General features: G+C 39.5%; 2 protein-coding genes across 4 annotated transcripts; one reads left to right on the top strand and one right to left on the bottom strand.

The window, feature by feature from the left end:
- Positions 1-34,175: 34,175 nt before the first annotated feature.
- Positions 34,176-110,859, bottom strand: kcns3.L (potassium voltage-gated channel, modifier subfamily S, member 3 L homeolog). 3 transcript variants are annotated; one of them, XM_041563568.1, is made up of 2 exons: positions 110,722-110,859; positions 34,176-36,166 (listed from the first exon to the last, which is right to left on the bottom strand). In XM_041563568.1, exon 2 carries the CDS (start codon positions 36,120-36,122, stop codon positions 34,659-34,661), a length of 1,464 nt encoding a protein of 487 aa, XP_041419502.1. In that variant the 5' UTR covers positions 36,123-36,166; positions 110,722-110,859; the 3' UTR covers positions 34,176-34,658. The 3 variants fall into 3 exon arrangements, with proteins under 3 accessions (XP_041419502.1, XP_041419504.1, XP_041419503.1); XM_041563570.1 differs by lacking the exon at positions 110,722-110,859 and adding an exon at positions 106,758-106,874; XM_041563569.1 differs by lacking the exon at positions 110,722-110,859 and adding an exon at positions 57,454-57,513.
- Positions 110,860-119,160: 8,301 nt separating this feature from the next.
- On the top strand, positions 119,161-136,936 carry zpax.L (egg envelope component ZPAX L homeolog). The gene is given in 22 exon segments (NM_001088516.1): positions 119,161-119,253; positions 120,416-120,477; positions 122,996-123,091; positions 124,163-124,290; positions 124,369-124,509; positions 125,470-125,553; positions 126,540-126,707; positions 126,804-126,900; positions 128,368-128,591; positions 129,455-129,608; positions 129,686-129,894; positions 129,964-130,081; positions 130,659-130,864; positions 131,610-131,727; positions 131,815-131,984; positions 132,057-132,130; positions 132,260-132,387; positions 132,477-132,666; positions 133,835-133,973; positions 134,408-134,504; positions 136,295-136,387; positions 136,677-136,936. Coding segments are annotated over 22 exon segments (2,718 nt in total). The 5' UTR covers positions 119,161-119,236; the 3' UTR covers positions 136,682-136,936.
- The last annotated feature ends 7,243 nt before the right edge of the window (positions 136,937-144,179 follow it).

Here is a 144,179-nt window from a genome sequence, read left to right as displayed (position 1 = left end):
AACCCTGTTATTGATTGGGTCTCCGGAAAATTAACCTTTTACTCTGAACTTTGTCGAACGTCTTGTCTACAACCCCTTGGGAGACAGTTATGTGCAGTGCCTTCAAGTATCAAACTTAATCCTCTTCCGGAACAGTACCAAGAATTCGCAGATATTTTTGACAAGAAAGGTGCGGACATATTACCTCCTCACAGAATATATGATTGTCCGATTGAACTTTTGCCTGGCAGTCAAGTACCCTTTGGACGTATTTATCCGCTATCCGAGCCAGAACTAAAGACTCTTAAGGATTATGTGGACGAGAACCTGGCCAAAGGGTTCATAAGATATTCTACGTCCCCAGCAGGAGCTGGTATTTTTTTTGTAGGGAAGAAGGATGGTTCATTAAGGCCATGTATTGATTACAGGGAATTGAACAAAATAACCATTAAAAATCGATATCCGCTTCCTCTTGTTCCAGAACTGGTACAACAGCTTCGAGGTGCAAAGATTTTTTCAAAACTTGATCTGCGAGGAGCCTATAATTTAGTGAGGATCCGCAAGGGAGATGAGTGGAAGACTGCTTTTCGTACCCGATATGGGCATTTCGAATATCTGGTTATGCCATTCGGGCTTTGCAACGCGCCCGCAACATTTCAGCATTTTGCAAATGATGTTTTACGAGACTTTCTTGATATTTTTGCAGTTGTTTATTTGGATGATATTCTTATTTTTTCACAGTCACTTCAGGAGCATCGAATCCATATGAAAAAAGTCTTCACTCGTCTCAGAACCCATCGTCTGTATGTGAAATTAGAGAAGTGTGAATTTGAAAGAGAATCTGTGGAATTTTTGGGTTTCATCATCTCGTCTAAAGGAATTCAAATGGATCACAAGAAGGTCTCTGCCATTCTGGACTGGCCAATCCCTACTAATCGCCGGTCTGTTCAGAGTTTTATAGGATTTTCTAATTTTTATAGGAAATTTATCAAAAATTTTTCTCAGATTATTCTTCCTATAACTAAACTTACATGTTCCAATAAAAAATTTGTTTGGACTGACGAAGCACAAGTAGCCTTTTCCATTCTGAAGAAGACTTTTACTTCTGCCCCTATTTTGTGTCATCCTGATCCAACTCTACCTTTTGTGGTTGAGGTAGATGCATCAGAATCTGCAGTGGGAGCCATTTTGTCTCAAAGAACTACAGTCAAGGAGGAGCTACATCCTGTTGCTTTTTTTTCTAGGAAATTGAATAAAGCAGAACAAAACTATGATGTCTCTGACAGAGAACTGTTGGCGATTAAGCTCGCATTTGAGGAATGGAACTTCTTGCTTGAGGGTGCTAAACATCCAGTCATCGTATATACAGATCATCGAAATCTTGAATATTTACGTTCCGCTAAACGTCTCAGACCAAGACAGGCTCGTTGGGCAATGTTTTTTATGAGATTCTGTTTTCACATTACTTATCGTCCAGGTAGTAAAAATGTTAAAGCTGATGCCCTTTCTCGCATGTTTTCCACAGACCCAACTCCAAACTCCTCTTCTGAAACAATTCTGAAATCAAGTAATTTTTTCTCTCTTCTTCAAGAATCTTTAATGGATCGTTTAAAGAGAGCATCATCTTCGGTACCTGATGTTATTTCTGGTCGATATTTCTTGTCTCGAAGGTCTAATTTATTATTTTTTGGAGCAAAGATTTTTGTACCAAGTGAGTTTCGGCTCGATGTTCTCAAAACTGTTCATGAATCGAAACTTGCTGGTCATCCTGGTATTAAAAAGACTATTATTTTAGCTAAAAGATTCTTTTGGTGGCCAACTTTAGCCAAAGATTGCACGGCATTTGTATCATCATGCGAGACTTGTGCTAGATTCAAGAGTCCACGTTCCAAGCCAGTGGGGTTACTTCAACCTCTTCCTATCCCAATGCGTCCTTGGGGATCCGTTTCAGTGGACTTTATTTCTGAGTTGCCACCTTCACAAGGACAAACTACGATTTTTGTTTGTGTCGACAGATTAACCAAGATGGCACACTTTTCATCATTACATAAATTACCTTCGGCCGCAGTCACGGCTGAAACTTTTATTAGAGAGGTGATTCGTCTACATGGAGTTCCTGATGAAATTGTGTCTGACCGTGGTGTTCAGTTCACTTCCCAATTTTGGAGAGCACTATGTAAGGCACTTCAGATCAAAGTTTCATTATCCTCTGCCTTTCATCCACAATCTAATGGACAGACGGAGAGGACTAACCAGACTCTTGAGCAGTATCTACGATGTTTTTCTTCCTTTGCTCAGGATGATTGGGTAACGTTATTACCTCTGGCAGAATTTGCCTATAATAATGCCCATCATTCTTCGATACAACAATCACCATTTTTTGCAAATTTTGGTCTTGACCCGGCTATGTTTCCAGCTTCTGTACCTGAAGTACCTGTTCCTGCAGTCCAGGATCGCCTTGCTTTTCTGTCTTCAAATTTCAAAACTCTACAGGAGACAATGGCCAAGGCACAACGTGATTATAAAAACTATGCGGACCGTAGACGTTCTTCGGGGCCAAACTTCAAAGTCGGAGATAAGGTATGGTTGTCTTCTGTAAATTTGAGACTAACTTGCCCTAGTAAGAAGTTGGGTCAGAAATACCTGGGACCTTTTTCCATTATTAAACAGATTAATTCTGTTACATTTCAACTTGAGCTACCGTGCTCTTGGAAGATACATCCTGTTTTTCATATGGCTCTTCTTAAACCTGTGATTCCTAACATCTTTCAAGAACGGACTATTCCTCCTCCTCCTGCGGTTTTGGTTGATGGTCAGGAGGAGTTTGAAGTGGAGAAAATTTTGGATTCAAGATTTCGAGGTAAACGAATCCAGTATCTTGTCAAATGGAAGGGTTATGGTATGGAAGAGAACTCTTGGGAACCCGCATCTAATCTCCATACTCCCAGTCTTCTTCAGAGGTTTCATCGAGCTCATCCAGAGAAGCCAGGTTCGTTTCGCGTCCTGAGGCCGCTCCTTGGGGGGAGGCACTGTAAGGCCACTCACCGTTGTGTGGAAGGGATGTCTGGTTCTGTCCGTCCTTGCAGGCAAGTAGTTTGTCGCAGTCGCCGGCGAAAGCGCGCCTGTGCGTCTGTGCGCGGGCGTGCGCTTTGATGCGCGTGCGCATTGTCGTGCGCGCGTCTTTGCGCGCGCTGCGTATGTTCGTGCGTGCGTTGCGTCGCCCGGCGTTTTTGCGCATGCGAGTTCACGCCAGGCCTATATCAACTCAGTTGACATACAAACAAACTGCTAGGTTATCTTAGTTCATTTCCAAGAGACCCCAGCGTTATAGATTTGATCTCCTGTTGTTGACCCGGCTATTCCTGACTCGCTTGAACTCTGCCTGCACCCGACCTCGGCCTGACTTTGACTACGAACCTATTCTGCCTGCATCTGACCCCGGCCTGAGCCCGTTTATGAACCTGAGCTGCCTGCCTCTGACCCGGACCTGTTTGACCTCAGCCTTCATACTCCTGTTACTTCATCTGGACTCTCCGGCCTCTTTTCACAGCGCATTCTTCCTGTTCCATCCTCAGGTTAGTCTGTCGCTGGTGAAAGCTGCTTGTGAGCCCTCTTCTACTAACTGATCCGCATAAAGCCTTATACTAAGCCATACTTACTGCAAGTGCAAGAGATTCGCCAAAATAGATGCAACTGAACGTGCTTCTTGCAAATCGTGTGCAATTGTTTTGGATAATTTTGTAGTCTGTCTGGCCTCATTGCTGATTGTTTACTGTGTGAGTGACATCTGCACCTGATTTGTTAGGTGCAAATGTGCTGTACCTATTGCAGGGCACAAAGGAACCCTGGAGATACCGTGGTAGGGTTCCCCAGTATCAATAGGTGCAATTGCACCCAATTTCAGAAAGGAAGGCAAGATGTAGAACTATATGGGATTTGTCCCGTTCTTTGCACTTTCCCAATTTCCAAGCCTCTATACCTTTGCTAGATCCTCTGCCCCTATTTGATCAAGCTATAACCTTGATTCTTGCCAATACACTGTTTTAGTATGCAAGAAAGGGTGGGAACCTTATTATCAGAGGGGGGTCATTTGGTTGATGAGAACAGGGAAAAAGCAGAAATTCTAAACTGTTATTTTTCATCTGTCTACACAGTTGAGGAACCAACTAATGAAGGTTTCCTTAATAATAGACCCAATTCTAATACTAGAAGTATTAATAGATGGGTCATTTAGAATGAAATTCAAAGGAGACTTGAACATGTAAAGGTAAACAAAGGTCCGAGACCAGATGTTATTCATCCCAGGGTACTAAACAAACTTAGCTCTGTTATTGCCAAACCTCTTTGCTTAATTTTTTGGGATTCATTGAGGTCTGACATGGGGCCAATAGACTGGTGAATTGCTAATGTTGTTCCGCTCTCAAAAAGGGATACCATACTCTGTGGTAGTAAAGCTTTTGGAAGGGGTAATAAGGGGTACAATTGAAAATGTAAATATAATGAGTTTGTGCCAGTATGTTTTTATGTGTAAGAGATCTTGCCAAACTAATTGCCTTTTATGAGGATATGAGCAGAAACCTCAACTCTGGGATTGCAATGTATGTTATTTACTTAGACTTTGCTAAAGCATTTGATACAGTGCCACACAAAAGGTTACTGGTTAAATTAAGGAATGTTGGCCTGGAACATAGTATTTGTACCTGGATAGAGAACTGGCTAAAAGATAGACTACAAAGAGTGGTGGTAAATGGAACATTTTCTAATTGGACCAGTGTTGTTAGTGGAGTACCGCAGGGCTCTGTACTAGGTCCCTTGCTTTTCAACTTGTTTATTAATGACCTGGAGGTGGGCATTGAAAGTACTGTTTCTATTTTTGCAGATGATACTAAATTGTGCAGAACTATAGGTTCCATGCAGGATGCTGCCACTTTGCAGAGTGATTCGACAAAATTGGAAAACTGGGCAGCAAACTGGAAAATTAGGTTCAATGTTGATAAATTCAAAATTATGCACTTTGGCAGAGATAATATAAATGCAAGTTATACACTAAATTGCAATGTGTTGGGAGTTTCCTTAATTGAGAAGGATCTGGCAATTTATGTAGATAACAAGTTGTCTGTTTTTAAAGCAAATAAAATACTGTTTTGTATAGAAAGGGAATGAAAATATAATTTTGCCTCCTTATAGGTCCTTGACATGGCCGCTTGAGAGAATGAGCTGGAGAGAGTGCAGAGATGTGTAACTAAACTGTTTATGGTGATGGAGGATCACCGTACCAGAGGTCACCCCTTCACACTAGAGGAACCTAACTTTAATTTTAAGCATCATAGACGGTTCTTCACAGTGAGGACAGTGAGGTTGGGTATTGCCCTGCCAGATGATGTTGGTGCACTGGGTTTTATTTGGAGGGGTTAAACATGATGGGCTTTGGTCTTTTATCAACCCAACTTAAAGGGAACAGATCCACAAAGGAGTATTCAGAACTAGTAGCATAAAGGAAGCAAATACTCACAGCACCATTCATTGGGCTGGATCCCTACAGGCAAGATCTCGTTAGTTGGCATCTAGGGGAATTCCTATCATCCCTAGTCTCAACACTTTGTCCCTACTTCTGGGCTATTAGTACCCGGGATCTTAATCCCTCTAATATCCTTGTTGGAGCTTTGAGCTGCTCTACTACCTAAGCTATCTATCACTCCTAGAGTGATCTATGACAGAGTACTAGGGCCAATGCTCCTAGGATCACACTACCCATTCCCTTCCAGCCTGCATGGTTGGGCTAAAGTAATGGACCCAGGCCTCATGGTTCCCAAGACCTTTATACTACTGCACAGTACCATCTAGTGTACACTGTGAGAACTAAGGGGGTTACATAAGCACAAGGTCCCCATCAGGCCCCTCTTAGGCGTCCATATTACTAGGGATGTGCCTGTCAATAATGTGTAAGGGTGTCTAAATTTTCACATCCTTACACCTGTTATAAAGGTATTTAAAATCTCAGCTGTCAATCATATTTTGCCTGCCCCGCCTCTATCCCTTAGGCATAGCGACGGAGCAGGCAATTACTTTCACTTTCCATTCACCACTTCCTAGATTTAATTGCACTCTGCACATTCCCCTCTCCCTTCTCACCAACTAATTGTGTAGCCAGTGCATGGGCATCAAGTCCCCCATTCTGGCGCATAAATAAGATTTCGGTATGATGCAAAGCATCCTTTAATAACAGTGTTTACAAAATGGCACCTGCCTGCTTGCTGTGATTGTGAATTCCAAGACTAAAGGAAACAAGATTTAACTAATTTATTTTGTGTTAATAAAGTTTATTTTGGAGTAATTATGTATGGTGACAGGTCCCCTTTAACTATGTAACTATTGGGTCCTACACTGTATGGCCAAAAGTATGTGGACACCTGCCTGCCCAATATCTCATTCCAAATCCAAGGGGATTAATACAAAGTTGGTTCTCCCATTACTGCTAAAACAGCCTCCACTCTTCTGGGAAGGCTTTCAGCTAGATATTGTTTGGTGGCTTTTGCTTCCATTCATGCATAAGAAGTTAGGCAATCAGGCCTGACTAACAGTCACTATTCCAGTTCAATGATGTTGAATGTGGTTGAGGTGAGGATGTTCTTCCACTCCCATCTTGGAAAACTCAATCTATATGAACCTTACTAAGATAAACTGTTGCCATAAAGTATGGACTTGTCTAGAATGTCATTGTATGATGAAGAGGCACCTGTGTCAGCAACAACGGCTTTGACGTAAATAGCCCATTCCGATAATTAGAAGGGCTGTTTGTGTTTCTTTTAGTGTATTTTAATTAAGTCAACAACAATTGAGACTGGAGGAAAGATGGTGCCACTTTCAGCACGGGAGAGTTTCTTTATTGTAAGGACAGCCAAGTTATGGATTTTGGTCTTGAGACATGATGAACACACAGACTACAGAAAGTAGACTTGCCTCTAGAGGGAGACATAACAAAATGAGCTGGGAGCAAGCAATGGCATTAGGCAAGATTCATAACTACTCAATCTCCATAGTACAGAGTATCTGTATAAATGTATCTAAATAATATATGAGAGTGTTAGATCCTGTGCCAGTGTGTAGTTAGGAATGATGACGAGTCTATGCAAGCAATTACACTAACACAGGAATGAAGGAGATGCACATTCTTTTCTAAATAGAGATATTGTTGAGTGTTTTTTGAGATTTTCTGTAGCCCCTATTTCTCTCGTTGGTTTGTACTGCTAATCCTTTATTAGGAAGCTGTACATCTGTGTAATCCTTCTGCTCCACTGGTTACCCATTTCCTATAGGATTTTCACTCATAGGTCAGCTACTCCGATATGCAGGGGCTACATCTGTCCCCATATGTGAGAGCGTGGGATTTGAATGCTCCTGGGACCTGTAGATGAAGGGAAGTGGAAATTTCTCTCTTTGTTCCCATTCTAATCTCTCCTTAAAGGGATACTGTCATGGGAAAAAAAAATGTTTTCAAAATGAATCAGTTAATAGTGCTGCTCCAGCAGAATTCTGCACTGAAATCCATTTCTCAAAAGAGCAAACAGATTTTTTTTTATATTCAATTTTGAAATTTGACATGGGGCTAGACATATTGTCAATTTGCCAGCTACCCCAAGTCATGTGACTTGTGCTCTGATAAACTTCAATCACTCTTTACTGCTGTACTGCAAGTTGGAGTGATATCACCCCCTCCCTCCCCCCCAGCAGCCAAACAAAAGAACAATGGGAAGGTAACCAGATAACAGCTCCCTAACACAAGATAACAGCTGCCTGGTAGATCTAAGAACAACACTCAATAGTAAAAACCCATGTCTCACTGAGACACATTCAGTTACATTGAGAAGGAAAAACAGCAGCCTGCCAGAAAGCATTTCTCTCCTAAAGTGCAGGCACAAGTCACATGACCAGGGGCAGCTGGGACATTGACAATATGTCTAGCCTCATGTCAGATTTCAAAATTGAATATAAAAAAAACTGTTTGCTCTTTGGAGAAATGGATTTCAGTGCAGAAGTCTGCTGGAGCAGCACTATTAACTGATGCGTTTTGAAAAAAACATGACAGTATCCCTTTAATCGCATTGTTTTATGCAACAGGATCAGCAGCAATGTACATGTATTCTTTATGGTCATGGGCAGTATCAGGCTAATGGTACACGTCAGATGCCCCCTATCACTGTCTTCCATCTACCATTTATTTTGTCATTAGTACCGATATGCACTAAGACAATTGGGTCGTGCCCAGCCGCACCCCATAATTTGATTAACCGATCAACCACAAACCGAACCCTGGCACCAGGTAGACAGCAAACTGTTCGGTTGTACCGATCCGGACGACAGATTACCCTATCCACTTTCCTAATAATTGAGTCCCCTACAACCACAATCTGCTTAGGCCTGACTCTGCTCTCCTCCCCACCACTACTAGAGAAACTGGTCTTCCGGCTGTTAGAGAGATCAGCCCCATCTAGAATTGCCAATCCGGAGTTCATACTCCCATCATCTTCACACAATCTGGCAAATTTGTTGCGATGTATAAGCTCCGGATCAGCCTCCATTTTCCTTTTGCCCACCCAGCTAGCTGCCTCAATATCCTGCTGCTGTTCTGTTCCCCCTAAACTATCTGACCCTGCTAGGTCCAGCTCAGTGAGCAAGAGACTCCTGTCAATTGACCGCAGTGTTGCAATTTGTTGCTCTAGTGCTCTAACTCGAGCCTCCAAAGTGATAATTTGCTCTATATTTCATAGAATTGTCCTTTTATCTTGACATTAAATAAGACACATTTATGAATTGCTTATTTATTCATTACATTAAACAACCTAATCTATGCTCCATACTATGTATACACATAAGAAAACAATGCCTTTTTTGAAAGAAGTGTTGCATGAAGAAATGTATTTTGAGACCAGAGATGAAATATAAAGAGGGGCTTCATTGTTAAGGGTCTTGAATGTGAGACTTGTTGGAATACCTGCAAGGAGTAGATTGCAGTAGCCTATAAACTAGATAAGTGTTTTGGTTGTATCTGAACTGAGATATGGTTGTATTCAGGCAATGTTGAGCAGCTGAATATGGCAAGATTTTGCAAATATTTGGATGTGTGGTGAAAAAGACATACAAGACCATCCAGGAGGAGACAGAAAAAAGGCAGTCTGGACATTGGGAAAGGACAGAATTAGAAAGATCAGGAGTAGACAAGTAGAGGTGGTTGTCATCAGGATAAAGGTGATACTGAAGTCCAAACTGAATACGTTTTCCTAGTGAAGCAGTAGAGAGTGACAACAGCAGAGGGCCTAAGACAGAGCCTTGAGGAACTCCAACAGAGAGAAGGAATGTAGTAGAAGTAGAGTTAGAGAAAGCAACTTTAAAGGAACAGTTAGAAAGATAAGATGTAAACCATGAAAGAGCTGTGTTGCAAATGCTAGATGAGTATAGAATGTCTAGAAGGAGTTTGTGGTCAACTGTGTCAAAGGCTGCAGAGAGATCTAGAAGGATGAGGATGGGATAGTGACCTTTAGACTTTGCCAGGAGAAGATCATTGGTTACTGTGATGAGTGCCATTTCAGTTGAGTGTGTTGGGTGGAAGCCAGATTGCTGGGGGTGGAGAAAGGAGTTGTGAGTGAGATGCTTTTGTAAACAAGACTTTCCAGCAATTTGGATGTGAATGGAAGAATGGAAACTGGAAAGTAGTTGGTGGGAGAGCTGGGATGAAGGGAAAGTTTTTTTGAGGAAAGGAGTGATTAGTGCTTGTTTCTATAAAGATTGAAAAGTACCATTAGAAAGGAAGTTTTTTTAACTTCATCTAGTGTTGCGGGGGTGAAGGAGTGCAAATTGGATGTGAGTAGACTGCAAGATAATATGAGATTGTTGTCACATGGTATGCTCAGTCTAATGAGATCAATTTTTTATTTAAAGAAATGACCATGGTCTTGGGCAGTTGCATTAATGGGTGAAGGGGGGGGGGGGCATAGTAGGGAGTTAAATGTGGCAAACAGTAGTTGTGGTTTAGAGGATAGAGAGGAGATTAAAGAAGAGAAGTACAGTTGTTTGGCTATTGATGGAGCTTGATTGTAGCAGGAGAGCATGAGCCTGAAGTGGATGAAGTCAGGATCAGTTTATGACTTTCTCCACTGTTTTTCAGCTGATCTACTACATCTTCTGAAGTACCAAGTAAAACTAGTGTGGCAGGGTTGGGGTTTAGCTGGTGGACTGTGATGGATGGTAGAAGCAGCAAGGGAGTCAAGAGCTCTTGAAAGAGCATTGTTGTAGAGAGAAGCTGCCAGGTTTCTACAGTAAAGGTTGTTAATGTGAGAGATCTGCTGTGCTTGCTACTGTTGATAATTGTTGTGGATCAAATGTGCTGAGGTTCTGTACGTGTGGGTGGAGAGAGATGGTTGTGAAAGAGGTGAAAGTGTTATCTGAAAGGAGAGTAGGTGATGGTTAGATAGGGGGTAGGGAGAGTTAGTAAGGTTGGAAGGGTGGCATGAGTGATAGAATATAAGATCAAGAGCATGACCCTCCATGTATGTAGGAGAGTCGTTCTGCTGTGAGAGGAGTAAAGATGTAGCTGGAAAAGCACAGTTGTCAATAGGAATATTGAAGTCACCTAAAATGAGAGTGGGTGTGTCACTTGTGAGAAAGTATGGAAATCAAGCAGCAAAGTGATCCAAGAAAGTAGAATAGGGACCATGGGGACAATATATCACTGTGACATGCAGAAAGATTGGATAAAAGAAGCGTATGCTGTGGACTTCAAAAGAATTAAAGGAAATAGAAATTTGTGTGGCTAGAGTTTGAAACCTACATTTGGGGGAGAGAATCTCCATGTCTAGGGGTATAACTAAATGAGAAACCTCCATAGATACTAAATTCTTTGGAAATGTATGTTGGCTAGAAACTGTTGTGCTTTGTGGTTAACACATTCATTGACAATAGAATGTGCAGGCATGCCTCTGATCTGCCCAAAACTATGACCACTTTCTCATTGTCTCTGCCCTTTGACTATTTATTAGTGATGGGCGAATTTCTCCCGTTTCGCTTTGCCGAAAAATTTTCGAATTTCCCACAAAATTCACAAAACGGCGAAAAATTTGCGAAAATTCGTGAAATCAGAAAGTTCATGAAAAAATCATGAAATTCGAACGGTTTCATGAAAAAATCATGCAATTCGAAAGTTTTTTCAAAAAAATCGAGCAATTCTACAGAAAAAATCAAGCAATTCGAACAATTTCTCAAAAATCGAGCAATTCGAACGTTTTCACCAAAATCGAGCAATTCGAACGTTTTTATGAAAAAAATCGAGCAATTCGAACGGTTTCAAGAAAAAAATGGAAATTGACGCTGGCGAATTTTCACTGGTGAATTTTCACAGGAGATCAGAATTTATTTGCTGTCGGCGAAACGCTTAAATTTGCAGCAAATTTGTGCCAGGCGAATTTATTCGCCCATCACTACTATTTTTTAATGGTTATCAAGACTAGTGCAAACCTTGGGACTTTTCTTTACATTGCCATAGTATTTCAATTACTGGGATAGTGGCTGATTTCCCAGTGAGACCTCTGTGCCTGGCCTGTATGGAGCTGATACAACCACTGAAGGCAATCTATGCCAGATAGCTGAACTCACCAGACACTTGGGGGGAAGGTCCCCATAGGCTTTCCTAAGTTTTTTTGATCGAAGGATATTCCCTCGATCATTGGATTTAAATCCTTCGAATCGTATGATTCGAACGATTTTATCGTTCGATCGAAGGAAGGATCATTTGATCGTTCGATCGCACTATTTGCGCTAAAATCCTTTGACTTTGATATTCGAAGTCGAAGGATTTTTATTCCCAGTCGAATATCGAGGGTTAATTAATTATTTCCTTCCTAACCTCTGGAGCAGCTCCTCACTAATTGAGTCATGAACACAAAGGCATTATAGGAGGAACTTACATCACAAAATGCAGAGCTTGCAAAGTGAACTTGGCCATCATAACAATGGGAATGCATTTAACAACATAAGCAGTTAAACATGAATATTAAATATAATGAAACAATTACCTGCTGCGGCAGCACACACAGCACCCAGGTAGTTGTAGACTAGATCAGTGCTGACCAACTGCCCGCCCTTATGTGGCCCCCCACATTAAAGTCTGGCTGCTGTGACTGCTGACCTTGTGTTAATAAGTACCAGTACTGAGATTAACTGCCCCCTATGCTCCCTGTGTGCCATACTCTGCCTTTGAGAGATGAGTATGTCGGGGGTTTCTTCTTGGGGGTTGTTATCGTTTGGAAATAGTTGTTAGGGGCCCCTAAGGTGTTTAAAGGACAAGGAAAGGCAACAATCATGACCTATCTCCCTCTAATGTACCTCCTAAATCGCTATAGTTTTAACTCACCTATGCCAATCCAATTGCGTAAAATCCCTATTTTCAATCACGCAGCCGCCCATGTTTGTAAAGTAGTGAACGCTTCCTTTGCCTCTTTCCCCTTCTTCCCCTTCTGAAGGTTGCTGTGCAACAGAGGAGGAGATGGCATATGGATTTTAGGGTATGTCATAATATGACTTCATTAACTTTTTCACATATGAGTAATGGATGATGTCCCTTTAGTGAACATCAACCATTTGATTTTTTGTGCTACCACCATTAATGTGGATGTGGGCTTGTGGTAACATGGATGTTGATTAAAGTGGGAATGGTTTAAAAAAAACCTGACTGGGGAATACTGAACTCATGGTGGGACCCACCACTGCCCAATGCAAGTGACAAAGAGCAGAGATCAATCTGGGTACCAAGGTTTCATGTTATATACTGGTGGAGAGCAGCTGAGAACTTGGGGTGGCAAGTAAAATGGAAGATAGTGGGCCAGATAGTAGGACTTTATCAGCCCAAACCCTATTGCATATTCCTGTATAATTGTTTCTTGTTCATGACTGAATTAATTCTTTAGGGCCAAGACCAAAATTTGCAATTGTTGTTTTATGCTGTCTAACCTTTCATGGAGCAGCCAGTATTTGGCTAAAGATATAAAATTATACACACAGTTTATCCCTATTTTGAAAAGATGCTGAGGCTCATTTATAAATATTTGTCAAATTTACCCATGGGCAGTAACCCATAGCAACTATCACTGATTGGGTTTTTTCAGCCAGCTGCTGCTTAAACAATGTATGCAAGCATTTGATTGGTTGGTTACTGCCCAAGGGCAAATTTGCCCAGTGTTTATAAATAAGCCCCAACTTCCCCAAGTTTTCAGTGGACCAGCTACACAGAATCGAAAGTTAATGGTGGCCATCTCCACACTATGGTCATCTCATAAGGTCCTCTTCTGTGGATGGACTTTTTGCAAGGCTAAAACCAGAATTCATTTCCCATTGATATAATTTATTATTTAGGAGATTACTCCACTCTATAAAAAAATAAAAACACTGAAAATTCAAACAAGACTTTAAATTGAGTTGAGGATCATGATGAAGGTGTGAACTTTCCTTGGAGCAGATAAATTGCAAAACAAATATGATTTGGAGCACTTAATTTAAATTTACAATAGAAAGCATTTTCCCATTAGCGGTCATGGTCCACTTACCTAGAGTTATGCTGACCTAGTAAATGTTTCTGAATGTATTGTTTACAGAATATTGTATTTCATGGAAGGTCATGTTCAATAAAATTCTATCCAATACATGCCTTTTACTAAATAGAAAACACACTAAAGCACATTTTAATAATTAAGGTGTTCATTTTATTTGATAACCTTTATTTCGGACTGTGTGTGTAAATGTTTGAAACATATTTTGACTCAAAAGGGCGAGTGCAGTAATAGAAGCTAAATTTGCCTTATGACTAGTAACCCAAAGGCAACCAATCAGATTTCAAACACCAAACCTGTAAATGTTACCAGTTGATTGGTTGCTATGGGTTACTAGAACTGGGGGAATTGTGTCTTTACTTTGTACTCAAGGGGAAAAAATGCTCAAAATGTTCTTATGTGTGTGTTGCAGATCTTTGATTTGACTTGTTTTAGCTGATGGTTAGTGGTCTCATTGGCCATCATGCCCTATTATTTATAGACATGTGGACAGCTGGGGTTATTTATGGCTTAGATTTATATGAATGTTTATTACAATTTCTTTTTGATACCTATTACTTGGCATCCTGGATTTTCTGAAGAACTTGTGCAATATTTATAGATTTTATAAGCCTGCTTCTTGCAACTACAGTTGTTTGATCACTGAGATCCTCAGCCAGATCCAGCCTGCTCTGCTACTTCATTGCCTGATCCCTGGCTGGTTTCCTGCTTGTTTCTGAGTTCCCCAGTCCTCGCCTAGTTCCTGAGCCCATGTCCAGTTCCCTGCCTGCTTTGTGTTTGATCTCCAGGTAATGACTTTGACCTGTTCTCTAGACTTTACATCTGAAGAACTTGTACAACATACGTAGAACCTGGGTCTCCTTGAGTCTCCCAGCTTCCTTACTAGCCACTGTACATGGGCAATTATGTATCTCTCAGTTTCCTTCCATGACTACAACACTGTTCAGTAAACTAGAACTACATCTGTTTGACCATTTTGCCGCTGGTCCTTGTCACTCTTCAGCTATCAGAAACTATAACTCCCACCAATTGGCTGCTTAGAGTAACACTGTGGTTCACACCAAGAGGATGTCTCCAAAGCTGACCTTTGTTATAGTGTTAATGTGGCCATACATGATAAGATCCTCTTGTTTGGCAAGGTTGCCAAACAAGCGGATCTTAACCCGATATGCCCACCAAAGGCAGGACAATATTGGGTTAATCCGATCGTTTCCGCCCTAGGGATTGGATTATAACGAATTAAATGGGCGCCAACTGGTCGTAGGAGCGCATCAGCTAGCCAATCCGGTCCTCAATTACAGGAAAAATCAAACCTGCCTGATCTATATACATTTTTGATCTGATATTGATCGAGGTGACCCATCGGAAGCCCCCACACACGGGCAGATAAGATGCCGAATCCAGCTAAAGGACCAATATTGTTTTAATTTGCCAGTGTATGGCCACCTTATACACCTTTTATAGTTTATTTTTAAACCAATCTCTGAGCATTTTATCAAACAGGTTCTAATATTCCATCATATTTTCTCTTATATTAAATATGTAGACACAGTGATGCAACTTCACCCCAATACAAATAATTGAATGAATAAAAGATAAAGCCAGCACATTATCCGTGAGAGTGTTAGCTCACAGCACACCAGGCCCATTATCAGCTGTTTGCATGAGAAATAAGGGTTTCCTGTGCTAACCACCTCGTGTACATTATTAGATTCCTATGGCAATTACCCTACATTAGTGGAAGCTAATTTCTTGGAATTATGACTAATGGAGCACCTTGCGGAAAATGTGTTACACTATCCCTTGGAGACGCCACGAAAACCAGTGTAACAATGGCATTAGCACTATTAGCTCGTTAAGCATTTGGGTGCTTAACATCTTCACTGCTGGAGGTTTTACCATGTTCAATGGAAATGACATATTCATATTATTGGTAAGGTAAAATTTCGGCTGAATGACATTTTGGCATACTAGCATATTCAGGGGGCTGCCAGTCACCCCATATCTATCTGGCTTTGTAAAAACAGATCCAGTCTTTTTTTTTAAGGGCCCAAGCTGATCTTCAGTGACGTCTATGTGTCACACCATTATTTTGTTAATACAGAAGAACCATGAATAACCTGTAAAATATAAACTGATACAGGTATGGGACCTGTTATCCAGAATGCTTGGGACCTGGGGCTTTCGAATAATGGGTCTTTCCGTAATTTGGATCTCCATACCTTAAGTCTACTAGAAAATCGTGTAAACATTATGAGGCACATTTACTTAGCTCTAGTGAAGGATTAGAATGAAAAATACTTCGCATTTCGAAGTTTTTTTTGGCTACTTGGACCATCGAATTGGCTACTACGACTTCGACTTTGAATCGAACGATTCGAACTAAGAATCGCTCGACTATTCAACCATTCGATAGTCAAAGTACTGTCTCTTTAAAAAAAACTTCGACTACCTACTTCGCCACCTAAAACCTACCGAGCACCAATGTTAGCCTATGGGGACCTTCACCATAGGCTTTCTAAGTAATTTCTGATTGAAGGAAAATTGTTTGATCGATGGATTAAAATCCTTCGAATCGTTTGATTTAATTTTTCCTTCGATCGTTCGATCAAACTAAATGCAGTAAATCCTTCGACTTCGATATTCGAAGGATTTTACTTCGATGGTCGAATATCGAGGGTTAATTAACCCTCGATATTCGACCCATAGTAAATGTGCCCCTAGATAAACCCAACAGGCTGTTTTTGCTTCAAATACGGATTAATTACCGTATATCTCAGTTGGGATCAAGTACAAGCTACTTTTTTATTATTGCAGAGAAAAAAATGGAAATCATTATTAAAAATGTGAATAATGTGAATAATTTAGTTAAAATTGAGTCTATAGGAGATGGCCATCCCATAATTCTGAGCTTTCTGGATAACGGGTTTCTGGATAATGGATCTCATTTTATATTTGTAATTCTCTTTTGTAAAACATGAAGATGTGATATGTCACCTTGGTGATCCATAAGCCCTATAAAAGCATTGGGCATAGGACCATTAAACTTCTATATATCTTTTAACATAGGTATATTAATTGAGGGGTCATTGTATATAAGCCATGATGAAAAAACACAGTGAAAAAATGTGGCTGTGCTCGAGAAAATTCTTCAGAACCTCGAAGAGCCTTTATTCATTAAAGGGGTTGTTCACCTTTGAGTTAACTTTTAGTATAACATAGAGAGTGATATTCTGAGACAATCTGCAACTGGTTTTCATTTTTTTATTATTTGTGTTTTTTGTTCAGCAGCTTTCCAGCTTGTAAATTCTGGTTGCTAGGGTCCACATTAACCTAGCAACCATGCAATGATTTGAATAAGAGACTGAGATATGAATAGGAGATATTGGAATACAAAGATGAGTAATAAAAAGTAACACTAACAAAAAAAGAAAAATAATTAAATAACTTTAAAAAATAAATAATGAGGACCAATAGAAAAGTTGCTTAGAATTACCTGTTCTAGAACATACTAAAAGTTAACTTAAAGGTGAACCATCTCTTTAGAGACAAAATGCTGGAAAACCCTCCTGGGCTGACGCTGCACATTTCAAAGTCAGATTACATCATTTACACGGTTTCATTAAAAAAACACAAAGGATAAGCAAAACACTTCATTTTCACAAGAACAGTTTGTATATTTCCTATTAAAATAAGTGAGGGGCAGATACAGTTATGGGACCTGTTATCAAGAATGCTCGAGACCTGGGGTTTCTGGATAAGGACTCTTTCCATAATTTGGATCTTCATACGTTAAGTCTACTAGAAAATCATTTAAACAGCCACTAGGCTGGTTTTGCTTCTAATAAGGATTAATTATATCATAGTCTGAGTCAAGTGCAAGCTACTGTTTTATTATTAAAGAGAACAAGGGAATAGTTTTCAAAATTTGGATGATTTGGATAAAATGTAGTCTATAGGAGATTGCCTTCCTGTAATTCTGAGCTTTTTGGATAAGGGGTTTTCAGATAACGGGTCCTCCCATACCTGTAATACTATTGTCCTGTTTCACAGCCCATTTTAGTTTCTTTTGTTGCTAAATATGCTCTAATTGTTGGGCTCATATCCCCTTTAACCTCAATTTATCCAATTTCCAGTCCATCAGGGGGAAAACTCTGTGCTTATTTTTTACTTACACTTTAATAACATAATTAGTGCATTTCGCCAATTTGTCCTTAGTGGCGGCCTGGAATAGTAATTCACTTTCCAAAAACCCACATTTCCTTTAAAAGGGGGGGATGGTCAAGAAGTAAAATGCTTTGGTTCATTCCTTATTGAAAAGAGGTTCCATTTATTGACACTTTGTGGTCTTAGCCACGGACAGTAGTAGTAGTTTCACCCTGGAATACACTGAGAAATGATCTTTATGGTTAATAATTTATTCAGCATCTTCGAATAATAGTAACATTGTTTCCCCCACTGGTGGTGTTGACTAAAAGAACCCAAAACACAGTGAGGGCTAAACTTCCTGCACCAGGACTTTATACAGATATATTTATATATAATCTGATATTACGCTACAATTTATAGTCCACAGTTACTCCCTGTTTAACCTGAAGAAGGGCTCCACCCTTTTAGTCTCCTAAAAAATCAAATGGTTTGCTACCCAACCTTTCTTCTTATGATAATACTGTATATGGCTTGTCCTTTCTGTTGGAGAGCTTCTTCAAAGTGCTACATAAATACACTGAATATCATTGGGTTCCTGTGTATATAATTGCCTGTATAAGTCCACACCGAAGTTTTGCTGATTATTTCAGGAGACCCATGTCTTTCAAGTATCCATTCTTCTTTGGTCAATGTCTATTTTGTTAGTTAGCTCTTCCACCCAAACAAGGAAATAGAAATATAAAGCTTAGAGCTTAGAAATGTAATTAAACTTAACTGCAGACAGGCCAGACCTACCTGTCATCTGTCTGTAGTCAGCAAAGTGGAGGGAAGAGTAAGTGAGCGTGGGCATTACAGGAACTTATTATTCTATCAGAGTTAGTTAGTTATAATGAGTAAGGTGTAGCTCCCGAACCCTTTCGGATCTTTTTAGTCATGACAAAGAGGCAGAAATATAATAAATATATATTATAGATATATTGAGATGGGAGATAGAGACACACAGAAGACAGATGAGAGATAGATAGAAAGATGGATAGATAATTAAAGATAGATAGATAGATAGATAGATAGATAGATAATAGATGATAGATAGATAGATGATAGATAGATGATAGATAGATAGATAGATAGATAATAGATAGATAGATAGATAGATAGATAGATAGATAGATAATAGATGATTAAAGCGTGATAGATATACAGATAGATAAAAGATTGATAGTTAATAGATACATCAATAGATAATAGATAGATCAATAGATAATAGATTGATTGGTAGATAGATAAAATAGATGATAGACAATCAGATTAATTGATTTATAGATACATAATAGATTATGAAAGATTTATAGATAATAGATGATAGACAATAGATGATGAAAGATATATAATAGATAGATAGATGGATAGATAGATAGATAGATAGATAGATGAATAGATAGATAGATAGATAGATAGATAGATAGATAGATGATAGATAGATAGATAGATAGATAGATAGATAGATAGATAGATAGATGAATAGATAGATTGATGAGTGATTTGGATATGTCTAAAATTAAATACAGTTTTGCTGTAATTCCATTGTACACTGTATTCTGTAGCAGTGGCAGTTAATCCGCATCTAGCCAAAGGGAAAGTCAACTGTTTTTCATTAAATGTGAAGTCTTTGAAACGATCCCATCAGCTACTGCGTGCAGGTTCATTCACAATCCAGACTTGGAGTGATGCTACAATTGCAGGGCTCCTAGTAGCGGGAGTGGGCCACCAGTAAGATAAATACATTGTCATGTAGCAAGCAATGAGCAGCACTGATATATTTATATAGTTTGCTGCTCCGGGAGGGCTCAGCTCAGAGCCAAGGTGCACAGAGAGTGATGCTCTAACTCCCCAACTGTCAGAAGGATTGATGGGTGCTGCTGGCCACACAGTCGCTCTTGCTGTAAATAAAGGGTGGCCAAAGCTTATAATCAAGAAATCATTTACCAGTGAAAAGTCATAAAGAGAAAACTGGGGCTGTTTGCTATTTATTATAAATGCCATAAAACTGCCATCATTCAGTAGTGACTCACAGACACAGATGATCTCTGTTGCGCTTGCTGCACTAGCAGGGCCAAATTTCCAGTTAAAAAAAACTGGAAATTCAGCTCTTAAATGCACCAGAGGTGGTTTTTTGCAGCCCCTGGTAACTAGCCGCTTGCTGCCACCTTTGAAAATGCTATTTCATTCAAATTTTTGTGCCAAAAGTGACATCAGCGAGTCATGGTGCCCATGCGGCACACAACCCTGGGAGCCAATGTGACTGAAGATAAGAAGAAGCACAGTCTGCCAGTTCACCCCTGCTCCGCAGCCCCTACAATTTAGGAACCACTGATCTAGAGAGCTATAGGTTTCCTATATTGGTTTTATGCAAAGTAGGGAATCATGTTGAATCTGGATTGTCAAAATTGTCAATATAATTCTGGCCCTTCTTGCCCCGCTCCACCACCAAAAACTAGGCAGGGAGGGCTGAAATGACTCTGGTCTTCTGCAATAATAAATGAGGCCTTGCAATGTCATTTGTACTTTAAACTATGTCCCTTTCTGATACTTATCAAATGCTTTTTCTACCCTACAATAAAATTGACCCTGAAGAAGATTGATACCTGTACCATTTTTAAAGTGGCCATAATATAAACAGAAAGAGCCTGGGAAAGAAATACTGTAGAACCATGGCTGTGTCATTGATATGAGATGCTCAGTATTAGAGTATCATGCGGGGGGTTCAACCAGGGCACCCATTAGCACATGGAATAGACCTAGATATAAGTGAATATTTTTGTGTGAGTCATTCAGCCATAGCCTTAGCATCCGGACAGTAAATACACATTCACCCCAAATCCCAAACTATTTTCATTGTGGGCTTCTTGTTGTATCTAGGAGAACAAATGTCCATTCTCTCCAATTCTCAAGTGACATCAGTGAGTCATGATGCCCAGGCGACACAACCCTGCGGACCAATTCAACAGAAGATAAGAAGATGCCCAGTCTGCCAGGGGCACCCGACACCCCTGCTCTACACCCTCAAGGAGGGCAGCCCCCACAATTTAGGAACCACTGATCTAGAGAGCTATAGGTTTCCTATCTTGGTTTTATGCAAAGTAGGGAATCATGGTAATTCTGGATTGACAATATAATTCTGGCCCCGCTCCACCACCAAAAAGTAGGCAGGGAGGGCTGAAATGACTCTGGTCTTCTGCAATAATAAATGAGGCCTTGCAATGTCATTTGTACTTTTAACTATGTCCCCTTCTGATACTTATCAAATTCTTTTTCTACCCTACAATAAAATTGACCCTGAAGAACATTAGTACCATTTGTAAAGTGGCCATAATATAAACAGAAGGAGCCTGGGAAAGAAATACTGGAGAGCCATGGCTGTGTCATGGATATGTGATGCTCAGTATTAGAGTATAATGTCGGGGGTAGGAATTAGAGGAGCATGCTTGAGTGTGAAATTTATACTAGAGATGGAGCCAAGGGTTTTTAGATGTCAAATAAAAGCAAATAAAGATAATGAGAAGATAAAAGAGAAATTGCTGCTGAGTGAAAATAAAACTATAGCATTTTCCTCTACAGCCATAGACTAAACAATCTGACATTTAGGGAGCGGTGCCTTTGAATTTATCAGCAGTTGAAAATGTCACTATTTCCCGCACCAGCCAAATACAAAGTCTGCACGGAAACATTAGCTCTTTTCATCTTCTGCAACTACAACTCCCACAATGGTTTCAGCAGCACAGCTAGGCCAGTGTTCCACTAGATTTTCCCATATGTGATTTAAATGAAAGAATTAGTCGTAGTAGTACAGGTATGGGATCCGTTATCAGGAAACCCATTGTCCAGAAAGCTCAGAATTATGGGAAGGACATCTCCGATACACTTAATTTTATCCAAATAATCCAAATTTTCAAAAATGATTTCCTTTTTCTCTCATGGATAAGAATAATTTATTGAAGCTACTGTCTACTTGATAAAGGAAAAGAAACTACCTTCTCACATGAAGCACCTCTTGTTCTGGGCCAACTTACTGGTAGAGGTATAGGATCTGTTATTCGCATATAACACATTTGGATATCCAGAAAGCCCTGAATTACAGAAAGGCCATCTCCCATTGACTCAATTTTTTCCAAATAATCCAAATTTTAAAAAAACGATTTTCTTTTTCTGTGTAATAAGAAAACTGGACCTTGTACTTGATCCCAACTAAGATATAATTAATCTTTATTGGAAGGCTATTGGCCTTATTTAATGTTTACATGATTTTCTAGTAGACTTAAGGTATTTAGATCTAAATTACAGAAAGATCTGTTATCTGGAAAACCTCAGGTCTCGAACATTCTGGGTAACAGGTTTCATACCTGTATATGAAGCAGATCTTGGTCATGAAGCAGGTCATGGTCTGCCTCCTCTATACCAAGACCCTGGGAGAAGTCACAGGTGACTCGTGATTTTGCGGGGGACGGGGTCGAAGGGCCATGGGGGCCCAAAAAAACAAAACATTGTAGTAGGGTATGAAGCAAAAGGGAAATAAAGCAAAAAGGAATATACAGTCAGTTCTTAATGTAGGTGTAGGTATAGGACATGTATTGGGATGGGGTACCTGGGGCCCACCATATACTCAGCTGTATTAGGAGAGTACCAGATTTGGAAAGGCAGCGCACATGGGCCTATAAAGGTCTGGACAGAGATTGAAAATAGGCCCTGGCATTTCAGGCACAAAGAGCCCAAACAGCCCCGAGACTCCCAATAAATAGGAACTGTCAATGGAATCTTACAGCAGCCCCTCTGGATCCCATACCCAGTGCTGTATTTAGGTCTGGTGCTTCCCTAGGCAGCACCCCTATTACGAAAGTGACTTGTGCGAGTGAAGTCATAGCGTGTGACATCCGATGAGCTGTGCTCCTAACCCCTCTTAGCAGCCAGATTTGCCCACAAGTTTCTGACAGCAGGTGGGGAGATTTTTTATTCAAAATGTTTTTTAATTTGTTATATAGGCACCCAAAGGTTGCCCCTTTAAAACTGCCACTCTAGGTGCAGGCCCTTGGATGCCTATATACAGTATAATAAAACTCTGTTCATACCTGTTCAGTGTTAACTCATTGGTTCTACCTAAAGTAAGAAGGGTATTTTGTGGTTTACAAGCCCTTAGGGTCAGGACACACTCTCAGATGCGGGGAAATTAGTCGCCCGGCGACAAATCTCCTTTTCTTCAGGGCAACTAATCTCCCTGAACTGCCTCCCGCAGGTTAGAAACGCTTCATTTTCCGAAGTCGCCCGAAGTTCACTCGTGAGGCAACTTCGGGCAAGTGCCAACCCCCTGGTGATTTACATTCTAGCTGGCAGGAGGCAGTTCGAGGAGATTAGACGCCCTAAAAAGAGGAGATTTGTCACCAGGCGACTAATCTCCCAGAATCTGAGAGTGTGTCCTGTCTTAAAAATAGAAATGTCCTTGCTGATTTTTCTTTTGTTCCCAATATGTGTGTATTTGGACCCTTTGGTAATAATGGGGACCTTCTACTGCTGCACCCCCTATACTTTCCCATATACTTCATCTGCCTTCCAAATCTGTCTGTGTTTCCTATTGTCTTTCATTGTGTCTCCTTTAAGATAAAACTATAGAAAATAAAACTGATAAATATATAATAAGAATTATAAATGAAATATACAAATGCGCTACAGCAAATGGAAATGATTCCAGAGAGAGAGAACTTTAGTGCTGTGATTGATTGGGTCAAGGAAATCCATGCTACACAGAAACACCAAATAATTAACATGACCTAGGAAAAAAAATATTTTTATTAACTCCATAACAATAATTGGAAAACATGTAATTTCATGAGAGGAGGCTATAATTTAGGGATAAATATGAAATGCTGCAGGTTTATGGATAAGTCATACTTAGCCCTAATTGAAGTTCTGCAGGATGCCCTGGAAATGGCGCTAATTACAATTACAGGCCGACAAAACAATGTTTCCTTAAAAAATGATATATCAAGTCCAAACAGACGCCGAGCCTTGGAGCTTATTTTTTATTGCGGAAATCCATATGCCCCCAATAAGCAAAACTATTGTACTGTTCATTTGTAGTGATGGGCTAATCTGTCCCGTTTCGATTTGTTGAAAATTTCACAAAACTCAGAAAAATTTTACGAAACAGCGAAAAATGTTCGAAACACATTTAAGTCGAAACACATTTAAGTCAATGGGCATCAAAAACATTTTTCAATATTTCCCCTTTACTCCAAATGCAATAAAGTCAATGGGCTTCAATAACATTTTCTCAGCGACAATTTTGTCTCAGCGACTTTTTTGTCCAAATGCATTTCAATCCACCGAAAAATTTGCGAATTTCCCACAAAATTTGCGAAACGACGAAAAATTTGTGAAAAAATCGTGAAAAACGCAATTGATGCCTGCGTCCAATTTATGACACGCATCCGAAAAGTCGCTCGTGTAAATTTTGATGCTGGCATTAAAGTCAATGGGCGTCTGAATAGTGTTGACGCCAACACGCGTCCAAAATTATTTGACGCAGGCGAATTTTCACTGGCAAATTTTCACGGGAAATTAGCAAATTTATTTCGCTGGCGCCAAAATGCAGAAATTCGCCATGAATTCATGACAGGCAAATTTATTCGCCCATTACTACTGGCAAATAAATTCGTTCATCACTATGCATTGGTATCTGTGCTGCGGGTCTAACATATCAGAGGCTGAAATGGGCACTTACAATGTATTTACACCACCTTTAGTGCTAGAAGGTGAATGAAGAACATCAACGAGATTGGAAAAAAGATATAATGCCTCCAGATTTCCCTAACTCTACCATTTCCAAGCAATACTGCCAGGTCACAGTAGCTGGATCCTTGTAGTCACCAGCAATGCTCCTGAACCCCAGTCCTTGGCAATGCCAATGGATCCCTGTAGTCCCTGGCAATACTACCAGATGACTGAAGGTATGCCAGTCCATAGCAATGCCTCCAGATCAGAAATGGAACTAGGTGGGGTGGGCCCTGGTCCAGTTGCACCCCTTGCTCCCCTGGTAGTTACGCCACTGCTCAGATCCCTGTAATTCTGCTAGTCCCAGTAATGACACAGGATTCCTGTTACTCTACCTGGTAATACCACCTCTGGTAATACAGTGATCTCAGTTTGCTCCATAAATTGCTGGCCCTTTCCAAATGGTACTCAAAAAATTCTGCATTATGACAAATAGCACAAGTACAATCTACACTTGTACAATAATACCCCCCTCCCATCACTGCTTAGACAAAAAACAAAAAGCTGTACAGCACGAGAGAAAGAAAAATGTTTAAACCTACATTAAATAAATCAATAAAAAGCTGCGTTTATGTTGATTTTGTTTCAGCGCTATTGACAAATTGGTCCAAAGCAACCGACATGGTTTTGTTCCAGTTCAAGGCTGGATGAAATAAAATACACAACATTACTGGTGCAACAGTGAATAAATCAATTCTACATCCCCTCCAGCGCTCGGTTTTCTTATGCTGCTACAGTTCAGCCACGTATCAGTTAATAATTATAATAATAATAGGCCCATTCTAGATTATTACGGGATTTACTGTACAGGATTTTGTGTATATTTGTCAGGGAAGCAGAATTTATTACAGGTTTATTTTCCCTTGGAAATGCTTGTTCATTGCCCATGATTCCTTCATTGAATATTTGTATTTTTATTCTCAAGCAATTTGGAATGTATATATACCGTATATATGTACATGCAAATACTGTAGGTTTTCTGTTGATCTCTTATATTCATTCAATATTGTTTATATAGTGTTTTTGTTCCCATCTTCTCCTTTGCCTAGATATTCATGAATTCTGATATTTATATTCATGGCTCGTTTATTTTCCATTTTCTTATGTAAAGAACTCCTTCTCCCTGGTTCTTTTAAGGCTCCATAAGGCTTTGTCTGAATTCTCAATTTACACACAGCCACTTGACTTTCAGGAGCAGATTTATTAAGGTTGTGAGTCCATTCGAGTTCATTCAAAGGTATAAAAAAAAACTCTAAAATTCGACCTTTGATAAACAACCCCCTGAATATCGTCTTTATGTTGAAGTTCAACGATTCTTCTCTTACCTCTTCAGTTCAGGATGGTATATGAGAATCCTTAATTGGTGTCTTCCCAGATGGCTAAATCAAGGGGGAAATTTTATAAGAGTATGGGATCCCTTATCCGGAAACCCATTATCCAGAAAGTGACGAATTGCAAGAGGGCCATCTCCCATAGAGAACAATTCTACTTTTTAAAAGTGATTTCCTTTTTCTCTATAATAATAAGGCAGTACATTGTACTTGATGGTAACTAAGCTGGATGAATCCATATTGGTGGCAAAAAAGTCCTATTGGGTTTATTTATTGTTTAAATGTTTTTAGTACATGCCTTATCTAAAAAAACTCCAGGTTTCAAGTATTCTGGATAACAGAACCTATACCTGTTTATCAAAATAGAAAGACATAATGGGGCTCACTTGTAAAATTTGAACCTGGGCAGTAACTCACAGCAACCAATCACTGAGGCAAAATCTGGTGCAAAATAATGCAAATTTGCCCACTGTTTGTAAATTACTCCATTATTCTGAAACCCATTATCTAAATAGCTCTGAATAATGGAAGGGGTCTTCTCCCATAGACTCCATTTTCGCAAAAATTTATAAATTTTTCACTAGTGACGAGCAAATTTTTCGCCATCTGCAATTTTTTTAGTGAAATTGTGGGAAAGATTTACTGCAACAAAACAGAGCCAAAAAGTCACCATAAGTAAAAACGCCCATTGACTTTAATGCATTTGGACAAAAAAGTCGCCATAACAAAACACGCCCATTGACTTCAATGCATTTCGTGACAGATTCGCTCATCATTAAGTACCTTGTAAAGTACCTTATGGAAGATATAATAAATCCTTATTGGAAGCAAAAACCAGCCTATTGGGTTTATTTAATGTTTACATGATTTTCTAGTACAAAGTAAGAAGATCCAAATCAAGAAAAGATCCGTTATCCAGAAAACCCCAGGTTCCGAGCAGTCTGGATAACAGGTCTCATAGCTGTAATAATAAAACAGTACCTTGTACTTGATCCCAACTAAGATATAATTAATCCTTATTGGAGGCAAAACCAGCCTATTGGGTTTATTTAATGTTTACATGATTTTCTAGTAGACTTAAGGTATGAAGATCCAAATTGTGGAAAGATCCCATATCCTGAGTATTCTGGATAACAGGTCTCATACCTGTATTTCCATCTCACCTCTTAGCAAGGGAGTCAGCCTAGAGCAGTTTTTTTGGACTTTTTTTGATGTTGTTGGTCTAACCTTGGGTCATCATAATCATCATCATTTATATAGCACCAACAATATACGCAGTGCTTTATAGCTCCTTTAGTTCATGATAAGCTTGTAGATATAGGTTAACAGACATTTTTTTCCACTATAGCAAATAAATGTTAGTCCTGAATTTCAACATAATTGACCTCTGTGTTGGGATTTAGATTGGTAACCAGTGGTTTAGAGAGAGAGATGTACAAACTCCACATTTAGCAAAAAACCATCATGACTTTAATCAAGTGATCAGCAAGTGCTATCTGCTGATTGGTTGCAATAGGTGATCAGACCTACAGTAAACTTTGCACTTTTTATTACATACTCTATATCTATATCTGTTCTCTCGTATTTTATCTTTATTTCAGAATAAATAATAGATAGTCTCTGCATGGAAACACTCACTTTAAAGGGTAACTTTCACAGCAATAAAAATGAACCCACAATGCAATGGTTATTGAATGAATGTGTTTTGCAGACAATGATTTATAAGCAGACTTCCACCTCTCATTACTTTTCCTAGTGCAGAAAAAACTGAATCACACTGTTTGGCTCTTGGGCTTCCTAAGTTGCTGACATGCTAGAAATCAGTTTGTTACGTGAGCGAAATCCCAAATGACTTGGCTCTCAACCTAACAATGTTCACCTTGTTCTACCAACAGCTACTGCAAACAATGTAAAGGTGGCGGGAGTTAATTAATAAACTGTTTAACACTTGAAAGACTGCAAAAACAAAGGAGCTATAAAGCACTGCGTATATTGTTGGTGCTATATAAATGATGATGATGATGATGACCCAAGGTTAGACCTCCAACATCAAAAAAAGTCCAAAAAAACAACAACAAAAAAATATTAGTTCAGGTATGGGATCCGTTATCCAGAAACCTGTTATACAGAAAGGTCTGAACTACAGGAAGGACCTCTCCATCGCACACACTTTTAGGTTAAAACACTCTAAAGAATATTCAAGGTTGTGACAAACGCAAGAAAAAAATATGAAATATGAATGTTTGGACTTACCAAAAACCAATATATCAACGCATAGATGAAAATAGTTTAGAATGTTACTAAAGCTATTAAAGGCAAGAGATCCAATATCTGGAAACCCGTTATCCAGAAATAACTGAATGGTTGTCTAACTTTATACAAATAATCCAAATTTTTAGAAATGATTTCCTTTTTCTCTGTAATAATAAAACAGGACCTTGTACTTAATCCCAACTAAGATATAATTAATCCTTATTGGAGGCAAAACCAGCCTATTGGGTTTATTTAATATTTACATGATTTTCTAGTAGACTTTAAGGTACAAAGATCCAAATTACAGAAAGATCCATTATCCAGAAGGCTCCGAATTACAGAAAGGCTGTCTCCCAAAGCTTTCATTTTATCCAAATAATTACAATTTTTAAAAATGATTTCCTTTTTCTCTGTAATAATAAAACAGTATCTTGTACTCAATCCCAACTCAGATATAATTAATCCTTATTGGAAGCAAAACCAGCCTATTGGGTTTATTTCATGTTTACATGATTTTCTAGTAGACTTAAAGGACCAGAAATATCATTTTTTTAAAAAAAAAAAAAAAAATTCATTAGTATACAACGAAAAAAAAAAAAGACAAATGAAACTTTGAAATCGCTAAGTCTTTATTAAGAAATAATTTAACAAAACTCTGCTTGCTCTCCTCTTGAGAAAAGGCGACAGGGCGACGATCCATCGTGCGGCGCTCGATTTCTGCTCCCTGGCTATATCCTATAAGGAAGGCAGGGAGGAGAAATCGAGTGCCGCACGATGGATCGCAGGATCGCCTTTTCTGAGGAGCGCAAGCGGAGTTTCGGTAAGTTATTTCTTAATGAAGACATAATGAATACCTCCAAACATTTTGGAAATAAAAAATAGGGTCAAAAATGTTGCTGCACGTGGAGTGGCAATTTTTTTGACCACGCCCATTTTTGTGGCCACATGTACTAATTACCATGTTCATTTTACAAAATCTGGCAGGTTATGAAATGTTGAACATATTTCTGTGGGGTTTTTTTAAGTTAGAAACTTTGTTTTTTTTCTGGCTGTTCAGTGCAGAGAAAAACTGGACTTTTCAGTACAAAAGTGGGACTGCGGGTTGAGCTGTCAAAAGAGGGACTGTCCCTCTAAAAACGGAGGTATGGTATACTAATGAATTTTAAAAAAAAATTTGATGTTACTGGTCCCTTGAGGTATGAAGATCCAAATTACAGAAAAAGATCGTTATCCGGGAAACCCCAAACATTCTGTATAACATGTCCCATATACAAAATAGGGGTGTGGAAGCACTCTAAAGGCTAAGTAATAGTATATTTAAGTATAATGGAAGTGCTAGTTTTAATGCACATTCCCTGGGCCCCTGTCTCAAAAGTAGGATTATAAAACAGGGGTTTTTAGTTACAAAGTTATGATCATAAAGTTGAAAAGCCACCATACCACTTCAAGGTAAACCCCACATGGCGGTCCCTAACTTGTTTGCCTTTCGGCCATAGTATAAAAAGTCTTACTGCATAGTAGCATTCAGTGTAATCAGTGTCTGTTGAACCTTGGTTTCAGTGAAAAGGATCTATCCTCCCCCGCCAGTATGCGGCTTTTAAGGGGGGTATGGAGTGCTATTAAAAACCACATGAAGCTCAGCCACAGCTTCTGGCAACAATACAATGTACAAAATAGGGGTGTGGAAGCACTCTAAAGGCTAATTAATAGTATATTTAAGTATAATGGAATAGCACCCCATACCCCCCCTTAAACTAATGGGGCCCTATACTTTTAAAAATGGGCGTTGGTTGTACAATGCCTCTCCCTTAAAAGCCGCATACTGGCGGGGGAGGATAGATCCTTTTCACTGAAACCAAGGTTCAACAGACACTGATTACACTGAATGCTACTATGCAGTAAGACTTTTTATACTATGGCCGAAAGGCAAACAAGTTAGGGACCGCCATGTGGGGTTTACCTTGACGTGGTATGGTGGCTTTTCAACTTTATGATCATAACTTTGTAACTAAAAACCCCTGTTTTGTAAACTTACTTTTGAGACAGGGGCCCAGGGAATGTGCATTAAAACTAGCACTTCCTTTATACTTAAATATACTATTACTTAGCCTTTAGAGAGCTTCCACACCCCTATTTTTATACATTAACATGTCTGTCCCATACCTGTAATCTGGACCCTTTTTTTTCTTTAAGTGACATCAATGTAACTTTTTGTAATACAGAATTCATTAAATAGTCCAACGCCCTTGGAGCAACACTAGAACATGGAACAGCAGAATAACCAGAACATTTGTTAACCAGAATAACCAGATCCTTGGTTTATTTCATGTCCGATTTATTTATTTTTTCTAAAGCACCTACATATTCCGCAGCATTTGTAAGACTTTGCATGCATTCTTGCATTCACAACTGTTCTTCAATTATGCATACAGTACATGCCTGGAAGATGCCTGTGACTCCTTTGAATCATTTATTCCCAGTTCGTTGCAAGGGCAGTTTATTAACGTTCAAACAAACGGTCATTGACATTTTTTAAGTTGAAATGAAGTCTGGTACCTGTTTCAGCTCCTTTAAGCGTGAAAACGTTATCTATAACTTGATGCTTAGGAGTACAGAGACCTTCTAAACCACTGGAACGAATTAGCTCAGATAATGTTCATAGCGATAAGTCTAAGATGGCATTTTACAGTCTGTATTTTATTGTCATGCCTAATCATTTTATTAAACTGCAAATTAAAATAATTTCAATTACAGTTTTTAAAAATAAGTTACAATTGTTTCTGTGTCTTGAACTATATTGTACATTTGTTTGAATAATATTAGTTAAAAAATCATTTTCAAAAAGCAAATCTGTGCTCTAAGGTCTTGTTGTTTTCTCCTAGACAAACTGCAAGGCTTTGGTATATATTGCCCCCATCGGGGGTTACAGGGGCATCAAGCAGTGGCATAAGTGACATAGAGCAGACCCCATGGCTGTAAGGTTACCCTGGGGGATACGGGGCCTGGGCTTCGAGGTCTGCTATATAGTAGTACCGCTCACAGCCTATACTATCTTTTTAACTTTGCCGCAAACCAGCAGGGACAGGCAGCAAGTGGGCTGGGGGGTGCTGTGAAGACAGGGTCATACTGGGCTTAGGGGACATTGGAATAAACCCAGTGGGCCCTGACCCTTGTGAGTAGTGATAGGCGAATTTCTCCAGTTTCGCTTTGCCGAAAAATTAGCGAATTTCCAGCAAAATTAGCGAAAAGATGGAAAAATCACCGGTGTCTAATTTTGGACGCGTGTGTCAATTTTGATGCTGGAGAGATTCAGGAATTTATTCGGCGGTGGCGAAATGTGAAATTGGCCGCAAATTGGTGCCAGGCGAATTTATTCACCCATCACTACTTGTGAGTCCTGCCTACAAAGACCCACTCCCAGTAGCTGTCTGAGATTGTGCCACCATAAGAAGGTATTTGCAGTTGGGGAAAAGGGAAGCGGAGTGGGGGTTTTGCCTGGGAAGAGACCCCCCAGTCCCATGTTGGTGAAGAGGGACTGTAAGTATCAGACCATGCTCCCCCCCAAAGACTTTTTGTGTCACTACAAAATGCAGTTTGGGCAGGTTTGTGTGGATCATGAGTGGGGTTTTGGCATAAGGGGGCATGCCTGGGCTGGAAAAGGTGGTGGTTATGCCTCCACAAGCATTTTTTCATTGGGGCCCCATTATACTTTTAGGCAAGGTCCGCCGCCCATTGGAGTCCCCTTGGGTTAGGCCCTGCTAACTTTTGAATGGGGCCTTGGGATGTCTGCTAGGACCCTTGGCCTCTACAGACTTCTTAAGGTCAGAGTCCATCCTGAAGAAGTCTATGGCAGGAGAATTTATGGAAGATAGGCCTACTGCTTTGTTGACAGCTGGGATACTTGTATTGACTGATTTTACTTGCCAACAAAGCAACAAAAGAGGTTTAGCATAAAGACATTTTTTATGCTAAGATCATGCCATAACCCTTATTTAATCATTTTTAATTACAAACCAGGCTTTTTAATAGTGCTGCTGCTTAACTCAAGACCAGGGTGCTCTGCTTGCCATTGCTATTTTCTTTGGAGCCAACAAGCACAAGGCATTATAGGTTTGGAAGAGACACCTCAACCTCTTGCCCGGAATGGCCATTTGCTAACCATAAAAAAACTTTATGAATCGCCCCGAGTTTCTTTTGGTTCAAAAGGAGAGATCATACCCCCTTCTTAATTGGCAATAAAATAGAAAGATTTCTTTTGCATTCAATATAATATCACTTTCAATTTTTGTAAAAAAAGATGTAAAAAAATAAAACATCACAGAGGCAAATTATTCTATTCTTTAAAACAAAGGGAAAGCTATGTGTGCTATAATTGTTTTCATAGCAAGTCATATTATGGCTAAGAATCATACCCTGAGAAGTAAGTGCTCAGCAGGGCCAGCCTTCGGGAGTAGGTGATGAGCGATACTGCACTTGGGTACCATATGGTATGGGAGACTAGCTATTATCCTGCTAGATAAACACCTAAATTATAGTAAAATGTTTAAAGGGGTTATTCACCTTTAAAGGGATCCTGTCATCAGAAAACATGTTTTTTTCAAAACACATCAGTTAATAGTGCTACTCCAGCAGACTTCTGCACTGAAATCCATTTCTCAAAAGAGCAAACAGATTTTTTTTATATTCAATTTGGAAATCTGACATGGGGCTAGACATTTTGTCAATTTCCCAGCTGCCCCTGGTCATGTGACTTGTGCCTGCACTTTAGGAGAGAAATACTTTCTGGCAGGCTGCTGTTTTTCCTTTTCAATGTAACTGAATGTGTCTCAGTGAGACATGGATTTTTACTATTGAGTGTTGTTCTTAGATCTACCAGGCAGTTGTTATCTTGTGTTAGGGAGCTGTTATCTGGTTACCTTCCCATTGTTCTTTTGTTTGGCTGCTGGAGGGGAAAGGGAGGGGGTGATTTCACTCCAACTTACAGTACAGCAGTAAAGAGTGATTGAAGTTTATCAGCGCACAAGTCACATGACTTGGGGCAGCTGGGAAATTGACAATATGTCTAGCCCCATGTCAGATTTCAAAATTGAATATAAAAAAATCTGTTTGCTCTTTTGTGAAATGGATTTCAGTGCAGAATTCTGCTGGAGCTGCACTATTAACTGATTCATTTTGAAAAAAAAATTTTCCCATGACCGTATCCCTTTCAGTTAACTTCTAGAATGTTAAAGAATGGTTAATTCTAAGCAACTCTTCAATTGTCCTATTTTTTTATAGTTTTTCAAAGATTTGCCTTCTTCTGACTCTTTCCAGCTTTCTATTCAGGCCTCTCTTTTTATATTCCAGTCTCTTATTCAAGTCAGTGCATTCTTGTTAGGGTCATTTGGCCCCTAGCAACCAGATGGTTGAAATTGCAAACTGGAGAGCTGCTGAATAAAAAGCTAAATAACTCAAAAAACAGAAACATAAAAAAATGAAAACCAATTGCAAATTGTATCAGAATATCACATCATACTAAAAGTTAATTTAAAGGTGAACAACCCTTTTAATTGTTAATTTTAGATCCCAATATGAACTAAAAAGGTTTGTAGCAAGTTTTGGCCCTTATTACAAGCACACTAGGGGGCAGATTCATTAAGGGTCGAATTTCGAAGTTAAAAATACTTCGAAATTCGACCCTCGAATTGAAATCCTTCGACTTCGAATATCGAAGTCGAAGGATTTAGCGCTAATCCTGCGATCGATCGAAGGATTTTTCGTTCGATTGAACGATTAAATCCTTCGAATCGAACGATTCGAAGGATTTTAATCCAACGATCGAAGGAAAATCCTTCGATCAAAAAATCACAGGCAAGCCTATGGGGACCTTCCCCATAGGCTAACATTGACTTCGGTAGGTTTTACCTGCCGAAGTAGGGGGTCGAAGTTTTTTTTAAAGGGAAAGTACTTCGACTATCGAATGGTCGAATAGTCGAACGATTTTTCGTTCGATTCGTTCGATTTCGTTCGAATTCGAACGAATTTAACCAATTCGATGGTCGAAGTACCCAAAAAAAACTTCGAAATTCGAATTTTTTTCATTTGAATCCTTCACTCGAGCTTAGTGAATCGGCCCCCATATCATGGGAGCAATGTACTACAGACTGATGGCTCATTTACTAATACAAAACCAGACCAGATTGGCTCATTTACCAATATAATGCAATGTGAAAAATCTCAATTTTTTTACCCACAATCCAGCATTTTCCCCCAGAATTCCAGTGTAATAAAGTGCACAACTAAGCACTCAGCTATACGTCGATTTGCGCTCTTCGCAGCTGCACTTGCATTTGTAAATGAGCCTATTTGTATTTTTCATATTTGAGTTTTGTACAGGTCACTATTTACCCTTAAGGCTGGCCCTGATACAGTGAAACATAAAACAACTTTAGGGAGCTATTGAAAACAACGAGAAGAGGTACAGGACATGGAGGTAGCAATATAAGAAAAATGAGAAAATCAGAATAAAGATATCTATAAGAATCTCATTTCAACGTTGAGGGAAAGCATCCACAATTTCTTGGATGCTGGAAGCATCGGTTGAGTCATCGGTGCTTGCAATTATCCCTACAGAAGAGAGACTTGAGATAAAAGAATTCATCCTTCTTGCATATATATCTCTTATATTGAAATATGGTAAGTCATTGAATTTATCCTTTTGCTCATCTTCATTACATCCCTCCACTTCTATGGCTTTTTGCTTTTGATAGTACTTAGAAAATCTGTTAAAAATGATAGTTATTGGAAGCGCAACCACTAATATGCCGCAGATGATGCAAACAGTGGCAATAATCTTTCCGAACAGCGTAACTGGGTGAGTATCTCCATAGCCAACTGTGGTCATGCTAATAGTCGCCCACCACCAGCACATAGGGATACTGTGCAGCCCCGACTGGTCTTCATCTTTTTCCACATAATAAACCAGAACAGAAAAAATGGAGATGCCCACAGCCAAAAATAAAAGCAAAAGTCCCACTTCGTGATAACTGTGCTTCAGAGTGGCCCCTAAAGACCGTAATCCAACTGAGTGTCTAGCAAGCTTTAAGATCCTAAATATCCGCATCAGTCTGAGAATCTGGACCACTTTGCCCATGTTTTCTATGCCTTCATTTTCCTCATCGTTTACGTCTACCACCAAAGTGGCATAAAACGGGATAATAGAGACAAAATCGATGATGTTCATTGGGTTCTTCCAGAATTTTTTCTGAGAAGGAGCTACTATAAGCCTGATGACCAACTCTGAAGTGAACCAGATGATGCACACAATCTCCACCACGGCCAAGCCGGGATCTTCAACTTCTCTGTCGTTGGCGTCTAGTCTTTGAAACTCTGGCATGCTGTGAATGCACATGGCCACGATGGAGGTTAAGACCACACTTAAAGAGGAGATGGCGATAATTTTGGCTGACAAACTATAAGCGGGATTTTCCAGTCTGATCCATATTTTTCTACGAATGTTACCGAATTTCAATGTATCAAACATCTCCAGTTCTCTTTCGAACACAGATGATTGGTCAGATGAGGAGCCCAGGCTAATGACATCACTTTTCTGATCCCAATCTTTTTCGGCTATAATTTCCTTTTTTTCCTGGTACTTATTGCTACAACAGGAGTCAATGAACAGTTCATTGATTCCCCAATATTCTATCTCTTGGCAAAAAGAATAGACACACAGCTCCTCCATGACATGCAGTTTGCCAGTGTAATAAAAATTCAAAATATATCTAAATAGAGAAGGATTTCGGTCAAAGTAATATTCCTTGTCCGCCACATTGTAGTCGTCACACAGTTCAAGTATGGCTTCTTCCGAGTGACAGTTGAGCAGTTTTCCCAGCCTGGTGTGAGGGAATCGGAGTAGGGTTTTCTGATCCACTGACTGTATGAAGCCGCCAACATTTAACTTAACCAGTTCTTCATCATTCTTTGTTCTATGAAAAAACTCGCCATAAACCATCTTGGATTAACTCAACTTGACTGTCCTGGTTGATTACATTTCATCTGGAAAGTAAAAAAATGTTTAAATTATTTTTTGTCTAAAATCTATTGTTACATTTTACATTTGTTTTTACAAATTACAGGGACATAAATGTGCGTGTCTGAAGGCCCCCTAACAAAATTTATATCACATTCCACCTGAAGGGCCACATGTAATCAGGTGCAGTCTGGTAAATTCCCCTTACACTTAGGCCACTGCGTACAACAGTAGGAAGAGTAAGACAAGAAAACATCTCATCCTGAACTTTTGGGGGGTTATTTACTAAACTCCGAATGCAAAAATCACAAGAAATCCGTGAATTTTTTTTTTTTATAAAACCAGAAATCACGAATTTTTGGAATGTAGGAAACCCCTAGTATGGAAAAGTCTGAATCTGAAAATCCGGCATCTCAGACCTGTCTAGGTTGCATATAAGTCAATGGGAGAAGTTCCAATGATTTATTGATGTGCGCTGGGTTTTTGGCAATGCTAAAATTTTCGGGTGAAAAATCTGAAAAAATTGTGAAAATCAGATGAAAAATCTGAAAAAATCAGATATTTTTACGATTTTTTTCCCGCAAAAATTTTTCCGGGAAAGTGTACTAATAAATAAGCCCAAAAAACCTGTGCAAATTTCCTACGCAGTTTTATTCAGAAATATTGAGATAAATTTGGACTTTGATAACCTTGGAGTTGGTGAATATTGGCTATGCCACAAAAGGCTTGCATGAGTACTAAAACAAGTAACTCAATTGCATATTATAATTAACCCCTATTGACTAATGGCATCAAATGATGACATCATCTGTGAATAATTTTATCACCTTCAGTTGTCCAGTGCTTTACATGACAGTAGGTTGGCACAATTATTAAAATGTAAACTAACATTTTTTTCACAATTCCAGAAAATCACAACACAATGAGTTTGTGTTCCTCAAACTTGAATTTTTGGAGATTTATCAATTAAAAAACTTTTTTGACAATTCAAATGAAACAATTTGCCAGCTGAAACCTTTCAAGCTTCTATGGAAATCAATGGGAGATGTATTTTTAACATTCAAGCAATTTTCTTTTCACTGCCTGCAAGCAAGTTTTTTTCTGTCATCCAAATTTTTTCGCAATCACATTAAGAATAAATCTCAAACTTGAAAATGTATTTAGATCAATATTACTCTTGCGAAATGTCATAGAATTCGGTCAACTCTTAAACCAAAGCTTAGATTTGGCAAGGTATTGGTAAGATATTGGTAAGGCAGCCATATTGAATGAATCATCTCCACCAAACTGTCCGATCTAGACATAGCCAGATGCAAGAACAAAATCAAAGCCATTACCTGCGACCAGAGTCACCCAGGTCATGAAATATTCATATGGCATAAGCCCACCTACTCACTGAGGCACAGGAGGCCTGAAAGCATAAAAACCAGAAGCAAACGACTATTTAATAGCGTTTTCCAAGAGCTGTCAGACTAACTGCAAATGAGTCCAACGGATAAGAAAGAAGAAACCTTCAGGAATCACCTATCCCAACCAATCATCTACTCCCAACAAACTAAATGGTATAATTTGCATTCCCTGCACTTTACGTTTACTATTTATTAATCTTATACTCTGTGGGGCAGATTTACTAAGGGTCGGAGTGAATTCGAGGGAATTTTCAAAGTAAAAAAATTTCGAAGTAATTTTTTGGATACTTCGACCATCGAATAGGATACGTTGATTCGAATAAAAATCGTTTGAATATTCGACCATTCGATAATCTAAGTACTGTCTCTTTAAAAAAAATTTGACTTCAATACTTCGCCAAACCTGCCGAAGTGCTATGTTAGCCTGTGGGGACCTTCTACAACATTTTTCTAAGTCTTTACACATCGAATAAAAATCGTTCGATCGATCGCTAAAATCAATCGAATCGTTCGATTCGAACGATTTAATCGTTCGATCGAACGATTTTTATTCGACCACAGGATTGCCAAATTTGTTTTTAATTCGATGGTCGAATTCAGAAGTTTTTTGTACTTCGAAATTCGACCCTTGATAAATCTGCCGCTGTATCTCTGTATTTATACTCTGTATCTCTGTCCCACATATATTGTAAATATCAATATATTGTAAATATCCATGTGGGGGCCGATTCACTAAGGGTCGAATTTCGAAGTTAAAAATACTTCGAAATTCGACCCTCGGATTGAAATCCTTCGACTTCGAATATCGAAGTCGAAGGATTTAGCGCTAATCCTGCGATCGATCGATCGAAGGATTTTCCGTTCGATCGAATGATTAAATCCTTCGAATCGAACGATTCGAAGGATTTTAATCCAACGATCGAAGGAAAATCCTTCGATCAAAAAATCACAGGCAAGCCTATGGGGACCTTCCCCATAGGCTAACATTGACTTCGGTAGCTTTTAGCTGCCGAAGTAGGGGGTCGAAGTTTTTTTTAAAGGGGAAGTACTTCGACTATCGAATGGTCGAATAGTCGAACGATTTTTCGTTCGATTTCGTTCGAATTCGAACGAATTTAACCAATTCGATGGTCGAAGTACCCAAAAAATACTTCGAAATTCGAAGTATTTTTCATTCGAATCCTTCACTCGAGCTTAGTGAATCAGCCCCATTTATGTGTCTCACTGCACTGTGCTGCAAAAGAAATTCCTATGTACTCCTGGTACAAAAGGCAATAAATAGCTACTTGACTTGACTGACATATAATGCTGAGCTTATGACAGTTTTTCGTCATCACTATTTTTTTTTATAATACACGTTTCAATGATGCATGTGAAGCAAATGACATCACTGTGTTCTGATTATACATTATGACATAACTAAGTCCCTTTATAAGGATATCTTTTACAGGGAATTCATGATTCATGTGTATTATAGTATTATCAGAACGGTACAATGATCTCTTTAGGAGAAAAACTAATGCCTGTTTTACAAAAACATCAAATTAGATCTGAATTATCTTTAGACATTTCCATGAAATAAAGGCTTGCTGAGTTTGATGGTACAGGTATGGTATCTGTTATCCAGAAAGCAGCGAATTATGGAAAATACAATCTCCCATAGACTCCATTTTATCCAAATAATCCAAATTTTTTAAAAAAAATTACTTATTTTTTCTCTGTAATAATTAAACTGTACCTTGTACGGGATCCAAACTAAGATATAATTAATACTTATTGGTAGAAAATCAGCCTATTTGGTTTATTTAATGATTACATTATTTTTAAGTAGACTTCGGGGGTTATTTATCAAAGTCCGAATTTATCTCACTATTTTCTGCTACAAACTCAGATCAAATCCGCTTGGGTTTTTTACGCTTATTTATTAATACATTTTTCCGAAAATTTGCTTTGCTGTAAAAAATTTGATTTTTACAATTTTTTCTGATTTTTTCATCTGATTTTCATGAATTTCACAATTTCTTCGGAATTTCCACCCGAAAATTTTGAAAACTTCTGGGTATTGCATGAAACCCAGCGCACATCAAAAAATCATTGGGATTTCTTCCATTGACTTATATGCAACCTCGACAGGTCTGTGATGCCGGATTTTCAGATTCTGACTTTTCCATCCTCTGGCTTTAATAAATTCCATAAAAATTGTGATTTTTTTAAAAGTCTAATTTTATTTTTGCATTCAGAGTTTAGTAAATAACCCCCTTAGGGTATAAATATCCAAATGACAGAAAGATCCCTTCCTATTCAAAAAACCCCTGATCCCAATCATTTTGGATAAAAGGTCCCATATCTATATTTGATGCGCACAATAGGAAACTCAAAATGCGATGTGCTGGTGCAATAATCCCTAGCAGCCAATCAGATAATTTCATTATTATATTTGCACTAGAACAAATAAACTCATTAATGATTGGCTGCCATAGATTACTGCACTGGGGCATATTTGAGGCATTTAAGGAACAAACCAGGGGGGTATAATGTAAGGTAAACTGATATTTTGCTTGACTTTTCCTTTTTGGTGGAACAATAACAAAAAGGACACTGGCACTGTTATAATCTATAAAAAGAATCCCCCATGCTTCACAGATTTCCAATTTCATCTTGACTGACACCTGCTCACCCTCTCCCAGACCTCGCTTATACCCCACGTCATCTTCTGACATTCTTTTCATTAATTCCTAAAGGGTACAGACAGGGAGCAATGTCCTTTCCTTAGGCTGGTGCCTTGTATTGTCACCATTAATGCCAAGACATAACAAGGCCAATTCACAGATTTTAACCTTTTACTCCCCTTTATCCATTAAACTACCAGTTTCACATTCTTCTCCCTCTGGAGTCTATTTATTCAGGTCTCTGGACTCACCATAAATTACAAATGAAGTTCATCGATAGGTTTCTTATAAACTTTGCACAGTGCAGAATGATTTGCAGAGTGAACATATTTACATTGCATGTGCAATGTCAGACTGGCCAGGCGGGTCACCGTTTTTTTTAAAAGTATTTTCAGTGGCCAGGGGGCGACGTGTGCGCATGCGCGCCTTCATGCATGGCGCGTCACAGGAGGGGGATGGAGGGGCGGAGGGGGCCCTGGTCAGCAGTCCCAGTTGGCCCCGGGCCCCACAGTCCGACCCTGTGCATGTGTTTATATTTATAAAGCTGGACAAGATTGATGTATTTAACGTGCAAAGATAATTGCAAATGTTTTATTGATTCCATTTAAGAGCATTTAAAAAATACGACATAATTGCAAAAAGGGAATATTAATGTGGACACTTCAAGTTACACCACAACTTTGGTATCTGAAAAAATATTCCCATGTACATGTGGCCACACTTATGCAAACAACCGTCTCATTTGTTAGAGATTTATGTCTTACCCTAATTCACACAAAAATCTAAAAGGCACGGGATTGTGATATTGAAACATTTATTAATATTTAGGAGCCTATTTATTCAACCTCAATTTTTTCTGGTTGAGATTATAAAGAGGAAAACCCAAATCTTTAGAGGACAAAAAGCTAAAATTTTATCATCAAAAGCTGCTAAAAATCTGAATCCAAAAATACTCCGGCTAAAATCTGTCAAGGTAACGTAGAAGTCAATGGCAGATCAGCCCTTTAACAATCAGAACATGTTTTTTATCTTCAGAATTATGAAGAGTTTTGAGCTGTTTACGCTAGTTTTCTAATAAATAATCTGATAAATATGAGTTTTCAGTGAGACAATTCAATAAAATTTTCGGAGCTTCAATTTAAAAAGGTCATACGATTCAACTTGCCGTCCTATTTTGTCGCAGAGTTTTTTCACACTGACTTTTTCAAGAAGAATTATTGATAAATGTTAATTTGGGGTAGGGAGTTAAGTCAATTTTGTTGAAATAAAAAATTAGATATCTGCGAGTTTTAGTAAATACCGCCCGCAGAGATTTATTAAGTATAAAAAAACTTAAATGTTAGGGGGTTACTTGCTAACTTGAAATTAATCTCTCTTTTTTATAAAAACAAAGTTGACCAAACTCCCTTGCACGAATTGAACTCATTTATCAATAATATTTCTCTTAAAATTCGGAGTGCCAAAACGCTGTGACAAAAAAAAGGGATATCTGCCATTAATTTCTACATGACCTTGACAGGATTGAGATGGAGTATTTTTTTAGATTTTCATTTGGGGTATAATAAATCTCTGAAAATGTGAGTTTTTTTCCATGAAAAATTCATATCTCCAGAAGAAAAATGTGTGTGTGGGGTGGGTTTGACAGTTCTGAAGTTGTCCTAAGCAACATTTAATTGATTGGTTTCAAGTTTTTTTAAGAATTTGTAGACCCATTGAAAATTTTTCTAATAAACTCAGCTTCAAGTTTGGTGAGTTTTTTTGACTTAAAGAAAAACAAAAATAAATAGAAATATATGGGGCCAATTTGCTAACAATAGAATATGTTTTTTTTTCACAAATCGCTAAAAAAATGGGGGTTTTCCCATTTTTTTAAAAAAGCTCTACAAATTTCGAGGTTTACTGAGGGGGGTTATTTAGCAAAGCCTCAGATCTAATCTGCACAGGTTTGTTCTGCGTATTTATTATTAGATTTTCCCGAAAATTTGCTTTGCGGGAAAAAATCAGATTTTTGCAATTTTTTTGGATTTTCACTCAAAAACTCAGATTTCTAATGCTTTTTGCCCAAAAACTCTGAAAACTTTGGGGTATTGCACGAAGGGCGAAGTGACTAATGCTGGCGGTACTTTGCTAACGATTTGCTAACGGGCGCAGGCGTAACTTCACTAGCAAAGGAGACTGACGCTGGCGCTCATTCGCACTCAATCGCCAGGCGAAGTTGCGCTCTGTTGAAGGGACGTAACTGCGCAAATTCACTAAGATGCGGATTTTACTGAACGTTACCTCTTGACCAGACCAGGCCAGACCAGGCGAAGTGCAATAGAGTAGATAGGACTTCCTCAAAATCTAGTTGAAAATATTTCTAAGTCCCTGGCGACTTTTCCTTTTTTCAGGGTGATAGGCTGCAAAAGAGCATAAATTTTTTTGGGGATAACCGGGTTCCCCCCTACATTTCCTAACATATGGCACATAATCTATACACTGGGCTCATGTGTAGGACAATATAACAACTCTATTTTATTTTATTAAGGTTCCCTGGGCTAATGTAGTGTAATGTATTTGTTGCTACATATATGTCCATTCAACTTTAACTTCCCGCCGTATGCAAATTAGCCAACGCTAGTGCAACTTCGCTTTGCTAGCCGAATTAACGCTAGTGCAACTTTCGCCAGCGTTCATCGCCCTGGACACAACTTCTCATGTTAGTGAATTTTCGCCTGGCGAAGTGTTGCTCTGCCTGCGAAGCTGTCAATGGCAAATTTTCGGCGCTTAGTAAATTTGCCCCATTGACTTATATGCAACCTCGACAGGTCTGCGATGCCAGATTTTCTGTTTCTGACTTTTCCATCCTCAAGGGGTATAATAAATTCTGAAAAATTCATGATTTTTTTAAAAGTCTGATTTTATACTAAAAAGTCAAAAAAAAAATTTCATTCTGAGTTTAGTATATCACCCCCTAAGTGTAAAAACCATGAAAACTTCTAATACAAAACTTCACCAGGTAAAAGTTGTCGAGGTCCTATGGAAGTCAATGGGTGCTTCGCTGATCCTATTGGACCGTTTTAAATCATATTCATATTTTTTTTTAATCGTCCTTTGATAAATAGGCCTCTGTGTGCAGGGTGCAAAGTGCAATTTCCATGTTTTTCCCACTTTGCACTGTGCTATGCATCTCACGCCACATTTTTTATCCAGCAACCAGACCCCAAGAGAAAGCCTCTCATGGGGAGGTGTTATTTATAATTATACTTCCATACCTAGTCAGTATGTGATTAAGCCAATAAAATGTTGAAAAAATATTGCATGAAAATCGAAATAACACTTTGCAGCTGCACAGCACTGTGGCACCTCTATAAAACCCCTCGCTGACACAAATGCACATTACTCAGTGGGTTTCGCTTCATTTCATAATTATAAATTGATCAGCTCATAAATACATTGAATTTGTAATGTAATTACTTGATCAGTTATTGCACAAATGGAATTTCAAATTCCCCCCAGGGAATGTGGATAGAGGGAGAGCTATAAATTTGTACAAGCTTTATTTATATATTTATATATACAGTTACAGTATGTACATGGTTTTTGTAATTATGTGCCGTCTTCTACTGACTCTTTCCAGCTTTGAAATGGGGGGTCACTGACTCCATCTTAAAAACAAATGCTCTGTATGGCTAAAAAATTTATTTTAGTTATTGCTAATTTTTATTACTCCCCTTTCTATTCAGGCCCTCTCCTGTTCACATTCCAGTTTCTTATTCAAATGAATGCATGGTTGCTAGGGGAAATTAGACCTTACAACCAGAAAAGTGCAAACTGGAGAGCTGCTGAATAAAAAGCTAAATAACTCAAAAACCATGAATAATAAAAAACGAATACCAATTGGAAATTGTCTAAGAATATCACTCTCTACATCTACATCATACTGAAAGTTCATGTAAAGGTGAACTACCCCTTTAATGAGCAATTATTTCAAATTAGAGATTTTGTTTGCTGGGGATTCAGAATCTCCTTAAAGCGGGGGAACATTAATCACAACACCTTACAGGCATGTGTAATCTGAAAGTATCTACACAGTCTTTATAATACGCTCTTTGTACGAAGTTGTAATAAAGGTAATATATTCACCTTGCAACTGTCACCTGCACCTTGATCAACGTAGTTCTTCCAACCCACCACTCACTTTTATAGATCTATAGGTAAAACTTGGCTAGAAAGTTGGTCAATAGAACTCAATTCATAGAAGCAAAAGTGCCGGGCAGGTTTCAAAGACAAAACTTACAATGGACATTGTGTCAAGCAGATGACCTACAACAGCCCATGAACTGTAAATTGTATCAGAGGTTGGAAACCAGTGAATCTTGGAGCAGAATTATTCTGCATTCTTAAGATCATTTACAATCATCAGTTGTCATCCTCCTCCTTCTCCTTCTACTAAAGGCTGTTTTCAGACTTCTTCAGTTAAACCCCTCTTATTTGTTGAATATCCAACACCCCCTTAGTTCATAACATCGTTAGAAATATCTGGAAATACCATTGTAGCAGTAGATAATAATTCGGGTTATATAATTATCACCTTACATGGGGAGCTTACTTTAGGCTAGACCATCCCTATCCTCTGCCCCCCACATTATGAAAAGCTCTGTCTTGTAGATACATAACTAGATTACCTTATTTCCCCTAAGAGACATGACAACAATTATAAATGCTTGGTATCCTCACAAACAGATTACTCCATATGACCAGTACCTACACCTTTCTATGGGAGGAAAGGTAAGTTACCACAGGGCAAACATTCAAACATACATAGATATTATTGTAGCTGAAATCGAACCCACAAAAGCACCACTATTAAGCAGCACATCTTATCTTCTCCACTTGGTACAATGTACTTGAAATCCCAGCCTTGGGGAATGGACTACTCTTAAACCATCAGGGAAAGAATGACGGAGCAAGAGGAAAATGGAACAGGGAAAAAAAATAAGATAAAAGTTGCAGGAAAAAAATGACAAAGGCTCCATGTTCTTAGCATTAATTCCCCCAGAACTTTTGAAAACACACATGATGACCCACCTGCCTTGAAGACATTTTGAAGGCAAATATAAGGGCCGTTGATACAAAAAGATTTATAAACTCTAAGATTAAAATAGTGGGACATATGACAGGATTCAATGGAAACACTTAAAGGGATACTGTCATTGGAAAAAAACATTTTTTCAAAATGAATCAGTTAATAGTGCTGCTCCAGCAGAATTCTGCACTGAAATACATTTCTCAGAAGAGCAAACAGATTTTTTTATATTCAATTTTGAAATCTGACATGGGGCTAGACATATTGTCAATTTCCCAGCTGCCCCAAGTCATGTGACTTGTGCTCTGAAAAACTTCAATCAACCCCTCCCTTTTCCCCCCCAGCAGCCAAACAAAAGAACAATGGGAAGGTAACCAGATAGCAGCTCCCTAACACAAGATAACACCTGCCTGGTAGATCTAAGAACAACACTCAATAGAAAAATCCCATGTCCCACTGAGACACATTCAGTTGCATTGAGAAGGAAAAACAGCAGCCTGCCAGAAAGCATTTCTCTCCTAAAGTGCAGGCACAAGTCGCATGACCAGGGGCAGCTGGGAAATTGACAAAATGTCTAGCCCCATGTCAGATTTCAAAATTGAATATAAAAAAATCTGTTTGCTCTTTTGAGAAATGGATTGCAGTGCAGAATTCTGCTGGAGTAGCACTATTAACTGATGTGTTTTTGAAAAATGAATGTTTTCCGATGACAGGATCCCTTTAATATCAAAGAACAATCAATAATAAGTTTCAATTACAACATTTTGACCAAAAGTCTTAGGATTAAGACATCTATGGTTGACCTACAACCAGTAAAAGAGAGATTTTTAGCAAATGGCTGGTCTCATACATTAATTTAATGGAAGTGATTAGAGCCACCTATGTTGCTGCTGTTGGTTGGTGACCACTAATACATTTTATATGTGTATAACAGCCTTGTTCACTCTGAGAATATTATCAGCCATCCCAATGAAGCATACGTTTGGAATAAGCTAGCTGCACTCGCAGGTATTAAGCCACCCCAAATTCATTATAGTTGGGCAGTCCCATGTCAACTGTATAAAGGAAGCCTTAAGGCTTCCATAACTAGAGGATTTAGATCCAAATAGAAAGCCTGTTTGTTATCATTTAAGAGTGGTGAAGGTTGTTTGGTGAATTAATTTGAACTGGTTTATACACTAGTGTAACATACAGAGAGTTGAGGGCCTCTTCTTTTTCTCCAACAATGAGGTGATGGATGTTTACAATTTCCTAAATTCCTAATTTCTTTTTTTGGAGAAAAGAAGGCAGAAATGAGCAGTTAATACAATCTAGAGATTTTGAAGTGAAGGAGCATCATAGCTCACTTCCAAAGAGATCTGTAATCTGAAAGTATCAATACAGCCTTTAAAATATTCCATTGCAGAAATTTCTCAAATTGTGCCATTGAAGGGATTACTGATCTTCAAGTAAATCCACCATAAATCTAACTAACTCTTGGTGCCAGAAGGGAAAATCCTTCAAAGTATCTGTATGTAGAAAAAGGGGAGACTGTTCCGAGGACCCATCTCAGACACAGATAACTCAACATATAAGCGTCAGTTATTCTTGTGAGACAGTTGTCTATGAGTCTCCTATTGGGTACATCCCTGACTATCTCAAGAGAATCTAAGAAAGGTCCTAGCAGTGTAGAATAGGATCTTCTGGATATCATTAAACTGGGTAGTTCAAGTGCTCTCTTTTAGGGATGGGCGAATTTGACCCATTTCGTTTCAGTAAAAGTTTGCCGCTGTCGAAATGTCTTTTTTTTTGGACGCCGCCAAACAAGTCTATGGGCGTAATTTTTTCGGCCATCCCTACTCTCTTTCATTTGAAACAGTAAGATAGCCCCGGTGGGTCTTTCTAGCCCAGAAGATTTTTATATAGTAGGAAGACCTCCACCGGGATTTGAACAGGATTTATACAGAATTTAGTATCTTGTATACATTTATACTGCCCCATATAATGAATGACCAGAAGACCCATCCAAACACAAATCAATGATCTGAATTGCATGGCAGTGGGTCCAAGTTACTGCTGTTACCAAATGTTTTAATCCTCTGTAAGGACCCCAGTTCTAAAATACCAATCTCCGACTGGATCCAGAAGATTTTATCACAGGTTGGTCTTTATTTCTAGTAAGAAATAAACTACATTTAGGGGCCAATTCACTAACTTCGAGTGAAGGATTCGAAGTAAAAAACTTCGAATTTTTGTGCTCCTCGACTATCGAATTGGCGTAAATTCGCCTGAGTAGAAAGATTCGAATGGATCGAGCGCAAAAACGCTGCGACTATTCGCCATTCGATAGTCGAAGTACTGGATCGAGCGCAAAAACGCTGCGACTATTCGCCCATTCGATAGTCGAAGTACTTTCTCTTTTAAAAATACTTCGACTGCCTACTTCCCCACCTAAAACCTACCAAATTGCTTTAAAAGCCTATGGGAAAGTCCCATAGGCTTGTTTTCCAAGTTTTTGATCGAATAAAAAGGCATTCGATCGAATGAAAATCCTTTGAGCGAATATTCGATCGAGCGCCTATTCGCCTGGCGAATATTCGCCAATTCAACTATTCGCCAGTGGGTAAATTTGCCCGAATTGCCTATTCGATTCTATTCGATTCTATTCCCCAGTCGAATTTCGAGGGATTGAACCCCTCGAAATTCGACCCTTGATGAATTTGCCCCTTAATGTATTTTTACGCTTTTAAAATTGTTGCTGTGCTCCTTTCTTTTATTGTCAGCCCTATACTGAAGGTAGCAGTAATATATAACTTGACCTACCTGGCCAGGGGCTACCACTTCGGAAAGGCATGGGATTCTGGTTGGCATTGGGGGATGTTGTTATAAGGGGTACTTTAAATTAGTTTGGCATCGTTGTTATTCATAATGATTTTTGCACCCATGTTAGTACTTACAGTAAATGCATTTCTTGCCTCTGGCTGTCTTAAATTAAGTTGGCCATACCCTAAAACGCCCATCCCTTGACCAGTCAGAATTTCCCACTGAGTTAGCTCAAGGGCGATCCTGCTGCTGCCCCCCCTCCCCCGGAAATTTGCTCTTAAAGTACCAGGAGCAGCATTTTTGCTACCCCTGGTACCTAGTGGGGCGCTGACGCCTGAGGTGACAGCCTCAACTCGCCTCATTGGTGAAGAACCCCTGAGTTAGCTGATAGGAGATGGTGTGCTGAGTAGCGACTACAAAAGTTTTTCTAAAGAAAAACAGATAAACACAGACCTCTGCAAAAATGTGCAAAGAAATGGCAGAAAACAAAATCCAATCTTAGCCAGACAGTCAGGGTAGGCAGCAAGGCAAACACAGGTTGTGAGGCAGATTTATTCAATTAGAATTTTTGAGGTTTTTTTTTTAAATTCAAATATCTTCAACACCCCTATATTTATGAAAAAATTTGAAAATCGAAAACTAGCATGAAAAAAAACAACTCACAAAACAGTAAAATGGAATTCTACCATTCATTTTCGACGAGTCTGTCAAATTTCAAACGAATCTCAATTATCGAATTGAGAAATAGCTTGAATTTAAAAAACACAGCTCCCGTCGACTTCTCCATGAACTCTCTGGCTTTTAAATAGTGAATTTTTTCGTTCCAACTTTCAAGTGTTTTGCCCTTGTGAATTTCAAATATTCTTGCTTAAGAAATGTGAATCACGGTCAAAAACTCTAATTTAAAAATCCAAGAAGCCCATTTATCAAAGTTGAATTTCGAATTCATGTGAATTTTTTTTACTCGAATAAATTTGAATAAACGCACAATTCGATTTGGAGGTTATTTAAGAAAAAATTTGAATATCTAATATTCGATCGAATAGTTCCCGACACGAAAATTCGAATTGTATTCAAATCGTATTCGAATCGTACAAATCAAGTTTTTCTCCAAAAATAAATGTAAGGAAGTCTATTAACATCTCCAAATGGCTCAATGGACCTCTGCCATTGACTTATTCATGAATTTGTCAGGTTTTAGTTGGAGAATATTCGAATTAGGACTGTTTCCATTGTCGAGATGTGATACATCTCACATTCTAATTTACATTAGAATAATTCCAATGTATGAATTTTGACACCAAGGGGCAGATTTCAAATTTGGAAAACTTTGAATTCAAAAAGACCATCCGACCATTTTTTTTTTAGGCCCGTTTTCGATCGAATAAGTCAGCTTTTTCGATCAAATTTGAATCGTACAAATCGAAGTAATATCGCATTCGATCTAATTCGATTAGATATTTTTCCAAAAAAAAAAAACTTTGATTTTTCCACCAATTGACTCCAAATGGGTTCTTGGAGGTCCCCCATAGGCTAAAACAGCAATTCGGCAGGTTTTAGATTGCAAATGGTGGAAGTCGAATTTTTGAAAAGACAGTACATGATAAATTTCAAAATTCTAATTTTTTTCAAATTCGAATCGAATTTGGACTATTCCCTAGACAAATTTTTTCAATTCGAATTTTCACTTTGACCTTTGATAAATCTGCCCCTAAAAAAAATTCAAAATTCTAATTTACTATTCGAACCTTATAAATCTGTCCCCAAATTTATCTGTCTAGAGATATGGCTGATTATGAAGAGTGTTCTGTGCAGATATAAGAAGCCCCTGACTTGTATAAGTATGTAGAGCTAGATTTTTATGGTTTAACCTGTAATTATAGCAACATATAACTTGATTTATTATTCATTTATACAACATGATGGCCATTACTGAAACACAACTTGTTTCTACTCAATCATTATTAAGGGATCGGCGTTTCATAATGAACATATCCCATACGCCGGCGTGACAAAGGTTCCCAACAGAAACGTTAATAAAGACTGATTTGTTTTGTTGGGTTAATAAGTAGAAATATATAAGAAGCCATAAACATTGTTTGACATATTTCTGATTTTTATGGTGTCCTGCACTAAAAGGCAGAGGGAAAAAATGCCAATTGTGTCCCTAATGCATCTTCCTGAAACACAATCCCTGAGATTTATGGCACTTTGGGGCAAGGCATTGTACTCAATTACACCGTGTTGCTGCACATTCAGTGAAAAACCTGCAGATATATATGACTCTCATTCCGCCGTGATACTGTGATACAGTAAATCGTGTATGAATGAGGGAGCGGTGACATTCACATTAATTTATTTAATGAATTCCAAAGCTCGATAGAATGCAGAATAAACAAAGCTGCTCGTTTTCAACTGATTACACAGCAGAATCCTGCGCTTTTGCGTTAGGTCAATTTCCGTATAAAGGCCAATTAAGTCTCAAATAGCATTTCTCATTGCTTAAATGCACAACGTTGTAATACATGCTGACGTGTACAGCAGCTCTAGGCAGTTAGAACCCCAAACACTGTGTAAAATAAAAGAAGAGGACTCAGCAAATATAGCAGGACAAATAAAGGCCATTTCCTTGGGACCCCAATATTTAAATGGGATGGTTGACCTTTAAATTAACTTTTAGTTTGTTATAGAATGGCCAGTTGTAAGCAATAGTGATGGGCGAAGTTATTCGCCAGGCGTGAATTCGTGGCAAAACAGCGATAAGTCGCCGGCGTCCGTTTTTGCCGAAATTTCGTCCATTTTTTTTTATGCCGGCGAATTATAACTGGCGAATTTTCGTGGCGGTTTTGCAAATTAATTCACTGGTTTTCGCGAATTTTTCGCCGTTTCACGAATTTCGCAGGAAATTCACAAATTTTCCCGCAAAGCGAAACGCCCCAAATTTGCCCATCACTAGTAAGCAACTTTACAATAGGCCTTCATTATGATTTTTTTTTTTGTATCGTTTTTGAATTGTCTTCTTCTGACTCTTTTCCATCTAAAAAAACAAATGTTCTGTAAGGCTACAAATAAATTGTTATTGCTACTTTTTATTACTCATGTTTCTATTGAGGCCTCTCCTATTCATATTCCAGTCTCTTTTCAGATCAATGCATGGTTGCTAGGGTAATTTGGACCCTAACAACTGGATTAGTGATATTGCAAACTGGAGAGCTGCTGAATAAAAAGCTAAATAACTCAAAAACCCCAAATAATGAAAACCAATTGCAAATTGTCTCAGAATACATCATACTAAAAGTCAACTCAAAAGTGAGCAACCCGTTTCATATGAAAACTGCAAAGGACATACAGTATATATTGATTAAGGTCACCCCTATTGTAAAAAATAAGGATATTTTGTCACTGAGGATGTCCATGACTATATAAGAGGGTGATGGCCGAGTGCATAATACACAAGAGCCATGAATATTCTGTAAATTTTATCGGTATAAACGTTGCTTAGAGATGTCATTGGTTATAATCGGAGCTTAGTGATGTCATTCCTGTCACATGACTCACTGAAATTTGCGTATTATAAAAGGAGAACACAGAATAAAGTGATGAGGGAAGACAAGAACAGAGAGTTTTAATGGTGGGCCCCTCATTGTGGGTCTTGGACTAGGTTTTTCTTTTGGGACCATAATCTAAGTTTTATGTACAGGTACATGGGTGCATCAGACCTAGGCCTTTGCTTATTTCTTGCTCTAAATGCTTAGTCCAATAAGGCCACACACCCTAGCCAAAAAATAAGTACAGACAGAATGCAACACTGTAAGGAAAATTAAATAAAGGTATGGGATATGTTATCCAGAAAGCTCCGAATTATGAGAAGGCCATCTCTCATAGACTCCATTTGAATAAAATAATTCTAATTTTTAAAAATTATTTCCTTTTTTCCCTGTACAGGTATGGAATCCGCTATCCGGAAACCTGTTATCCAGAAAGCTCCAAATTACGGAAAGGCCATCTCCCATAGACTCCATTTTGTCCAAATAATCAATTTTTTTTTAAATGATTTCCTTTTTCTCTGTAATAATAAAACAGTAATTTGTACTTCATCCCAACTAAAATATAATTAATCCTTATTGGAAGCAAAACCAACCTATTCAATGTTTAAAGGATTTCCTAGTAGACTTAAGGTATAAAAGATCCAAATTAGAGAAAGATCCATTATCTGGAAAGCCCCAGGTCCCGAGCATTCTGGATAACAGGTCCCATACCTGTATTAATAAAACTGTACCTTTTATTTGATCCCAACTGAGATGTGATGAATCCTTATTGGATATAGAATAACCCTATTGGGTTTAATTAATATTTAAATGATTCTTTAGAAGACTTAGGGGGAATTTATCTCTATATTTTCTGAAAAAACTGCAAATCTGCACAGGTTTTTTTTAGGGCTTATTTATTAATACACTTTCCGGAAAATTTTGTCTGCAGGAGATATCCAGAAAAATCGCAAAAAAATCTGATTTTCAAGATTTTTTCGGATTTTTCACCAGAAAACTCCGAACTTCGGGGTATTGCCAAACCCGAAAACTCAGCATTTTGCCCAAAAATTCCGGGGTATTGCCAAAAACCCAGCACACATCAAAAAATCATTGGGACTTCTCCCATTGACTTATATGCAACCTCGACAGGTCTGAGATGCCGGATTTTCAGATGCGGACTTTTCCATCCTCTGGGTTTAATAAATTCCAAAAAATTAGTGATTTTTTTAAAAGTCTGATTTTATGAAAAAAAAATCACAAATTTTTCTTGATTTTTGCATTCGGAATTTAATAAATAACCCCCTTAAAGTATGGAAAGACCCGTTATCCTGAAAACCCATGGTCCCGAGCATTCTGAATAACAGGTCCCATAGATATAGATTTTCCTCTTAAATTGGGAACTTTGGCCAGGCCCCCTTTTTCTAAGTCTGGCCCTGCTTTTGACTGCGGCCTCTAAGGATGTTGCAGGTCTTTATGAGAGCAGAGAAATAGATGCTGCAGGCTTTTAATGCTCGTTGATGTAATGCGGAGATAAATGTTGCCTGATGTTTCTGAAGCTAAAAGCTCAGTGTTGTATGATGGCTGTGATAGCTCTCACTTTTATACCTCCCCCCTCTCGCTGCAGTTTCTAGGCACGAGTTTTCCATCTCACTGAAATTCACAAGCTCAAATACTTGTTGTCATGTAAAAAAAACTGTAAGTTGTAAATCCTCCGATAAATTTAGACAAATCTAAAATGCACAGCATTACGCTATCCAGATTTACTGTACAGTTACATTACTTGCCCATTTCATCTAAATAGTACTAACACCGTGGAAATGCTAGGACTTTATGGCTTGATTATTAGCCTTTATATGACAAGCAGAACATTATATTTTAGCAATTAACCCCTTCTTTGCTGAAGCTTATAATCTAATTTCTCCGACTCACCCACCTTTATCAGAAGCCAGTCGACTTCCCAATATAATACTGGACTATGGGATGAAACTAGAGGAACCAGAAAAGAACCCGCAGACACAGAAAGAACACACAACCCATAAACATTGTGCCCAGGTGAGAATCAATCTTAAGACCCCAGAATCATGAGGCAACTTCCTTGCTGTCCACACTTACTATGTTAGTTTAGTGCCTGATTCATCATCTTCTGGAGTCCAGTAGACTTAAAGGAGAACTAAACCCTAAAAATGAATAGGGCTAAAAATGCATGTTTTCTATACTGAACTTATTGCACCAGCCTAAAGTTTCAGCTTGTCAATAGCAGCAATGATCCAGGACTTCAAACTTGTCACAGGGAGTCACCATCTTGGTGGGCTCTGAGCAGCTGTTGAGAAGCTAAGCTTAGGGGTCGTCACTAATTATCCACCAGAAAATGAGGTTCCCCTGTAATATAAGCTGATGCTACAGGTTTGCTGATTATTAAATTCTGATGCTAATTGCACTGGTTTCTGTGCTGCCATGTAGTAATTATCTGTATTAATTACTAATCAGCCTTATATTGTGACATTTCTATTCTATGTGTACTGTATATTGTGAGTGGGTCCCTAAGCTCAGTAAGTGACAGCAGCACAGAGCATGTGCAGTGAATCAGCAGAAAAGAAGATGGGGAGCTACTGGGGCATCTTTGGAGACACAGATCTTTACTGCTAAAGGGCTGTGGTTGCCTTGGACTGGTACAGAAGCCCAAAATATTATGTACAACAATTTTAGATACTTCTTTAGTTAAGCTTTAGTTCTCCTTTAACACTTAGCTATATTGTCTTCAATTTGGATTATTTTGTGAACATTATACAGGTATGAGACCTGTTATAAAAAATTATCGTAACCTGGGGTTTTCCGGCAGGGCCGGCCTTAGGCCTATTGGACCAATTGGGCCAAATAGGGCCCCGCACCTCTGAGGGCCCCGCACCACAGGGCAGCACAGATAATATTTCCCTCAGCACATGATGCTGCCTGGCCTGCCCCCAACTTTGAGAGTCCAGCCCATCCCCAAATCCATAGGTCCAGCCCACCCCCAACTCTGATAAACCAGCCTATCCCCCAACTCCATAGGTCTAGCCTGCCCCCAACTCTCATAGGCCCAGCTTTCCTCCAACCTTGATAGGCCCTGCCTGCCCCCAATCCAACCAAACCTGCTCCCAAGCTGAATCGGCCCAGCCTGCCCCAAACTAATTGGCCCAGTCCACTCTCCTATGTCCTCCCTCTCTCTCTTACCCTGTGTGCCCCTATTATGTGCCCCTATTTCATCCCTCTCACTCTCTTACCTTGTCTGCCCCTTTCCTTTCTATTTTGTGCCTGTATGCCCTTATTTTCCTTAATACTTGGTGTGTCAGTAGCCAGCAACACTTTGTCTAGGGGCCCCGCCAACATGGTCCCAATTGGGCCCCACATTTGATAGGATCAGCCCTGTTTTCCGGAAAAGGGGCCTTTCCATAATTTGAATCTTCATCCCTTAAATCTACTACAAAATAATCTAAACATGAAATAAACCCAATAGGCTGGTTTTGCTTCCAATAAGGATTAATTGTATCTTATTTTGGTTCAAGTAGAAGCGACTGTTTTATTATTACAGAGAAAAAGGAAATCATTTTTTTAAAAAAAAATTGGATTATCTGGCTAAAATCAAGTCTATAGGAGATGGCGTTCTTGTAATTTGGAACTTTCTGGATAAGGGGTTTCTGGATAACGGATACCATACCTGTACAAAAAAAACTTCAGTTGATGTTTCTCTCCACTCCAACCCCTTTCCTTATCCCCTTTATTTCTATTACACAATATATATATATATATATATATATATATATATATATATATATATATATATATATATATATATATATATATATATATATATATATATATATATATGTTCATAATACACAAGAGCCCTGAGTTGTTTTTTTCTGTATTGCCCCATAAATAACATTTATTGAACCATGTTCAGTATATTGGCACCACTGATATCATTGCTTTACAGTTTCCCTGTGTCTGTCAGGAATGGGTTTGCAGATCCAAACCAGATGGGATACTGACACAATTAGATTATACATAGGATCACGTATTGATGGTGAATAAATTCACCTGGCACGAATTTGCAGCGAATTTCCACGTTGCGCAACTAGCAAATAAATTTGCGAATCTCCCGTGAAAATTCGCCGGTGAAAATTTACTGGCGTCAATTTCCGATTTTCACGATTTTTCTTGAAAATGTCAGATTTTCACAATTGTTTTGTGAAAACCTTCAAATTTCATCATTTTTGAGTGAAATCCTTCAAATTTCACGACTTTTGAGTGGAATCCTTCTAATTTCACGATTTTTGAATGAAAACGTCCGATTTAAACGTTTTTTTTGTGAAAACGTTCGAATTTCAAGATCTTTTCGAGAACTTTCCGCTTTCACGGTTTTTCGCTGCGTATTCCTCTAGAAGCTTTGGCGTGACGGCTAATATTACTGAGAGTGTCTCACACTTTGAATCCACTCCATGTTCCCCCCACCAGTGTTGAAAGCCTCCTTCTAAGCGAGGAACTCTCCCTGTTCAATTAGTTTTTGAGCAAAGAGGATTTTAGCATTTTCAGTAATTGCAATTTCATTTCACCACATTGTTGCTTTGATAGCCAATGCTTTCTGTAATTAAAGGCTATTGATTATGTTCCCGCCGGTAAGACTGGCCGTGAGTGACCCGGAAAACACTTTCATCCCAAATACCTGAGCTGAACTAATGCAAGGAGTGTGTCGCGTTACAGATATTTAATTCAAAAATAATTGCTCTCTGATATGACATGAAAACACTTCCAACGTCGGCAAAATAGATTTCATTTATCCACTAAAAATGTCAATTGTAAAGGCAAGTAAACATCTTAAATGGATAGAGCTTTTCAAAAAGGACTCTAATCACTGTAATATATAGCACAGAACAAATGACGACTGATATACAGGCAGTGCCCATGTCACATTATTAACAGTATTTACAATATACAGTTAACAATAACATTAAGGTTATATATTAAAATCCAAATTTTTCTTATAATTTATTTGAAAAATCTGACCAAACTAAAATGCATGATTTGACCTTATTTATTATTAAAAAAGCTTGATTTAATAAAATAAATTGCTATCCCTTGTCTAAGATCAACCCATACAAAAAAAATAAAGGTAGAATATACCCTCAAGATAATTTTCATTGCCTTAAAGGGCATGTAAAGTTTAAAAGAGAATAAGGCTAGAAATGCTGTATTTTGTATACTAAATATAAACATGAACTTACTGCACCACAAGCCTAATCAAACATATAATTTATGCTTTCAAAATTGGCTACAGGGGGTCACCATCTTGTAACTTTGTTAAACATCTTTGCAAGACTAAGACTGTGCACATGCTCAGTGTGGTCTGGGCTGCTTAGGGGTCGTCATAAACAAAGCTGCTTGAGTTCTGCATGGCTGGGAAATAAGTACTTATGGCTGTTCATAAATATGATTGTTTCCCTGCTCAGCAGTTAGTGACCGTCTGACAATTCCTATCCACAGTAGTAAATGAAGGGAGAATTTCACTGCATACAGTCAGGTTTCTTATAAAAACAGTACACATTTTTTAATTAAAGTATATTGGAGATACAAAAAAGAATGGTTGTGGGTGCACACCTGAGGCCAATTTCAAAAAAGTCTAATTCCCTGTCTCAATGATTCAAGTAAAAATGCTAGTGCATATAGTTTTGAAACAGGGTTTTTTAGTTACAAAGTTATGATCATAAAATTGATAAGCCACCATACCACGTCAAGGTAAACCCCATACGGTGGTCCCTAACTTGTTTACCTTTAATCATAGTAAAATAGGTATCTTACCTCTCTTCTTAATAGCATTACTTCATGTGAACAACTCCTATGCCTTGGTTTTAAACTGTGTGCTAAATCCTCCCCCGCCAACTGCTATGCGGCTTTTAAATGGAAGAGACTGCCTTCAGGCTAGATCCTCCCATGCCGCTAGCATTTTCGGCTTTTAAGGGAGAGTGATTGCACAAACCAAAGCAAATAATTAAAGGGACAATAGGACCACCAAAAATCTAAAAGGGTGGGTATGAGGGTGCAACAAACCACATGGAGCTTAGCCATAGTTCCCAGCAATTACAAATACAAAAAAGAATGGTTGTGGGTGCACACCTGAGGCCAATTTCAAAAAGTCTAATTCCCTGTCTCAATGATTCAAGTAAAAATGAATCAATTTAAATATATTTTGATTTAGCCTTGAGTGCTTCCACAATTTTCCCTCTAATATAGTATATTGGCCTGAAGCTGTGGCATAGCTTCATGTGGTTTTTCAATAGCACCCCATACCCACCCTTTAAAACTATTGGTGGTCCTACGCTTTTAAATGTGGGCGTTGGTTTGGGCAATCCCTCTCTCTTAAAAGCCTTTACTGGCGGGGGAGGATTCAGCCTTCAAATTGAAACCAATGCTCAACACACACTGAACACAGGTAATGCTATTATGCAGAGAAATTTTTCTTTTTAAAATAAGTTAGGGACCGCCATATGGGGTTTACCTTGACGTGGTATGGTGGCTTTTCAATTTTATGATCATAACTTTGGTAACTAAAAAACCCCTGTTTTGTAAACATGCATTTGCATTTATATTGAATTACTTATGAGACAGGGGCCCAGGGAAGTGCATTGTAAGTAGCACTTCCATTATATTTAAATATATTTTGATTTAGCCTTGAGTGCTTCCACAATTTTCCCTCTAATATAGTATATTGGAGATAGATTTTTTTTTATTAAAGAAAGTAAAAATGGGATTTTATTTTTTGCCTTTACATGCCCTTAAAACAATAGCATAATAAAGGTTTGATATATTATAAAAAGCATCAATGTTTAGCATGTTGATTTTCAGAGATAATAGGAAAAATACTTTAATATATGGAAGAGCACTGGGGCCAGCAAAAAAATAAAAATTCTAATGAATTATGACTTTTAAAACTAAAAAGTATGACTTTTAATCTCATAATTATAACTTTAAAAAGTTGAAATTATGACTTTTAAACTCATATTTATTACTTTAAAAAGTAAAAATTCTGACTTTTAGCATTGAGTTTAAAAATCATAATTTTGACTTTTTAAAGTCATAATTATGAGATTATATATCATAATTTCGACTTTGTATTGTAAAGTCATAATTATGAGATTAAAAGTCATAATTCATCAGAATGTTTTTTGGGTTTTTTTGCTGGCCCCAGTGCTCTTCCGTATTAATAAGAATGTTATACCGTAATATGATTGGGTTTTTTTTGTTTTTTTTGTTTTTCTTTTCTTTTTATTCACTATGTGATTCATATTATGTGATTCTTTAATACCAACATTCTAACCGATGACTTGATTTGTGTACTAATAATATGCATTAGTGAAAATGTAATAACAACAAAATGAAAAGTCAAATGCAATGTTTGAAAAATATATGTTTTATTGTTAAAACAAATAAACAGAGATATAAAAAAAAAGCTTGATTTAATCAGATGGGGGAAGAACCGAAAAAATCATACAAAAAATCGTATTGTATGATTTTTTGGGGCTTCCAATTAGCATAGGGACCTCTCCCATTGTCTTATATACAACCTCGGCGGGTCTGAGATGATGGATTAAGACTTTTTGCAGCCTCGGGGTATAATAAATCTAGAAAAACTCGAGTTTTTTTCCACTAAAAACTCGGATTTTATAGTAAAAATAAAAATAAAATTTTTTCGAGTTTTTAGCATTTGGACTTTAATAAATAACACCTTATTGATATACTTAAATTAAAATGTTCATTTTTCTCTAAACGTCAGCATTTGCAAATTAATATATTAAACACACATGTAAAAATCCATATTTACATCTAAATGCATATGGTCATATATTGCAATGCACCAGATTTAAATATCCCTCTTTGTAGGATTATAGGACAATATTTAGATGTATTTATGAATTATTTGATCAGTGGAGGGCAACAGTACATTATCCATATATCATTTTAAGGGGCAGATTTATTAAGGTTTGAGTTGTATTTTAGCACAGAAAGTCAAGTTTTCGAGTTGTATTTCTTTGGGCAAAACTCAAATTTTCAGGTTAAATAAATAGAATTTTTCAAAATAATTTTTAGAAAATACACCATCTAAAACCTGTCGAGGTCGTGTAGATGTCAATGGGAGAGGTTCCTTGAACCATTTGAAGATGTTAACAACCTGCATGATGCCTGAAAACTTGAAAAATTTGAGAGTTTCTAGGGTTTTTTTTTTTGAAAACTCATTTAATTTGAATTTTCAGGTTACGGGACTCGAACTCGCAGACAGGGCTGGAACTAGGGGTAGGCAGAAGAGGCACTTGCCTAGGGCACAAAGGCACAGGGGTGCCAGGCACGTACCTCTTCTGACGCCTTCCCCTAGCTCTGACCGATATGTTCAGAAGCTGTGGCTGAAGTTCTACGTAGTGTATGGTCTTCTGCGCATGCGCACGCTCGCATTTTCTGCGCACGCGCACTCGCGTGGATTCTGTGCATGCGCACTCGCACTTCCTTGCCGGTTGCCTAGGGCGCCCGACCGAGTAGGCCCGGCACTGCTTGCAGAATCTGGTTTTCCCCATTGAGGTTCTTAGAAACCATTCGATTTTGTTATTTCATTTGAGTTCATTCGAGGTATAAAAAACTCTAACACTCAACCTTTGATAAATATCCCCCTAAAACTCTTTTATTTTTTTGGTGTTACTATTCATTTAAGACTTGTATGCCTTGTCTATATTAATATTCTGGGCTGTATTTGCTCTTTGACCTTTTGTGAGATAAAATAAAACTGAAAGAAGGATGAATCAATGCTGGGTCAATAAGTATTTTATCCAAAGCCTTTTTATCCAAAGTCTTCAAGTCACTCAGCTTTACCCTCAATGTTCTGCCTTGGTAGGTCACTTTTTCTATATGGTTCAGCGTAATGTCATTTTAGTATTTTTGATCTGCGGCTAACCCCCTCTCCCCCTCTCCCCCTCTCCCCCTCTCCCCCTCTCCTCCCCAGACTCAGTGGGGAATTGTACGGCTGTAGCATTTATTTACTAAACTATCACTCACTGCTAAGAAAATATCATATAAAAAATCAGCACAAGGGCCATGTTGCAACCCATTTCATAGACTTCTGGGCAGCCATTGTTAGAGGGGTTCGTCACCTTTTAATTATTTTTTAGTATGAAATAGAGAGTGATATTCCGAGACAATTTGCAATTATTTTTATTTTTTTAGTATTTGTGTTTTTTGTGAGATTTAGCTTGTCATTCAGCGGTTTGCAATTTCAACAATCCGGTTGCTAGGGTCCAAATGACTCTAGCCACCATACATTGATTTGAATAAGAGACTGGAATGTGATAAGACGAGGTCTGAATAGAAAGATAAGTAATAACAAGTAGCAATAATAATACATTTGTAGCCTTATAGAGCTTTCGGTTTTTTTTTTAGATGGGGCCAGTGACCCCCCATTGGAAAGCTGGAAAGAGTCAGAAGGAAAAAAGCAAATGATTCAGAAACGACTAAAAAGAAAAATTGAAGGCCAAATGAAAAGTTGATAGGAATTGAACATTCTATAACATACTAAATGTGAACTTAAAGATGAACCACCCCTTCAGTAGACTACATAGCCTCCTGTAGGGATGTCATCTACTTGGGCCATATGCTCACTTTTATGGGAAGTCTATATTGGGTTACAGGAGAAGTCTTGGAGCCCTTCTGGTAAATTAATTCTTTTTACAGACACTTCAGACAGGTCTGATTGGGTTACATACGTCTTTAAAAAAAGACTCTATAAACTCTCAGTGTGCAGTTTACAGACCTTCATGCAGGACTATTTGTTTTTAATATGGAGTGGTGTCTCTAAAGACTACACTACTCATTTGTATCCTTTGGGAAGAAGAGACGACAGAAATCTAGAACTGCTAAAAACAACAAAATAGTCCTATTTACATACTAGATACTGTCACACCCAGAGGACTGAATGAACAATTGCAGTTATCATATCATATGAGATTACTAGTAGGGTGGGAGTTTTTAGGATCCCTGTGGACATTACCATTCCATACTACAACATACTTGGATTTATTTCTAGCCGTTATCCAGTTTATTTGGAGGACATTGGGACCTGGACTGAGATGCAAGGTATTCAACTCCCTGTTCTTGCTTACTCCTAGTATATTCCATGTTTCTTTATTTTCAAACTGTAATGGAGAGATTAAATGCACCTATTGGATGAGCCTTCTGGTTGGCCTTCTAATAATCACCAAGATCAGTCTGGGGATTAATTTTTTAGTGCATATTTGGACAAAAGTGCAAATCAGTAGGAGCAAACATGCACCCATATTGCCATATTGTTTTCCCAGCAGCATATAGCATCTTTCCAAAGTTCCAACCATCCAAATAATAGAACAAGCTTCGGTAAATTTTGTGCAAGTTGGGTTCAACTTGATGTCTGAAATTGCAACTTTAAGCACAATCACCATGTTTTTTTCCCTTAATGCAGAGTTTTTTTTCCTCCCAGAATTCCAGTGTTGCTGTGCTTGCTAGGGGGTGTTGCTGATGAACTTGATGCATCTAAAGTAATGCAATTGCTCGGACACTTAATCACAAAGTGAACTGATTGTGCCGACTGTCTGCTTGGCATCATTACTGGTGTTCACTGTAGGGTGTAACAGACCTTGCAGTTGTGGGGGGGGGCAGGAGTTTAGGGGGCTCAGTGAGGCCCTAATTAATTTTAATATATATTGGTAGACTAGGCCAATTGATCATTATAAGACTGAAGAACTGGAGCAAAAATAAAAATAAAATCGGCAGCTCTGCTCTGTATCTTAGCAAACCGTTTCTTATTGAAGGATAAGCATTCTATGCCCAATATGCCTTGCTGGACTTAGATTAATGGGAACAAAAATGCAATTTAACAGCTAGATCGTTATATAAATCATTGCTCCCGACACTTTTCAACATTCTGTCTGTCACATCGTCTAATAAAATAGCCTGGCTGGTAAGAAAGCAGATCCAGGGAGCCATTAAACTTAAGATGGAACTTGACAGATGACAAGGAACCAGCCTGGGGCAGCACCACCATAAGTGATGCAACAAGCTCTGCAATTTCTATTCATTCTGCAGGTACCTCACCAGACATGATCGCTCAACTGACATCTCATCTACTTTGTATAATTATCAGGAATGTTCTGACGGTGCGAATGCAAAGGGAAAAGATGTTTATTACAAGCCAACGTTCCTACTGTCCTCCCATTACCATAGCACTGAAGTGAAGGCTGTTGAGATGTTCCTGTCCCTATCATTTATCTAAATAAATTATATTCTAATAATAAGATGCATCCATAGCTTTCATGCAGGTTCCCCATTCGTATGCACTAAAACAGTGGTTAGTAAAGGCAGTATTCACCAATGCACAACAGATCAGCTATAGGTTAAATGCAGGGGTGTAACTACAGCAGAAGCAGACCCTGTGGTTGCAGGGGAGCCCAGGAGTGTAGAGGGCCCAGAAAGGCCCTAATTAAGAAAAAATTAAAATATATCTTGGTAGAAAAGAACAACTTAAAATGTTTTTGAGCCATAGATTGAATTTGTTGTGGGGCACAGTAACTATCAGGTGCTGCTGGGATTTGAACCAAGGACCTTTGGGTTTTAGGCTCAATGCTTTAACCACTGGGCCAGGTGAGCAGCCTGTAGGGTTATTCACTATATGTTACCTGGCCTTTGCAGCCCTATCCCAGCAGCAGCCTGATTGGTTTGCAGTCAGCCAATCAGGGCTGACTCTGCCCTATTTAAGGCCAGCCCTCCAAACACTCCTTGCCTGAGCATTGGCTTCCCAAACTAGCACTGTGACATTGCCCCTAGCTACGGGTTCCAGCTCTAGCCTCCTTGCTTTGCCTTGTCCTGTTCTGTCTTGTCCTGTTCTGTCTTGTCCTGCCTTACCTTGAACCTTTCCTCATTACCCTACCTTGTTCTGTTTCTGCCTTGTCTTTCCCTCCCGGTTATGCTCCAGTCCTACTTTTAACCTTGCCTTAACCCATCCCTGCCTTGACTTGACCTTGCCTGTTCCCACTTCCTGTCCTGTTCTGACTTGTACCTGTACCCTTTCTTATATCTTCCCTCGTCTCGTTCTGTATCTTGCTCTGCCTGTTATCTGCTCCAGTCCTTCTGTATCCAGTCCTTCTGTATCAAGTCCTTCTGTATCCAATCCTTATGTATCTAGTCCTTCTGTATCCAGTCCTTCTGTATCAAGTCCTTCTGTGTCCAGTCCTTCTGTATCTAGTCCTTCTGTATCCAGTCCTTCTGTATCCAGTCCTTCTGTATCAAGTCCTTCTGTATCCAATCCTTCTGTATCAAGTCCTTCTGTATCCAATCCTTATGTATCTAGTCCTTCTGTATCCAGTCCTTCTGTATCAAGTCCTTCTGTATCCAATCCTTCTGTATCTAGTCCTTCTGCATACATTCTGTGTCCTACTGCATTCAATCCCCAGTCTGATACGATCTACGCCCAAACCGTCCTGTACTATCCTTTCACTCTGCTCCTGATCTACGCCCGAACTGTCCTGTCCGATCCAGTCTGCTCCTGTTCCACTCATGTTCCATCCTGTTCCTATCCAGTCTGTTCCTGTCCTGACTCATCACCCTATTAATCCTTTCTAGTCCAGTCCTCATCTTCGCCCTCTCTGTCCTGTTCCACTCTGCACCTGTTCCAGTCGGACTCATCGCCCTCGTCACCCTGTTCCTGCCCTTTTCCTGTCTGTGTCCCACAGGTTCATCCAGCTCTTGCCTAAAGGACTCGCCTTCCGCCTGCTGCCTCCACAGTGCCCCCTACATAACCCTTGACAGTAACATCTAGTTACGGCACTGGTTAAAGTTACAGATCTCATATGAGACTATACACATGTCCAGCAACCTTAATATTGTTCTGAATGTTCAGAAATTGCTGGAGGTCACATAAATTCCTCATTTGCCCATGCACCATGCACTCGCCAACATGGTGCATGGTTTAATATTTAATATTGAACTACTCCAAAGTTTTCTTGATAGTAAAAAGGTATGTCCAAATATCATATTGGCACATGGATATCATTGGTCAGACATCCTACATGGCTCCTACGCACTGTTCATTTCTTTTGGGATGCATTGAAAGACTAGATCTGGGCCTGTACTTATGGCCCACTATAAGTGTAGCCAAAATTGTCACCCCTCTACATGCACCCCTAGCCTCAAAGCAGGTGCTTATTTTTGAATTCCTGGCTTTACACTTGGTTTAGTTGCATACAAAAACTGAGCCTCCTGTAGTCTGCCAGTCCACATAGGGGCTAGTAACAGCCAATCACAGTCCAAATTCGGCAAACCCAAGAACTTTTCATGCTTGTGTTGCTAGCCAACTCTTTTTAAATTTGAATGTTGCTCACAGGTAAAAAAAAGTTTGGGGGGTATTTACTATAAGAAGGATTTACTAATAGCAATTGCCATAGTTAAAAAGGAACAAGACCGGGATAGATTTGTTTGGTTAAAGTTGACGTAACTCCCATAAACTCATTTATCAAATAATCAGCTTGAAAATAAGCGAGGGAAAAGTCCTGATAAAATCTTGTGAAAATTTGGATCATACGACTTTTTAGAATTTGATGCCTGAATCATACGATCGCCTGAACACCTAGACTTTTTTTGATTATCCAGGGCAAATCATGATGTCAAGAAACATCTTCAGAGACATCTGCCATTGACTTCTACATGACCTCAACAGTATTTTTGGATTTTTAGCAGATCCAGTTTTTTTTTCCTCTAAAAATTTTAGTTTACCCCTTTAAAAACTTGACCAGAAAAAAATTGAGGTTTAATAAATAGCCCCCTTGATGTAGAGGGGTGATGAAATAAAAAAATCCTATCTTACTGTAATCAACCAGGTTTTTAGACTCCAACTAAGCCAATGCTCCTATAATTCATGATTAAATGTATATATAGAAATACAAGATGCAATCTGAGAGTATCACAGCCTCTTTGTGCAAAAGAATGACTAATCATTTCCTGTAACGATTTCCTATGAGTGAGGAAGATTTTTATACAATTTTTATAATTTCTTGCATTCTGCAATCCCTATCCCACTCTATTCTGGATGAACCGTGGAACCATAGCATGCTCGGCTGCTTTAAAAAGTAAAAACTGACCCACTCTCCTCCAGGTTTCTGCATAAACATATTGTATGTGCAGAAATATCCGCAATTAAGTGTCCTTCTACAGAAAAAGTTTTCTGCCTTCTCCAGTTCAAACACACCTTGGAGATTTTGTCAGTGAAATACTATATAAGTAACCAAGACTATGGTGGACTGCAAGTAAGTTTTCATCCCAAAATCCATCCTAACTGGTCATCAGACCATGGTTCCATGGACATCAGAGAAAGCAAAAAGGAAATCTCCACAAAAGTCACTATAAATATCAATCTACTCATACAGTTGTGCTTAGAGTTTAATACAATTTTTGGGTGGGATGTGTGTGTCCTGGGTAGGGATGCACTGGTTCAGGATTCGGCCTTTTTTTTAGCAGTATACGGATTCGACTGAATCCTTCTGCCCAGCCGAACCGAATCCAAATCCTTATTTGCATATGCAAATTAGGGGTGGGAGGGAAATTGCGGGACTTTTTGTCACAAAACAAGGAAGTAAAAAAGTTTTCCCCTTCCCACCCTTAATTTGCATATCCAAATTAGGATTCGGTTTGGTATTCAGCCGAATATTTCACAAAAATTCGGGGGTTCGGTCGAATCCAAAATAGGGGATTCGGTGCATCCCTAGTCCTGGGAATGGTCAGAACAGTCACAGCATATGAGTAAGGACAGGGCTGGCAAGTGGTTGCTCGTATGCTGCTAAATTGCAATAAGGTGTAACATCAGCAATGATGTCCAAGGGACACAGCCAGGGGCGATCCTGCCCAATTTGCCTTCATTTTTGCCGCCCCCCCCCCGCCTCCCCATGACACTAACCTTCAGCGTCGCTAGTGCAATTGTGCTCTACACTAGAAGAGCAGAATTTCCGGGTTGAAAACCAGAAATTCGGCTCTTAGTTATCAGGAGCGGCATTTTTGCCGCCCCTGGCAACCAGGGGGTGCTGCCGCCTGAGCGAGTGCCTCAACTCACCTCATTGGCGGAGCGCCCCTGGACACAGCAGCCTACCATGAACCCAGCCATCATGGATCCCTCCCACATAGGAGCAAGTTATGTGAACCATAATGAAAACATGAAATTAACAGCGTGGCTCTAATTTCACTAAGATTTATTGCTTTGTTCTTCGAATTGAAAATTTGAATTTCAGGCTATTTTTGTGTGCTTCGACTAGGGAATAGTCCAAATTCGATTCGAATTTGAAAAAAAATTAGAAAGTTAGAACATTGAAATTGATCATGTACTGTCTCTTTAAAACTTCGCCTTCCACCATTCACCATCTAAAACTTGTCGAAATTGCTGTTTTAGCCTATGGGGGACCTCCTAGAACCTATTTGGAGTCAATTAAAGGACTTCGAAAAATCAAAGTTTTTTTTGAAAATAGTTCAAATCGAATTCGATTTAATTCGATCACACTTCGATTTGAACGATTGAATACAGCCTATTCACCCGCAAAAAAAAACACCTTCAATTTTTTTTTTAATAAATTTCAGTTGGTCTTTTTTTTTTTTTATTAGAATTTCGATGTTCTGGGAGTACAAAAAAACTCCCATTACTTCGAAAATCGACCCTTGATAAATCTGCCCACAAGTATAATATAGAGAGTGATTTTCTGAGACAATTTGCAATTGGTTTTCATTTTTTTATTTGCAGCTTTTGAGTTTTTTAGCTTTTTATTCAGCAGCTCTCCAGTTTGTAATTTCAGCAATCTGGTTGATAAGATCCAAATAACCCTAGCAACTGTGCATTGATTTAAATTGGAGACTGGAATATGAATAGGAGGGGGCCTGAAAGCAAGTTGAGTAATAAAAAGTAGCAGTAGTAATATATTTGTAGCCTTTCAGAGTGTTTGTTGTTTAAATGGGGTCAGTGACCCCCATTTGAAAGCTGAAGAGAGTCAGAAGAAGAAGGCAATTAATTCAAAACCTATAAAAAAATAATAATAATGAAAACCAATTCAAAAATTGCTTAGAATTGGCCATTCAATATTAAACTTAAAGGGATCCTTTCATCAGAAAACATGTTTTTTTCAAAACACATCAGTTAATAGTGCTACTCCAGCAGAATTCTGCACTGAAATCCATTTCTTAAAAGAACAAACAGATTTTTTTATATTCAATTTTGAAATCTGATATGGGGCTAGACATTTTGTCAATTTCCCAGCTGCCCCTGGTCATGTGACTTGTGCCTGCACTTTAGGAGAGAAATGCTTTCTGGCAGGCTGCTGTTTTTCCTTCTCAATGTAACTGAGTGCGACACGGGTCTCAGTGGGACATGGGTTTTTACTATTGAGTGTTGTTCTTAGATCAACCAGGCAGCTGTTATCTTGTGTTAGGGAGTTGTTATCTGGTTACCTTCCCATTGTTCTTTTGTTTGGCTGCTGGGGGGAAAGGGAGGGGGTGATATCACTCCAACTTGCAGTACAGCAGTAAAGAGTGATTGAAGTTTATCAGAGCACAAGTCACATGACTTGGGGCAGCTGGGAAATTGACAATATGTCTAACCCCATTTCCGGTTTTTAAAATTGAATATAAAAAAATCTGTTTGCTCTTTTGAGAAATGGATTTCAGTGCAGAATTCTGCTGGAGCAGCACTTTTAACTGATTCATTTTGAAAAAACATTTTTTCCCATGACAGTATCCCTTTAAAGTTAACTTGAAGGTGAACCACCCCTTTAAGTGTTCCTTAAATCTTCCTTGTTTATCATTTTGTGGACTCTACCATCCCATCGTCAAAGTTTCTCTGGTTTTAAGCCGGTCATTGCTGGCTGCCTTGGAAAGCATTAGTATTCATCTGAGATAACATGTAAGAACAACAAGCAGGAGAGTTCAATACTTCAAATGAAAGTGTCATTACAGAGTGTACTAGTACTAATCCACCTTGACACAATGAGACATGCCACAATTGGATTTAAAGCCAGCCTTTCAGTTGTACCAATTACAGACAATTGCTTTACTTTGGATTTTAATCAGCTTCCAATATGATCACTGTTAGAGGGCTGCTTGCGTGGAGCCTCTAAAGAGGGGAGCAATGTCTTAAATGCTTCTAGGACTAAGGAACTGGATCTAGAGATTTATTAGTCACATTTCAAGTAGTCTCCATAAATGCTGTCTTTCTATCTCTGTCAATATACAGTGCCTCTTAATCTATCTGACTGCCTACTGTATGTAGCTATCCATTCAAGACCAACAGAAGAACAACACTCATACCAGTAGTCAGTGAAGAACCACAATCCCAAGAAACTTAAAGGAACAGTTCAGTATAAAAATAAAAACTGGGTAAATAAATAGGCTGTGCTAAATAAAAAATGTTTCTAATATAGTTAGTTAGCCAAAAATGTATAAAGGCTGGAGTGACCAGATGACTAACTAGGGTTGCCACCTTTTCCATTTGGAGAAAATGGGCAGGGGGCGGGCGGATAACGTCGGAGGGGTGGGGGCAGTGACACCAGGGGGCAGATTTATCAAGGGTCAAAGTTTGAAGTGGAAAATACTTCAAAATTCAACCATCGAATAGAACCCTCCGACATTCTAATTCGAAGTCGGAGAATTTTATTCATCGTACGATCGTATTCCGATCGTACTACGATCGTACTTAGAATCGTACGATTTTATCGTGCTATCGTCCGATTTTCCTTTGAACACAAAAAACTTTGAAAATTGCTCTGCAATGTCCCCATAGGCTAACATAGCACTTCGGCAGGTTTTAGGCGAAGTATTGAAGTCGAAGTTTTTATAAAGAGACAGTACTTCGATTATCGATTGGTCAAATAGTCGAACGATTTTTACTTTGAATCTAAGTAAATTAGAAGTCGTAGTATCCTATGGTCGAAGTATTCAAAAAATGACTTTGAATATCGAATTTTTTTAAGTCGAAAATTCCCTCGAATTCACTTCGACCCTTGGTAAATCTGCCCCCAGGGGTGGGGCTGATTACGTTGGTGTCCCACCAGCCCTGTCCAAACAAATGACCTACAATTATAGCCTACGTCTGACATCATGTAAAGTCGTTTTTGTCCATATCACCTATTAAAACAGTCGTTCTCCCTGGAAATGGAAATGGCAAATTAAGATTTCCCTGGTTGCAGTTGCTGAATGTTTAAATGGAGAAGGCAGAAACGTCTGAACACTTCATTAATGATGCTTGAAATGTTTTAATAATTATCCAGCTCATATCTATCACCCTTGCCATCATTAATACACAAGATTGAAAGGCCTGGCACGCAGCTACTGTTTATCCGTGTACTTGTGTGTTATAATAAATAGTAATGCTTAAAAACCTGCTTTCAGGTGAGTGACAGGGATTAATATAATAATTTCCATATGCAGGTTAATCTGTAATAATTAAAACTTCCACTAGTGACTGTGTCTGTCCATGACGAATGTAAAGGTAAAGTTAATTCTCTAATGCCGGAGAGAGGGTGGTGTGGGTTGTATAGGTGAGGAGATGATTCAGTGACTCCCCAGTCCATCCATCTTGGGGTGGCTACAAGTTGCCCACACATGAGAAGGCCAAGGCTGCTAAAGGCCAATAGGATGTCAGCTTACAGACCAATATATGGGGCCAAAACAAGAGAATCCTGTCTGACTGGAGCTTATTCCTAAAACAGAGCAGTCTGAGAACCACATTTTTTCATGGAAGTTACTGGTGAATGGGTCTGGCCCTCCATGCAACTGTTGGCTGAAATCCTAGATCACTCTTTTTTGTATTCAGTTGCAGCCCACTGATTGGGTAAAGCAAATATCTCAATGCTGTATCCAATGAGTAATAATGTGCAATGAGAAGCCACAGGCAGAAGAAGACCCTGGAGAGTAGAAATCTGCTGGGACCAGTATTTCATGAAATGCTTGGAGCAATGGATATATTGATGGGGACACTGTGTTATGAAATGCTGTACCCATGGTGTCTTCAAATGCGTGGGCCAATTTCATGAAATAGTAGGTCTGTTGCGTTATGAACTACTGGGTTCAATGTAACAAGTATTATTGGGACCAATGTGATATCTACTGCCAAGGTTAATGTGTTATGCATATGGAGTCACCAAACTGAGCAAATTACTTTAAAAGTAGGTGGCCCTGCAAGTGTTCACATTTGTGTCTTTTTTAATTGCCCAATGCCTTTCCTGGAATTTTTTAATGTAAAGTCTACATAAAGTCTACCCATCAAGGAAAGGACAAACACTTTAAATCCTGACCTGGAACTTAACTGATACTTACATAAGGCATAAAGGCACATGTTTACTCAGACTCCTGCAGACTAACAGTCCACATCGGACCATCAATTAGCCTATCACAGCCCTTATTTGGCACCCCTGAGGAGTGGCTCCCTGACATTTTTTCATTCAACTGTGGCTCACAGGTAGTGATGGGTGAATTTATTCGGCAGACGCAAATTCACGGCAAATTTGCACGATTAGCCACCCGCGAATAAATTCGCGAATTGGCCGTGAAAATTCACTTGTGAAAATTTGCCGGCGTCAAAAAACAAAAAGGATGCAGGTGTAAAAAAAAACGGGCGTCAGTGTCAAAAAAAACGGGCGTCGCGTCGGCGCCATTTCACAACAGCGCAAATTCACCCATCACTACTCACAGGTAAAAAAAAGTTTAGAAAAACAAAGGCAGCAAAGTGCAATATTATATTAATTTAGCTATAAGTAACCCACTTATTTAATATAAATAATATATTCAAGGTAGTAAAAATACCAAAAGAGTCTTTGCAGGATATGTAGGACACTTAAAATGATAGATTATCATCTGTTGTTGAAATACAGGTATGGGATCCATTATCCTTAAACCTGTTACCCAGAAAGCTCCAAATTACGGAAAGGCCATTTCCCATAGACTCCATTATAATCAAATAATCCAGATTTTTAAAATGATTTCCTTTTTCTCTGTAATAATAAAACAGTACCTTGTACTTGATCCAAACTAAGATATAATTAAACCTCATTGGAAGCAAAACTAGACTAATCGGTTTATTTAATGTTTATATGATTTTCCAGTAGACTTAAGAAGATCCAAATTACGCAAAGATCCGTTATCCAGACAACCCCAGTTCCCATGCATTCTGGACAACAGGTCCCATACCTGTACAATTAAAACAAAACATGAAGGGTTGCTAGTTAGGAAACACTAATATAAACAATTGCTTTATCTTGCTCTTGTGTCACCATCTTGCCCTACTGTCTCCATCTTGCTCTGCTCTAACTGCTATCACTAATACATCCTAGCTACGTCTGATGCTCTGTTGGGCCCCACAGGGTAATCTGAACAAAATAACCAAGACAGTAGCAGATCCTGGCAATTTGTGATGAAAGAATTTCACTGTGACGTGAGAAGAAGGGCACCTCACTCAGCTCTTCTGTTTATGGATGAGCCACTTGTAGTCTTCCCATGCAACTCCCATGGACTTTAGAAGTTAGTTTACATACCTTAGGATGCATGTATTTGACAAATTAGAAAATTGACAATGAGCAGATACATTAATCATGTGAAGTGTTTATATTTGTAATGCAGATAAACACATCAGCCAGTCATCAGGTGATCATGATACATTTACAAAACTCAGAAGAAGTTATGTTAAAGTGAACATCTTATCCTAGGAGTCAAATGGATCAGTTGGCACAAGACTGGATCTAGAAAACCCAGTGACTGAAAATGCTGAAAATTGTTCAGTACTAGATGTTATAATAACACCCACTATGTAGTGACAATGGGAAAAATGTACCCTTGCCTAATTAGGCAATTAAGTTTATCAGTCTTCTAACTGATCTAGAGAGACCATTGAGGGTGCATACTGGTTGGAAATAACCCTTGTTCATGTTATGAAATAACACCAGATTGTACAATTATAGATATTTCTCATTGTGACATGATGGGGCTGCCCTTGTTATAAAGGTCTACTTTTTGGGCAAAAGACTATTTGATCTCCTAGATATTTTTGACAGCATAGCCAGTTAGTTTGAGATCTGGGGAGACCCAACAAGCTATGGCTAATATGTTTTCATAAAGGTATCTGTCACCATGTTAGAAAAATCTTTGACCAAATGTTGGTCTTGAACCCCAAATTCCTGTATACCACTGCTATCCTGCTATACTCTGGGCCAGGGGTCCCCAAACTTTTCTATCGGTGAGTCCCATCCAAATGTAAAAAGAGATGGGGAGCAACACAAGCATAAAAAATGTCCCTGGGTACCACCAAATAAGTGCTGTGATTGGCTATTTGGACTGGCAGCCTAAGGGTAGAACTCCACGAGCATTTTTTGTCTAATCGACGCCGACAAAACACTCGCGACAAGTCGGATGGACTGAATGAAAGTCGAAAGTAAAAGCTACATTATATTCGACGCGACACAACTGCCGGATGTGGAAGCAGAAAGCAGCGTCTTCATCTGACAGTCGTACCGTGTAGTTGTTACCTCCGACTTTTCATTCAGTCCAATTATATCTTGTCATGTGCGACTCCATCCGACTTATCGCGTGCGTTTTGTTGCCTGGTTTTGATCCAACAAAAAATGCTCAGGGAGTTCTACCCTAAAAGTTTGGCAGTACACCTGGTTTTTATGCAACTGTCTGGAATTAAATAATAAGCACCTGCTTTGAGACCACTGAAACAACATCCAAGGAGTTGATAAGCATGATCACTGCTCTAGGCTACGAACTTTATATATTCTGAGAATGTTACACCTCCTTCCAGTTCCCACTTCCAATTAGATCAAGCATGTCTGCCAATCAGTTCCTTTTCTTTCTGCTAACAGAGATGACAGGTATACCTAATGTCTATTACAAATGAGATATTTTAAACATATACAACCCATTTTTGAAGTGAAGCACTTCAGAAGTCCAACCCATAACTGTTTGAGTTGGAGATGACCTTTAGCCACAGTTGATTCTGAAAGCTTGCAAACATGGACAATCCATAAATATAACTTAAAACCTCACACCCCAGTAGCTTCCATATGGTTACTCCCATTCATGAACTTTGCACCACCTGATGCCCAAAAAATTTGGCTTCATTTAATGACTAAATCTTGGCCTTCTGTAATTGTTTAAGCCCACAGTCCACCTTCTTTATCATCTTACCCTCAGTCTTAATCTTGCTTCTATGGATCTACAATCAGGGTTCCACCTCTCAGATCACCTAATGGTCCTCAGAGTCCCACCCACCAGTTCCTCACTCGCCTCCCTGCACCCACAACTACCATGCTAGGTTCAATCTGTCTCTTGGCTGAGGAATGTATCTTGTAGTGAAGTGCAAGCTGGCCTGAAACTTGCAGGACCCATGGGTTAGGCTCTGGCAAGCATTCACACAGGATTTCTGGGTCATGGGCAGGTTTAGGCTGAGCTCTACTGCCTTCCCTGCCCACAACCTTATTCTGTATCCTCTATTTACAGGCTTGCACCTGCACCTTCCCCTTTATGATATCTGAGATGGGGTAAATAGAGGTGCCTTGTTGAGTTGGGTTGGAAGTGGGTTGGGAGATGTTGTGTGCTCATTGACTTTTTGTGGACCTGCATATCACTAGTATCTTGCACCCCTTAACAAGTCCTGTTCCTTGCTTATTTCTCTCTTAGCCCTTCTTAAGTAATCTTAAAATTTCTCCCAACATAAAAATGTTTGAACCTTCGGGTTCCCTGTATTTTCTGTTCCTTATCAACAAATGCTTGCATTGTCTCTTCATCCATGGGAAACCCGTCCACCAACTCTAAAGATGCCTGAAGGCCCTTCTCAGACCACATAAGAGACTAAACTGGAACGTGGTGGCTGCACTAAACCTCGAATTTATCAGGTCGGGCTTTTTGGGGAAAAAAACTTGATTTTCTTTTTAATAAATTTTTTTTAAAAATTTTCGAGATTTATTACACCCGAATCGGATGATTTGCGTTTTCGCTCAATTTTAGCAGTTTTTTTCCCAATCAGATTATTTCCAGTTTTCAAAATAATAAATAAGGTCAAATCGGGCATGGGAGTTTGTACGTGGTTTTTTAAGTAAAATAATGGGATACATTTTGAGTTTTGTTAACAACCCACTAAAGCTTGTTTCAATTCTATTAAGGCCAGGTTCCATCATCAACCCCCTCCTCATAACCTCTGTTGGGTATCTCTATTTGCCTGGAGGAATAAGCAGTGGTTTCGCATGACACTTTTTAAATTCATACACAGAAGAAAGAGGAAGGGAAATTGCTGTTGTCACCTAAAAAGCATTCATTACTGCCATGACAAGCATCACTAGTTACCTAATATGACTCCTAAACCTATTGATAATATCATATTCACACTGTTATATGATTCAGATCATGTTCCATTTTTCTGTTACCCTTTTATTTAATTTCTAAGGTTAAATAAGAAAACATGCGCCACACCATTAGTACATGAAAGCCTCAGCGGGCAACAAAAATACAGACCATTCAAATGTATAATTTTAAAGCAGAAACCATTAAATGATTCAGCTGCTGTATACGGTGTCATGTGAGACATGTTGGCATTACAAAAACAAATACTTGGCTGCATTCTGCTGTGAACTGATGTAAGTGAATCCCCTAGGAATGCTTTTATATGGAAGCTGAGTATTTCTCAATGAGAATCCAGAATATCTGCACTGACATTGTAAAATAATAATAAGAAATATGTCAAAGAAATGCAGCATTTCATTTCTTGGCTGCTCAATCTCTTCTCAGGCTTTATACATTTTCAGGCTTATAAAGTGGCTTAGGGCTCATTTGCAGACTGTGGCTTGGGATAGCAGGTATAGTAGGGAGAGATGGTGCCTATAGTAACAGTGGATAATAGTCTTTGGGAAGGGAGTGTGGCTGTGGGATAGCAGGTATAGTAGGGAGAGATGGTGTCTATAGTAACAGTGGAATAATAGTCTCTAGGAAGGGAGTGTGACTGTGGGATAGCAGGTATAGTAGGGAGAGATGGTGTCTATAGTAACAGTGGATTATAGTCTCTGGGAAGGGAGTGTGACTGTGGGATAGCAGGTATAGTAGGGAGAGATGGTGCCTATAGTAACAGTGGATAATAGTCTCTGGGAAGGGAGTGTGACTGTGGGATAACAGGTATAGTAGGGAGAGATGGTGTCTATAGTAACAGTGGATAATAGTCTCTGGGAAGGGAGTGTGACTGTGGGATAGAGGTATAGTAGGGAGAGATGGTGCCTATAGTAACAGTGGGATAATAGTCTCTGGGAAGGGAGTGTGACTGTGGGATAGCAGGTATAGTAGGGAGAGATGGTGTCTATAGTAACAGTGGGATAATAGTCTCTGGAAAGGGAGTGTGACTGTGGGATAGCAGGTATAGTAGGGAGAGATGGTGCCTATAGTAACAGTGAGATATTAGTCTCTGGGAAGGGAGTGTGACTGTGGGATAGCAGGTATAGTAGGGAGAGATGGTGCCTATAGTAACAGTGGATAATAGTCTCTGGGAAGGGAGTGTGACTGTGGGATAGCAGGTATAGTAGGGAGAGATGGTGCCTATAGTAACAGTGGGATAATAGTCTCTGGGAAGGGACTGTGACTGTGGGATAGCAGGTATAGTAGGGAGAGATGATGCCTATAGTAACAGTGGATAATAGTCTCTGGGAAGGGAGTGTGACTGTGGGATAGCAGGTATAGTAGGGAGAGATGGTGCCTATAGTAACAGTGGGATAATAGTCTCTGGGAAGGGAGTGTGACTGTGGGATAGCAGGTATAGTAGGGAGAGATGGTGTCTATAGTAACAGTGGATAATAGTCTCTGGGAAGGGAGTGTGACTGTGGGATAGCAGGTATAGTAGGGAGAGATGGTGCCTATAGTAACAGTGGGATAATAGTCTCTGGGAAGGCTTTCATGGGTGCTTGGAGTTAAAGTTTAACAAGTACCCTAGAATGTTCAGTCCTCCTTTATATACATAATGGGGAACCTTAAAGTCCTAAGCACATTAAAAACATGGCTAGTCCTTTTGATTAATCTGATGAAATATAAGGAAAATAAACAATTTAACTTTGGTGAACTTTTGCTTTGGCACAAAAGAAGACTTCAATCTAAAGTACCAGTTTAGAAAACACACAGACAGTACACTGAAACATGTCATCCATATAACTGCTGCTGGACTTGGGATCCTTCTTGTTACAGCTGCAGAAGAAAACAATGAACCAGCCCAGATAACAGATCTGAGACTCACCTGCTGCCGCCACACAGTGGATCCCAAGTGAGGGAGAGGTCCCTAGAGATTCTAGAGTCAAGTCCACCCCGAGAAAAAGCTAATTCCCAAATTGCTGTTTGTTATCTGACTTGATTGCTGGTAAGTTCATGTGCAGATCTGCCCCATGTCTAGGAAAATACAAGTTCAGCATTCGCTCACTATTATTATTATTTTAAGAATAGCAAGGACAGACGTGCACCAGCTGCCTACTGGGATGAAGAGTCCCCGAGAGGGGAAAGCACAGCTATTTACTTAGGGACTATATATTTATGTCAAGCCTGCTTGAAGGGACTGGCAACAATTCAAGTCTGTAGTCTGCTGATCAAGGACACTCTTGTCACATTATGGGAAATCACAGAACCAAAAAAAGGCAAAGAGGAACCACAAAAACAAATACAGAGAAATAGGGCATTTCTAACCACCAGCTGTAATTAGGAAAACCAAGCTGCTCCTTGGTAAAAGGTCATGCACTGATGGAAAAAGGGTATTAAAAAGTTCAACCCTTTCAAAAGATCTTCAACCATCTTCAGTATACATTTATTATAATATAATATGTTGTGTGCTATTCATGTGGAATATGTGTCCTCCATCTGAACCAGCCTATTGGGCCCCAGCATCTGCCTGCCAGCCAGCCACCACCACTCCCTGCTCCTCTGCCATGTGTTCTTTCATGTTTAACAGAAAAGCTTTGGCTGTGGGTGGAGTGGCAGCAGGGGGCAGAAGTGGTGGACCCTTCTGTGGCTGAGTGGTGTGCTCTTGAGTCTGGTAACCCATTCAGACTCTGGCTTTTAGTCTAGTGCCATTCGGGCCCTTGGGTTATGGGTCTACCAAATACTTAGAATAAGGCTCCAAACAAAACACCCACTGAGCATGCTCGACCATGCCCCTTATCTGCCTAAACCCATCTGTGACATGTCTTAACTCTGCCCATTCCAAGGTAATGCCCATCTACCTATCCCCACTCTAATCACATCCATAATTCCCCCCTGAATGATTTTCCTCACTGCCAGATACGAGTTCACCCATTTATTATCCAATAATGGAGTTATTCAACCAATTTAGTTGGTACCAGAAAATAAAATTCACTTGAATTAGTTGTAGTGTCTGTTACTGTAAGTAAGACTTTAAGTGAGTTGGGCACGTAATCACCAATAAGATGAGATAAATATAGTCCTGTATTATTTATAGAGGGACCTTTATAAGTAACGTTGATCTCTGTGCTGACCTTTCAGCTGCATGTCCCTCTCACAGGCAGATAGAGATTAAGCCCTCAGATACAATGCACATGTCAAATTGGCCGTAAAGATACAATGAATGGCTCATTTGGGTTCTGCAAGGTCGGCATTCCTCCTGTACTTTCCTGCATTAAAAGGCACAATCAGCTATCTGACAATGAAGAGGAATAGTTCATTTCCCCAGACATTTTATTTCTCAAGTGTACGAGGAACAGAAAGAATTAGAGAGAAATGCACCGTGTTTGTTTGAAATGTATTTCGGAGCAACTTTCTCAGCACGAAAACCTTTATCAGAACTCAAACTAAAAAGAGAATACCTCTTTCTAGAAACAATAAATAATAAATAGATAATTATAATCAAGAGTTTGCCAACAGAACTCTTTCTACATCCCACCCTACCTCCCACATGTCAACAGATGGCATCAGGAGATAGTATGCCATACTGTGTACCCATAGCATTAAAGGAAGGTCAGTCCTCTTTTTGGATCCATAAATGTAGTGCTGGACTTAAAAGTATAAAAACAGTCCAGCCGCATGTCTCTGGGTATGACCAGGATAAAAGCTAAATCACCACTATTGTGACCATGAATTGCAGTGGAAAAGGTGGTAGGCCTTGGAGGTGTGAGTCAATAACCCAGATAAAGATCATAAATTCCAAAATGGGGGTGAAAGGTCTGTTTAAAAAGATTTCTACAGAAAATGTTATCCAGATTTCTGAGGAAAACAAACTAGGTGAAGCATTTTGTTTATCCTTCAACAAGTTCTAAGCAAGCCATGGGCAGCCAACTTCTGTTTTTTGAAGAATTAAAATTCCAAGCCACCCACTGAATGTTTCTGTTCTATCCCAGCTGAGCACCTATATCTGTTTTATCTTTGATGCACACCAACTGAACGCTCATATAGTGGGATCATTTTTGGAGAACAAAGCATCCGTAGTGCAGGGATTTACATGGCTTAAAGTAACATCCACAGCTATGAAGCCAAAGTTAAACAGAGTTCAACAGAAGGTGGAACGTGAAACTTCAAAGGAACTGAGAGATCGATGGAACTAATCTGCCAACTTCTTTCCATTAATCCTGATTTGTGATATTCCTCCCCTTCAATTAATCTCCGTAAAAACAGACAGCCTATGTCTTTATACCTCTTCCTAAAAGAGGACCTCTGTATAAGTCTTCCTACCTCTGAATATGCCTTCCTACTTTGTATTGCTCCCCTTGTATTTGCCTTCCTCCCTCTGGCAACTCTCCCTTTCTGAAAGGAGGAAAATTGATCTAACGCCAGATATTTGAAATTGATTGAAAAGGGGATCTGACTTATGTCAGTATTGTTGGGTATATGTGGAAAAGAGAAAGAAAACTCTCCCTTTCTGGTTGAGTTTTTCTTATTCATACACATGATCAGAATAAAATAAACTGAACTTTACAATTACAAACCAAGTCAATGTCCCTTTTTCATGCCTAACTTCTGGTGCCCCTTCTATATTTATTGCCCCAAAGTAACTGTCACATTTTGAGCCCTTTGCTTGAATCTAGATAACTAGACCAGATACCAAACATTCAGTTATTTTTCCCTCACAAACCCATAACCAAGAGCCATGCCAAGTGCCATCTTCAACTGCCATCTTCACACAGAAGCTTATGTCCTTATTATTTATTTCTGTTCTTTTAGCTTGGAATTGTTCTATCTATTGTTGAATAACATTTTTGGATAAATTGTGGCGTGAATGTTTATTTGATCTCCTAAGAATTCTCTGATGTCAAGTCTGCTATAAATTCATCAAAGTCTATCACTGATACACTGTGGTCCAGAACTTATTCTAAAGCACAAACTCATACCGTGTTGTGGTGTCCCTGGTCTTTTAGCTCTATCTGGGCTCAGCAGTGAGAGAGATCATTAGGGAATGTCACCAACCTACAAGTTACTACGTCATTCTTCCCCCCAAAAATGAATGACCTTATAGAGATGGGACTACCTACTTACTACTACAAAATACTGCACGAATAAAACAAAATGTCATCAGAAACAAATATTAATGTGTTGGTTTCAAGTCTATTTGAAGTCCCATATTCTCACAGTCACGCTTCGTCCAATCCAGTGGCAGAATGCGATAAAGCAATTTGTGCAGCTGCTCAGAGGAATGAGTTGGATATCTGGGTCACTGACTAATTAATGCGCCAGGACATCCCAGATTTTACTGAGCACGCCACTACAGTGGTTTCCTTTTCTATTTATATTAGAGCAAAAGTATTTTCTGAGTCCGGGGGGATTTCTCAATGACTTGTCAAAAAACATGTCTTCTAAGTTTCAAGTTCCAATCGGCTAATGTGATTCAAGTAGCATCTATTGCTTTATTGTGCTCTGCCCTGTGCTTTAATACATTGTCATTAGGGATGCACCTAATCCACTATTTTGTATTCAGCCGAATCCCCAAATCCTTGGTGAAAGATTCGGCCAAATACCGAACCAAATCCGAATCCTAATTTGCATATGCATTTTCATCTTTTGTGATGAAAAGCCACACGATTTCCCTACACGCCCCAAATTTACATATGCAAATTAGGATTCGGATTCAGTTCGGCCAGGCACAAGGATTCTGCCGAATTTGAATCCTGAAAAAGGCTGAAGAATCCTGAACCGCATCCTGGATTCGCTGCATCCCTAATTGTTATATATTCAAATCTGGAAACTGGGTGAACCGTGCAATCCTAAAATGAAATCATCTTGCAGCGGGGTAAATCACACAAATAAAAATGCCCCAGAATGAGCTCCTGTGCCATTACAGCAAGTATAGCTGCTGTCCAACTTGTAGTAGTAGGTCATAGTCATCTGTAATACTACATGTTCAAGGACCGGTCTTTATTTAAAATAATGTCAGGCACAGCAATCTATGGAGCCCTTAAAGTTACTGGGGCCATAAAAATGCTCTGGAGGGCCACATCCATGCTGTGGGACTTCAGGTAGACAGCACTGATTTAAGATGCCTGAGAAGCTCTATATCATTGCAAAATTTCTAGAATAATAATTGTAATCATTAGCTGTTGTTTAAAGGGTGCCAGCATTTAGCCGGACCTCAAGTTAGCAGCTTATTGGGCCTAGGGACCTGCATATCTATTGGGCAGGTTGGAAAAGCTCATTGGGGAAGAACCGCATCAGCATGCTAATGTAGTGCTCTCTCAAGAGGTTTGCATAGGCTTGTCAATGGTTGGTCCAGATGAGACCATCTTAGCCAAGCACATTAGAGGCCAAATTAGGCAAGATCTGCTCATTTGGTGACACTGTGGATCTATTGGTGTATGGCTAACTTAAGAGGCAATAGACAAAATACCACAAGAGGTAATAAGGGGTCCTCTTTCAGCATGCAGCAGTTTTATATAAATGGGATTTACAGTATATATACAGTACATATATATATATATATATATATATATATATATATATATATATATATATATATATATACACAGTATGTATGATACTTCTAAGAGTATATGAGAAATGAGGACAGGGAATTATGCTGAGACTATGCTCCTCTCAAGAGGTGGCACTTCTGAAAGGGTCTTTAGATGGTGGAAGAGGCGGAAGCTGTTTGGAGCGTTGAGATATTGCATTCCCTTGTGAGCACTGCAGCTCAAGTGATCTTCATTATGGACACATAAAAGACTTAGAATGAACACAAAGGGAAACTAAGAAAAAAAAATAGAAATGACATGAGCCTTGGATGCACAAAAGAGATTTTAAATAAGCGGTATGGGAGTTTGAAGCTGATGGCTATGGGAAGTCAGTAGACAAGACAATACATACAGAGAAATTATCGGCAGCCGACAGAAATCTTTTAACCTGGCAGATCAACCAAACAACAGATCTCCATGGGACGAAAAATGTCGGGACTCTCCACACACGGTCCGAAAATCGTATGAATCGAGGATTCGTATGATCATGATCAGATCTTTGCGTCTATGGCCAGCTTGACTTTGCAGTTCTCTACTGGCAATCATAACTTTGTCTTAGTCTCTACTGGGTCATTTGTGATGGCACCTAAACCAATTTACCAAACATTTCAAAGTATGCTTTTACCCAGCCTAAAAACATCTGATGGGTGAGGACCACAACACCAGTCAAATGTCTTCATCTGATTTTATAACCGGCCCTACTGATATCTGGGCAGTCATCCAGGCAGTCACAAAGGCCTCAATAAGTTGCCATTTCAGCCTTAAAAACAGCTCATGGGAATAAGTGAAACATATCCTGCAAATATATATGAGCACAGTGACATTAATTCCCAAGAACAGTTATGGAACCTGTTATCCAGAATGCTAGGAGCCTGGGGTTTTCCAGATAAGGGTCTCTTTCCGTTATGCTGGCCATAGACGCAAAGATCCGATGGATTCCTACGTTTTTCGGACCGTGTGTGGAGAGTCCCGGCATTTTGCATTTAGATCTCTATATCTAAGTCTACTGAATAAGGATTAATTATATCTTAGTTGGGATCAAGCGCAACACTGTTTTATTATTGCAGAGAAAAATGGATTGATTACAATGGAGTCTATGGGAGAATTGGAGCTTTCTGGATAACGGGTTTCTTGATAACCTATCCCATACCTGTATCCTAAAGTGGACAGCTTGTACTTGTTCCCACAGGGGTAATCCTGTCCTGTCTGCCACTGGACAAAGAAATCATGATTCTACTAGCCCCCAATACAGATGATTCAGAAGGTTGGAAACCTTAACCAACCAATATTTTTTATGGCTTAGTAGAACACTTGAAACACACCCAGCTATATTCAGGACACCACTATCTCTCATTAAACTGTCTGTGAATGACAAAGTAGCAGTGGCGTGGAATCATTGCTTGAAGATTGCATTTACACACGTGATCACTACCTCCACATACACAAAAAGAATGCAGAGCCAGCAATAGAACATTTACGCTTTATTTCTCCTTTGAAAATTAATTTTACTTACAACAGATGGGCACAGTTATGGGATCTTGGTTTGTGCCGCAATACTTAAACTCGATTTATGGCCAAGTTGGAGGAGGTCTACATATCATTCGATATAAAACCCAAAACATACAGTATCTTAGCTCTATACAAATAACCTGGATTGCTGGTGGGAAGGCTCAACTAAAATTCCACTCGGTCTACAATAAATGTCACCTTACCACAAAGCTGAATCCCTGCTATTTCCAGACCAACTTGGCCAGGCCACAGATAATCACCACGAAAACAACTCTATTCAAGTTTTCATACTCTGCAAAACAGACAGCAAATGCCACATAGATCAAAGCCAAGTTATAAGAGATGTCCATATTAGCTCTTAAAATAAAAACACCTGAACAACCTCAAGTAACAAAATAGGGACACTAGATACTCAAGTAAAAAAGGCAAAATAATTCCCAAAGGTGATTTTCTGCAATACAAAGGAAACACAAAGTTGCTGCTATTTCTTTTAGGTTACATAAAATGCATATGCTTCCCTCTATATGCCCTTGCTTTCATACCAATAGCTCCCAAATCCAACACAGTTTATTGTTTGTATTTGGAACCTTTTCCTGTAGGTACAATGAGTCTGTGACCTGTGCCCACATATACAGCAGAGAGAAGATACCAACTCCACATCAAATGTTACAATTAATACAGGGTTCCCAGCATTGGACTGGCCCACTGAGATGCCTGGATAAATCTGGGTGGGCTCCTGCCCTAATGGGTCCAGCCCTTGGGTCTCCAGTCCGACATGGGGTCCTCAGTTCAAGTGTGCCTGTCATCCATCATACAGTAGGTGCCTTATCTCTGCCTGAAATGTCCCAGTGCAAAGAAACAGGGTAAAAGCTTTCAAAACAGAGAACTAGAAGGCACAGATTCTCTCTGAATAAGATTAAAATAAAGTATATTAATCAGGCCCAGGGGAACACCAACCAACATACCAGGATTAATGACCATAGGGTCATTGTATTAATAAAAAAGTTTAAATCACAGTGGGACAGAAAAGTGTGGGAATCTTTGATTCCCTGTACACAGGCTTAAATAGGCATAATGGCTCCATGTGCAATTATGAGCTATAACTCCCAGGCTGTTCATTTCCCAGGGAGTTCTTCCAACAAAAAACATTTTATAGAACACTAACACTTCAAAGGGCCTGCTTGTATCAAATGCCCATTTCACATAACCCTATAAATAGTCTTACTGAATATTTGCTGCCCTGGCGCTGTGGTCAGTCTGACCAGTAGGTCATCTAAACTTGATACTGTACATTTCATAGGGAAGAATCAGTCTGAAGAATGATGGGAACTTTGAAGGACAACTGGAAAAATAGAAGGACCTTGAATGAGCCTTGATTTGGTGCCACCAGAAGCTTCAAAGGACTAAAGAGAGGGAGGGACAATCCAGGGAAGCAGTCAGATAGGTGGACTTGCAAGATTTGGTCAGAATAATAATCCTGGAGCTAAACAGAGAGACTAATTGCCTGAATTGAAAGGAGGAGACCTCTATCACTACTGTGATTGTCAGCACTGCAGGGTTGTGAGCTCCAGTGGAACGGCACCTCAAGTTGTCATGAAGAGCATATTGGAAGAATTAAAAGTAAATGGTTTTTCTGTGGATTTTACAGAGACAAGTCTAGTGTTTGTACCTGCTAAGCACATACAGCTGCCTTGGTTCCAGGAAAGAAATGCCAACCCAGATGCCTTCAGATCCGGAGGTGTCTTAGCTCCGTTCTGGCCTGACAGCGCTTTGTGCTCCACCGACTTCTAAACATTAGGGTGACATTTCAGTGCATTTGAGTGGCAAATTTAAGTTGAGATTTGGCAGTGACTGCTACTGTGGGTGACTGGGTAAGGGGAGTTAAGTCAGGGTAACTCCCAAAAAATGCAGGAGAGTTGATATGTCTGCCAGGAGCATGAGAAGTGGAAGAAAGAACCAAATCTGTTTCCATTGCACATTCTTTCTGGTGATCACAGTCCAAATTGGATCTGACACAGCCGAAGATGGAGGCTGCCAACCCCTCTGCACAACTCTGCAGTTGCATTGCCAGTATGCCAGTGTGACAGGCTTCTTTTTCAAATTGTTTAAATTTGTAAAGAATATATCAAAAACTACTAAGAATAATAAGTTCTTTCAAAATTATCTTTTTGGGGTACAACACCAGGATCGGGTTCCTAAAGGAACCAGAGCGGAGTTGAAACACAATTTAATAATTCTTGTGTCTTGGCTGGAAACTGACATTTAGTGACAACCTCAGAGCCACAGGTTTCAGATTCCCAATTTAACTCTCTCTCATTAAGCAACTATTCCCTAGTGAATTAAAAATAGCATCTGCTCGAAGGTGACACAGAAACCTCACAAATGCTGAATAAGAGGCATTATATTCCTGTAAACTCTGTTTTCCCCCTCCGTTTTGAGTGAATGAATCAAAGGATTGTAAAAGTCTCTGAAAGCAACAGAAAGGCGCTGAGAGTGCAACTGAAAACTGGTTAGCCTTTAGCACCTGCCATAAATACTGGGCTCTTGTTGTGGCATTACTTGTAAAATGCTCCACAAACAGCCAGTAGACAGATTCCATGTATCTTAAATATAGCTCCAGTCTGTCTAATCACTATTCATGGTTCTTGGAACTGGATGATATAATTATTTTGTTGACTGTATTTTAACATGAACTGGGGACAAAGTGTTTTTCCAGATACACCAAGTAAGGACGACCATTGCATCACTTTCAGTTCAGCAATACAGACCAAGATGGGGTGCCAGTACTTTCCTGTAATTAAGCCTAATCTCAGTACACTGTTCCTTGTCTGCCTCCTTCCCTTATCTCAGTCTCCCTTATCCCCAATGTCCAGACCCAGGTTTGCCAGAGGGGCGCCCAAAGTTCAAGACCAGATTTTCCAGCTGGGCACACTTGTGCTTTGTCGCTTCTGCTCCTCCATCCCCGCTCTCTTGCATATGCGCATGCGCAAATTTTTATTCTTGGGACTAAGCATGCAGGAGATTTCAACAAAGAAATCTCCGGCACACTCAATTTTAAAAACTAGATAAGAAAATGTAGAAGCGGCTGGGCGGCATTCTGCCCTTTAATGTCCATGTCCTCTCTTTCCTTCATCCTCTACCCTCCCTTACTGATCAAAGAAAAGAGCGATGGTTTAGAACAGGGGTCCCCAACCTTTTTTACCCGTGAGCCACAGTTAAATATAAAAAATGTTGGGGAGTAATACAAGCATAAAAAAAGTTCTTAGAGGGTGTCCAATAAGGGCTGTAATTGGTTATTGGGCAGTCACTTTGGAGACTGGCAGAACATAGGAGGAACACATGGTCTTTATGTCTCCAAAACTTGCCTCCATGTCAGAAATCCAAAAATCAGTACCTACCTTAAGGCCACCGGGAGCAACATAAGAGAGCTTGCTGAGCAACATGACGTTCGTGACTCACTGGTTTAGAAAGTAAACAATGACCTTCCATGAAGTGTGTCTGTGTGGTCTAGGTTCAACTCAAGGAACCAGAACAGCTTCATTAAGCCTTGGCTAATTCTACAACTATCCAGAATTCAGCTGGAAGAATGCAACATCCTTCCTCCCTGTCAAATTCTATCATCTGATGTCTTTCTAACAGAGGAAAACCATGTATCATAAGACCAGAATAACTCACAATCTGGTGAATGCCATGATATATTTCATGGTAAATTAACCATTTGGTGACCACTAGCATTCTGTGGATGTGGACATATGAAAGGCTGTGGTTTTACACTGTTTTGTAAAGGTGTATGTGGGCCTAAACAATACACACTACACCATAACAGAGCCATGAAGAAATCCAGAGTTGGGTCAAGCCACATCACCACCCTATGGACACCCATGCACGGTGACATCACGTAGGGGAAGAGCATGGTGAAAAGCAGCAGCAAGAGAGCACACACTAGATGTAGGCAGGAGAGGTACCTGCCCAGGGCCTCCCATCATTGCACCCTAGCTAGGCGCCTCTTCTGCCTTTGACTAGTTCTGGCCCTAAAGCAACTTCATAGTGGCATGTGCCACCAACTGGTTAGAAGAAGAGGCTGAACAATCAGGCATTTGAGCACTTTCAGATCCCTAGACATCTCTGAGAGTTTTCTGCACATCTTGAATATATGCATCTCTAGAATATATGCATTTTAGGTGATCTGGGAATATGTGATTTATCCACAGTTGCTTCATATCAATAACCTTCCCAAAGACTTCTATGCCAACACCACCTCAGCCACTTTTCCTTGTCAAACATGAGCAAGCGGAGGAGTCTTTTTCACTCTAGTTCCTATCATATTTGCCACAAAATGTATTCCTTTCTTGAATTCACTGGGTTCCCTTTGTGGACCACCACAACCCCACCAATTCTGAATTTAGTCCATCCACCACAGTTAGCCTTTAGGTTGAGAACATCCCACCTCATCCCCATCCTCAGCTATAGAGTCTCTCCTGAAAGGTGTGACGTATTCCTGGTGATAAGGACAGGGGGACTGGTCTATTCTATGGCAACTTGCGACTGCTCTTTGCCTTACATGGTCTGATTAATTTCACATTCTGCTTTACTGATGCCCAATTTAAAATTGAAATGCCTGCTTATTTCTGCTCTGCTCAGTAGACAGGAGGGCTGCTTGCCTTGTAGCAAGAGGACAGAAGCACCTCTCTTGGTTTATCCCAGTATTAATTCAAGTTCTTGTATTTCAGAAATGCTACAGAAAAAATATAACAAAAGTATAAACCAAACTGTTTTATTTTGGGCTATAACACCGCACTTTGTTTCTGATTTAGATCTCCTTTCAAACCATACATTTAAACCATGACTAAATCACTCACGCATTTTACATTTGTAGGCCTCTTCAATAAAACGAAAAAAAAATGTCAGTGATAGGCACTGACGATAGAGAAAAAGGCATCAGTCTTGCCGACAGTTTTCACATGACCTCAGAAGACAAATGATGGCTGTAGCTAATATTAAGTGTTTGTCCCTGGGCCAAAGTCATAATGGTTATGTTTTTCTTTTTGCTTAGCTTTCTTGTTGGCTCGACATCTATTCCCGAATTGATGTGGAGCCAGTGAATGATTTGTAAGCCAAAGCAGGAGAGCTATCTCTCAGCAGGGTTTGCTCTCTGCCAAGACAACTTCATCACGAGAGCTGGAAATGCCGGCATCTCACTGCTGAACTAAACAATTCAATCTCTGCCGGGGGGACCAAGAAGGAGATTATTCTACAAATCAGCGGTATAACGTTTATTAAGGCTTCAGCAAAAGTTACCACGGACCACAAACAGGACCAGCAATCCACTTGTGTCTATTATATGCCCAGATTCAGGGCAGTCCCTCTATCTCTGAACTCACCCAGCAGTTTTCACACATTACAAATAACCTCAAAATCACTAAACTGATGGGTGCTGGGAGTTGCACTTGAACAACATATCTCAACCCACTCCAGCTGTGTTTGGAGGAAAGGTGAAATAATTGAACTACAACTTGATGTAAGAGTAAATATAAAGGGCACAAGTGGTTCTTAATCATGAAACAATGGTATATTGAAAAGAAGGGTTGAGGTGTTGGTACCAGTACAAAGAATCTGTACTAAAGTGCATTTAAAACCATTTAAAACCATAAAACCATTAGCAGCAATGTGTATTATGTGTGACTCAGTGGTAGAAATGTGTTCACTTACCCTTTATACTCAGAAGCTATAGGAGCATTTCCATTCATTAAATTCCAAGCAACACAGTGCATTATGTGAAATTCAAGGGAGACCAGCAAGGAAGCTTTAAAGTCTCAATTTCCTTGCAAGGAAACTTAAGGCAACTTTGCTTCGCGTATCTTTTCCTTAACTAATCTCCTTGTCTGCCTTCACCATTAAGAGCAGGGATCCCCAACCTTTTTTACCTGTGAGCCACATTCATATGTGAAAAGAGTTGGGGGGCAACACCAGCATGAAAAAGGGGCTGCCAAATAAAGGCTATGAATGACTATTGGTAGCCCCTATGTGGACTGGCAGCCTACAGGAGACTCTGTTTGGCAGTACATCTGGTTTTTATGCAACTAAAACTTGCCTCCAAGCCTGGAATTCAAAAATAAGCATCTGCTTTGAGGCCACTGGGAGCAACATCCAAGGAGTTGGGGAGCAACATGCTGCTCGGGAGTCACTGGTTAGGGAACACTGCTATAGAGTAAAGCAAGCGAGAAAGCTTGTCTCCCATAGACTACATTTTAAACCAAATAATTCTAATATTTAGAATTGATTTTCTTTTACTCTGTAGTAATAAAACAGTACCTAGTAACAAAGATGTAGCTAATCCTTACTGAAGGAAAAATAATTTTATTGGTTTTATTCAATGTTCAAATGATTTTTTTTAGCAGACATAAAGTATGGAGCTCCCAATTTATGGAAAAGATCCCAAGTCCCACGCATTCAGCATACAGGTTCCCTACATGTACTTGTTTGTGAAGCCAGTCACCTTGATATACTGAGGGATTGTTGCAGAACAAGACCCTATCGGTCACCTTTTCAGACAAAACAAACAGATTATCCTCAGAACTCGATTTCTTGGGGATTCCAAATTTTTGCTCAAAAGTAGGGATGCACCGAATACACTATTTTGGAATCCCGAACCGAATCCTGGATTCGGTGCATCCCTACTCAAAAGAAAGGATTTGAGGAAGCTCAGCTCAAACTTCCAGACCCAATTCACTTAGACATTCTGAAAGATAATCAGTCAGTGCCCCCATTAAACTGGCCACAGTTCCATTTCTGATGAAACTATAAAAACTCTCAGCAATATCTAGTGCAATTACACAATGATGAATGTTGATGAACCACAAGGATAAGTGATGACCCAGTTTGGTTTGGTGTGTCCATTCACTTATCTACATAAGCCAGTTGGTGGTATCAGTGCAAGTTGGGTATCTGCATACATGACCAGCTCTCCCTTTCCTTTAATATTGAGGCTATCATAATAACATTATTGGGACTTGCTAAGGACCACATGCTTTCCCACCCATGCTAGCCTTCAGATGCACCTCTTAGCACGGTTCCACCTCAGCTCACTCCTCACCAGGCTGAGCACTGCTGGATCCTATCAGATGACTAAAGTCCACCCAAGGAGCATAAGGTTATGCAACCCGTCAGACAAATAGAACCTTTACATCACAACCATTAAGAAATCGACTGCATCAAGAAAAGCTCATGCGTCTTTAAAGATGTCTACAGCTTCCAATAGTTCCACAAACACAGTGAAAGTTGTTTTAAATAATATAGAAACCACCTTCCCATTCTCTTCCTTGTCTCCGAGAAATCATTCCCATTAGACTAATGCACACAAAGCATTTTTGGATACAGTACAATTGGCTAAAGACGTAGGGAGTGTGATTTTATGGGTGACAAAGGCAATGGAATAGCGCTCCCTGCTCAGCAGTATGTTCCTGAGCTACATCTTCTCCTTAAGAAGAGGATAATTCCTGAGCTCATGGATTGACGGAACTCTGACTCATGGATTGACGGAACTCTGACTAATGGAGAGAAAAGCATCAGTACAGAGGGAACATGAAAGAGAACAAAAGGGCCTATTTTGCTGTAATGCAGAACTGCTAGTTTCTTCCACTTTGCAGCTAAGTGCCCATTCACAGGCCACAAAGATATATTTGAATTCTAGGCCTGAATTACACACTTAAAAAGGCATTAAATCCATTTTTCTTTGCAAGTGCTTTTTGCCGGTGAAATGGAGATGATTCTGCCCAGTGCTTATTCTCTGGAGCTGCAGTCACTGACCATGATTCTTTATGTCTCTTTTAGCCACCGGCCTTGTGGTTAGAGAAAGCGCTTAACCCCACTCTGATTGTGTGAGCCCCTACTGTGTGGTAATGGCAGGGAGGGAGGGGGGGCTTTGAGAAGAAAAATTATTGTTCCAAAAAAAATCCATGTGTTTTACAAAGAATAAATTGATACTGAAATTCTATAAAAAGATAAAAATAGACGTCCATGGTCCAGTAACCCATTCAACCATTAAGATTTCATTATTTAATTTAGGGATGCACCAAATCCACATATCAGTTTGGGGGGTTCAAGCTCTTTTTACAGGATTTGAAGTCGGGGAAATCCTTACTGTACAGCCAACCAAATCCAAACCTTTAATGCATGTGATTGTAAAATATGATTTAATTTTTCTAAAATGTCAATATGCCAATAAGGATTTGGGACTGAGGGTCCAATGATGAATGAAGGGGTCAAAGTGCAAACTTTGGGTGCAGATAGCAAAGCTTTTTTACCCACAATGCAGTGTTGTTTCCCAGAATTCCAGTGCAGAAGCAAGGGCCTGTTAAGTAGTATCGACTTGTGTGGGAATGGCATACAACATAAAAAATGGCATTAGTGTTCAATTCAATTGGCACAAGCAATTGGTTCCCACATGAAGGCTGCTGGTAATGCCAGGATTCCCTTGTATTCATGCTGGCAGTTGTGAACTGGCAGTTTTGCATCAGAGGTTGCAGAAGAGCAAGTATGGACACAAGTACACTTGTCCATTTTAGCACTTTGCACTTTAATTTATAATCAAGGCCTTCTGGTCATTATTTGGGCACCTTTTCATGGAGAATTCTGGCTGAATCCAAAACATTATGGATATGGCACATCCATAGTAAACTATGACTAACATAGTAAAGTCAGTTGGTTGTTGTGGCTTACAAAACTTAGCAAACTTATATTGTGTCACTGCATAACATCCTATGGGGCAAATTTACTAAAGGGTGAAGAGTTAAACTTTGCTAGCGAAGGCGATAGACGGTCTGCGCTCCCTAACGCCTGGGGAATTTTCACTCTGACAAATGGACGTAACTGCGCAAATTCACTAAGATGCGGATTTTACTGAACGTTACCTCTTGTGCCAGACTTGCCTTCACCACCTCAGACCAGGCGAAGTGCAATAGAGTAGATAGTTTTCTATCTACTCTTTCCTTTTTCAGGGTGATAGGCTGAAAAAGAGCATAAATTTTTTTGGGGGGGTAACCGGCTTCCACCCTACATTTCCTAACATATGGCACATAAACTATAAACTGGGCTCATGTGTAGGGCAATATAACAACTTTATTTTATTTTATTAAGGTTTCCTGGGCTTGTGTAGTGTAATGTATTTGCTGCAACATATACGTCCATTGTACTTTAACTTCCCGCTGTAGGCAAAATAGGCAACGCTAGCTAGCGCAACTTCGTTTTTCTTGGCGTAGTAATGCTAGTGCAACTTTGCATTCTGTTGCATGTATGCTAACATTGAAATGGAAGTGAGAGCCAATCCAGTGGCATTAGATGAATCATATCAGGAGCCAGTTGGACCAACTCCTCCTTCAGCAAGTAAATCTCTTATTGCTTACAATCTAATTTCTGTTAGCAAAAGTCCATAATAAAGCAATGCCAAAGTCAGATATTATGCCAAGGACACAGATGAGTATTCCGAAAGAGACAATATCAATCACAGATTCAAGTTGTTGTAGAGTTCAGCTGAGGGTGCAGCTATAGAGATCGTAATGAAATAAACAAATGTACTATTGAGCTGAAGCATGTGACTTATACCCAACCTAATGCTGCTTAATGGGGTACATAGAAGCCAATCTATAGCCTGACCTACAGGTTCTGGTCAAATTCCTAGGAACAAAATCAATGGCTGCTGTTGATTTCTCCTATTGAACGTGTAATGAGAGTCACTTTGCTTGAATCCCTGTGTTTAAGGGTCGCTATTGTACAATGATTTATCTTAAAACACTTCTACCCCCCCAGGCAAACGTTTATAGTAGCCTGTGGCTTGCACTGCAGTCTCCTCTGCTTTTTCTAATAGGGTTTTAGGCTTCTGCGGATTTGGCTCTGGTACCTTGAGTTACCAGTTATTTTGCTGCAAGTGAGAAACTCTCAGGAAACACTGCTTGAAGCATCAACCGCTATGTTTCTCTGGTGTTTGTAAAAGAAAGGGTGTCCACTGGTCCAAAAGTCCATTTTGCTAAAATACACAGGAGGAAGGAGGTCGCTGACCCATAGAGCTTACATCCTAAGTAGGTGGTAATCTAAGTCTGCTGCTGTTTGCAGTGGGTTTAGCACTGGCCCATTGGTGCAGTTTATTGGGTTGGAACTAATTTAGGATTAAGGAATAGCTCAGTATTTTAAATTACTAAATGATTATCCAGCAAGAAGTTTAAACTGCTGAGCTTGAAATAAATATGTGCTTTATTATTAAAAACATGTGATCAATACACATACACATATAGTACACTTTGCATCATGGTCAAATTATCAGCAGAGACTAAATCAGCTGCACTAAAAAGCCAATGCTAAATCCACTGTAAACAGCAGCCTACTTAAATGACCATGTAAGCTCTATGGGTCAGGGACCTTTTGCTTTGACTTTCCAATTTGTATAGACTGCTTAAAGGAGAACTAAACCCTAAAAATGAATAAGGTTAAAAATGCCATATTTTATATACTGATCTTATTGCACCAGTCTAAAGTGTCAGCTTGTCAATAGCAGCAATGATCCAGGACTTCAAACTTGTCACAGGGGGTCACCATCTTGGAAAGTGTCTGTGACACTCACATGCTCAGTGGGCTCTGAGCAGCTGTTGAGAAGCTAAGCTTAGGGCTCGTCACTAATTATCCAGCAGAAAATGAGCTTCCCCTGTAATATAAGCGGATGCTACAGGTTTGCTGATTATTAAATTCTGATGCTAATTGCACTGGTTTCTGTGCTGCCATGTAGTAATTATCTGTATTAATTACTAATCAGCCTTATATTGTGACATTTCTATTCTATGTGTACTGTATATTGTGAGTGGGTCCCTAAGCTCAGTAAGTGACAGCAGCACAGAGCATGTGCAGTGAATCAGCAGAAAAGAAGATGGGGAGCTACTGGGGCATCTTTGGGACACAGATCTTTACTGCTAAAGGGCTGTGGTTGGCTTAGGCTGGTACAGAAGCCAAAACATAATGTACAACATTTCTAAGGATGTATAGAAAAAGCAGGGCTGACCGGGACACACAAGCAAATCCACAGGACCAGAGAAAATTAGTTAAAAATAATTTTATTTATACAAAGTTAAAAATGTATATTTGCATCTCCATCTGCCCTACGCGTTTCGCACCCACTTAGGGCACTTAGTCATGGGCTCTCTAACCTATCTTTCAAGATTTCTAATCTACTTCTTTAGTTAGGCTTTAGTTCTCCTTTAAAGCTAATTGATGATCATGGGGGGGAAAAGTCAAAATCACCCCCCCTCCCGTACTAGTACTCTCCCTTTTGCTCAGCTGCAGCACAAGTATACGTATATTAAAAATGTACTGATATTAGAATGAAGAACAGATTGGGGGGGGAACTAAACTCCACTTTTAAGCACAATTTGTGTAAAGGGCCAATTAAGGACAACTGAAACATTGTGCCATGAAGTTTGCCTTGGCCTTCCACTGGGAACAGGAGAGTGTGATGTCGTATTTAGACACGGTCTCCATAACAGAAAATGTCAAACATCAAATCTAACTTGGAAGAAAAACAAAGTTCTAGCGGAACCTTCAGTCTCTAAGTCTCTTCAACTGTCATACGCTACATGTCTACAATGTCTTTTAAAAATATTGAGATTTTTTATACTACTTCTACTTCACTTAAAAGGCCCCCCAATAAACAGGTATGGAATGCGCTATCTGGAAATCTGTTATCCAGAAAGCTCTGAATTACGGAAAGGCCGTCTCCCATTTTAAATAATTCCTTTTTCTCTGTAATAATAAAACAGTAAATTGTAATTGATCCCAACTAAGATATAATTAATCTTTATTGGAAGCAAAACCGCCTTGTGGGGATTATTTAATGTTTACACGAAAACCCCAGGTCCCAAGAGTTCTGGATAACAGATCCCATACCTGTATTCATTTTTGGTGGCTATTCCTCTGTTAGAAGGATCCCCATCAAATTCATCTTAATTTGCCTGCATTTGCCTTGGGTGATAGAACTGATTTTTATATCATTATATTATTCTATTTTTTATTTGTATATGTTTTAATTATTTTTAGAATATTATATTTTAATTTTATTTGATTTTTTATTTTTATGTTTTTGTATTTTTTTCTAATGTATTTTTTATATATTTTTTTATGTGTATTGTTTATAATTATTTTTATTTATATTTTAGATATATTTTATCATGCCTGATTTTTGTAGTTATTTTGTATTCATTTTTATACAACTATATTTTGTTTTTATTTGTATCATTGCATTTTTAGTTTATTTTACTATTTTGATAATGACAACTACAATTATAATACATACTAGTCAAAATAAATTATACAGTGTGTCACATATAATGTGAATAAACATACTTATTATATTATTGTCCCACAGAACAAGAAGAAACATTTCCTCAGCTATTCTGCGAGTACAGGAGGTCTCTAACAATTCTATATTTATAAATAAGTCTTTAGCAATAAAGAGGTCTTTCATTCTGAGAAGAAAAAAAATACTGGATGAAAATACTGAGGTGATAAAAAGAAGTTTGCTTTGTAAATTGGCAGCATAGATAAATGTCTTTTTTCTTTTCAACCATTTCAGCTTCATTTAACAGGACCTTTAATATACAGGTATGGAATGCGTTATCTAGAAAACCATTATCCAAAAAGATCAGAATTTGGGTTAGTTCACACAGAGCGTTTTGGGGAGATTTGGTCGCCTGGCGACTAATCGCCTCGTTTTTGCGCGCGACCAATCTCCCCAAACGCCTTCCCTGTTCCTGCGCCGGCTAAAATGAAAAAACGCCGGCGCTAATCACACACGGCTATTCGTTTTCCAAAGTCGCCCGAAGTTTCCTCGTGAGACAACTTCGGGCAACTTCGGAAATCTCCCCAAAACGCTCTGTGTGAACTAACCCTTAGGGGAAGTTCAGCTCCCATAGAATCCGTTAAAATAAAATAATTCAAAATTTTAAAACATATCTTTTTCTCTGTAATAATAAAACAGTACCTTGTACAGTTATGGGACCTGTTATCCAGAATGCTTGGTACCTAGGGTTTTCCAGATTACAGATCTTTCCCATAACTGATATCTACAAGTCTACTAGAAAATCATATAAACCCAATAGGCTGGTTTTGCTTCCAATAAGGATTAATTATATCTTAGTTGGGATCAAGTACAAGCTACTGTTTTATTATTACACAGAAAAAGGAAATCATTTTTAAAAAATGTAATTATTCGGATGAAATGGAGACTATGGGAGACTACCTTTCCGTAATTCAGAACTTTCTGGATAACGGGTTTCCGGATAACAGATCCCATACCTGTACTTGATCCCAACTAAGATATAATAAATCCTTATTGGAGGCAAAACAATTCTATTGGGTTTATTTAATGTTTACATGATTTCTCTAGTAGTCTTACGGCGCAGAGAACCAAATTATGGAATGATCCCTTTTCCGGAAAACCCCAGTTCCCTAGCATTCTGGATAACAGGTCCCATTCCTGTAGTAACATTTAGTAAAGCTGAAAATACCCGGTAAGTATTTATAAATTAGATTTACTTACAGCAGAATCAGTAAGGATTATTATTCATGCATTTTGGAATATATTCATGGAATTAATGAATTTCATTGAATCAGGGCACAAATGTGTTCTAATTTCAATCAATCCCCAAGGAAATCGAATGGACAGGTAAAAAAATAAATCCCTGCTACCCATAGCCTATGAGATCTAATAGCTCAGACCTGTCATTTTTTTAAAGGGCCAGATATACTGTATTGAATTCCCCAAAGGCTATGGACAAAAGTAAATAATGATTTTGATTAAGTTGTTCTAAAAGGCTTATGGCTTTCATGAAAAATCTAGCAAAGATTATATGGCTAGGAAACCCGCAAGATATCTCATTTTATCTTTAAAAAAAAAACATGCCTGATTGTTGAAATCCTAAAGAATGACTTTCATTTTGTAGGGTTGACTCAAGTCATAAATATGTATAGTGATGGGCGCGAATTCGCAAAAAACGCTTTGCGAATTTTTCACCGTTTCGTGAATTTCGCCCGAAATTCCCGAATTTTTCGGCGAAGCGAAACGCCGCAAATTCGCCCATCACTAAATATGTATTATCTAATGCCCCCTTCAACCCAAGAGACCTTGAAGTGAACACACTGGGAATCTGCTCCAGCTAAATGATAAAAAGTGCTTTCAGACAGCAGAGCAGACAGCAACGCAGGCAAAAGTGATAAATTTGAGTTCTGGTGGAACAGGAAACACCTCATTTTCATTAGCATTAAATGCACTGAGGGTCACTTGAACTTTAATATTTTTTTCCGCTCAATTTCCATTTTCCTCTCCATTATCTGTGGGTTTGTGGTCATTACTAACGACTGCCCGTGATAAACTGTCCCCATGGAAAAAGTCAGCAACTGACAGGGGTCAGTGACCCCATAAACCAGGGGGCATTTCAGCAAGCAATGGCAATCCGTAACTGAATGCAGCCAATAATGGAGGGGGAAGATTCGCTGCATTTGGGGCTGAAGGTGACCTTCCCCTTCACCCTATTTATTTATTATGTCAAGCAGTTAGTATCAATGGATAATACCAAGCAGGTCCCTTTATTGTGGTGCATGGGCAGGGGGGGTTATTAGTTAATAACTTTTCCACGCAGGGGCCGCAGCTAATAGTTGGCAATGTGCAATGCTCTTGTCTTTAAATGAGAGTGAATAATCAATACAGAAGCTGCACCTTCAGCAAAGCATACATCAGGCCCAGGGAACACAAATGTTTGCCGACTGCAGTTTCGGGGAAGGAATAAATTCCCAGAGACAGAGTCACTGCTGTGAGCAGAAAACAGCCTTTTAGCCGTGACTGAGATCCTTTCTAGGGACAGCTTAATAAGTATTATAGCCGGCACTACGGGGAAACGGGAAGGGAATGATGAATCTGTTTCCATTTGTTTCCTATATTAAGTCTTATGCACATCTTACAGCAGCAATGTGTCTAGAGGTGGCACCTGGGCCTTAACAATGGCACTTAATGACGATGTTATTTATAGGAAATAAATAGATATAGGACAGCAGGTATTTATTCCCCATAAAATATGAAAGCCCTGGATGTGTCTGGCGGCATAGGGACATCCCCATACTCAGCACAGTTATGTGAATGCAGTGCTTTGGACCTGGGTCCTACTGGAATACCCAAGAAAACACACCATATTTTGTCTTTTAAATCCTTGGAGTGCTGCCTCTTTGCATTTGTATCCATTCACCTTTTGGACTAGCACGCAGGTTATTACTACCTTATGGTGTGCGGATTATATGCATATATATATATATATAACAGATCTTTCTGTAATTTGGATCTTCATACCTTAAATCTACTAGAAAATCATGTAAACATGATTTCCAATAAGGATTAATTATATTAATCGAGTACAAGGTACTGTTTTATTATTAGAGAGAAAAAGCAAATCATTTAAAAAAAATTGGATTATTTAGATAATATGGAGTCTATGGGAGACAGACTTTCTGTAATTTGGAGATTTCTGGATAATAGGTTTCCGGATAATGGATCCCAAACCTGTATATAATGATGATCTGTTTTATGGCTGATCCAGGGCTTAGGTTCGGCCACTCACGATTGACACTTAGGGGCAGATTTATCAAGGGTCGAATTTCGAAGTAAAAAATACTTCGAAATTCGACCATCGAATTAAAATACTTCGACTATCGAAGTCAAAGGATTTTTTACCGAACTTGGCAATCGGACGATCGAACGAAAATCGTTCGACCGCACGATTAAATCGATTAAATCAATTAAAACGATTTTAGCGATCGATCAAAGGATTTTCCTTTGACCTCAAAAGACTTAGAAAACTGCTCTAGAAGGTCCCCATAGGCTAACGTAGCACTTCGGCAGGTTTAATTTGGCGAAGTATTGAAGTCAAAGTATTTTTAAAGAGACAGTACTTCGATTATCGAATGGTCGAATATTCGAACGATTTCGAATCGAAGTCGAAGTAAATTCGAAGTCGTAGTATCCTATTCGATGGTCGAAGTATCCCAAAAATTACTTTGAATTTCGAATTTTTTTACTTAGAAAATTCCCTCAAATTCACTTCGACCCTTGATAAATCTGCCCCTTATAGTGTTTTGGAAGGGTTCAACTTTTTAGTGACAAGAAATAGCAAAATAGACCTTTATCAATAATTTTACTCTTACCAAGCTTTGGGCTGTGCTCCCCTAGCCTCTGCTTTTGGACCCCTTATAGAGATCAGACCTCAATTATGGCGCTTGTTTCTTTAGTGGGAGGATGGATTTAATAATGCATAAAATTAGTACAGGAATCGGATCAGTTATCTAGAAATGTGTTATCCAAAAAGCTCTAAATTACCGAAAGGCCATTTCCCATATACTCACCTAGACTCTGTTTTATCTACATTTTTAAAAATGATTTCCTTTTTCTCTGTAATAATAAAACAGTACCTTGAACTTGATCCAAACTAAGATATAATTAATCCTTATTGGAGGCAAAACCAGCCTTTTTAGTTTATTTAATATTTACATGATTTTCTAGTAGACTAAAGGTGGCCATACACAGGGAGATCCGCTCATTCGGCGATGTCTCTAAACGAGTGGATCTCTTCCCAATATGCTCACATGGAAGTGGGCAATATCCGGCTGATCCGATCGTGGGCCCAACGATCGGATTCAGAATGAAGACAAGACGGGCGGTCGGATCGCGGGACACATCAATGAACAGATGGATTCGACAGGATTTTTTAACCTGGCTGATCGACATCTGGCTGACTTTCGGCCAGATATCGATCGGGGACGCCCATCGGATGGCCCCACACACAGGCCAATAAGCTGTCTGTCGGCAGCTTTTATCTGCCAGTGTATGGAGGCCTTTAAAGTATAAAGATCAAAATTACAGAACAATCCGTTATTCAGAAAACCCCCCAGGTCCTTAGCATTCTGGATAACAGATCCTGTACCTGTATACCAATTCCCCATACAGCAGTCCTATAAAGAGAAAGGTTTAGCAACTCTATCCACCCAACTCATTCTCCAAATATCACTACTACTTGTTCCTCATTCTCCATGCGAGAGTGAAGTCCCACTGCAGTGCACCAACCCAAGGCTGCCAATCTCCAATCAAAGAAAGCCCTCTCTCAAATCCCATATAATATCTACTTAATATTTTAGCAAAGTTAAATATTTGCACCACATTGGGCAGACTGGAATGGGCTTCATTGAGTGGTTCCTCTTCCTGTGGAAGAATTATGACCAAGTGAATAGCTGCATACCTCCCAACTGTCCTGCTTTTCGCAGGAAAGTCCCAACTCAGCCCGCAGTCCTGGATTGTTTCTGAAATGTTCCAACTTTCTCTTTGATCTCCTGCACTTTACAGCCAGAAAAAAAATTCAATGTTTCTGAAACTGCATTGGCTTTTGGCAGAGAGCCCAGAATATGTTCCAGGTGCACCACGATACTTTTGTAACAATTTAAGATAAACAATTTAAGAGAAGCCAAGAAACAATTGTAACAATTTAAGATAAGCAGGTCTCTTGGGGAAACTGACTTGCAGCTGAAAGGGCAATTCACCTTCATTAGCATAACTGTAATAAGACATAAAAACTTTTATCCCTCTTTCTATTTCCGAAATGTTTGGAGGTATGTAGCTGAAATGGACGGGCCTGCGCCTTTCTCCACGTTGGTGCCTTTAATGTGTGTAACTGCTGTGTGAGTGCTGAGTGACACCATTCCCAGTCTGAAACCCAAATCGGGAACAGCACTGCCGTGTCAACATTAAAACACATTCCCGTCATACAGCTTTCAGTGCTTGGGCCCAGGGAGGTGGAAATATTCAACTCCCAGCAGGTCATCTGCCTGTCAAGCCTTAAGGAGAAGGGGGGCAGCATTTGTTAGTTCACTGGATCAATCTCTTACGACACTCTTTGATAATCATAAATATATATAAGTCATAGAAAGGCACCCTAGCCATTTTTCATGTCATAGCAATGAAATGCTCATCATCAGTGCTTCCCGTAGTAGAATAATATTGGATGACTTCAAGTAAGGACCATCTCCGTGTTTGTTATATTATCACCTACACCCGCTTAGGCATGAACCATTCAATTTATATATCTTTACACAGGCCTTGTGCAAACAGGAGTGAGATATAACTCACAGAGTAGGGGAGATCAGGAGATGCAAGGCACCCTGTACTTAAAGGAGAAGGAAAAGTCCAATCGATGAGCCAAAAGTTTAGGGCACCCCCAAGGATTGTAATCACTTATCTGATACCCCGGCCCAGGGTACTTGCGATCCTCTTCTTTCCTTCTTTCTTCGGGTGCGCACACATGTGCAGAATATTTAAAAGCCAGACTTTATCAATAAAGCCAACTTCTTAGCTTTACTGCACATGCGTTGGCCATTGGATTTTGAAGAAAGAAGAAGGGAGGAAGAGGATTGCTCACTTGCAAGTACCCCTGGCAAGGTGCAGTTTTCTGCAAACAAAATCACCAGCCTGGGGTATCAGGTAAGTGATTACATTCCTTGGGGTGCCCTAATATTTGGCATCCCCCAAGGATTGGACTGTTCCGACTCCTTTAAGGCCTAAGCAGGGTGCAGAGCACAATAGCAGTACTTTAAGGACTTGTGCATGGGATTTAACTTAGCACTCCTGTATTTGTTCTAACCACTTGGTGATTTATTTACTGACTCTATGTCTATGTATCTTAATAGCATTAACATGTGTTATATTATTCCATAACAGACTTGTATAGAATTATCTGATAATGGTTACAGTTCATCTGTCCTGTACCCCCCATCCCAATGCTCCAGTAACAGCAACACCCCACGAGACTTGATAGATAGATAGATAGATAGATAGATAGAGATAGATAGATAGATAGATAGATAGATAGATAGATAGATAGATAGATAGATAGATAGATAGATAATAGATAGATAGATAGATAGATAGTGATAGATAGATAGATAGATAGATAGATAGATAGATAGATAGATATAGATAGATAGATAGATAGATAGATAGATAGATAGATAGATAGATAGATAGATAGATAGATGATAGATAGATGATAGATAGATAGATAGATAGATAGATAGATAGATAGATAGATAGATAGATAGATAGATAGATGATAGATAGATGATAGATAGATAGATAGATAGATAGATAGATAGATAGATAGATAGATAGATAGATAGATAGATAGATGATAGATAGATGATAGATAGATGATAGATAGATGATAGATAGATGATAGATAGATAGATAGATAGATAATAGATAGATAGATAGATAGATAGATGATAGATAGATAGATAGATAGATAGATAGATAGATAGATAGATAGATAGATAGATAGATAGATGAATAGATGGATGGATGGATAGATAGATAGATAATAGATAGATAGATAATAGAAAGAATGATAGATAGATAGATAGATAGATAGATAATAGAAAGAAAGATAGATAATAGATAGATAGATAATAGATAGATAGATAGATAGATAGATAGATAGATAGATAGATAGATAGATAGATAGATAGATAGATAGATAGATAGATAGATAGATAATAGATAGATAGATAATAGAAAGAATGATAGATAGATAGATAGATAGATAGATAGATAGATAATAGAAAGAAAGAAAGATAGATAGATAGATAGATAGATAGATAATAGACAGACAGATAGATAGATAGATAGATAGATAGATAGATAGATAGATAGATAGATAGATAGATAGTGATAGATAGAAGACCAATGAAAATGCTTAGAAATAGCCATCATTCTATAACATATTAAAAGTTAACTTAAAGGTGAACTACCCCTTTAAGTTGAAAAAAGACTCACATTGTCTTTTTGTTGTAAATGAAACCTTCCTAACTGCTGATCCAGAGGAAAGTGAAAAGCCCCATCTGACGCCTCTTCACGTGTTCCTCGCTCCAAGATGGCAATTGGACCAGTCTCTGGATCAACTTTTTACAAGAGTTAATCTCAGTAACCCTGTATTTTCTCACTTGCTGCAAAGCCCTTCATCTATCTAATGTATCTGCCCATTTAAAGAGGAGATGAATTTCCAAAGGCACAGTTAGGATTAAGGAGCCAATAAAAGAAGCCGGAGATGCTGTGGTAGAGACAAGCTGTAGAAATGGGCTATGACCTTTCCCCCTCCAAGTGTGCGGCAGGAGCTGCTCATGTGAGCGTATGATTTCCAAGAGTGCAATTGATTTGTGAGAGACGGATCCTTTCATTTACATGCCCTCAAACTGCAGCTCACTGCGGGGATTAGGCAACTTCCAAAAGTTCCTCGGGGAGTCTTATAAGCCCTACATGCCACACTGTGATCACAGCCAACTCTGTGGGTCACTATTATTGAATGTAAGGTGCAACTGGTACCAGTGCAAGTGCCATGCTGAGGCACACCATAGGGGTACCATATTGTATGTTCAGTTGGAACAGCGATAGGGGCTTCTAGACATCATGAGCTTTATGCCCTAATACAGGGCAACTGTGATGACCTTTGCTCAACTGCCCATATCCCCACACATCTGTAACACATCTGTAACCCTGTTATTAGCCAGTGGGGAGGCTGACAGAACTGGGCATGGAAAGGGGGCTGCTGTAGAGTAACCTCTCTCTCCCCGTGCCCTGTAGAGAACACAGCGATGGCTCTATGGAAAGGCAGCCACACAGAATGGTACACATTGCACACCCCCAGGGAATGGCTGAACCATAAGGAACGACAGATGGAATCTGGGCGTCTGAGCTTGAACTTTTTACTCTTGCACAAAACGCGCCCCAGATTCAGTGCCAGTCATGCGTCGCTCCGAGTGATGCCTAGACTGCAAGGTCTCTTTTCTACAATAATAATTTCCCATTTAAAGCAGTAACGTCAGCTTGTGCCCCTTTGTATCATTTTTTTCTTTACTCCTCAAGTGACACCAGAATGTAAAGGTGCAAGGGCATTATTTTTGTCACCAGAATCCCCCCCCCCGCTCACTTCAGTCAATTGAGGAATAGCGTGTATATGAATGCCATACATCAGGGGTGCCCAAAAGGTAGATCAGAATCTACCAGCAGACCTTTAGCTGGTGATCAGAGATCTCAAGACACTGTCTAAATCACCCTCCTGTTTCATGCTTTTCATTCAGATATTTATTACTGTATGTTAAGGTCACATAAGAAATAGTTGTTTGTTAAATATAGCAATATACATTTTCTCATAAATCAATATTTAAGCAATATTAACAATGCTTTTATGGATGTAGATCATAATGGAACAACATCACTAAAAGTAGACCTTGCATTAGTAAAGTATGGGCACTCCTGCCTTACATAAACTTATACTGTCTGAGGACTTGGCCACTCCTGACTGATTCAGCAGCTGATTGTCAGTGTATAGACCCAAGACATTTGCCTCGGGAATTATTGGATCCCAATCATTCTAAGTTAGCAGGGTTCTCCCCCAAAGGGGGCCCCAATTATTAATCCATTGGTCACCTGGCCCCCTGGGTGTAAGGTCCTACCAACAAGTAGAATGGGGCCCCAATGAAAAAAAATGACCTTTGGATAAATGGTCATGCCCCTGATCCATTATACTATGTTCCACCGCCCATGTTCCACCTAAACCATGCTCACTCCTCCACAAGTCTGCCCCCTTTTCAAGCCATAAGTGGCACTTTTACACATCTTGGGGTTCCCTCTGCCATACTTCCCATTACTGCAGGACCCCCTATACCCCCCTGATAGCGGCCAACCTATATCAGTACCGATATGAGTAGGGACACGGCCACATATAAATAAACTCTGGCTGTAAAAGTCCACTTGTCCATGACCCAATGTATGTGGTCTGCACAGGCTTCTCATGGGATGTAATCAATATCCCAAGGGCCAAACAACAAAATGAACAATAATGTATGTGGTCCTCTCCCAATGGTTCTGTACAGGCTCCCCATGGGATGCAATCCTTGGTTGCTGTATTGGGCAAGGAACTGCACATTTATTATATAGTCTAGCCAACTTTAGAGTAAAGTGGGGCACAACATAACTGGGGGAGCTACTGATGCCACAGGTTGACAATTCCTTATATATGTTGAAAATATTGAACTATATAAACAATAGAACTGTTTTTTGTACTTTTAACTTTTCCCCTCTAGGGGCCTCTCTAATGTTGGGGCCCCTCTAATGCTGGGCCCAGGGCTAATGTGCTCTCTTCTCTATACTAAAACCAGTCCTGTAAATGTGTCTCGCATAAGCCTGCAGCCCTCAACCCTACAAAACCTACAACCCCCAGAATTCATTGCAGCTCCAGCCTGATAGCAGAGTCAATACAATAATACCCCATAACCAACATTGCCAGATATAAAGGCAAATCACTAGCAGATCCTGGCAATACATTTAAGCTGCTGATAGAGACTGCCGATGATTGCAAACAGGCAGATCTACCCAAATGCGGCCAGATCCAATGGCCCAGTCACATGACTAAGACTGGAAAGATATTTCCCCTGGAGGCAGCAATAACCCTGGAATTATGGGGGGATATTGAGGCATTGTGGGTACAATTGTTTTGCCAATATATATTAATATTGCTCATTAATGAGAGACTCATGGGTCCCCCTATATCACCTGGGCCCCCCTGCAGTCACAGGGTCGGCTTCCTCTGTAGTTACACCCCTGAGTACATCCTCTCTATGACAACAAATGACATTCACTTTATTCTCCCCACACTTTGCCTAGTGCCATACTGCTTACTCAGCCAGGAATCCACTGGCACCAGATTTTGAAAATATTCTAAAATGCCGGCATGGCTTTACCCTGTATTCAGTAACAAAGCACCATTACTGGTCGGTATACAGTCCCATTCAATATACATTTATACAAGCTACACAATATATAGACTTTTAGCAGTATCATAAATAACACTTTTATCCCGGGATAGCAGAAACTCCAAGTCTATTACAGGGAAAGCAAAGTACATCCTATCTATCACAACAGATCACATTCACTTTATTCTCTCGAAAAACTGCCAGCTCTCAGCTGCCATACTGCTTACCGAGCCAGGACTGATAGAATCTTCCCATACATTCACAGCACAAAGTTACACACATGCAGCCTGCACCCACAGTACCTTATGACATTAAAACATTGTAACAACACTCGAAAGGGGTAGCAGCCCTCCTGCCATATTATCTATATAAATCACATGTACAACTCTATAATAAAAGAATGATAACATCAGTAAGGAAGGTGTATCACCATTACTAACTATGCAAGGGAGTCCCAAGCTGCAGCCTTTTAAGTGCGATACACGGGATCCTCTGAGATGGGTGCTGGGAGTTGCTGGGAGTTGCTGGAGGGTTGCAGGCTGGACATCCCCAGTATAAGGCACAGGCAGATAGAAGTGAAGCATGAGTTGGCAGATGTGCCACAATCACTCACTGCAGTGGATCAATAAGAAAGTTCTTAAAACAAGAGAACTGGGTGGGCAGCAGCATCAGCAGAATCAGACTAGTGGGGCCCCCCAACACTCTCAGGTGATCACTTACCTGGGCTGTTGGGCTCGAACACTGGATCATTGCAGAGAGTCCCAGGCTCTGCAGCTGCAACCGGTCTCTGCGGAGCACACAGGCTGCATGGGGAGGGGACGGAGTCTGAAGAGACACAGACATCATTGGAGCTTCTCATCTCTGGTCCGGCCCCCCTGCTGCCCTGCCAAGGGAATCTGCCTCTCCTCCTGCTCCCAACCAGCAGCCGCCCAACTCTCATCTGCCAGCTTAGCTGGGGGGATCCCTGTGCCCCCCCACACACACCCATACATACACACTGAGAGGCACTATTACTGCCAGCATCTCTAGGGTTAAATATGGCAGTTTTGCCTGACTGCCAGAACTATAGGTTCTTTGCTTCAGGTTCCCTCTTTTAGTGTTAAACAAGGAGTTTACAATCTATGTAATAATAAGGATTACAGCATCACTCACTGAAACCCATAGAACTATTGCAAATCATATATCAGTAAAGAACAATTCTAATGATAGAAACAAAAACAGGGGGACAAGGGGTCAATTGGTCACATTATATTCAGTTACACAGGAGCTCGCTGCAACCGCAACTTCTGCAGTCATTGGGCAAATCTGCGCATTCAGTACTTGCACTTCTGCATAGTTGCACTCAGTTCTGCATCCTCCCGTTCCATATAGTGCATGTAGTGACCCGGGGGACCCTGAACTACTTACCAAAAATGGAAGGTGATTTTTTTTTTAACCAAAAATAGAAGGTTTTTTTTTTTTTAACCAAAAATGGAAGGTGATTTTTTTTTAACCAAAAATGGAAGGTGATTTTTTTTTTTTTATAAACAAAAATGAAAGGTGATATTTTAATGCTGAAAATTATGAAATCCCATCCAATTTGCATCAACTTAGAAGTATACAAGCAAGTGCAAGTATTTTAACGAATCAGCCGCAGTTGTGTCATCATGTCACATACAGCAATAACACTGGAATTCTAGGGGGGGGTATAGAGGTATTGTGGGTAAAAACAAGGTTACCTTACACACTGCACTCGTGTTCATGGGTGAGCCCTATAATTGCACCTTGAAGTCAAATTCTATCTAGGTTATATATTGGGAAAGTGCGGGCAAAGCAACCTGAATTGCCTATAGTTTAATCTACCAATGACTCAGTGCTGCCTAGCCAGGACCAACTACCTCTTAAGGTCCCCATAGACGCCCCGATTTATGCGAAGTCCGACCAATCCTTCGAAATTATCTTGCGGTTAGTGGGATCCGAACAATTGTACTTCTTACGATTCTTCGGCCAACATCTGTCGGCCAGGTTAAAAAATCTCTATCCGTCCCAGGGCAATCTATCTTGTCTGCAGGGCCAAGCAGGCAGCTCCCCTTCCGTTTTGCTGGCAATATCGCCTGAAATGGTCTTTTTAGTTGATGGACACATCGTACATTTAAACGATCGTTTCGGAATATTCGTGGTCTCACGATAATGATTGGATTTTTTAAAAATCTTTACATCTATGGCCAGCTTAAATGTAGTTAATGTGCTTGGGGTGTCAGTCTTCACTCATTCCATTTCACGTATCTGTACAAGTATGGGACCTGTTATCTAGAATGCTCGGGACCTGGGGTTTTCCATATAACAGACCATTCCGTAATTTGGATCTTTATCCCTTAAATCTACTAAAAATTCATGCAAACATTAAATAATCCCAATAGGCTGGTTTTGCTTCCAATAAGGATTAATTATATCTTAGTTGGGATCAAGTACAAGCTACTGTTTTATTATTACAGAGAAAAAGGTAATTTTTAAAAAAAATTGGATTATTCAGATAAAATGGAGTCTATGGGAGTCCGCCTTTCTGTAATTTGGAGCTTTCTGGATAATGGATCCCATACCATTCCATCTTAGTTGGGATCAAGTACAAGCTACTGTTTTATTGTTACAGAGAAAAACAAAATCGTTTTGGAAAATTTGGATTATTTAGATAAAATGGAGTCTATGGGAGAAGGCCTTTCCAAAGTTCGGAGCTTTATGGTAGGGATGCACCGAATCCAGTATTCAGTTTGGGATTCGGCCAGGATTCGGCCTTTTTCAGCAGGATTCGGTTTCGGCCGAATCCTTCTGCTCAGCCGAATCGAATCCGAATCCTATTTTGCATATGCAAATTATGGACCGGGAGGGAAATCAGCATGACTTTTTGTCAGAAAACAAGGAAGTAAAAAATGTTTTCCCTTCCCACCCCTAATTTTCATATGCAAATTAGGATTCGGTTCGGTATTCGGCCAAATCTTTCACGAAGGATTCGCGGGTTTGGCTTAATCCAAAATAGTGCATTCGTCATCCCTACTTTATGGAAAATGGGTTTCCGTATAAGGGATCCCATACCTGTACCAATCTAGAGACCTTCTATTGCTGCCATGCAAATGTAGCCTAGTAATGTTATCTAGAAGCTTATGCCACCACCCTCTGTCTGCTACTAAACTACAACTCCCAGCAACCATGCGGGTCAACTTGCCTCATATTCCAATGGCTAGTTACTTTATTGAAGACGAGTAAGAGACTTTCATCCCAGGAGAGCAAAGAACCCTAATCCATTAAAGGGAAAGCAAAGTACATCCTACTTATGACAACAAATGACATTCACTTGATTCTCCCCATGCCAGCTGCCATACTGCTTACTTACTCCAGGACTCAACTGGCGCTAGATTTTGAAAACATTCTATTATACCGTCTTGGCTTTACCCTGTAGTCATTAGCATCAGCCATGGGGGGTACCACACTTTTACTTCCAGTGATGTAACTAGAGGGGGGCGGGCCCTGGCGCGGGACGCGCTGCCGGGCCCTCCGCCCCCCTCCGTACACCCGGAAACGGCCGGGAATCGTGGCGCGTGAGCTGCCGGGGGGCCCTGAGGGGGTGCGGGTCCTGGCCCAATCATACCCCCTGGTCCCCCGGTAGTTACGCCACTGTTTACTTCCATAACTGGTCAGTATACAATCCCATTCAATACACAGTACATTATTACAAGCTACACAATATATACACTTTTAGCATTATCGTAAATAATATATACAGGTATGGGACCTTCTATCCAGAATGCTCGGGACCTGGGGTTTTCTGGATAACAGATCTTTCCATAATTTGGATCTTCATGCCTTAAAACTACTAGAAAATCATGTAAACATTAAATAAACCCAATAAGATGGTTTTTCCTCCAATAAGGATTAATTATATCTTAGTTGGGATCAAGTACAAGCCACTGTTTTTTTAATTACACAGAAAAAGGAAATCATTTTGAAACATTATTGGATTATTCGGATAAAACGGGGTCTATGGGAGACAGCCCTTCCATAATTCGGCGATTTCTGGATTACGGGATTCCGTATAACGGATCACATACCTGTACATAAATCAAATCTCTCTGGGGCTAAAACAGACTCGAAGCCCCATCATTTCTGCCCTGGGATTACTGTTCTCCTATACAATAGTTACTGAATATCATCCAACATTTCTATCCACATGCACATAACTCAATACACAAATAAATAGACAAATAAATAGACAAATAAATAGACAAATAAATACACAAATAAATAGACAAATACACATATAGCACCTGTGCCAAGCTGGTGCCCAGCCCTCCTTGTTATCCATCTAAATCTGAAGTCTGTTGTCCATCTCTATAAACAAAGAATTATAACATAAGCCTGTAGTTTTATCTCCATTAATTACTATATCTAGGGCTCCCAAGCTGTGGCCCTCTGATCTCTGATCTTCTGAGATGGGTGCTGGGAGTTGCAGGAGAGTTGGAGGGCTGCAGGCTGGGCATCCCCAGTATAAGGCACAGGCAGATAGAAGTGAAGCATGAGTTGGCAGATGTGCCACAATCACTCACTGCAGTGGATCAATAAGAAAGTTCTTAAAACAAGAGAACTGGGTGGGCAGCAGCATCAGCAGAATCAGACTAGTGGGGCCCCCCAGCACTCTCAGGTGATCACTTACCTGGGCTGTTGGGCTCGGACGCTGGATCATTGCAGAGAGTCCCAGGCTCTGCAGCAGCAACCGGTCTCTGCGGAGCACACAGGCTGCATGGGGAGGGGACGGAGCCTGGACAGACACAGACATCATTGGAGCTTCTCATCTCTGGTCCGGCCCCCCTGCTGCCCTGCCAAGGGAATCTGCCTCTCCTCCTGCTCCAACCAGCAGCCGCCCAACTCTCATCTGCCAACTGAGCCAGTCATGCCCACTCCTAGTCTCCAGCCCATTTATATACAGAGCTCGTTACCCAAATTGCACTGCTGCTTCTAAGCTTACAATCTATTCAGCCACACATAGACATAAGGAATGGTCTTCAGGGTGCAAAACAATGGTGGGGTGCTGGGTCCCACTGACATTCAAAGTGCAGTGTGAGAGGACAGAACTGATCAGATAAGAGTCAAGAGACGCTTCCTGTCATAGGTAATTGAGCATTTGCCATTCTGCCCAGTTGGGCTTTTTCAAAACTGACCCTAGAGTTTGTGGGTATAACGCTGGGAAATTAGATTGTAAGCCTTGCTGGCGCAGGGATGTATATAAATAATTAAACTCTCTCTGTAAAGCTCTGCTCAGGGCCACCATAGACAAAGGGGGACCAGTTAATGGATCCCTGAACCTTTTCCCTGATCCCCGTGGGTGTGGGTGGAAGGGAGGGTGCAGGGTGTTGGTCGTCGGAGCGGGCTGCAGCAGCCAAGGGATTTATATAACATTTACATAGGAGAAATAGTCTCTGTTCCATGGGAGTTTGCAGAAGACTTGCACAGACTGTTAGATAAGCTGACATTTGCTACATTACTTCAGTAGTCAGAACCAGCAGTGCAGAAGATAGAAAGGGATAGATACTGCTTTCAGTAGCAATAACGTTAATGTAAAATCACATGACTGTAACAAATATGAATTGAAAGTTGTTTATAGCAAGATATTTTCTTTCATGGGACAATATTTGATTTTTTATGTTTACATCCCCTTTAACCGCCAGCACCCGGTATAAGTGTCAGTCTCCAGTTTCTGGCAATTTGATGCACAGAATCAGGGCTTTTTCCATAAATAGGAGCAGCTTAATTCCATTGCAGAGATAAGGATGAGATTTCAGGTCAGTGTTTTCTCCAAGGGATCCAATATTAGAAGCAGCGCCATTATGTAGCCTTTCTTTGTAAATACCATGTCCTTCTAGCCAGCATTTGTCTCTGTGCATCATATTGCTCTCTAGGAATCACTCCCATAATCAATGGGAAAATAGAGCAATGTGATGAGTGAGACCTACCATCATTCTAAGCACGTTTTCCATAGGGGCCCTCCATCAGTAATCTAGGGGCCCCATACTACTAAGTTAGCAGGGTCCTCCCCCAATGGTGTAATTATATGGTGCTGGGAGCCCCCTGCAAAATATCTATGGAGGGGTCAAGTGTACACAGCCATCGCTCAACCTGTATCCTTAAAGGATAAGTAAACCTTTAAAATAAGTGAATGTAAAATTGATGAGGGGGCTATTCTAAGCACTTTCGTCATTTACATTCATTATTTATTTTGTTTGAATGTTGGGAGGTGTGGCCTACGTGTCCACCCCTGTCTCAGGTAGGAGATAAGCTGAGGAGGGAGAACTTCTATACAACTTTAGTGGAAGCAGAACCCAAGCTCTTGGCCCCAATATTCCCGGGGGGCCCCCTAGACCACAGGGCAGGCTTCCTCTATAGTTACATCACTGGCCCAGCCACTGGTCCTCCCTGATAATGTCCAAAAACCCCACCCATTATCCACCAAACCCGCCCATTCTCCACCCCTTTTTTGACCTGCAAATGAAATCATTTCACCTCTTGGGGCCCCTCTGCAACGCAGTCCCTGATTGGAGAACCTCCTGTGCCCCCAATAGCAATGCTGAGCTCCTAACTTCATCTTCATAGACAGGAGCTTCCATACTGTTTGCTCTGATAGCAATATACATAATCCAAGACACAATTCCTATCCTATGGACAATGTACTCCAGAGTAATTGCAATAGAAAGCAGTGTAGCCTTTTCTGTCCTCTGCTTCTGACTCCAGAAAAAATGCAGCAGAAGGCAGCTGATTAACAGACCTGGAGGAGGACCGACTTCTGCTACACTGTTTCAAGAGTCAGAACCATCCGTTCAGCCGGCGGTATTGTCTTCAAGCAAAAACTTTAGTAGGGGGAGGGTTACACTTTGGAGTGAAATGAAAGTGAATGAGTTCAGACTGTTCTCCTGGACTGTTTCACTTAATACGATTTTATTGGATGATCCAAGGCTGGAGTACAGATAACAGGTCTCTTGATCATCAGCCACCTCCTAATAACTATGTGATTGATTATTAGCTCTCTCTGCCGCCATCTACTGGATACATTTCAGTGTTACATGGAGATCCCGGCTGTGTCTGACACTTGTGAACTTAAGTAGAAAGTCTCATGGACTACAACACCTCTGGCTAAGGATTCTGGGAAATGCATTTTACAGCAACTAGCAATGCAATGGAAGAATTAGAGGGTTTATTTAAATCCCAGGGCCAAAGCACAGACAGTCAATGCTTATCCATGTCATTTATCATGCAAAAATGTACTTATTCAAACACTGTATCTGTGAAACGTGACACAGAGAGACATCCCATCTGTTTGTCTCTGGCTGTATAAATAACAATGACATTTTTCTCAGCTGTCCACTGGAGGGCACTGTTTTTATACTGCAATTAAATCATTGGAGCAATCATGGCTGCTCCCACTAATTATATAAACTCGAATAAACCGATATATAAAGGCTCCCTCAGCACAATAGCCTTTGCCTTTATGTTTTGCTGAACATTTAATGTAACAATGGAATTTATGTAATGACACTATAAATAAACAATGGTGTGCCTTTAAAGGGGTTGTTCACCTTCAAACAACTATTTTTTTTTCAGATAGTTCACCAGAAATAACGACTTTTTTCAATTACTTTCTATTTTCTATGTGTGACCATTTTTCTAATATTCAAGTGTAAAGCAGCTCTGGGAGGGGGGTCGCCGACCCTGTAAACTGTTCTAAATTGATACATTTAGTTGATACATTTCTTATCTTTGTCCCTGCTGAGCAGAATCTCTGGGTTTCATTTCAGGCAGCTGTTAGACTTGATACAATAGTTGCTAATACTCCAGAGATGCTGCTGAGAAATGAATCAACTAAATGTTGTAAAATTGTAACAGTTTAGAGTCTGCACCTGAATTACTGAGCTGTCAGACTCAAACACCAGAGACAGGAACATTCAACTTTAAATTTAGATCTTGAAAAAAACGGCAAAAAATAAATGATGGAAAGTAAATGAAAAAAGTCTTTATTTCTGGGGAACAATCTGAAAACAACTGAACTGAAAAAAGTGTTTGGAAGGTAAAACCCTTTTAAAGCTATGGATTTCCTACAACAGGATAAAGGTATTACACATGAAACTGACATTGTATTTATCCTTCCATGTGGGCTGGGGCTATTATACGTGAGACTGGCACTGCATTTAGGGTTGCCACCTGGCTGGTATTTTATTGGCCTGGCCGGTAAAAATTATTATTGATCCCAATGTTATTATAAGGGAAAAAAGATAAATATATAGGAAGGTCGGTATTTTTTTCCAGAAAAGGTGGCAACCCTAACTGCATTGTTCCTGCCATGTGTATTAAAGCACCAGTAACATAGTTTAATTCACTAGAATAGAACAAAAAAAAAAGACAAATTAAATTTTTTAATCGCTAAGTCTTTATTAAGAAATAACTCTGCTTGCGCTCCAGTTCAGAAAAGGCAATCAGTTGATCCATTGTGCGACCCTCGATTTCTCCTCCCTGCCTTCCTTATAGGAGATAGCCAAGGAGGAGAAATCAAGCGCCGCACGATGGATCGTCTCCGTGTCGCCTTTTCTGAATAGAAGCGCAAGCGGAGTTTTGGTAAGTTATTTCTTAATAAAGACTTAACGATTTAAAAGTTTAATTTGTCTTTGTGCTTTTTTTTTTCGTTCTATATTGACGAATTTAAGGAAAAAATTATGTTACTGGTCCTTTAAACCTGCCGGTTCGTTTACAAATGCAGGTTCCAGCTTAATTGCATTTGTGGTTCATCAGGTCAGGGCGGGTGACTGTAACTGCACGGAGTGTACAGTATTTAGGTGCAAGTTGCTTAAGGGCTCTTACTGACGAGCGGTTGTAGCTGCGCTCCCCTGCGTTCCGTTTTTCTGCGTTCAGCCGCAGGGGAGCGCAGGAATAGACGCATTACATTTTTTCCAATGGGGCTGTACTCACACAGGCGCGTGTAGGCGCCGAACGCAGGTTGAGACGCAACATGCTGCATTTTTCCTGCGTTCGGCGCCTACACGCGCCTGTGTGAGTACAGCCCCATTGGAAAAAATGTAATGCGTCTATTCCTGCGCTCCCCTGCGGCTGAACGCAGTAAAACGGAACGCAGGGGAGCGCAGCTAAAACCGCTCGTGAGTAAGAGCCCTTAAAGTAAAATCATTGGCAATTTCTTAGGCTTAATTTGAACCCTTCACAGGCTCTTTTCCTCCTTGAAAAATGCACCTGGGGTATTACTCTAGAAACCGCTGCCTGCCTGCCCTGCAGTTATTCCCATGGCCCCAGGCACTATAAATAGGAGAGGGCCTACACAGACAGACGAGTAATAAAAAGTAGCAATAACGATAAATTTGTAGCCATACAGAGCATTTGTTGTTTTTTTTTGATGGGGTCAGTGACCCCCATTTGAAAGCTGCAAACAGTCAGAAGAAGAATTTAAATTAAAAAAAAAAATACTAAAAACTAATTGAAAAGTTACTCAGAATTGGCAATTCTATAACACTTAAAGGTAAACCTGCCTTTCAACCCTCCAGTCCCTATATGCAGAGGTGTCGACCCCCGAATGTGGTGGGATGAAAAGCTCAGAGCAGAGTTGACAAGCAGGCAGGTAGGCAGGCAGAACTAAAGTGTAACTAAAGAAGTAGCTAGAAATGTTGTACATTATGTTTTGTGCTTCTGTACCAGCCCAAGGAAACCACAGCCCTTTAGCAGTAAAGATCTGTGTCTCCAAAGATGCCCCAGTAGCTCCCCATCTTCTTTTCTGCTGATTCACTGCACATGCTCTGTGCTGCTGTCACTTACTGAGCTTAGGGACCCACTCACAATATACAGTACACATAGAATAGAAATGTCACAATATAAGGCTGATTAGTAATTAATACAGATAATTACTACATGGCAGCACAGAAACCAGTGCAATTAGCATCCGAATTTAATCAGCCCTGTAGCATCAGCTTATATTACAGACCAACCTCATTTTCTGCTGGATAATTAGTGACGAGCCCTAAGCTTAGCTTCTCAACAGCTGCTCAGAGCCCACTGAGCATGTGAGTGTCACAGACACTTTCCAAGATGGTGACCCCCTGTGACAAGTTTGAAGTCCTGGATCATTGCTGCTATTGACAAGCTGAAACTTTAGGCTGGTGCAATAAGTTCAGTATATAAAATATGTCTTTTTTTAGACATATTCCTTTTGAGGGTTCAGTTCTCCTTTATGTGTTAGCCTGGCTCTAAGCTTTGGAAGTCATACTCCGGTGTCAGAGAATTTGTGTATGACTCAGCATAGTGTAAGGTGAGGGAAGAGTTGAATGACACTGCCAGCCTAATGGGAGTCAGTCAGAGGCAGGCTGAGGAAACATTTGGAACCCTAGGCTGCAATCCTGGAAGAACTGGAAATCTTTGCAGAGTCAGATCAGGATCATCTGGTGCCACCTGAGAAAGTAATGGTCAGACCTGAGGCCAAAAGGTGGATGATATAGGAGATAGAGCACAGCACAACTAGATTTTCAATATTTCTCTTGGGTTTGAGAGACCTGGCGGGATGCAATGTTAGTAAGTCAGCGCCAAGAAGAGTAAATGAAAACAAGTCAACATGGGGGAGTCAACAAAATAATGGGGTATCCTCTCCCCCCTGGGCTGACAGTGGCTGCTAGAAATGATAGCATGGCCCTAAACCAGCTGTAGCTCCACTGTACTGAGACACCAGAATACGTTTGTACTTAAAAGTCATTTCATTAGTTAAGAACTGCCTATCTGGATCCTTAAATGTCTCTTTTAAATTGAAGGGCTGATTAGGGGCGGACCAGAGGCGACACATTCACTATCAGCCATTGTAGCAAATTGTACATTTAATGGCACGGAACAAATTGGATTGCGGCTCAGCATGAAACTCCAATCATATTTCCCACTTGTTTCTCACCTCCCATATTCACATGATTATTAATCATCTCCCTGCGCTGCTGCCTGTGGGGAGAGGTGCAGTTATGCGTGAAAGGAAGCATGGCTGGGCTGGGGTTGCCCCTTGGTACCATTGATTGTGAATACAGATTAGAGGCAGAACTGCTCTCACTAGGGATTTTCTGGCAAATAAATATTTCTTTTTGCCTATTGTTGTATCTGTACTATGGAAGGAACAGTTTCAGGTCCTTCTCCACCATCTGAGAAAACTCCATGTGTGCCGTAAGCCTTAAAGTGGGCAAACAAATGCTTCCCCAAGACTACAAGCCCTTACAGATATTATACATCATTCCCTGTGCCAGTGGAGCTTACAATCTAAGCAGGGTCGGACTGGGGGGCCCAAGGCCCACCAGGGCTGCCACTTCAGGACCCTTCTTCAGGCTGGTGGCGGCAGTCCAGGATTGTAGGGTGCGGATCTGAGCCGGCAGGGCCTACAAGAGTGGGGTCCATCGGGTTTTTAACCGGTGTCCCGCAGGCCCAGTCCGTCCCTGAATCTAAAGTACTTATTACTTTTGCTTACACTATGGTCAATTTTATCTGGAGCGGGTGGTTCACCATCAGGTTCATTTTCAGTATGTAATAGAATCGCCTATTCTTAGCAACCTTTCAATTGGTCTTTATTTTTTTAATATAGTTTTTGACTTATTTGCATTCCTCTTCTGACTTTTTCCAGCTTTCAAAAGGGGGTCACTGACCCCAGCAGCCAAAAGAAAAACAACTATTGCTCTGTGAGGCTACAGTTGTATTGTCCTTGTTACTTTGTTATCTATCTTGTTATCTATCTTTCCATTTAGGCCCTCCTCCTATTCATATTCCTGTCTCTCTTTCAAACCACTGTCTGGTTGCTAAGTTAAATTGGACCATAGCAACCAGATAACTGCTGAAATTCCAAACTGGAGAGCTGCTGCACAAAAAGCTAAATAATAAAAGAAAATGAAAATAATTAAAAAAAAAAAGACCAACTGCAAATTGTCTCAGCAAACCATTTTCTACATCATGCTAAAAGTTCATTTAAAGGTAAACAACCCCTTTAACCTGCCTGGAGATGAAACTGGAATACCCAGAAGAAACCCTAAAATATTCCACTTCTCTTTATAGTAATGTGCTGGGCCACTGGAGCAATCTGTATTTGTCTCAAAAATAGATTCCACTGTCTCCTATAGAGACACATGGTCCGTGTGGCTTGGCCCATACAAAATACAATCAGTTGCTTTTATTCTGCACGACCCTCATCTCTGGCAACCTTTCAGCCCCATGTTATTAGGGTGATAATGAACCACTCCAGGCATTTCTGAGATTTCATGTTAAAATTTAGAGTGAAGAGGAAATCATTAAACTAAATGCAGGACTGGATCACTAACTCCCTAAGGGCCCGGGGGGTTGGGAGTATTTGATGTGTCTTCTATTAGTAATATATTGAGTCTGGAGTGGTAACTATTTGTAATTACCCTCCTGTTTTAAGCACCACCTTGAAAGCTACCCTATGTTATCCAGAGAGGCTGGTTAAAATGCAAAACCTACAGCTATATAGGACAGCCTTTAGTTCCCCTTTAAAGCAAATGTTTCGGATGAAATAAAAGTCCTCTATAGCACTTTTACAAATTCCTTTTCCTTTCAGAAAAAGAGGCTTTGAGTTATTCATCTTAACGCAATGCTATTAAGTCTGGCGGTTGGTATTATTATTAACATGTATTTATATAGCGCCAACATATTGCGTAGCACAGGTAACCCTACTGATCCGAGTACTGATCCATTCCGGTTTTTCGATGTGGCGCTCACCTTACTTTGCTGATTGATCTTTGGCTAATGATCTGATGAAAATATATGAGATCTTTGTGTTCCTGAATGAACTTAGAGAACAACCTTTTCTTCATAAGGGCACAAAGTTGCCCTGATTTTTCTCCACTTGCTTTGATCACAAACATCAGCCTTGGGCAGGCGTCATAAAGATAAATGGATGTGCAAAAATAGTAAAGGGTTAAAGGTACCTAAGCCAATCAGGGAAGGGTTCCAGGAGTTTATATAAGATCTATACAAGGGCTTTGGGGGCAGTGATGTCACCTCTGCTTATCAGCTGAAGGCAACGAGGAAGCTGTAAAAGATGAGGTTTAATTTGTGCTGAAGACTGGGAAGTCGGAACAGAGGGTGTTTTGGTGGAACCAAAGGAAGAGTGTTTGTTGGTGCTTGATTCCAGTACCCTGGCTGGGGAGATGAAGCTTTCCATTGGGTAGGGGATCTGTAGTTTTATACTTTTAAAAAATGTAAAAACCTAACGTGGTGGCAGAATAAGAACTGAATATAAAGGGGATATAAACCCAAAACATTTAATGTTTATTTAAATCGACTAATTCTAATCCACGTCCCATTGTACATCAATTACAAATTGTCGGTGGCTATAAACTTCTTGTTAACTGTAACTGCTGTTGAAAGCAGTGTCTGTTTCTCCCTCTGAAAAAACAATGAAGGAGAAGCAATTAAGGCCAATTTCTGTTGAATTCACAGCCCAGTAATGGACAGACCCTGCTTCACCTATAGGTTAACTTTTAGTATGTTCTAAAAAAATTTTATAGCTTTTGAATTCCAGCAGTCGCTGACAAACAAATGCTCTGTAAGGCCACAAATGTATTGTTATTGCTACTTTTTATTTCTCCTTGTTCTATTCAGGCCTCTCCTATTCATATTCCAGTCTCTTCAAATTACTGCATGGTTGCTAGGGTAATTTGGACCCTAACAACTAGATTGCTGAAATTGCAAACTGGAAAGCTGCTGAATAAAAAGCTAAATAATGAAAAAAAAATGCAAATAATAAAAAATGAAGACCAATTGCAAATTTTCTCAGCATACCATTTTCTACATCATGCTAAAAGTTAATTTAAAGGTGAACAAGCCCTTTAACCTGCCTGTATGTTGTTTTGAGTTGAAACTGGCATACCCATAGGAAACGCTAAAATATTCCACTTCTCATTATAGTTATGTGCTGGGCCACAGGAGCGTCTCAGAAATAGATTCCACTGTCTCCTATAGAGACAGTCACACGGACACATGGTCTTTGTGGCTTGGCCCATACAAAATACAATTGGGGAGCTGCTGAATGAAAAGCTAAACAACCCATAAATAAAAAAATAAAAAAATAAAAAAAATATGTTAATAATGAAAACCAACTGCAAATTGTCTTCGAATATCACTCTCTACATCATACTAAAATATAATATAAAACAGCTGAAATTGTTAACAAATGTGTATTTTTTTAGAAGCTTAGAATTCAATTCTTTCATTTGGAAGTGATGTTAACGTACCCTTTAAATCTATCCGCTTCTTTTGTAGATCACTTTCTGAAAGTTGATAAAATCGGTGAAATGATGTTTGTGTCATCTTCGTTTATTTTTCAGACTAATATCGCTTGTAGGAATTTTGATCTCTTCCGTTATGGGGCAGCAAAGACCCGGCAGTGGTAAGTTCCAATATGTCGCCTGTCTGCAGGTTGCCAGTTTAATAATGATCCAGTCCTGGTTTTGACTTACCTTTCTTTTTAAAGGATAAGTATATCTTTAAAATAAGTGAATATGATGAGGGGCTATTCTAAGCACTTTTGCAATGTACATTCAGAGCAGCCTCGTTCTCTCTCCTGACAACTTCCTTGACTACTTGGTGGTCAGACAATGACCTGCAGGTGGCGATGTTGCAACAAAATTAATTCATATTAACAGCACATGTATCCCTTAATATATTGGAATTATAAAAAAAAATTTATGTACATTGCAAAAGTTCTTGGAATAGCCCCCTCATCAATTTTACATTAAATTATTTTAAAGGTTTACTTATCCTTTAACAAGTTTGGGCTAAGTGCTATGCCATGTAACTGTAGAATTGCAGGTTCAACATCATTTGGACTAATTAACATGGGGCAAATCTGCAACTGAGTGGCAATACTTGGCAACCAATCAAATGTTTGGATTTCCTGTTCTACCTGCAGCTGACAGTTACTGATTTCTTGCTGTTGTATTCGTGCCCAGGTGCAGATGTGCCCAGTGTTGGTAAAGGAGCTAATCTGAGTGAATATCGCCCCTTTGTACCTCTGTCTACATTATTAAGCCTCATAATGAAGTTAAATCTGCATACATGTATTTACATTCATGGCCTATTTAAACGAGTTGTTCACCTTTAAATTAACTTTTAGTATGATGCAGAGAGTGATATTTTGAGACAAATTGCAATTGGTTTTCATTTTTGGTTATTTGGCGTTTTTGATTTATTTAGTTTTTTATTCAGCAGCTCTCTAGTTTGCTGTTTCAGCAATCTGGTTTCTAGGGTCCAAATTAACCTAGCAACCAGCACTGATTTGAATAAGACACTAGAATATGAATAGGAGAGGCCTAAACAGAAACATGAGTAACGGGAACAATAAATTTGTAGCCTTACAGAGCATATGGGGTCAGTGACCCCCATTTGAAAGCTGGAAAGAGTAAGGAAGAACAAGGCAACTCATTAAAACTATATTGAAATAATGAAAATTAGTGAAACCTGTAAAACAAATGAAAAAAAATTAGTTAAAAAAAATTAAGATAAATTAAAGTAGAACTAAAGCCTAAAAATTAATATGGATAAAAATGCCATATTTTATATACTGAACTTATTGCACCAGCCTAAAGTTTCAGCTTGTCAATAGCAGCAATGATCCAGGACTTCAAACTTGTCACAGGGGGTCACCATCTTGGAAAGTGTCTGTGACACTCACATGCTCAGTGGGCTCTGAGCAGCTGTTGAGAAGCTAAGCTTAGGGGTCGTCACTAATTATCCAGCAGAAAATGAGGTTGGTCTGTAATATAAGCTGATGCTACAGGGCTGATTATTAAATTCTGATGCTAATTGCACTGGTTTCTGTGCTGCCATGTAGTAATTATCTGTATTAATTACTAATCAGCCTTATATTGTGACATTTCTATTCTATGTGTACTGTATATTGTGAGTGGCTCCCTAAGCTCAGTAAGTGACAGCAGCACAGAGCATGTGCAGTGAATCAGCAGAAAAGAAGATGGGGAGCTACTGGGGCATCTTTGGAGACACAGATCTTTACTGCTAAAGGGCTGTGGTTGCCTTGGGCTGGTACAGAAGCCCAAAACATAATGTACAACATTTCTAGCTACTTCTTTAGTTAAGCTTTAGTTCTCCTTTAAAAAGTTGTTTAGAATTAGCCAGCCTATAACATACTAAAAGTTAAGTCAAAGGTGAACTACCCATTTAAAAACAAAGGCCCTATGTATCCCAAACTAAAGCCAGTCCTTGTCTTGTGGTGCCTTGGCCACTAAGGGTCGCTGTTTTAGAAGTCTTTTGATGGGCCAATCTTGCCAAAGCAGTCATGGCTGTTCCAGTATATGGAAAGGAATATAAACACATAGATAAATCAGAATCCATGTGCAAGATAACCATAACTATGTTTGGTTTTTTTCTCTACAAACTCCCAATAAATTAAATTTAATCTATTTTAAGTTTTCTTTCCTGGTCTGCCTTTCTCCAGCTTGCGATTTAAACCCCACCAGCACTTTTTTTTTATTTTTATTTTTTTCAGGCATCTTCAGTTCTGTTGGAAATTGCTGCCTAGTTACTAAGGAAAGTGCCCTTATCAACCAAATAGCACTTCAAAATTCCCAAACCTCAGGAAAGCTAAGGGGTTTAGAGGTGATTCCCTAAGGTAGACGATAGTAGTTGGGCTTAGTGTAGCCCCTTTACATTAAGATTTTATAAAAATGTAATAATGATCAGGCCACCCTGTGACTATAATAACATGGTCCCTCTAGTGGTCATAAATAAGTTCCATATACATATCTCACACACACACACACACTCTTAACCGTTAACAAAGGGAGAAATTGCAAGGAAAAGATCATTACCAGTGAACCGGTTTTAGTGACAAATTCAAAATTTATAATTTAGTATTTATAATGTTGTTAAAGTATTTGTATCTTTCCCAGCTGACTTCATCGTTTCCTCCTGCAAGAGGTCCCTTCTGCAACTTGATTTGCCAGCTGTGTATCTTGTCAATAAGAATGTGACGTTTGCAGCTATTGGTAAGTGTGGATTTGCAGATACAGTATGGTGGCAAAACAGAGCTGTTAAAATTGCACAAGTGCAGTTGCCAGTAGCAACAAATCTGGTCATTGCTTACGTTTTCTAGATTTACAAAAAGGAATTGCTTGCGTAAGTTTGGAGATATAATCTTATGGATGATGTGATCCTTTCGTTATTTAGTAGTATGTGGTTCACCTTCAGAGTAAGGCACCGCCAGACCTTCAAACTTTCACAAATCCTAGATATGACTCTGGAGAATCACTTGTTCAGTGATTCATTTATTCAGAATTGCACAACATGTTTCAGGCCTGGTGGCCCTTCCTCAGGTGCTTGTACAAGCACCTGAGGAAGGGCCACTAGGCCTGAAACATGGCCCATTCAGGGCTTCCAATTCAACCGCCTCCATCCATTACGTACCACCATTTCCTCTTGTGGCATGTTTGGGGTTAGGCATCAAATAAACTCACAATAGCTTTAGGCATCCATGCTCCTGTTCACCCAAAGGTAAGTACCTCTAGGCTAGAACATTGCCCTGTTCATGTATGAGAGAAACCAAGGAAGAGGACTAGGCAGAATAAAAAGAACAAAGTGAAATGAAGGAGAAAACAAGGGAACATTGGCTTATAGAGGCAAAGATAGGAGCCCATTGCCTAAGGTTTTCTGGTGGGGTCCTAATTCACTTGTCCTACACCAATGATAAGCAACATCTTACATCTATATAGCAAGTCACCAAAATTAGTAGAGCATTCCAGAAAAAGTGAAGACTGCACACTGAAAATTAAAACAAATTCATTTTCTTCCATCAAAAGAAACATATTTACAAAAATGGCCCCAAAGCATAGGCCCCCAAGCGTTTTGGCCTTTATATTTTGCTTATTTTGTATGATTTTCCCCTGATGAAGCAACATCTATAGGCTGCTACTCTTCCACTGTGTCCCTGACCCATAGTAAATGAGTGCTGTGGTTATTATAAGAAATACATTAAAGTTATTGCTCCCCTTATCTAACAATGCCTTCTAAAACTCCCAACAAGAATCTTCTTGAATCTGTAATGTTTTTGTACTTGGTAGACCAATATGGAAGCGCCTATGAAATTGGAGATCAGTTGGCCGTACAGTGCGGATATAGAACGTCATCGGACTTTTGGGGAAACGTTACCTTTAGGGCCTCTCTCATGAGTTGCTACACTCAGATATTGGTATGTTACAACTTGTTTGTGTTATTCATACGTGGTGTCATGTCTAGGTGAGTTCAGCATGTGTTCTGCATTCTGTAGGATGACCAATCCACTATCACGATAAGAATCAATATATTCCCGACCTGGGATAAGAGTGCTTCTGTAAGTTACCTGAAGCAAGTCACCTGCCCCTACACGTGGGATGCCCGTGAAATCTTATGCGAAATGAACTACATGGAGGTAAAGTCCACATTCTGCAGTCAGTCTAAAGGCACTTCCATGGGTTTGATATTTAAAGGGATTCTGTCATGATTTTTATGTTTTTATTTCTAAATTACACTGCAAATAATTCACTCTACCATATAAAATTTCATTTCTGGACCAGCAAGTGTTTTTTTTTTTTTTTAGTTGTAATATTGGTGTCTAGGCAGACATCTCAGGTCATTTTGCCTGGTCATGTGCTTTCAGAAAGAGCCAGCACTTTAGGATGGAACTGCTTTCTGGCAGGCTGTTTCTCCTACTCAATGTAACTGAAAGGGGTCGAAGTGGGACCTGGATTTTACTTAGATCTACCAGGCAGCTGTTATCTTGCGTTAGGGAGTTGCTATCTGGTTACCTTCCCACTGTTCTGTTGTTAGGCTGCTGGAGGGGTGGGGAAGGTTGTGGTGATATTACGCCAACTTGCAGTATAGAAATAAACCGTGACTGGAGTTTTGTCAGATGACTGGGGGCAGCTGGGAAACTGACAATATGTCTAGCCCCATGTCGGATATCAAAATTAAATATAAAAAAAAATCTGTTTGCTCTTCTGAGTAATGGATTTCAGTGCAGAATTCTGCTGGAGCAGCACTATTGTGTTTTGAGAATTTTTTTCCCATGACAGTATCCATTTAACATTTGTTATGTATAATGGACCAAGTTTATCCCTAGTTCAGTAACGCATGAGAGCCAACCTGAACGAACATGTTCTACTGTTTGAATAATATTAACGCCTGATTAGTCGTTATTACTAGATCAGAGGATTCTTGCACAAATTGCTACATAATGCTCTTATCACAGGCTTTACGATGTATGCCATGTGTATTAATCAAGGCGGCAGAAACAGGTGACCAGAAACATGGCAAGACCGGATAAGGACTATGACATGCCAATGTAAATATCGAAGGATAAACCATTTTAAAAAAAAATCTTTGTCCTTAGGTCTCTGTAAGAAGAAAGATCCCCATGATTGCTGAAAGTGCTCTCCAAGATGAGCCAGAGGACTGGGTTTCTGCCTTTCCAGAGGTATGTAGGGCCAAACTCACCAGGTTAATTTTTTTCTCCAAGTGAAACCTTCCTAACGTCTAGCTGATCCATGAGAACATCTAAAGTTGTCTCCTGAAAGTTCCTTCCGATTCTACAATGGTGGTTGCACCAATCCCTGAATTAACAGTTTAATTGAAAGAATTCCACAACTTCACAATTTTTATCGTAAAAAGCTTTTTAAGCTTTCTTACTTCTAATCTCAAGGGTTGTGGATGTGCCATCTGGTAACTTCTACTGAGGAACAAGCACCACAAAATTTATTGGATGGCCTGCTTATACTTTTATAGATAATTGTCATGATGCTCAGTTGGCACAATCATTAGTGGTCAACAGACAGGTGTGTGAGTAGATATAAATGCCCTTTTTGAATGTACTTTGGCTTCCCATATTTAGAAGAAAGTTCTACATGGAGCCAGTAGTTGCCTTTATTCGAAATACCTATTATATTGCCTTTATTTGAAGATGACAATACATGGATTTTTGGTACTTTCCAAGGCCCTCACATGGAGAGATGGACAGGGAGTAGTCATTCAAACAGAAGAACCACTGAGGTTAATTCCCTGTCCATCTCTCCATGTGAGGGCCTTGAAAAGTCAGGCCATTGTATAAGACTTTCAGATTGGGTTTGGCCCACTATGATCGAAAATCCAGTTGGCCAGTATTGAAACATTTTAAGTCAGAGAACCAGAAATAATAGGAGCCATGCAGTCCAGCCAATCTGCATGCAAGCCAGCCAAGGGGCGCATCTATTACTGTACAAAAAGGTAGACAATATATGTAGACAATATATTTTGTATAATTTAAGATGAACAACTAATTTCCATGGTTTAAATGTCACCAAACTCTTATTTCAGATTAGTTTCAGTCCATTTGGGCTACTATGTTAAGTCATTTAAGTTTTTGGTTTAGACATTGTGATTGGACAGTTAAGCCAAACTGCTCAACCCCATCATTTTACATTTCAGGCTGTGGCTGGGCTTGTGTCCATCTGGCAAGTGGTGTTCCACCTGCCGTCGACTCGGAAAGCAATGTTGGTCCGGGATGCTCAAAAGATCGGCTATGGCATAAATACAACGGAATCAAGAATGCTGCTCCGGTCTCCATACAAAACGGCAGAAACGCAACTTCTGAATGTAAGAACATTTACAAAAGGCTTTCAAAGGGGTTCTGGGAGTCCAACAGTTTTAACATCCTTAATTACATATTTTCTCTCCTACTCTTCTCATTAGATTGGAGGTGTAAACTTTTCCTCTGTGAGATCCACGATATTGTACAAACAGCGCTGGATGATCCTTATGGTTGATACGGCTGTGGCCTGCCCAGTTGGTAAGTCTCTTCCACCAGCCCACCCACAACAATTTTGTTTCTCATTTATTTCATTAACTTAATGTAGTTCACTGTTAAAGGTAAGAACTGAGAACTTTTGCACTTTACATTAATTTTCTATTTATAGCGATTTCTAAACTGCTAAAACCAGGTTAAGGGCTCAAAAGTTCTCTTTGAAGGCCAATAAAGTCCGCAAACCAAACTGGAACTTTCTATCCACATCTTGTATTAAGTTAACCCTAAAGCTGCTGAGTTTCAGTGGAGCCAACATAATGCACTAAGAATACAAAACGAATACAAGCTGGAAAAGGGCTCAGAGAAGCCGCATTATCATTTATTTATAATACACAAGATCCATGAATATCCTGTAAATTATATCCTATGGTGCTTAGTGATGTCATTGGTTATAATCGGCGCTTAGTGATGTAATTTCTGTGACACGACTCACAAACTTCTGTATTATAATAAAGTTCCCCTGTTGCAAAATATTGAAGTCACCTCAGAGTCCCATGACCTGTATAAAAACACCAGGCCTTCCATGACATGGTCATGGAACTCCTCGGTAAAGTATAACATCCTTATTTCTCAAGAGGGGATATTTTATTCACTATATATAGTGCTAGCAAGAATATACGGCAGTCCCGTATATTCATTTTAAAAACAAGTCTTACAATAATTTACCAAACAAGGGTTACAGAAAAAAATTGAATTGGAGACCCTGACCACAAGAGCTTACATTCTAAACAGAAGTGTCCTTAGTACATTTACATCAATTCATGTTTTGAGCTTAGATTCCCATTAAATTAACTTTAGTATGGTATAGAAAGTCTTATTCTGAGCTTTTCAACTTTCATAATTTCTTCTTTAATCTGCCTTCTCTTTTGAAAAAGGATTGACCTCCAATCTACTAATTTTATCACTTTTTAAAGCGTAACTTTTTATTGAGGCCCTCTCTTATTCATCTTCCAGTACCCAGTTGTTGGGGGTAAATTGGACTCTAGGAACCAGATAGCAGCTGAAATGTCAACCTGAAAAGTTGCTGAACTAAATGCTAAGGAACTCAAAAACCATAGAAATGGAATGGACTAATTGCAAGCTGTCTCAGCATTTCACTAAAGGGCTAGTTAACCTTTTAAACAAAGAACTGGTTAGGTCTTTGTCACTCTGTCCCCTAATCAAAGTTTACAGTGGTCTTATCTGCAAGGTTGGCCATCTTTATGTTAACATGGCTGGAATAGCTTACTACGCCTTTGGTTCCAAGAACCATTCCTCCTACACCCTACTTGTGCCCCTAGTCAACCCCACCAAGCTTTTCCTCTGTGACCTGAGTCCACATGAACACCAGCCTATGCAGCGGGCTAGGGCCATTTCACTAGTACCGGAGATTTTTTGGACACAATTTGCTCTTCGACATAATGGTTACTAGATCTTTGTTACACGTGATTACTAAAAGATCTTCCTCTTCAGATGATGTGAAGTACACAAAGCAAATGATTACATGGTCTGTGCCCAAAGTCCTCTTGCCTCTACTGATTGGCGCTAGTCGTCTCAAGAACAGCCGCATTGCATTTGGTGTCGACCTCCTCACTCTCACGAGCACTGAAATCGCCAATAGAAAATATGGGCTGATGGACAACTACCTGGATACTACAGTTAATGTGCCTGTAGGTGCTCAAGGTGGCTATTTTAAGGTGAGTGATAAATGAAGTAAAAAACTGAATTGTTATATTTATCAATGCCCACCAGCAAGTCATGATTTATGGCTACCATCCCATCATGTAATTAAATTGTCCAAGTTGATGAGATCGTAGCCACCATATTGTTCATTACTCCATAGGGGAGTTATGTCTGGTGGCCTTTCATATTCAAAAATGGAAACTGTCGCTTGGGCTCAAAAAGGAAAAATCCCATTGGTACATTAGTTGTCGTAGCTTAAAGGGGAAATATTGTGAAAATAAGCATTTTAATATAGGCTTCTGAAATAATCAAGTTACTCTTCACTATCCTTCCTCGGCATCTTTCTCTCTTCATTCTCCATGTAGGGGTTGCCTAGAAGATGTATTAGCTCACTATTTTAAAATCACCAGAAATCCTGTCTCTCTACATGTAAGATTTGTGCCAACGTCTCGTTATTTTGTTAGATATGTTTCTGCTGCAATCAGTTATTTGGGTGAGATCTAATACATCTGCTAGGAAAGGGAATTCCCCCCCCCCAAGATATTGAATCTGTCAATCAAAATCTGACTCATCAGTAATTCAATACCTTCCCTGTGACCTCCTGACTATTGCTACCCTCCTGCAAATGCATAGCAGCACCCAGTTGGTGTCTTGTAGGTGCATGAGAATAGCAAAAACACTACTGGTATTTGTATCAAGTTGGTCAAAAATGTTGACTTTAAAAAAAAAAAAAAGTTTGTCAAAAGGGATTCAAAAGTCAAAATAGGACATGGTTGTCTGTGGGCCTATCAAGGAAGCAAGGGTTGGGATTAAACCTTAATAACCATTGCTTGGCAATTGTTTGTTCGTAACTTTGTTTTTTTTCCCTCATTTTCAGAGCCATGTATCTAATGGCCAATATGGTATAACATACAGCATCAACGTGTTCCTTGAACATGAGTGGGACGACAGCATGTGGGGTGTAACAAAACACACTATCATAAAAGAAATCACGACACCCTTTGATGCACAACTTACCCCCATCATAAATGGTTTGTAAGAAAATATCAGTAGTTTTTGCTCCCCTTAATCATCATTTTTTGCTAATTTGTATTTTTCCTTGTTGTAGAAACTATTTCAACAACAAAAACATTTAACGTAACCATTGGTCCCTTCCTTCCTGATGTTCAGCTGGTAAACATCACCGTTGGGCTCGAAACACTGACCATACCGGAGCTGATGGCAAAGAACTACAACTTAACAACCATAACATATCCAAATGGAAGTGTGGCCTTCAGGTTAACTGTTCCTTTTACTGATCAGAATGTTAAGATAGAGGTAATGCCTGCTTCTGTAATAGTAAAAGTATCTGATTAAAACTGTGGCTAATCCCGTGATATGTTTCAGTATATTGGTGAAACCACAAGAGTTTACATCCTCGTCGTTACCTTTGGGTTCAAGATTATTCCAACTAATGAGACCTTCACCTGTACAACGACTATTGTTACATTGGTTCGGGATGCTGGTAAGGACTAAACATTCACAGCAGTGATAGGACTGGACCTGCTGCATTCAGGCTTGTAGAGGTTTTTCCGGTTTGCCAACCAGAATTAATTACCAGGTTGCTATTGGTTATTAGATCAAGAAACGTTTATATTGCTAAAGGTGGTTTATATTGGAAGCATGGTTACTGTAAGATTTAATTCAATTGCTCTTCCAAATGTATCTTCTAGACTTGTTCCTGAATGTCACAGTGTTGCCTACTAAGTGAAGACCTTTCAAACCTGTGTAGTTCTCACAATTTCCAACTGTGGGGTTGATACCCTTACTGGGACCAAAACAGTGGATTGGAGGGCCCAGCCTAGGGCTAATATGGCGTAGTGCACACCGTGTAGGCCTAAATTTTAGTTGATGGCATTGGACATGAACGTTTGTTTGCTTTCCTAGATATTGCTATAAGGGTGGGAAATAGGCAAAATGATTATTTGCTGTCCTAGATATCCTTTAAAAAGAAACAGATATTCCATGGTATAAATAGCTGTTCTTTGTTCAGACCATCTTTTATTCGCTTCAGAATATGACTAGTTTTCACTATTTAATAGTGTTACCTCAACCTTCTGGATACTGCGATATGAACACACTGAACGTGATTGTTAAACGTGGGAACGTGGATATAAATTGGATTCCTTATGTAAACAACATCCCACTGACTCCAGAAACTGCCCAGAGTAATGGAGTCGTGTTCATGGCTAACAGCACCCATTACACAATCACGGTGAATCGATATTCGGACAATGTCATGTATGAGGTAAGGATCCAATGGGAGATAAATAGTACTACTTTTGGCTGTCTAATTTAAAGCACATACTGAAAAATATTGAAAGGTTCATAAAGGATTAACGGTGTAAACACTCAGAGTAGAAAACATGGTCCAGGTGCTCAAGCCCTAGACACTTATCTTGGGTTCAGGTGCTTAAGCCCTAAACCCTCAATTTAGGGTCTTAGTAGAAAAAGTGGTCAACATGCTCAAGCCCCAGACCCTCAGCTTAGGGGCTGAGTTGAAAATATGGTCCAGGTGCTCAAGCCCAATACTCTGTTTGAAGGGGAAGGGTCTCATTTGAAGCACAAGTGTCATCTCAGTGTAACGTCTAGGCTGCACCTTCAATGTACCAACATGAAGCCCATACACATGACTAGTTGGTTTTATGTTCAGTTGACATGAGTGGCCTTCTTCAAAGTTTCAAAAATCTCTCAATATAAACCCCGTGTGAATTCTCGCACGCAAAAGGCTATCATATTGGTACAAGAGCCAACCTGGACAGATGGAATAGCAAAGCAGATATTGACTGTTCTGTATAACATTGCTTGGATAAAATAGAAAGTGGACCCCTTTCCATTTTATCCAGGTTACTTGAACATCCGTAATGTAACTATATGGCCCGGTGCAGCCCCCCCTGCTCCCAGATGCAATTGCGCCCCTGGTATTTCTGCTGAACAAGCCATGCTGTGCTTTAAGTATAAGCAACTTGCACTTTTGTTTTTGTTTTTTATAGGAAATCAATAACGCTGGAATGACTGTGACCCTCCCATTAACACTTGTTGATAATACCAATGGAAATCCCATGTCTACATTTTCTGTTTCGTGCAGTTACCCTACTGCAAAGCTTATAGGTACACTTTAAATATTGCTCCTGTTTACATGTGCTCAGAGAATTCCCATAGCTTCTGCCACCCCCACTTTTATTTATTTTTTTAAAGATTGCTTTCCAAATGGAACCATTGCGGTTACGGTACTGAAACTCTCTACTGTGCCTGATATGGAGCTTTCACAGCTTGTATTGAGAGACAAATCCTGTAGGCCCGTCATATACACAGACACCTCTGCAAAATTTGTGTTTCCCGTGAACACCTGTCTGACCACAAGAAAGGTAATGTTGGGATTGGGGAATTGGTTTGTTTGGATTTGGTTTCACCCCTTTTAACACTCTGTATCCTTGTAGTTTACCCAAACCATGATGATTTATGAAAATGATGTCTACTATTACAGGCCTGGCCTTACAGATGCTGCCTATAAGTAAGTGATCATTGCCCATGCAACTTGTAGATCAAGTCTACCCGCAGTCTAAATTTGACTGCTGTGCCAGATTAGTTTTTCACCCGATGTAGTAAAAGGTTTGCTAGTAACAACTCTGCCTTCTCGTAGACTTCACGTTGCATGTAACTACACAACAAATCAAACATTGATTCTTCAGTACGGCTATGAAGTTCCGCCATCACCAAGTGCTCAGACGGCGTTTGGCACTCTTGCATTGGTTTTACGACTAAGCAAAGGTAAAATGTATCTTGTTCTGCTTTTTGCTAGTACTTCTTTGTCAGAAGCTGCTTGACCTTTAATTTTGATATGTGATGAAACTCTACAGACAGCAGGTACTCTACCTTCTATGGAGATGCAGAATACCCGGTTGTAAAGTACTTGATGGATGCGTTGTATTTTGAGGTTGAACTCCTTTATAGTGTGGACCCCCAATTAGAACTCTTTTTGGACAATTGCTGGGCTACAGCTTCCCCTGACAAAACCAGCTTTCCAAAGTGGGATGTTGTAGTCAACAGGTAAGCGTCCATCCTTGTTTTTATTACATGGCGCCCAAGTCTTACTCCATGGGGTATATTTCTCAATGGAATGAGCGAGATGGTGCTCCACCAAAAACCAATTCAAGCATGTCTTTAAACTTGTATCTTCAATAAGATGCATGTTATTACAAAGTATTGAACCCAGTAGAACCACAAAGATTTGTCTACAACTTGAATCCTTCAGAATGAAAACAAATAGTAATTTGCTCAAATTATTGCTGACTCGCCCCAGATTCTTTTCAAAACAATTATCCAAATACCAAAATAAATTCTAATTTTTAAATTCCATTTGCGCTAAGGATAAACTCTGTGTGGGCATAATAAGGGGCAGAGTTATCAAGGGTCAGATTTTGAGTTCATGGGAGTTATTTAAAATTCCCATGAACTTGAAATTTGACCAATTGTAATTTGTTAAAAAAAAAAATAATTTTTGGAACTCTGGTGAATAGGATAGACCCACAAACTCTAATCGAATTCGATTAGAGTTTTTTTTTCTCTGAAAAAAAACTTGAATGTCAGGAAGGCTGCAAACCACTCCAAATTGATCTCCATAGGCTAAAATGGCTTTTCGGCAGGTTTAAGGTGGCAAATAGTCTAAATCGAGTTCTTAAAGGGCCAGTGTATGATTTCAAAAATGGAATTCGAATTTTTTTAAAAAATTGAATCTAATTTTAACAATTCCAAAGTCAAATATGACAGTTTTTGGCCATAAAAAAACTCAAATTCAAACTTTCACTTCAACCCTTGATAAATTTGCCCCTAAATGTTCAGTACCAAAGTAAAACAGAGCAGATTATGGAAATATCAAAGGATCATGGACTCCTGAATGTGTCCTCAAATTTGCCGTTTAATAAAATATCCAGTTGGGTAGTGATTCGTGTTATGTTTGAAATATTTTATTTGGTTTTCACAATAAACCATAAAAATCAATATGATAACAAATAGTATCCAGAATAAGAAGATTAGGGTAGTGATTCAGGCTTTCTCCTTCTGAAAAAAAATTGGAAGGTTTGAAGAAGAGAAAATTGGGAGTCCCCCAACAAAATCCCTGCCTTCATTTGTAATGTGGAAACAATGAAAATATGATCTCTTGTTCCCCCACATTGTCTGTCCTACCTACAGAAAGCTTTATTTCCTCCCTCTACAGCTGTGAATTTGTCGAGACCTACCAGACCATATTTCATCCAGTGGCTGCAGACTCCAGAGTCGTATACCCCAGCCACCTTAAACGCTTTGAAGTGAAGATGTTTACCTTCATGAATGCAGACCGGGCCTACTTGGGAGAGGTGACAGATCAGTTTTCGGGTGTTCCGGTATCTGTGGGTTTAAATTCTTGTGCCTGAAGCATTACAGTAAATGGTAACAGACCTGTTCTTCAGAGCTATTGGTGTCAACCCAGCCATGAAGACCTAAATTTTGTCAACTTAATGAAATCACTCCACTGTTGACTTAATTTGAGTAATTGATAGTTGTCCAAGTGGTAGGGCTTGACTGTTTGGTACATTAAACCATAAACCGTTGCTTGGCACACAATGCTTTTATGCACATATATTTTTCTTTATTGAACATTCCATCATTGTAAAAAGAGCTCGAGTTAAAATGTCAGTTTTTTATTCCATCCACAGAAATGAACCATCTGTAAATACAACGCTGTCCCCCTGGGTAGGGGGGGGCAAGCTATTTAAACACATAGTACAAATGTTTGTGTTCTTTCCCACAGATCTATTTTCATTGCAGTGTGATCATTTGTGATGCCGTACAATTATATACTGATCCATTATGTACAAAATCTTGCATCCCAGCTAGGCAGAGAACTGGTGAGTTGACCCAAGTTTTTCCATAGATATGCATGCAGCAATTATTAGCACTGGAACATATTAAAAGTAAAATTGCTGCAATGTAAGTGTAATTGCACCAACAAATCACATATGCTTTCATAATTCAAGTGCCATTACATAATTGGATGAAGCAGGTTATGTCCAATATCCAATGAAGCAATATTGGTAGTTGTCATTTCCAACCCCAATGGCCACAGCTGGGGCACATTAAATGGAGCTATCGTGAAAATTTAATATAAGCTTCATCATACTGAAAAGAGAATTTTTTTTAAATATAATCAATTAGATATTCTGCATTGTTTCTGCAATAATTAAGTTTATATTCACTATCCCTCTCTCAGCATCTGTTTCTCTTCATTCACTCTTAATGCAGCAGTTGGGTGTCAGATATATATATTGACAGTTAGATCCAATATATCTTATGGGGGGGCTTCCTTTCCTAGCAGATGAACAAGAGCTCACTCAAATAACGGATTCCAGTACAAACAAAATCTAACAAAATGACTGCCTTTTGCACAAATTCTGCATGTAGAGAGACACTGGGGCTCATTTATTAAAGCAGCGCAGCGCATAAGTGGACGCAAAAGGTTGTCTGCGCCATCACAAGCGTGATCGCTAATATATTTGCGTGATATTGCGCATAACACAGAGCTTTTGCGATGGTTTTGTTTATGCGCATTGCGCAAAAGATTGGGCATTTATGTCGCAAACGATGCCGTGGTTGTTAGGGGCGTGGCTGTGGGCGTGGCTACAATGCGCTTGCACTGCGGCCGTCGCAGATTTGCGTCTGTATATGTGCAAAACTGCACCCGGGCAACAGCACCACAATTTTTACGCCTGCCTCTTCGTGGCGTAATAGTAACGCTCTTCAAAATGCGCATTCCTGCCCAGCTGCGCTAGTATATTCAAGATGAACAACCCTTGTAAAGTGCATATTAACCACGCCTTCCACCCAACATGTTTATATTGACCAAGGTTCCTTTAAGGGTATCAGGTAGGCTAAACACCTTTGCAACCAAACAAATATTAGCACAGAAACAAATGCAGATGCGTCTAAGTGAACGCAATATGCGCAATATGTGACGCAACTAATTAAAGCAGCGCATTCATACATGAGCACAACTAATCCTTACCTTTGCGGTATCTTCCTGTGCGCACAATTTATTATAAGCACTGCGACAGCTGATACGCAGTTTCACACGTCGCACCTGTCTTGTGTCTACATTAGCGCACAAATCGCACTGTTAAGGTATCGTGCGCTACATTATTAAATACTCGCATGCGCTGGGCAAATGTCTGGCCACTGCGCTCTTTTTAGCGCTGCACTGCGTTAATAAATGAGCCCCACTATGTCTGGTGATTTTAATAGAGTGATCTCTAATACATCTGCTAGGAAAGGAGGCCCTCCTATAAGATATATTGGATCTGTCAATGAATATCTGACCCCCAACTGCTGCATGAATAGAGAATGAAGAGAAACAGATGCTAAGAGAGCAATAGTGAAGAAAAACTTGATTATTTCAGAAACAGTTTGTATTTATTATACTTAGAAAACTTCTTATTTTAGTGTGCTGAAGCTTATATTAAATTTTCATTTTCGCTACAGTTCCCCCTTTAAGCAGAAGTAAAATGTACCTTGCTCACCTATGGCTTGATGACCAATGTGGCAATTAGTCTGTATCCTTGCTTGAAACTTATTGGTACAAATGCTCCTCTGTCTTACTAGCTGCCAATTAAACTGGAGCCAATGCATTTTCTCTTCCAACCAGGGCGGAGCGCCAAACTGGACACAGACAGACATCAGTACGTCTCTTCTGGTGCTTTACTGCTAAAATCCAATGTGCTGTCCAGCTTAAGTCCATGTAAGAAATATTGCTATTAATTACATGCGTGATTGTGAGATGTTTTAAAGAAGAGATGTTAAAGAATAACAGCTCTTGGGAACTGATTTTTATATTGATTGTGATAGTTTATCACATAGAACTTGATCTGGTGAGAAGCAAGCTTCATAGTCTTACTGGTGACCAGCTGTGGGTGGCTGTGACTTCATAGGACTAGATAGCCCATGTGCCTTCTACAGCATCAGTCCAGGCTCTGGAAAAGCAGTGAATCTTCTGCCATTCTGACTTTGTATTTTTTTTTTCTTTGTAGATTGACTAGTCCGCCTCTCTTGACCTCCCAGATATCTTTTATTAAAAGTGCACTTTTTTTGTTGTATAAAACAAACTTGTTTCCTCTGTTTGTTCTGCTGGAGACTGGAGGATGCCAGAAATGGACTGAACTTTTTAAAGAGCCTCCCTCTTCAATCACTCCGAGCCACAGCCCTAGTAGACAGAGGATGGTAAAAATGGGTGTTTTCGAAGAAAATATAACAACTGTAGCTTTTAATAAAGAGGCTTCTTCTGACTTCATCTATGTTTTGTTATACAGTAGTTTGATTGTTGAACAAAAAATTGTTTTTGTAGAGATGAAGGCTTAGAACCAACCATGAATCAACTGGAGCTTTAACATAAGTCTTAAAGGGATGGTTCACCTTTAAGTTAACTTTCAGTATATTATAGAATGATCTATTCTAAACTTTTCAATTGGCCTTCAGTTTTTTTTTTAATATAGTTTTTTAATAATTTGCCGCCTTCTTCTGACCATTTCTAGCTTTCAAAGGGGGCTACTGACCCCATCTAAAAAAAAAAGTCTGTAAGGCTACAAATGTATTGTTATTGCTACTTGTTATTACTCATCTTTCTATTCAGTCCCTCTCCTATTCATATTCCAGTCTTTTATTCAAATCCATTCATGGTTTCTTTGGTAACTTTGACCCTAGCAGCTGCAATGCTGAAATTGCACGAGAGCTGCTAAATAACTCGAAAACCACATAATAAAAAAAAATTAAAGCCAATTGCAAATTGTCTCAGAATATCACTCTCTACATCATACTAAAAAGTTGATCTAAAGATGAACAATCCCTTTAATAAACAAGGCCAGAAAATGTGGTAAAGGAACATCTATGGGAAACCTAAAAGTAGTTACTGGTGCAAAGTTATACCCAGGAGATGTCTTCATGGCAGCTTGTCATTATTATAGTTCTACTGCAGTTAAATAATAAAGGCAAACATGAGGTTAGTGTACTGGGTTTTTAGTGTGTGTCAGTCTGTATCACTTGTGTTATATTATATGGCAGGGGTCCCCAACCTTTTTCACCTGTGAGCAGCATTCAGATGTAAAGAGTTGGGGAGCAACACAGGCATGAACAATGTTCCTGGGTGGTGCCAAATAAGGTTTGTGATTGGCTATTGGTAGCCCTATCTGGACTGGCAGCTTACAGGTGGGTCTGTTGGCCAGTAAACATGGTTTTTATGTAACCAAAACCTGACTCCAAGCCTGGAATTCAAAAATCAGCACCTGCTTTGAGAACACTGAGCGCAACATCCAAGGGTCGGGGAGCAACATGTTACTCATGAGCCACTGGTTGAGAATCACTGTTATATGGCATGGGTGTCCTTAATTAACAGCACATATATCTCAGGCAGTTACATGGATATGTATAATGTACAGAAACACTAGGCTAGAAATGCTGTATTTTGTATACTAAATAAAACATGAACTTACTGCACCACAAACCTAATCAAACAAATAATTTATGCTTTCTAAATTGGCCACAGTGGGTCACAATCTTGTAACTTTGTTAAAACGTGTTTGCTAGACTAAGACTGTGCACATGCTCAGTGTGGTCTGGGCTGCTTGGGGATAGTCATAAACAAAGCTGCTTGAGTTCTGCATGGCTGGGAAGTAAGGTGTTCCCCCTGCTGTTCTAAAGTATGATTGTTTCCCTGCTCAGCAGTTAGGGATCATCTGACAATTCTTATCCACAGCAGTAGATGAAGGGAGAATTTCACTGCATACAGTCAGGTTTCTTATAAAAACGGTACACATTTTTTAATTAAAGTATATTAGAGAGAGATTTCTTTTTCATTAAAGAAAGTAAAATGGGTTTTTATTTTTTTGCCTTTACATGCCCTTTAAAAGGTGACCCAATTCTTTCATTTACCATCAAATCTTAGTTTTATGATTGTTTCAGAAGGCCATGATGGGCATGGAGAGGTTAAGGGCTTATAGATAATGCACAAGAGCTGTAAAATATAAAGAGATTACAGAAGTTAAATTGGGTTGAAAAAAAGACAAAGTCCATCAAGTTCAACCCTCCAAATGAAAACCCAGCATCCATATACTCACCCCTCCATACAATTAGCAATGTTGTTATTTATTACTGGTGCTTAGTGATGTAATTTGTCACATAATTCAGGAAACTTGTGTATTATAAAAAAAAATGTACCTCCCCTGTTCATAAATATGAGACTTAGAAGTCACCAGAACTGTATAAAAGCACTATGGCCTTGTCTTTACATGATCAATAAACTCTTCATTTTAACCAACCATTACATGGAAAGAATGGAAAGGTCTAGAAAAGCCTTGGTGGCTCTGAATGTCCTTATATCATATTGACATAAGGGTGATATTCCCAATATACATTCCAGTTGGGTTGTTTTAGATATGATCAGCAGTCTGGCCAAATGTGCAGCTCAATAATAGTTGGGACTGTCTGGGTTCCCTGTTAATGTAATGAGTGTAGTGAAAGCAATTGTCAGAGAAAGAAGGTTCAGCATTCCTACCTTGTATCCTTATGCAGTTAAGATGGGGGCACAATTATATCTTTATAATGAGCTATATTATGACTGTAACCTTGTTACAATTATTGTTTTGTAGATCAAATAGAGGATCTTTGAGGGCCTACTGTATGCACAACATCTGTATTAGACAAAATAGTGAAGAAGCCTGAGGTTCATGGATTTGGTGCTCTACACATTGTATAATAGCTGGTAATAAAAGTCACAGACTCACTTCCTTTCTTAGTTTGCTATGAGGGGTCTAAAAATAACATCCTTAATAGCAGATGAAACACATTGTCATAAATGTCCCCACATCAAGAGCAGCCAGGCGTAAAGCTAACACTGCACTTTCTGTTTATAGGAGGACACTTGCCAGGTCTGTGTTTTGGAATGTACAACACCTTTCCATTAACTGTTAGGCTCATATAAAAGCAAAGGTGAATCTTATCGGGACCAACTTCATGAGAAAGTTTGCTTGTCTATGTAAGGTTCTGGAGAATAGACTAGCCTTCATGAATCCATTTCCTAGCATCCAGGGTTGGGCACAGATCCAAATGTCTTGGCACCAATGGGGGATTCTGAACAGAAAGCCCACAGAATAGAAAGGAACAAGAGAGACATTCTCAATCATTCTTTTAATAGGAAAGTAGAAGATCATTAGACATAAGAAAGAGGCAAGGATTTAAAAAAAGGAGGAGGTGGGAAATTTAGGCTACTGCCACACCAGGTGGATTCTTGGCCTTCGGATAAACACAGGCCGAGAATCAGCCCCTTTGCTCCTGTCAGCTTTCTGATGTGCCTGTGGAACCACTGCTTCGGCCCAGGTGCAGGAATAGGTAGTGGATTTCAGAACCAATATGCACACTCCAAAAACCACTTCTGCATTTATCTGCAGGACAAGAATCCACCTGGTGTGGCACTAATCAAAGGCCATGCCCTGTTCTACACAAGCATCATTAATACTCTACCTATAAATGAAAGCACATTTATGTGATTATCATCTGCAGCAGGGGTCTCCAACCTTTTTTTTTACTTGTGAGCCACAGTCAGATGTAAAAAAAAAAGTTGGGGAGCAGAACAACCATAAAAAATGTTCCTGGATGGGGCAAAGTGCTGTGATTTGCCATTTAGTAGCCCCTTTGTGGACTGGCAGCCTACAGGAGACTCTACACTCTCGGGACGTCTGTTTTTTATACAAACAAAACTTGCCTCCAAACCTGGAATTCGAAAGTAAGCACCTGATTTGAGGCCAAGGGGTTGTTGGATGTTGCTCTCGAGCCACTGGTTGGGGATCACTGATCTACAACATAGAAAAAGTTTACCTGCCTTGCCTTGAATTACCCATACCACGGAGTATTATGGGTATTTGTGCCCAGTAGAGAGCAGTGCTGAGCTGAAAGAAATGCCACATACCCCTTGTCAAGTACAGATACTTTTTTCTCCTTGAATTGAATCTCGAACATGAGTTTTCACGTGATAATCCATCAGATAACTTTTTCCTCATTGAACTGAATCTGGTCCTTTATTTCAAACAATATTCCGATAATCCCTGTTCTACTGTTCTACTTGAAAAAGACCCCTACATTTTTGCACAATTTGGCCATCCACAAGCTGGGCCAAATCTCTCATATCGTTTAGCCCCTGGGCCAAAGATCACATCTAAATAGGTCCTATGTAGACTAGTCGCCAAATAGTATCTCCTAACCTGCCTCATAGACACCTGGACCAATTTTGCAGACAGGCCCCATACATTAGGCTAGGAAATTGATCAAATAGGGGTGACTGAACAGACTTGTAGAGGGAAGGACAACCCAAAGGGGCTCTCCAGGCTTCCTCACTGGTATCTGACTAAGGCCAGATATGAAAGCTATCAAGGTGCCTGCCCAACTACTGAGTTTTCCAGAGACAACTCCACAATTCGTTATACTAGCAATGAAATGCAGTAGCAGATATTTAGACTGTGCCCTAATAAATCATGAAATATATTCCATATTAGGCTGCAGTCTGATGTTTATATATAAATGCTATCCCATAATTACAGATGTTAAGATCTTTAGGGAAGTGACATCAACACTCTATTGTCTGACATGCTGTCTATGCTTAATTCTTTATGGAGCAAGATTCAATTTCCTTCTCCCTGTAATGCATTTTGACATAAATTCTTCCAGACCAGAACCCACATTAATTCCTAATTAAAAATAAATTCCTAAGAACAGTCTACTGCCCTTGTCTAATTCCCTAATCCTTGCCTGTTACATTGGTGTATGCCCTCTATACACCAATCACTAGTTGTGCCCTTGCCCTTAAAGCAGTATAATGGTTTTTACTAGTACAAAAAACAAGTTATAAAACTAGGGAGGGTGCAGAGAAGGAGACATGATTATTAAAAAATAAATCACAACTGACAAAGCATTACATTGATTACATTGGAGAAGAAGGATATGGTGAACGTGGAAAATGCTGGTACAGGTATGGGACCTGTTATCCAGAATGCTCGGGACCTGGAGTTTTCCGGATAATGGATCTTTCCATAATTTGGATCTTCATACCTTAAGTCTACTAGAAAATCATGTAAACATCAAATAAACCCAATAGGCTCATTTTGCTTCCAATAAGGATTAATTATATTTTATTTGGGATCAAGTACAAGCTACTGTTTTATTATTACAGGTATAGGAACTGTTATCCTGAATACTCGGGACCTAGGGTTTTCCAGATAACAGATCTTTCTGTAATTTGGATCTTCATACCTCAAGTCTGCTAGAAAATCATGTAAACATCAAATAAACCCAATAGGCTGATTTTGCTTCCAATAAGGATTAATTAAATCTTAGATGGGATCAAGTACAAGCTACTGTTTTATTATTACAGGTGTGGGACCTGTTATCCTGAATACTCAGGACCAAGGGTTTTCCAGATAACAGATCTTTCTGTAATTTGGATCTTCATACCTCAAGTCTGCTAGAAAATCATGTAAACATTAAATAAACCCAATAGGCTGGTTTTGCTTCCAATAAGGGTTAATTATATCTTAGTTGGGATCAAGTACAAGCTACTGTTTTATTACAAGGAAATCATATTTAAAAACATAGCCTTTCCATAATTTGAGCTTTCTGGATAACGGGTTTCTGTATAACGGATCCCATACCTGTAATACAGTATGTAAATAAATTAGCATTCAAAAGAAATCTCTGGATCATCTGTCTGCCTATCTGTCCATTGTTAGAAGGCCATGACTGGTATTTGGAAATTCTACCAATAGCAGAAGAGCCACAAAGTGAAGGTCATTGATCTACCTGAGTGGCTGTCAAGATTCTTGGGCTCAAGCCTGGTTCATCTTTATTTATCTGTGCATTTTATGGATTCTTGGGCTCAATGTGTGCAACAAAACCATCCAAATTATCTTCTACAAGATTGCTATGAGCAAAACTACTCCTGATAACCTGCTTTTGAAGTTGAGGACCACTGAGCTTGGAAATGGATGACCAAGCCGGAAACTATGCAGACTCATAGGGGAGAAGGATTCATGATGATCTTCTAAAAACCTACTAATAATTTTTTGACCAAAGATCTTATCTCTTCTTACCGATTCATCTTCTGTAAATGTGTTAGGGCCTGCTTCCTAATATTTTACAAAACACAAAGTTGTTGCAAAAAAACTTCCTTATCTGTCTCAGAATTCTCTTTACAACAATAAAATGGTAGCTGTGACATACAGACTGCATATAAATGTCCCCATCTAATGCATGGATATAGCAAAACTATAAATTATTCAAAATGTTCAATATTGAGCTCTGCCAGCACCTCTGTTTAATAGGCAATGGGCAGATTTTGTTGTCTTTCTAATAAAAAAACAGCATCCATATTAATATTGCAGCATAATGTAATATAAATGTTCTGTTCAATCTGTATATGGCAGTTGGGAAGGGGCCGGTGGCAATCTAGGGTATAATGCAGGCAGAGTTTTTGTTATCCTACAGTATACTGCAGTGTTTTTCTGAAGCTGATGTGAAATGATCTCCTAGTTGGCACCATCTCATGTGTTTAAACTGATATCCCACTGTGCACTAATGTATTTAAGTTATTGGGTGCCAAAAAAATGCATGCAATAATCTTCATATAGCTCATTTATAATCTCAACTCAATCCTAAAAGCTGAAACTTGCTCTGGTGAATATGCCGTGAACCATTAGCTGGTCCATTGCTGCATATTACTCAGCTGTTGCATTTGGAATGCTGGCCAGTGGTCAGTAGGACAGATCTGTAAGCTCTATCTGTAAGATATATACAGTATATGTTACAGCTACACCCTAATGTGTGATTTTAGTGCTTATCTTTTAGTTTCATTCATGTTTGGTTTTGAGATAGGAATGAAAATGGCAATAAACCAATTGGCTCGGATTCATATAAATCTAACATGGAGCAGATCTGTTTAAAGGAAAACTATACCCCGCGTATTTCAATACCAGCCAAGGCCAGGGCAGGTATTACAAATTTACCGTCAATGCATTAGCTAGTAAATTTGTTATCCGCCCCTGGCCCCCTCAGATCCGCCCTCTCCCCCCCTACTCATTTAATGCAAGGGCTGCAGTCCGTTCCGGGTGAAACTCCATGGCTCCGCCGCTGAAATATTATAACCCCCATCCCCTATACACCATACACCCACAATCCCTCCCCTCTCTGGCCCGCCCCCACCCTCTACATCAACAGCCGGTAGGGCCAGAACTAAAAGGTGGCAACCCTACCCCCGAACAATGTAGGTCTCTATAAAAAGATATTGCATAAAACAGCTCATATGTAAAACTCTGCTTCATATAAATAAACCATTTTCATAATAATATACTTTTTTAGTAGTATGTGCCATTGGGTAATCATAAATAGAAAATTGCCATTTAAAAAAAAAAAGGGCCGCCCCCCAGGATTCACAGTGCACACAAACAAACCAAACAAACCATACATGTTAGGTCACATGAGCCAATTAACAGACAGAG

The sequence above is a fragment of the Xenopus laevis genome, chromosome 5L (genome assembly GCF_017654675.1).
Source record: "Xenopus laevis strain J_2021 chromosome 5L, Xenopus_laevis_v10.1, whole genome shotgun sequence".
NCBI lineage: Eukaryota > Metazoa > Chordata > Amphibia > Anura > Pipidae > Xenopus > Xenopus laevis.
This window is presented reverse-complemented; position numbering and strand designations above follow the sequence as displayed.

What these genes read in the sequence shown, in the direction of transcription:
- kcns3.L (XM_041563568.1), bottom strand. Translation starts at nt 36,122, where the DNA reads ATGGTTTATGGCGAGTTTTTTCATAGAACAAAGAATGATGAAGAACTG.